At 47.2% G+C, this 140,385-nt stretch overlaps 1 protein-coding gene and 1 long non-coding RNA gene across 4 annotated transcripts; both read left to right on the forward strand.

Moving 5' to 3' along the window:
• The first annotated feature begins 4,015 nt into the window (after window positions 1-4,015).
• LOC141218949 (uncharacterized) lies at window positions 4,016-8,365 on the forward strand. The gene is made up of 2 exons (XR_012287586.1): window positions 4,016-4,096; window positions 7,876-8,365. It is a non-coding gene; the product is annotated as an uncharacterized lncRNA (long non-coding RNA).
• A 27,760-nt stretch (window positions 8,366-36,125) lies between these two features.
• LOC141218950 (uncharacterized) lies at window positions 36,126-86,714 on the forward strand. Of its 3 annotated transcripts, none has more exons than XM_073665999.1 (5): window positions 36,126-36,428; window positions 43,490-43,657; window positions 81,368-81,775; window positions 84,915-85,046; window positions 85,905-86,714. In XM_073665999.1, exons 3-5 carry the CDS (start codon window positions 81,568-81,570, stop codon window positions 86,498-86,500), a joined length of 936 nt encoding a protein of 311 aa, XP_073522100.1. In that variant the 5' UTR covers window positions 36,126-36,428; window positions 43,490-43,657; window positions 81,368-81,567; the 3' UTR covers window positions 86,501-86,714. The 3 variants fall into 3 exon arrangements, 2 of the variants coding, with proteins under 2 accessions (XP_073522100.1, XP_073522099.1); XM_073665998.1 differs by having other exon boundaries at window positions 36,126-36,327; XR_012287587.1 differs by lacking the exon at window positions 81,368-81,775 and having other exon boundaries at window positions 36,126-36,327.
• Window positions 86,715-140,385: the final 53,671 nt, after the last annotated feature.

The following is a 140,385-nucleotide window of genomic DNA, read 5'->3' on the forward strand; positions in this document are numbered from 1 at the left end:
CCGATGTTTTATAGATTTTGGAGACGTTTCTACAAGAGAAGATCTCAGCGGCCACCATGGGGATGGGTTACTCTGCCAGCGATGGAGCAGGTAGTATCCACCAGCCGGTGATATCTCACCTTCCTCCATATTCTGCTGTTACATGCGTTTCTTCAGCTTTACACCTTCCCAACAGAACCAATTGATGTTTTTTTTCTGTTTTTTCCTTGGCTTTTTCCAAGGGCTATAACTTTTTCATGTCTGTCCACATAGTGTGAGGTCTTGTTATTTTGCAGGACGAGCGGTACTTATAAATCACACCATTCATTTACCACATAGTACTAGAAGACGGGAAAAAATTCCAAGTGCAGTAAAAGTGCGAGGAAAAAAAAAGCCTGACACTGTTTTTCTGGGAACGGTTTTATCGGCGCACATAGTGTGGTGAAAATGACCTGGTAATAGGATCCTACTCCTCAGTGTGATTACAGCAAGACCAAACTTCTCCAAGAGTTTTGGCAAAAGAAAAAAACTTTTTTTTTATGGTGTCACCATTTTTTCTGAGACCCGTAACATTTTCGTTTTTCGGGTTGATGGAGCTGTGTGGGGGCTTATTTTTTGAAGGGCAAGAGGACTTTATTGATAACATTTTGGGACACATATGACATGGTCATCGCTTCTTACAGGATTTTCTGTAGTATTGTGCCGAACGAAAAAAATGCAATTTTGTCTTTTTGAATTTTTTTCTGTGTTCACTGATCGTTTGTTTTTTATATTTGGATAGATTGTATTTCTCTGAAAGAGACCATACCACAAATGTGTATATTTTTATTATCTTTATTTTTAGTGGGAGGTGAGTTGAACGTGTGGGGTTTTAATATTTTAGACTTTTTTTTTTTTTTTTAATTTTCACTGCATTTGTATACATTATCTGATTGCTTGTGCTATATACAGCGATACCACAGTAATGCTCCATATAGCAAAATCACTTTCTTCTTTACAGCCCAAATGAAGCTTTATGATGACAGGCATGGAGGCTTCAGCAGACCCCCGGATGTCATAGCAGTCCGTGTGTGCCCTGTGATCGCGTCACAGGAGCGCCGGTGGGCGCATGGAACGATGCATCCCAATGCCGGCGCGCTGTTAATGCTGCTGTTAGAGATTGACAGCAGCACTGAACAGGTTAACAGTGGTGGGCAGATCTTCGCTCCACTCGCAGCTCTTAGAGGCAGGTCCTGGTTGTTTGTCACAGCCATTATCTGCCATGTACGGGGCGAGCTGACTCTGCTCCATGCACCCGCTACTGACTTATACCAGACATGTACGGCTGATGTTGGTAAGGAGTTAAAGCGGTTGTCCTGCTTTGCGGCCATTTGTTTTTTTTACTTTAATGCAAGTATTTGGGGCTAAAATTGATTTCCGTTATTGAGTTTCATTAAAAATGTTGCGTTCTGTAGCATCTGTGCTGCACTGTCTATTCCTGGCTGCAAAATTAGCTAACTGAGAATCTATCAGTGAGCTCCTTCTGACAGTCTTAAGGGAGAGTTTGTAGATCTTTCATCTGTTTTTTTTTCCTGAGTGCCTTTTAGCTGATCTATGCCCAAAGAAAACATGAAACTTGAATGTGCAGGGAAGCAATAAGTCTGTAATAACCAGTGAAAAATGAAATCTAAATGTAAAAAATTACTTTTAGTAGTAAATACATGGACATAAGAAAATACACACTGCAATGTCCTGCATTAGGAGGAACTCAGGGCCCACTGCACCAGCATATTGTCTCACAAGGGGCCTGAGGATCTCATCTCGGTACCTAATGGCAGTCAGGCTACCTCTGGCGAGCACATGGAGGACTGTGCGGCCCTTCAAAGAAATGCCACCCCACACCATTACTGACCCACTGCCAAACCGGTCGTGCTGAAGGATGTTGCAGGCAGCAGATCGCTCTCCACGGCGTCTCCAGACTCTGTCACGTCTGTCACATGTGCTCAGTGTGAACCTGCTTTCATCTGTGAAGAGCACAGGGAGCCAGTGGCGAGTTTGCCAATCCTGGTGTTCTGTGGCAAATGCCAAGCGTCCTGCACAGTGTTGGGCTGTGAGCACAACCCCCATGTGTGGACGTCGGGCCCTCATACCACCCTCATGGAGTCAGTTCTAACAGTTTGTGCAGACACATGCACATTTGTGGCCTGCTGGAGGTCATTTTGCAGGGCTCTGGAAGTGCTCCTCCTGTTGCTTCTTGCACAAAGGCGGAGGTAGCGGTCCTGCTGCTGGGTTGTTTCCCTCCTACGGCCCCCTCCACGTCTCCTGGTGTACTGGCCTGTCTCCTGGTAGTGTCTCCAGCCTCTGGACACTACGCTGACAGATGCAGCAAACCTTCTTGCCACAGCTCTCACTGATGTGCCATCCTTGATGAGCTGCACTACCTGAGCAACTTCTGTGGGTTGTAGAGTCCGTCTCATGCTACCACGTGTGTGAAAGCACAACCAACATTGAAAAGTGACCAAAACATCAGCCAGAAAGCACTGGTACTGAGATGTGGTCTGTGGTCCCCACCTGCAGAACCACTCCTTTATTGAGGGTGTCTTGATAATTGCCAATAATTTCCATCTATTGTCTATTCCATTTGCACAACAGCATGTGAATCATAGAATCATAGAATAGTAGAGTTGGAAGGGACCTCCTGGGTCATCTGGTCCAACCCCCTGCTCAAAGCAGGATTCACTAGATCATCTCAGACAGATGTCTGTCCAGCCTCTGTTTGAAGACGTCCATTGAAGGGGAACTCACCACCTCTCGTGGCAGCCTGTTCCACTCATTGATCACCCTCACTGTCAAAAAGTTTTTTCTAATATCTAATCTGTGTCTCCTCCCATTTAGTTTCATCCCATTGCTTCTAGTCTTTCCTTGTGCAAATGAGAATAAAGATGATCCTTCTACAATGTGACAGCCCTTGACATATTTGTAGACAGCTATTAAGTCTCCTCTCAGTCTTCTTTTTTGCAAGCTAAACATTCCCAAATCCTGCAACCGTTCCTCATAGGACATGGTTTGCAGACCAGTCACCATTCTGGTCGCTCTTCTCTGAACTTGCTCCAGTTTGTCGATGTCTTTTTTAAAATGTGGTGCCCAAAACTGTACACAGTATTCCAGATGAGGTCTGACCAAAGAGGAGTAAAGACCGATAATGACTTCACGTGATCTAGACTGTATGCTTCTGTTAAGAACACCAGAATTGGCACCGAAGAGGAGACCCCACCGAAGAGGAGACCCACCGAAGAGGAGACCCAAGAGGAGACCCACCAAAGAGGAGACCTCACCGAAGAGGAGACCCCACCGAAGAGGAGACCCCACCGAAGAGGAGACCCACCGAAGAGGAGACCCAAGAGGAGACCCACCGAAGAGGAGACCCACCAAAGAGGAGACCCCACCAAAGAGGAGACCCCACCGAAGAGGAGACCCAAGAGGAGGCCCACCAAAGAGGAGACCCAAGAGGAGACCCCACCGAAGAGGAGACCCCACCGAAGAGGAGACCCCACCGAAGAGGAGACCCCACCGAAGAGGGGTCTTATTAAACATTGACCTGTCTTTAGATGAAAAGGGAGCTTTTTTTTTTCTTTCTTTTATTGTATTCCTACTTCTTCCCTGAACATGATTTTTTATTTTTTTTTAAATCTGCCATACTGTTCCAGAGATATGGGCCTTTTTACTTACTGCTAAATTTTATGATCTATATCAAAGGGGGCGTGGCTCACAGGATCCTCAGGGGTGTGTCTTTAGGCTGCTCTGCATAATTATCCTGTGGGCCACGCCCCCTTATAAAGATTACACACAATCAACACTAAATAAAAAGGCCCATATCTCTGCAACCGTATGGTGGATTTAAAAAAATGAAAAAGTGTAATACTCGGGGGAGCAGCGGGAATAAAGTAAGGGCAAACACTGGTCACTTCTGACTTGGTGACATGTCCTCTTTAAAGTAGAATTTTTGTTCTTCTTCAATTCTGGTTATTGTATGTGATAAATTGGGAACATGTCATTTACTTACAGGATTGTGCTGGCGTTATCCTTTACTCTGCTGAATCTGCTACCCAAGTGGCCCTCGATGGTATTCAGTGTCTAGGTAAGGAGAGTCTAACCTGTGCCTTTTGGCCAACACCTAAATCCACCAGCACTACTGATACATATTTATTCTTCAGTTTTGCCCTCGATGTTTCCAGCAGTCCACAACACAAAGCGATCACCATTACGGCTGTGGGGGTTTTTTTTGGTTTTTTTTTGCCTAATGTTTTCAGCCGATTCATCAATTGAGCAAACTCTGTGCCCGAAAAATATAACCTCCATAATTGATTTTATATGATACATTTCTCGCACAAAATTTTGCGCTGTGTTAGAGGAGCATCCAATTTTTTTTTCATTAAAGTCACAAAAAAAAAAAGATTAAAGACGAAAATAAAGAATTCATTGTACTGTGTGCGCCATTTTGAAGAATTATTTTGGTGCAAAAAAAACCCCATCAAGTAATGATCCAAGATGTAAAAAAAAAAAAAAAATGAGAAAATGACTTTAAATTTTAACTGCAAATGAAACTTGCCCTATGTGTCTTCACCTGTATGAAAAGACTGGGATGGCTCTGGGAGCAAGCGCACCACCACCGCTGTGTTTTCATATATAGGCATCTCCAATGTTTAGGAATTCAGTGTTGACAAGCGTTGCGATTTGTGCAAGTAAAGGTGTCAGGTTTAGATTGTTGCCTGTATTCACTTTAAGGGAATCTTTAAGTAGGTTTTTGTTATATAATCGGAGAGCAGCATGGTGGAGGGGCAGAGACCCTGATTCCAGCGATGTGTCATTTTTGATACAAAAACAGTTTTCTCTGCTGCAGAGCTCTAAATGCTTAGCCCTGTATAACCCCTCCCACACCACTGATTGGCAGCTGTGTATAACACCCGCCCACACTACTGATTGGCAGCTGTGTATAACCCCCGCCCACACTACTGATTGGCAGCTGTGTATAACCCCCGCCCACACTACTGATTGGCAGCTGTGTATAACCCCCGCCCACACTACTGATTGGCAGCTGTGTATAACCCCCGCCCACACTACTGATTGGCAGCTGTGTATAACCCCCGCCCACACCACTGATTGGCAGCTGTGTATAACACCCGCCCACACTACTGATTGGCAGCTGTGTATAACCCCCGCCCACACTACTGATTGGCAGCTGTGTATAACCCCCGCCCACACCACTGATTGGCAGCTGTGTATAATCCCCGCCCACACCACTGATTGGCAGCTGTGTATAACCCCCGCCCACACCACTGATTGGCAGCTGTGTATAACCCCCGCCCACACCACTGATTGGCAGCTGTGTATAACCCCCGCCCACACCACTGATTGGCAGCTGTGTATAACCCCCGCCCACACCACTGATTGGCAGCTGTGTATAACCCCACCCACACTACTGATTGGCAGCTGTGTATAACCCCCGCCCACACCACTGATTGGCAGCTGTGTATAACCCCTGCCCACACCACTGATTGGCAGCTGTGTATAACCCCCGCCCACACCACTGATTGGCAGCTGTGTATAACCCCCGCCCACACCACTGATTGGCAGCTGTGTATAACCCCCGCCCACACCACTGATTGGCAGCTGTGTATAACCCCCGCCCACACCACTGATTGGCAGCTGTGTATAACCCCTGCCCACACCACTGATTGGCAGCTGTGTATAACCCCCGCCCACACCACTGATTGGCAGCTGTGTATAACCCCCGCCCACACTACTGATTGGCAGCTGTGTATAACCCCCGCCCACACCACTGATTGGCAGCTGTGTATAACCCCCGCCCACACCACTGATTGGCAGCTGTGTATAACCCCCGCCCACACCACTGATTGGCAGCTGTGTATAACCCCCGCCCACAACACTGATTGGCAGCTGTGTATAACCCCCGCCCACACCACTGATTGGCAGCTGTGTATAACCCCTGCCCACACCACTGATTGGCAGCTGTGTATAACCCCCGCCCACACCACTGATTGGCAGCTGTGTATAACCCCCGCCCACACCACTGATTGGCAGCTGTGTATAACCCCCGCCCACACCACTGATTGGCAGCTGTGTATAACCCCTGCCCACACCACTGATTGACAGCTGTGTATAACCCCTGCCCACACCACTGATTGGCAGCTGTGTATAACCCCCGCCCACACCACTGATTGGCAGCTGTGTATAACCCCTGCCCACACCACTGATTGGCAGCTGTGTATAACCCCCGCCCACACCACTGATTGGCAGCTGTGTATAACCCCCGCCCACACCACTGATTGGCAGCTGTGTATAACCCCCGCCCACACCACTGATTGGCAGCTGTGTATAACCCCCGCCCACACCACTGATTGGCAGCTGTGTATAACCCCCGCCCACACCACTGATTGGCAGCTGTGTATAACCCCCGCCCACACCACTGATTGGCAGCTGTGTATAACCCCCGCCCACACCACTGATTGGCAGCTGTGTATAACCCCTGCCCACACCACTGATTGGCAGCTGTGTATAACCCCCGCCCACACCACTGATTGGCAGCTGTGTATAACCCCCGCCCACACCACTGATTGGCAGCTGTGTATAACCCCCGCCCACAGCACTGATTGGCAGCTGTGTATAACCCCACCCACACTACTGATTGGCACCTTCCTGTGTATAACCCCTGCCCACACCACTGATTGGCAGCTGTGTATAACCCCCGCCCACACCACTGATTGGCAGCTGTGTATAACCCCCGCCCACAGCACTGATTGGCAGCTGTGTATAACCCCACCCACACTACTGATTGGCACCTTCCTGTGTATAACCCCCGCCCACACCACTGATTGGCAGCTGTGTATAACCCCCGCCCACACCACTGATTGGCAGCTGTGTATAACCCCCGCCCACAGCACTGATTGGCAGCTGTGTATAACCCCCGCCCACAGCACTGATTGGCAGCTGTGTATAACCCCACCCACACCACTGATTGGCAGCTGTGTATAACCCCCGCCCACACCACTGATTGGCAGCTGTGTATAACCCCCGCCCACAGCACTGATTGGCAGCTGTGTATAACCCCACCCACACTACTGATTGGCACCTTCCTGTGTATAACCCCCGCCCACACCACTGATTGGCAGCTGTGTATAACCCCCGCCCACAGCACTGATTGGCAGCTGTGTATAACCCCCGCCCACAGCACTGATTGGCAGCTGTGTATAACCCCCGCCCACAGCACTGATTGGCAGCTGTGTATAACCCCACCCACACTACTGATTGGCACCTTCCTGTGTACACTATATATTGATAGAAAGCTGCTGATCAGACACCTAGTGCTGTAATGATAATATCCTGCTGATTTAAGACTGATTTTATTGATACAGCAGCACACAGCCCTGTAGTAACACATTGCTGGAATCTGGCCGGACATTATTCTGATCTCAGATTACATAGACAATCCTGCTGACAGATTCCCATTAAAAGGTTCTTCCCGTCCTCTGCTCCCCATCCTCTGGCTTCCTGCTTGCTCCTGATGATTGACAGTTCGGACCAGAGGTGCCACCCGTCCTGTGCGCTCTCCAGTGCTGCAATCAGAAGCAGCCTTCCCTCCTGGAGAATCAGAGGACAGAGGCATAATGAAGCCGGCCGGATCCAGAGCGGACAGCACTCCTTCCCTAGGAGACCGACCACCTCTGACAGACTGGCAGAGGTGGCTGGTGACCTAAAAATATCTCTCTTCTCTAGGTCTGAGAGGATTTTTAATAAGAAGTAAATTGAAAAGTTTTTACCGTATTTTGCAATTTTACCCATGAAGACTGAGACCACCCCATGTTCACTGTTCTTTTATAAATGTTTATTTCTCCACAGGGGGCAATGGCTATATAAACGACTACCCGATGGGCCGCTTCCTTCGTGATGCCAAGCTTTATGAAATAGGGGCTGGTACTACCGAGGTTCGGAGACTGGTCATAGGAAGAGCCTTCAATGCTCTGTACAAGTAACCTGCCGACCTTGGAGATCACCGATCATGGCTCTAACTCCGAACTCAATCCGCAAAAATCTCTCTGCACCCGGGTGGATGAGGAGCGATGGGCACTCACTGCCTAAAACACTTACCTCGTAGCTGCGAGCCTCGTGGCCGCACAGACTGGACTGTTAGGAGACCGGACCGGTCCAGTGCTCTGTCTACCGACTCTTTATCAAGTGAATGTGAAGATTCTTATACCGGGGACATGAAACCATGAACCGTATAGTTATATCCAAGAGATGGGGGGCTCTGATCACCCCCACTGATCACTGTTTATGGAGTCTGTGTATTGCTCCAGGAACAAATAAAGCATACGTCAATCATCTGTCATTATTTTCCCCAGTGCTGTCTATAGTGATATCTACAGCCTGTTAAAGGAGTTGTCTGGGACTTAAACATTTAACATTGATGACTTATCCTTAGTATAGGTCATCAATGTCTGATCGGTGGGGGTGCGACACTCTGCACCCCCGCCAATCTGCTGTTCCTGGTGTCAGCGGCCAGGACTGATCAGTTACAGAGCTGCACAGTGGGTGCGACCGGGCACTGCACTCCACCGGGCACTGCACTCCACCTGCTATTGATTTGAATAGGGGGCGGATGTGCAGTACCGGCCGCGGCCACTATACAGGCGCTGTGCAGATCCATAACTGAGCAGTTTTGTGACGCCGCCGACATCAGGAACAGCTGACTGGTGGGAGTCCCGGGTGTCTCACCCCCACCAATCATACATTAGTGACCTGTCACCAATGTAAGTCTTAAAGGGGTTGTCTAAGTGTAACCCACCCTGTAAGAGCAGAGATGCATTACAGAAAGTGGATGCTTCATCTCTTCATTCCTGTCCTGTCTGTCATCCTGCATAGTCCAGTGAAGGCAATGGCAGGAGAAATGCATGCTGGGAGGTGAAAGGAAGTCAGTTCCAGCTCCTATAGTGCTGATGAAATACTGCACATTCAGAGTATGAGAGTTTTTGGACATATTAGACTATATCAGCACCAGTGGCGGTTTTAGCTTATTGTGGTGTATGTGGTCGGCTTCACTCTGCTTTTCTACAGGATTTATGTGAAGGGCTTTAAGAAAATATAAGCTCTTAAGAAAAATTATAGAAAATTTCAGTTAAATTACTTGTAAAAATCACTGATTCTTCTGTGGCAGAATCAGGGGGAGATCTGGAATTTTTACAAAGAATATAACTCAATTTTTTGTTTTTAAGCAAGCGACAGGTTCTCTTTAGCAGTAGTCCTAAATAAAATACACATGGAATAAATGGGGAAAGAGTTGATACGAGGAGTAAAATAATAGAAATATATCCCCCCGGTGGAGGTTTAGTAGATTGCAGGCAGGTGTCACAATGTACTTTAGTGACCCCTGCTGGTAGTGGTGGGGATTTGTTTTCAATTGTATTTTAATTCTATTCTTGCTGCATCTCACAATAAATACTAAGGAGGGAAATTTCCTAAGACAGGCGAGTCACAGTCCAGTCTGATTTGTGCTGGATTTATGAAGAGGGGAACACCATGTAATAAATAAGGTAAAGATTTAGCCGTTCTTGAAGCAAATTGAAATCTCCATCTGCTGTGAGCAGCCATAGAGCTGCTTTATGTGCTGAATTCTGGTATATTATAGAAAGTCTATCAGATGTATAGGCCGCCCCTCAGGCCTAATCACAGACACTTTATAAAAAGAAACAATTGCAAGTTTTAGCACAAGACAGATTTCTAAATAAAACATTTAATAGATCGCCCCTATGGGCATATTATTAAAATCTAAAAGAAAGTTATTCTATCCATTAGCACATATGCTCCTAACATGGGAAATAATCACCACAGAATTGTTTAATATGCAGTAAATGAATAACCTGCCAGACACCCGACGGACTGACCGCGGCAGGGGCAGAAATCACACTTAGGCCACGGCCCCACTATCAGTATTCGGTTAGTATCTTTCCTCTGGAGTGGGAGCCAAAACCAGATGAGGAACAATCAGAGAAAAGGTATAATAGAAACAAGTCACCAATTCTGGATTTATCACCCACTCCTGGTTTTGTCTCCCACTCCTGAGAAAAAATACTGACTGAATACTGATAGTGGGGTCGTGGCCTTAAAAGGGTTATTCCCAAATGGGTATTGTTGGATAGTTCTTGTAAATACAAGTGATTTTTGCAATTTACTGCTTATTAAAATTGTCAGTCGTTCTTGAAATATTAACACTTTATTCTTTTAGTTACAGCTCATTGCTTTGGAGACCGACCACTGCTGCTGGACAGCAGAACATAAGCAGTGCTTACATGCTCTTTTCCATTGAGCTTGTAAGCGCTGTATTGAACCTGTCCCGAAACGCTGAAGCGCACCACAACTTCCTAACCAGTTTCAGCACAAGGTAGACCACAGCGGTGGTCGGTCTCCAAGGCAACAAGCTGTAAACAAAAGAAAAGCGTTAACTCAAGAACGACTGAAAAGTTTAATAAGCAATGAAATGCAAAAGTGCTTGTTTTTACCAACACTATCTGACAGTGCCCATCTATGAAGATGAGGAAAAACCCTTTTAAAGGCCACTGACAAAGGAACAATATTTGCAGCCTGTTTTAATATTTCTCATCTGGAGCCTCCCTCACAGCAGTATATGCCGAATTTGGGGGTCTGTACGTCCATTTCACTGTTGCCTTCACTAGCTCGCAGGTATCTGCACCGAGGTCTCTTCTATAGCGGCCATGTAGTGGTAGATACCAGTTATTTTTCCCTATTACTGTACGTGCTCCTCTCCGTGAGTCACATAGTATTCATGTCCCCGTTGTGCCCTATAGTTGGTAAAATTGCCTTCTAGAAACATGAATGCTACCTGTGGATTCATTGGAAAGTTATCATACCCTGAGTGTCCCTATAGTGTAATAATGCCCTTTAGGTGTCCACTGAACTGCTAATAATGCCCCCCTGAGGATTCCTTTTACAGTTATATTGACACTGTCGCCCACAAAAAATAGGGCCCAAAAATGTAAAATAATTATATATTCACCATAAACCGGATCCTGAGTGATCTGCGTCCTACAACGCAGGCTGCCGTGAGCACTTCTGCCTATCAATGGGTACTGATTGTACAGAAACTCCTCCGTACTCCAGTAGATGTATGTAACATCAAAATCAGATTTAGGCTATGTGCCCACGATGCAGAATAGATGCAGATTTTTCCTGAGCGTTTCTGCCTCTCCCTGGCAGAAAAAAAAACACATGCAGATTTTACATGCGTTTTTTTCTGCCAGGGAGAAGCGTTTTTTAAGCATTTTTGCATGCATTTCCGCATGTAAAAAACGGGTCATGCAACCGCCGACATCAGCGGTCGTGTGACCATCACATGACTAAATGACGTCAGCGCAGGTCCTTTTAGAACACGGCAGGACGCCAATTACAGAGGACACCGCGGAAGAGGTAAGTATAATGTTTTTTTTTTTTTTTACGTTTTAATTCTTTTTTTTTTTACTAATGGTACCCGGGTCGGATGAGAGTCTCCTCTGCTCCAGACCCGGGTACCATCCACGCATTGAACCGCATAACATTCGCATGCATACATGCGGATGTTATGCAGTTCAATGCAAGTCAATGGCGGCAATTACGCACAAGAAATGGACGTGCTGTCGATTTTTCCGCAATGATAATACGCAGCGGAAATTTCTGCAGCATGTGCACAGCACATGCAGATTACCAAGCGTTTTTAATGCACTTTCGTGGTGGAAATGCATTAAATCCGCATCGTGGGCACGCAGCCTAAAACACTTTATGCAATAAAATGAAATTGAATTAAAAAAATAGTTTACTACCTGTTTGCAAATGACAAACTGCACTTTTACTATTTCTAGACGATTTATGAAAAAAATCACGGCCAGACGATATTTATTACGGACACATTGGAAAACCATAATAAATGCTTGTGATTATAAGTGATAAATGTCCACAGCCCATAATCCTGATGTGTAACGTCAGCTGCAGTCACTGTCATCTGTAACATGATGAGAATTACTCACAATAATCTGCAGAAGTTTCTTCAGCTTCAGAAAATGTAATTGTTTCTCCAGAGCGGGCGATAAAGTGCCGTATTGTTCTGTGCTGGAGTTTGTGGTGGGCCGGCGACCCTGGTGCTGGTTATAAGCCCGGTCTATGGACCTCAGCGTTACAGGTCACCTAAACACCTCTACATGGAGCCTGTAACCTGTATTCTCAGGCCGTGTAAGGGACGCCATAATGATAAGGCGCCTGCCTGGTAACAAGTGCAGATTAATGGCCGCTACAGTGAAGAGAATGGCCTGTGGTGAAAGGGTTAATACTGGGGCCCTGCATCAGTAATAGCCCCTGTAGTCACCATGACAACTGTTATGAGGTCATAAACACATGTCATAAAGAAGATTCCGTGAGAGAAGGCCGCGCTGCCACGATCAGCGCCATTACTGATGGACCGAGGACCTGGAGCGCGGCCCCCCACGTAATGTACCCACCTGGGTGTAATATGGAGGTTCTAGCAGGGGGAGGGGTTGTCCGCTTTAGACGCCCCCAGGGTGTATGAAGATAATAGATGGGGGTCCGCAGCAGAGGATAGAGAGACCCTCTACATACAGCCCCTCTCCTCAGGGTGAACATGGATAGACCTATGAATTTCATGGGTGCTGTGGGGAGATGGGTAGAGGGGAGGGGGGATTTATCCTATTAGGGGTCATCCATAACCAACAACCCCTGTAACCGAGTGTCCAACTTCTTGTGACTTGGACCTGGATCTGTAAGGGAGAGTTATAATAATTTCTGTAATGAGTATATCATGTCATCCATGTTGTATATATATATTCACTGTGTCCATTAGTGGAGATTTGAATCCTTAGTTATGTTCTCTATAGTCAGCAGCAAGAATTAATTGTAACTGACTATTATCTGATTCTGCATTGTCTGTATAACCTTGATCACAATGTATTAGGGTCAGACAGCCGCTCAGCTTGTTTGTCTCCTTGTTAACAGGTAAACAGAGTTTTACTTCAGAATTCAGGTGTCGTCTTATCCTCTTGGTAAAAGGTGAAATTCTCCTGTCATCTTGGTCCTTCGAGCCGGAATTCATCATCTCCTCCAACATGAGGTAAGTGCTGATACCGCGCACGAGGAGGGATGGAAATACCCTCTGTGGAACAAGTCCTCCGCCTGAATTGGCGTCAAAAGAGGCCAAGGAGAATTGAGAGTCGACCACATCTGAATTTGGGTAAGAAAAATGGTATTATTATTATTAATTAGGTAATATTATTAGTCCAGTATTAATGGTATTTATAAGTTGCTGCAATTGGGGTTCGTGTGACCCCTGGAAATTGCTGCAATTGGGGTTTGTTTGACCCCTGTAATTGTTGCTATTGGGGTTGTGTGACCCCTGTAAGTTGCTGCAATTGGGGTTTGTGTGACCCCTGGAAGTTTGACCCCTGGAAGTTGCTGCAATTGGGGTTTGTGTGACCCATGTAAGTTGCTGCAATTGGGGTTTCTGTGACCCCTGTAAGTTGCTGCAATTGGGGTTTCTGTGACCCCTGTAAATTGCTGCAATTGGGGTTTGTTTGACCCCCTGGAAGTTGCAAATAGTCCATAGTCTATGTGAGAAGACTACAGGAATAAATAACTCTGTGTGCCCATTAAACGATCTACATGGTGAGGGTCTAGGACCAGGGGGCATTGTTAATAATCCGCTGGGCTAACTTGCAATAATACTGATGGTTGTGTGTGTGTATGTATGTATGTATGTATATATATATATATATATATATATATATATATATATATATACACATATATATATATACACACATATACATATATATATATATATATATATATATATATATATATATATATATATATAATATAGAAAAAAAGAAAAGAAAAAGAGCAGCACAAGCAAACAACCAACTTGTAAATGGGTGGGTGCCCATCCTCCAGGTAAATAGCAAACCTCCTTACATATAAAAAAAAAAAAATAGCTCCACAGTCACCATCAGGGCGGCGTCAGCACCCGACGCACCCGGGCAAATGCCGGGGCCCTGAGCAGGTAGAGGGGCCCACTGGCGGTCGCGCACCCCGCCGGGCTATGGGCGGAGGAGAGCTGTGCCAGCGCCCGCCCTTCTCCGCCGCTTGCTCAGCGCCCCGGCAGCCGGATACTTACCTCTCCCCGTGCCTCCGCAGATCTGCTGTCTTCCTGCTCTATGCTCTCTGTGACGTCTCAGGTCAGAGGGTGCGGTGACGTCTTTACACCGTGCCCTCCCCTGAGCCGTCACAGGCCGCGCAGAGCGGGAATATACCGGCGAGTCGGCGACGCTGGAGTCCGGAGCTGAGGCATGGGACATTATATGGGGGGGGGGGTGACATCCTGCATGGGGCATTATAAAGAGAGGGGGGGGGTGACATCCTGCATGGGGCATTATAAAGAGTGGGGGGTGACATCTTGCATGGGGCATTATACAGAGGGGGGGTGACATCCTGCATGGGGCATTATACAGAGGGGGGGTGACATCCTGCATGGGGCATTATACAGAGGGGGGGTGACATCCTGCATGGGGCATTATAAAGAGGGGAGTGACATCCTGCATGGGACATTATAAAGAGGGGGGTGACATCCTGCATGGGGCATTATAAAGAGAGGGGGGTGACATCCGGCATGGAACATTATAAAGAGAGGGGGGTGACATCTTGTATGGGGCATTATACAGAGGGGGGGTGACATCCTGCATGGGGCATTATACAGAGGGGGGGGTGACATCCTGCATGGGGCATTATACAGAGGGGGGGGTGACATCCTGCATGGGGCATTATAAAGAGGGGGTGACATCCTGCATGGGGCATTATAAAGAGGGGGGTGACATCCTGCATGGGGCATTATAAAGAGAGGGGGGGACAGCCTGCATGGGGCATTATACAGAGGGGGGGGGTGACATCCTGCATGGGGCATTATAAAGAGAGGGGGTGACATCCTGCATGGGGCCTTATACAGAGGGGGGGTGACATCCTGCATGGGGCCTTATAAAGAGGGGGGTACATCCTGCATGGGGCATTATAAAGAGGAGGGGTGACAGCCTGCATGGGGCATTATAAGGGGGGGGGGAACAGCCTGCATGGGGCATTATAAGGGGGGGGGGACAGCCTGCATAGTGCATTATGTGGGGGGAACTGCCTGCATGGAGCATTATAAGGGGGGGGACAGCCTGCATGGAGCATTATTTGGGGGTCAGTATCTTGTATGGAGCGTTATAAGGGGACCAGTATCCTGTATGGAGCGTTTTATGGGGGCCAGTATCCTGTATGGAGCGTTATATGGGGGCCCGTATCCTGTATGGAGCTTTATAAGGGGACCAGTATCCTGTATGGAGCGTTATAAGGGGACCAGTATCCTGTATGGAGCGTTATATGGGGGCCAGTATTCCGTATGAAGCGTTATATGGGGGCCAGTATTCCGTATGGAGCGTTATATGGGGGCCAGTATTCCGTATGGAGCGTTATATGGGGGCCAGTATTCTGTATGGAGCCTTATATGGGGGCCAGTATTCCGTATGGAGCCTTATATGGGGGCCAGTATTCCGTATGGAGCCTTATTTGGGGGCCAGTATTCCGTATGGAGCCTTATATGGGGGCCAGTATTCCGTATGGAGCCTTATATGGGGGCCAGTATTCCGTATGGAGCCTTATATGGGGGCCAGTATTCTGTATGGAGCCTTATATGGGGGCCAGTATTCCGTATGGAGCCTTATATGGGGGTCAGTATTCCGTATGGAGCCTTATATGGGGGCCAGTATCCCGTATGGAGCGTTATATGGGCGCCAGTATTCTGTATGGAGCGTTATATGGGGGCCAGTATCCTGTATGGGGCATTTTATGGCGGCCAGTATTCTGTATGGAGCGTTATATGGGGGCCAGTATTCCGTATGGAGCGTTATATGGGGGCCAGTATTCCATATGGGGCCTTATATGGGGGCCAGTATTCCGTATGGAGCCTTATATGGGGGCCAGTATTCCATATGGAGCCTTATATGGGGGCCAGTATTCCGTATGAAGCGTTATATGGGGGCCAGTATTCCGTATGGAGCCTTATATGGGGGCCAGTATTCCGTATGGAGCCTTATATGGGGGCCAGTATTCCGTATGGAGCCTTATATGGGGGCCAGTATTCCGTATGGGGCCTTATATGGGGGCCAGTATTCCGTATGGGGCCTTATATGGGGGCCAGTATTCTGTATGGAGCGTTATATGGGGGCCAGTATTCCGTATGGGGCCTTATATGGGGGCCAGTATTCTGTGTGGAGCGTTATATGGGGGCCAGTATTCCGTATGGGGCCTTATATGGGGGCCAGTATTCTGTATGGAGCGTTATATGGGGGCCAGTATTCCGTATGGGGCCTTATATGGGGGCCAGTATTCCGTATGGGGCCTTATATGGGGGCCAGTATTCTGTATGGAGCGTTATATGGGGGCCAGTATTCCGTATGGGGCCTTATATGGGGGACAGTATTCTGTGTGGAGCGATTCGCCGGTTTCTGAGCTATTGTGGAATTTACAATAGATATCGCTCATGTAATGTAAGAAGTGAAATCTTTGCATTGTACTATATATATATATTTCTCTGCTGTATCTCTGCATCATGAATCGTGGTATGTGTTAAAGGGGCCACTGAGACTCTTTCGCCCGGGGCCCAGAAAAACATATATATATGCCGGTATTTTGTTGTTATATATTTATGTATTTATGTATACGCCGGTATTTTGTTGTTATATATTTATGTATATATGTATACGCTGGTATTTTGTTGTTATATATTTATGTATATATGTATACGCCGGTATTTTGTTGTTATATATTTATGTATATATGTATACGCCGGTATTTTGTTGTTATATATTTATGTATATATGTATACGCCGGTATTTTGTTGTTATATATTTATGTATATATGTATACGCCGGTATTTTGTTGTTATATATTTATGTATATATGTATACGCCGGTATTTTGTTGTTATATATTTATGTATTTATGTATACGCCGGTATTTTGTTGTTATATATTTATGTATATATGTATACGCCGGTATTTTGTTGTTATATATTTATGTATATATGCATACGCCGGTATTTTGTTGTTATATATTTATGTATATATGCATACGCCGGTATTTTGTTGTTATATATTTATGTATACGCCGGTATTTTGTTGTTATATATTTATGTATATATGTATATGCCGGTATTTTGTTGTTATATATTTATGTATATATGCATACGCCGGTATTTTGTTGTTATATATTTATGTATACGCCGGTATTTTGTTGTTATATATTTATGTATATATGTATATGCCGGTATTTTGTTGTTATATATTTATGTATATATGTATATGCCGGTATTTTGTTGTTATATATTTATGTATACGCCGGTATTTTGTTGTTATATATTTATGTATATATGTATACGCCGGTATTTTGTTGTTATATATATATGTATATATGTATACGCCAGTATTTTGTTGTTATATATTTATGTTTATATGATATGCCAGTATGTTGTTGTTATATATTTATGTATATATGTATACGCCGGTATTTTGTTGTTATATATTTATGTATATATGTATACGCCGGTATTTTGTTGTTATATATTTATGTATATATGTATACGCCGGTATTTTGTTGTTATATATTTATGTATATATGTATACGCCGGTATTTTGTTGTTATATATTTATGTATATATGTATACGCCGGTATTTTGTTGTTATATATTTATGTATATATGTATACGCCGGTATTTTGTTGTTATATATTTATGTATATATGTATATGCCGGTATTTTGTTGTTATATATTTATGTACATATGTATATGCCGGTATTTTGTTGTTATATATTTATGTATATATGTATACGCCGGTATTTTGTTGTTATATATTTATGTATATATGTATACGCTGGTATTTTGTTGTTATATATTTATGTATATATGTATACGCCGGTATTTTGTTGTTATATATTTATGTATATATGTATACGCCGGTATTTTGTTGTTATATATTTATGTATATATGTATATGCCGGTATTTTGTTGTTATATATTTATGTATATGCCGGTATTTTGTTGTTATATATTTATGTATATGCCGGTATTTTGTTGAATTTTGTCTTTTGTCAATCGTGTCATTGTCATTTGTCTTTTAATATCGTAAAATCAAAGACATAAAATGTATGTTTTCTGTAGACACATGAGGCTCCTTGAATGATCTCTAGAGTGAATGTATGAGGATTAGATATAAAATCCTGAGTGTATAAGGGAGTCCAGTTAGGTGCGGTTGACGGTCATTTGTGGACTGAAGACAATTGATAGGTTATTATAACTGTGTAAACACCAAGGTACACGGCACCTGATCCCATGGATGATATTTCTTGTCGTCTTACAGAATACAATCTGTATTGTTCTATGTATACTTCTTATAATAACACAGAGTGACTGAAACCTCCACGTTTCAAAAGTGAACGCAGGGTTAAACCTGTGGCGGTTGAGCGAGACCTCGTCACGATCACTGTGGAGTTAGTAGAGTCCGCGACGGTGGTGTTCTGAATACCTGATTTTAAGAACGGGAACGTCTCTGGATATAAAGAGACGGTGTCGATAGACTTTATCTCAGCACTTCAGGTCTAGGAATACGAGGGAACTTTTGTCTATTGTCTTATCGTTTCTCTTGTCTTAATTCTGTGGGTCACATGTCTTCATGTGCGTGGTTGTCCAAACGCTGATTGTGAAAGTTGTTGTGAATTGTGTGTTTGTATTGTTATCCTCGTCAATTACACTGTGCTGCCATATTCCTCCTTTACAGGCCTTCATTGGACAAAGGTGGGAACACATAGAATATCCAGTAAATAAGCAGAGATCTCCTTCCTGGATTCAGGTGTTGTCCGATCTCACTTGTAGGTGAAATTCTCCTGTCAGAGAGATGGTCGATCCACCTGCGCAATCAGATCAACCAAATTCGTTCTAGCAATCAATATGGTGGAAGATATCGCAGCTGGATCTCTCCAACATCCACTTTATCACATTTATCATCTACATTTGTTATGTCGTTCTCTGTAAATCTGGATAAATGTACAAATTGTAAAACTCTGCAGTTCCACCTGTTATATATCGGCACTAACTCTCTAAGCCCAAGGGAAGGGCAGCCCTCCAGCCATGGTTCCCTAGAGGTTTCCTCCACAGGGGGTTTTCCTCTCCTGAGTGCTGGAGGGTGACTCTTCGTGAGTCGGGGGTTGTGCCATTTTCGGTGTCATGTAAATTTAAATAAAATTCTGACTATTTGACACCTAATTGCAATGCTTTGTGTATTTATTTTGTGTGCTTCTGTCTGATTCATTTTATTTGGGGGTTGGGGTCCATCACATACGGCTGGACATCTGCCGGCCGCACAGGACGTAGTAAGCATATTATGCCCCGGGGGTCGCCCCTGCTCTGATGATGATGATGGAGAAGAGGAGACAAGCATTACAGCACAACTCCTGAACGTGTGCTCTCATCATTGGAATAAAGAATTGTATTACAACATTATTAAAAAGCAGATTACTTGTCTATTCCTGTAGCTCACATTGTTTTCAAAGGAGAAAGCTGCATGCAAGATGGTCTGTGGGAACAGGGGCTACACAAAATCTTCTTTATCCTGATGGGTCATCCCTGCCACCAGATGGGAGCTGCACCCCCGACCTAAGGGGCAGCCTCAAAATAATGCTTCCTTAAAGGGAAACTTTTATGTCTGATAACGCTATAAACCTGAACATATAGGGTTAATCTGCAGGTTAATAGCTTTAGGAAGGTGCCCAACCGCTGGACAGTAAGTGTGGCACCCGAGAGAAAATTAACTTTATTTATCCTAGGAGACGCCATCTTTCAGTCATTCAGACATGGCCCAGAGCAATTATTGTCACCGCTCACAGGACTGAGAGCAGCAGCTGTAAGCATGCCCCGGCACTGACTGACAGCCGGCTATGCAGTGCAGTCAGTGCCAGGCCGTGCTCACAACTGCCACTCTCAGCAATGTGAGTGATGGCTGTAATGTTGTTTTAGTACCAAATTTGTAATTTTCACAGGGGATAATAGGAGAACACGGACCCCATAATTTGTTACACAATTTCTCCCGAACGTAATGATGACCCCTGTGCGGTCAAAAACTGCAGTGGGAGCAGACGGCCGGGCTGGGAGAGGAAAGAGCGCTATTGGATTTTGGACTGGAATAGATTGTGAATGCTGTCTCACATGTGAAGACCCCCTGACATGCCAAAACAGCAGAAACAACCCACAAGTGACGCCATTTTGGAAACTAGACCCCGGAAGGAATTCTTCTAGCTGTGCGCTGAGTATTTTTAACCCACAGATGATTCACAAAACTTTATAACAATTAGATGTGAAAACAAAAAATAAATATTTTCCACTGAAATACTGTGTTAGCCCAAGTTTGCAATTTCCACAAGGGATAATAGGATGAAATGGATCCATATATTGTTATGTAATTCCTCCGAATGCAGTGATCCCCAGGGCCGTATTCACAGGTCATGCTGCCCCAGGCACTGGTCATAAATGCCCCCTGATTACAGGCCATTTATAACAATTATCCGTATGGGAAGGTCATGTCTAGTCAGGCGCAATGCTAATCAGTCAGTAATAACAAAGGAGAACCTGAATAATAAAACTATTGTCTATAACTGATCACTAGTTATAATAATGTAATAATAATTGGCACCAGTTGTACAATTTCCAGAAGTCTGATCCCCCCAGCGAGCAGCCTGGTCCTGGTGGTCAGTGGTGGGGATTGTGTCCTAATCATCTGGTCTTCTGGAGCACATAGTAATAAATGCTGAGACTAAATATTATTCCTATACAGAGACAGAATAATACCGCTATATCACTTCCTAATAACAGCACCACACACCCATACAATGAGTATATAGTCCCATCATATCACCGCCACCTTGCTGGGATTGGAGAACCATCATACATAGACTGAATAATACCACTATGCTGTGACTGAATAACAAGACCAAAGACTGAATAATACCGCCATATTGTTACCAAATAAAAACAATCCTATGGGAATCCATACAATGCAGAAAATGTAACTGAGGGCTCTGTGCACACAACATCTTCTCAGGCGGATTCCTCTGCAGAAACTGCCTGGAAAACCTCCCAACCAATGTCCAAAAGAAAGAACATCTTCATCTCCATGTAAAGCCACTTGCTTTGCTCATGTTCCGACTTCTGAACGTCTTTTAACCACTTCAAATTCCTAAAAACGCCAAGAGACTAAAAGAAGCGACCTGAGCGCTGTCTGGAGTTTGCTGCTGGGAAGACGCTGTTACGTTACAATACAAGTCAGTGTTAGAGCTGAGATTGTGGACTTTCCTCTCTTCCTCCAGACTCTGGATCTTGATTTCCAAATGAAATGCAAAATTTACTTTCATCTGAAAACAACACCTTGGACCAGCGCTGCCATCGGGGCTTTAGTGCCCTTACTAGATTCCTCTTTCATTGCCCCATGCCCCCTTAAAGTATGATGCCAACAAAAGTGCCCCCCAAACACAGTATGATACCCCCATGGTGAATTCCTCCACATACACAGTATAATGATCCCTACTGGACCCCTACCGTACCCCACCAACTCCCAAGTCAAAGTATGGTGACCCCCAACACAGCATGATCCCCCAACTGTGACCACCACACAGCCCCCCATGCTGTATAATGGGCCTATATACATTATAATGACCCCACACCTCTCCACACTCCACATAGTATAATGCACTTGTCATGGTCCTCCACACAGTATAACGCACTCGCCATGGTCCTCCACACAGTATAATGCACTCGCCATGGTCCTCCACACAGTATAATGCACTCGCCATGGTCCTCCACACAGTATAATGCACTCACCATGGTCCTCCACAAAGTATAAGACACTCGTTATGGTCCTGTACACAGTATAATGCAGCCCCCCATAGGGTAAAATGCAGCCCCCAGTCCTCCAGTATTATCAGTACACACTGATTTATAAATAAATACATACTTACCGCTCCTCGCTCCCCGCTGCTTCAGTCTCTGCAGCGCGTCTGTCATCACCTCCGCAGCTGCCAGCTCCACTGTCTGACAGAGCGTGGAGCGTCATCATGCCGCTGCGTCAGACGCAGAGGAGGAATGATGGGAGAGGGAGTGTCACATGACGCTCCATCATTGCTTTCCAACCAGGGCCGGCTCCAGGTTTTCGTGGGGCCCAGGAGAAAGAGTCTCAGTGGCCCTTTTAACACATACCACCATTCAGGATGCACAGATACGGCAGAGAAAAAAAATGTTATATATATATATATATATATATATATATATATAAAAAAATAATGCAGCATGGCTCCATATGGCCAAGATACGTCTTAACAATGAAAATATTGGATCTAGACTGTTTTTTGCTCAGGAACAAGTACTTACAAAAAAACAAAGGTTTTTAGCGCATAAATTGGCTCATATTGTTATAAGGGGGTGTAACTGCCTCTTGCTGATTCTGCACTCCTCCCAGTAACCAGCTGGTGATGTATAAACAGTTCTACTTGCCCTCTAAATGTAGATGTATTTAGCCCAGAAAAAGACGATTGTCCGTTTAGTTGTAGGCTTGTAGCCCGAAAGTGGCATGTAAGGCAGAGTAGTTACCCATCAGGGGGAGGTTACCTTGCCATGGTTGATGGGCACACATGAATTGGCCAATTTATGAGCTAAAAACCTTTATTTTTTGTAAGTACTTGTTACTGAGCAAAAAAACAGTCTAGATCCAATATTTTCATTGTTAAGACATATCTTGGCCATATGGAGCGCTGCTGCATTATTTTTTAATATATTTTATAGTTAGAGGAGCTGGCACCAGTTCACACTAGGAGGTGCTGGTCAGGTTTATCTGGTTCATAAATATATATATACACTACCGTTCAAAAGTTTGGGGTCATTTAGAAATTTCATTATTTTTGAAAGAAAAGCACATTTTTTTCAATGAAGCTAACATTAAATGAATCAGAAATACACTCTATACATTGTTAATGTGGTAAATGACTATTCTAGCTGCAAACGTCTTGTTTTTATTGCAAGATCTACATAGGTGTATTGAGGCCCATTTCCAACAACCACCACTCCAGTGTTTTAATGGTACATTGTGTTTGCTAACTGTGTAAGAAGGCTAATGGATGTTTAGAAAACCCTAGAAAACCCTTGCAGAAGTATGTTAGCCCAGCTGAAAATGGTTTGGCTGATTTGAGAAGCTATAAAATTGACCTTCCTTTGAGCTAGTTGAGAATCTGGAGCATTACATTTGTTTGTTCTATGAAACTCTCAAAGTGGCCAGAAAAAGAGAACTTTCATGTGAAACTCAACAGTCTATTCTTGTTCTTAGAAATGAAGGCTATTCCATGCGAGAACTTGCCAAGAAACTGAAGATTTCCTACAACAGTGTGTACTACTCCCTTCAGAGGAGAGCACAAACAGGCTCTAACCAGAGTAGAAAGAGTAATGTGAGGCCCCGCTGCACAACTGAGCAACAAGACAAGTACATTAGAGTCTCTAGTTTGAGAAATCGACGCCTCACAGCTCCTCAACTGGCAGCTTCATTAAATAGTACACGCAAAACGCCAGTGTCAACGTCTACAGTGAAGAGGCCACTCCGGGATGCTGGCCTTCAGGGCAAAGTGGCAAAGAAAAAGCCATATCTGAGACTGGCTAATAAAAGGAAAATATTTTTATGGGCAAAAGAACACAGACATTGGACAGAGGAAGATTGGAAAAAAGTTTTATGGACAGACGAATCAAAGTTTGAGGTGTTTGGATCACACAGAAGAACATTTGTGAGAAGCAGAACTACTGAAAAGATGCTGGAAGAGTGCCTGACGCCATCTGTCAAGCATGGTGGAGGTAATGTGATGGTCTGGGGTTGCTGGTAAAGTGGGAGATTTGTACAAGGTAAATGGGATTTTGAGAAAGGAAGGCTATCACTTCATTTTGCAACGCCATGCCATACCCTGTGGACAGCGCTTGATTGGAGCCAATTTCATCCTACAACAGGACAATGACCCAAAGCACACCTCCAAATTATGCATGCAGGGAAGAAGCAGGCAGCTGGTATTCTGTCTGTAATGGAGTGGCCAGCGCAGTCACCAGATCTCAACCCCATTGAGCTGTTGTGGGAGCAGTTTGACCGTATGGTACGCAAAAAGTGCCCATCAAGCCAATCCAACTTGTGGAGGGGCTTCAGGAAGCATGGGGGTAAATTTCTCAAGATTACCTCAGCAAATTAACAGCTAGAATGCCAAAGGTCAGCAATGCTGTAATTGCTGCAAAGGAGCATTCTGTGACGAAAGCAAAGTTTGAAGGAGAAAATTATTCTTTATAATAAAAATCATTATTTCTAACCTTGTCAATGTCTGGACTATATTTTCTAATCATTTTGCAACTCATTTGATAAATTAAAGTATGAGTTTTCATGGAAAACACAACATTGTCTGGGTGACCCCAAACTTTTGGACGGTAGTGTATATATATATATATATCTATAATATAACCGGGGATGCGGGTCTCTGTCCGAAGCCTCGATAGACTGCGCATGCGTGACGCGCAGTCTGGCTCCAGGCAGAAGACCGCATCCAGCCGTTACAGGTAAGAGGAGGTGTATGGCGTCGGAGATCGCTGTATGCGTAGGCACTGAACGCACACTGCGATCTCCGGCGCCATACTTACTTACCTGACCGGGAAGAGCGTTGCCGCGGCGCCTCTCTTCAGCGGAGACCGGGGGCGGAGTGAGACGTCGGATCGGCGCGTGCGCATAGCGCTATCCGGCGCCATTTTACTGAAGACACATTTACAGTGTGTCTTCAGCAAAATGGCGCCGGACAGCGCGGATCTCTGTCGCCGCACTCCTCCCCCGGCCTCCGGCAGAACAGGACAATTTAACACCATATTTTAGACTTCAGTGCAAGAGGAGACCCAAGAGGAGACCCACCGAAGAGGAGACCCCACCGAAGAGGAGACCCCACCGAAGAGGAGACCCAAGAGGAGACCCACCGAAGAGGAGACCCAAGAGGAGACCCACCGAAGAGGAGACCCCACCGAAGAGGAGACCCCACCGAAGAGGAGACCCACCGAAGAGGAGACCCACCGAAGAGGAGACCCCACCGAAGAGGAGACCCAAGAGGAGACCCACCGAAGAGGAGACCGAAGAGGAGGCCCACCGAAGAGGAGACCCACCGAAGAGGAGGCCCACCGAAGAGGAGACCCACCGAAGAGGAGACCCACCGAAGAGGAGACCCAAGAGGAGACCCACCGAAGAGGAGACCCACCGAAGAGGAGACCCACCGAAGAGGAGCCCCACCGAAGAGGAGACCCACCGAAGAGGAGACCCCACCGAAGAGGAGACCCCACCGAAGAGGAGACCCAAGAGGAGACCTACCGAAGAGGAGACCCACCGAAGAGGAGACCCACCGAAGAGGAGACCCAAGAGGAGACCCACCGAAGAGGAGCCCCACCGAAGAGGAGACCCACCGAAGAGGAGACCGAAGGGGAGACCCACTGAAGAGGAAACCGAAGAGGAGACCGAAGAGGACAGAACTGCACCTTAAGATCCCTAGGGGGAAAGGGATGGCCAAAGGCCAGAAAAGACAACAATCGATCCTACAACAAAAAGGAAGAAGCAGAACCAGAACAAAGTCCGCCATTACATCAACCGGTATTTGAGAGGAAAGAGGAACATCATGTGGACCATCCTGCTGGGACCTCTCTGCCGATAACATCATACGGCAATACCGGCTGGTAAGTATAAATCCACCAAAGTAATAATAGCAGGATAGTAGTAATATAGTGGCAGTATATCAGTATTAGTGTAATTTGAGTAATAATACTAGTGATAATAGTAAGAAAGTAATAAAATAACAGTAGTAATAGTAGTAGGTAGAATAGCAGTGTGATCCAGGGTTCTAGGACTGATCGCCTTTTCTCGGGGTCAAGAAGGAATTTTTCCGCTGTGACACAAATTGGCTGAAGGTGTCCTGAGGTTTTTGCCTTCTTTTGGATCAACACTCTAGGAATAGGGTAGTATTAGTAGCAATAGGAAAGAAGAATAATACCGTAATAAGATAGCGGGTTATTATTATTATTAATAATAAATATAAACTAGTTATATCTATAGAAAGAACAAAGAGTAAATAAAAATAATTATAGACGTAGTTTAATCAATACAGTAATATTAAATAGTTATAGAAAAGTTAGAGTAGTACTTTAATAAGAAAGCAGGACATAAGACAAAATATATAAAAAAAAATATATTAAAAACAACTATAGTAGTACATTTAGTACAGTAATAGTAATTACATAACTAGTAACATAATTAGGTTTGATCCAGGGTTCTAGGACTGATCGCCTTTTCTCGGGGTCAAGAAGGAATTTTTTCCCTGTGACACAAATTGGCTGAAGGTGTCCTGGGGTTTTTGCCTTCTTCTGGATCAACACTGTAGGTATAGGGCAGTATTAGTAGTGATAGGAAAGAAGAGTAATACTATAATAAGATAGCACAATGTTAATAATAACCATATCAAATAGTTAGATTTATAAAAACAAATTAAAATAACTCCAGTAGTACAATAATTAGTGTAATATTTAACTTGTAATAACATTATTAGGTTTGATCCAGGGTCCTAGGACTGATCGCCTTTTCCCGGGGTCAAGAAGGAATTTTTCCCGTGACACAAATTGGCGTTAGGTGTCCTGGGGTTTTTGCCTTCTTCTGGATCAACAGCTTTAGGCATAGGGATTTTAGTAATACCATTATTAGAATCACAAGATTAATAAAAAAAAATAGAATTTAATTTTTTTAATTAGTTTTATAACAGTTACAATTAATTGGATTAATGCAATAATAATAAATAGTAAAAATGGTGGTAATAATAAAAAAACTAGTCCCAGTTACTAAGTTAGTGTAGTGTTAGTGTAGGGACCCATCTGAAGAGGTCGCCTTGACGTTGGCAGATGGGCTCGCACAATTTGCTCAAAATGTGCGCTAAGAACCTCATATTTCTATGTACAGGAGATCTAGCAGTAATTCCATTCAGGAGATAGATATCTGTGTACACACACACTTTGTTATATACTTTTGTGCAGCACACAGGGCAGGTATACAGGTACAGGGTGAGAGTGTTACAGTGATATTATAACTTGGCCTTAAGGATAAAATGCTGACAACTACAGATCCTGGAAACACATCTGAAACTAGACCTTGTTAGTAACTGGTTCCCAGCTAGTGGTGAATATGTACAGGGCAGTCCGGTACCAGGACCCGCTCTATAGGACACATTATCATCAGGCAGGTCCTGTCAGGGCTCTTACAAGATCTGCGGCAGAAGTGTGGCTGTATAACACATTCCTGCTCCTGCCTCAGCCACCGACAGTGGAGCCAACCCTGACCCTGGCAATTTAATCCACTGTATGACACAGTAGGGGGCTTCCACAGCATTTAGGCACTTTAGACAGGAGAGGGAGGCGCGATCATGGTGCTGATGAGTTTCTATGGCAGCCGAGATCTAACAATGGACCCCATGACGGCCATCTAACTGCTCCTATTAGACCCCGGCTGAGCAAAGGTCTATGAGGACGCCGGTGAGACTTTTGTCGCCTGCTCTGCACATATTAGAAATGCCTAGAGCTGATTAGTTTGCCATTTGTAAATCTGATCCAGCAGTGCTGGGCTACCACTGACGTGATCAGGGCTATTGAGCTCCTAGATTGGGCAGAGGAGCTCAGTCTTCAGCAGGAGCTGGCCGAGGAGAGCGGAGCAACTTGCATGGGGCTGCTGCACAAGAAGTAACTCAAAAGGTGGAGATTTACCCAGAGACGTGGTGCCCGGGCTGTGATCTGCTGTGCAGGCTGCATAGACGATGCCTCCTAGGACCCGAACTTCGCCCCTAACAGGCACAGCAGAGCTCGGACGGCTGCAAGTGAACGGAGAGCGGCTGATTAGTAACTGCTGCGTCTCCTGCAGCTCAGGTAAGAGCCGTACAGAGCGGGGGCTCAGTAATGATGAATACGGGAAGTGTCCGCCCCTCACATGTCCTATATGCGGCCTCCAGAGGTAAAGTCTCCCCTGTAACCAGCGCCTTCTCCCACCTTCTCTGCTGCCATGCTCCATTGCTTAAAGGGGATGTCTGAAGAAAACAAGTTATCACTTATCCACAGGCTCGGTAATCACTTACTGATTGTGGGGTCTGACCGCTGCGAACCATTGTCTGATCGGGAAGGAGTGGAAAGTCAGGGATCAACTGCAGCTCCATTCATTCTCTATGGGGCTCCAGAAAAGCCGAGCTCAGGGCTTGAATGCCACATAGGGAAGGAATGGAGCGGATCCTGGAGTAATAACATGTCCTCCTCTCCTCAGCTTTCTGTCTGTGTAAGTGGCTCAGCCCTTGTCTCCCCTTCTGCACCGGCTTCTGTACTGGTCCCTGTAGACTTTCTTCTATGAGGAAGAGGAAACCCCTCTGCCCTTCTGCTCTCAGACCTCTGCGGCTTTTCCCCATCGCTCAGTGCAGCCATTATATGTAATAAGGATCATTCTTGTCCGGCTTTCATTCCGCCCAGCTGACAAGATAATAAACATGTGAGGTGGAAGGTTCACAATTATTAGATGTGTTGTGAAAAGTCTCCACAGCAAATTCAGAGAAAACTGCAGGGTGACCGCTTGTGAAACCAGCACAAAATCCAGCGGACAGCGCCTCCCTGCCCCCCGCCGGTCTCTGTATCCTGGCATTCAGCTATTCCATTTGGTGCTTATTCAGGGAGGAAAACAAAAATGTGATGTTCTTACACAGACGCCTGAAGACGCGACGTTCGCTGCTGTGACGCCCAGCTGCGCTTGGTATCACAGATCCTATAAGTGTGCATTGATGGATTCCTCCACAAGACGCCCTCATAAGCATTCACACACCTCCACCTTCCACCTCAGACCACCAGAGGCAGCCCGTTAGGGATATATAAAGGGAAGGTGGAGCCAGGCAGCCCAGAAAGTGATTCAGCAGTTTCCTGCTCAGACACAGAAGGACTCAGTGCAGTCGAGCCAGAGCCTAGCAGTTCCTGCAGAAAGAGTTCAGTACAGTCTGTAGAGTGATTCCAGACTAGAACTCAGCTCAGGATAGAGAGCTAGGAGTGTGCCGACGCTCTGAGAGCGGCGAAGAAGAGCAGTGTCCCGGCTGCAGTGTGTGTTGCCTAGTGAGGGCCCGAGCGGGACCAAAGGTGAGTGGAGAGTGAATACATAGGGGGCAGAGGAGCTTAATTAGCTCACCCCGAAGAATTTACCGGACACCAGGTCTGAAGCTTAGCGGGATCTCTACGACCCAGTAAGACATAACCGGAATCCCTGGAGAACTACAGGTCCCAGGATCGTTAGAGTGCTGATACGTAACAGAGCCGGGAGACACATAGGCCCCGCAAGCTGAGGAGCGTGTACTCCAAGAAACGGCCCTACCACAAGGTCAGCCAGCGCAGGACAGAGACAAAGTTAGGCCTAGCTCCAGGCAGGTCAGAAACTTACTATGCAGAGGCAAGAAACAGGAGGCCCTACACCCGCTCATTGGGGAGGATCCTGATATGCACCCTTCACCCTACAGTGCTCCGGGATGTGCCTGACTTTCCATCAGTAAAAGGTACTGAAGTGACTACCGTGTCCGTCCCCGTTCTTGCTCTGACCCGGCTGGGTCTCGCCTGTCCTGCATTCCCCTTGCATACGCTGCCCAGAGGCCTAGCTCCGCCTGTGGGGAGCTATACCATCGAGCAACCTTATCACCGGCCTCAGTGGACTGCCGCAGCGCTGGTGATTATCATCAGAAACCACAGGTGGCGTCATTAACGTTCATAAAATTAACAAACAACCACCCTTTTAAAGAGTGACCCCAGGGTACGGGCCCGGGAGCCGACCACCGCGACATCCCCAAGGCCAGGCAAAGGCCCGGGTACCGAGTCATCCCCATCCCCTGGGCTGGTCACTGCTTTTCATCATCCATGTTGGGCTGTTGTACGACGTGTGGACTACTCTGCTTGTTGGATTCTTGCATTACCACAAACACTGCCTTTATTTTGTGATTTCTGTGCCGCTTCCCATTTCTATTGGCAGCGTGATATACCAGCACGTGAGGGCTGCCACAATCATGTGTCAATAGGTTATTGATGGAGGCCGTGATACAGAGACTGTCCTGGACCAGGGAGGAGTTGGTACAGAAGCACCTAGAGAGGGGGGTACAGGGGCTTCATTTCAATTTTAAAACTTAGCTGGATTGTGTTTAGGTACAAGAATGGAAAGAAAAATAGAAAAAAAAAATTAAGAGTTTATTATTTGGCAAAATCGTTCATCAGAGGTTTGGCCACTACCAAAAAGTTTTTGATGAACTTACAGTAGCAGCTGGCAAAACCCAAAAAACTTTGTAACACCTTTAAGTCCTGAATATAATAACAATCCAGTACCGTCCGGACTTTTGCCAGATCCATGCAAAAACAGTGAATGATAAGAAATAACCCAAAAAAGGGACCTCTTGATGGAGAACATAAATTATTTGTCAAACCAGAGAAATGTATTATCTTTGAGTATCTGTAAGACCTGCCTGACATGTACCTGATGTGATACGAGGTGAATAAATTAGACTGTGGGGACCCCCAACCAAACCCCGACGCTCAGGCCCCCTACCGCCACCCCTTCCTTAACAATACAATAATGTAACTCTTACAACTGGATGGGTGAGGATAGGTCACAGCTTTATTAACTCTTTAACTCATTCCATTAGAAAGGCATTTTATTTCCAAAAATAATTCCGCTTGTTGCAGCATGCCCTGTGTCTCCACACCGGCAAGTTGGCCAACAAGAGTAACTTTCCAACATGTCCTTTCTATTTCAGGCCAAGGAGGATCCTGCGTACTCGTATGCAGGACTCCGACCCCCACCCATCATCATTAACGCTTGCTCCACTCCGTCCTGGAGTCCTGACAGGAATATGTCCAGTCCAATATCCGTAAAATGAACACCGTCGGGCCGTATGAGGCCAGCTTTATCTCCTTCCAGTTCTCGGTGTCTTATCACTACACCACCTCTTTCCTTTACAAATTTTGCCATCCGAATATTTATTAGCCGCCTTGTCCGTTCGATGGCTGCACTGTCTCGCGCACCTCGCCATACCGTTCTCGGCACAATCTCTAACCATATTATAGTTAGTTTACTAAAAAATGCTCTGAAGCGCTCAGTGTCTAGCTTCATTATTGCCATTAGTTATGCGCTCTTGTAATGACCGAAGTCGTTCCCCCCGGCGTGTATAACTAAGATAACCGGACCTGTTGCTTCTCTCCCTATGTTGATTACCTCCATTAGTACCTGTGGCCATCGCAGGCCTCTAATACCTCTCCAGTTGAAATATGTGTCATGAAACCCCATATTCCTCCCGCCTGGGCGGACTGTCGCCCTTTTTTCTGCCCAGTATATGTACGAGTGTCCTATCACCCACACTGTTGGCTTATCGTCACCTGTAAAAGAAACAAACCACGTTAGGATAACAAGTCCGGTCTTATGTATCTCGCAAAACACACGGATCGCCATCTGCCTATCCTCTGCACTTCCAGACAGTCCTGCTCTAGCTGCTTCCGTGGCCGTGCCTATGCGGAATGAGTGTGTCCCGTAATCTTTGGGGTGGTTCCCTGCTGATGTTAGGCATTTATTAAATATAAATTGGAACTGGTATCTTGATAATGGCGTTCCATCAATGTGTGATAGGAAGAAATTACTTTGTGGCCTGATGGCTGCATATGTTTTTTCTATTGTTACCGGACACAGTGTACTGTTTGTGGGTTTTAGAAGCACCCAAGTGCCCTTGCCCGTTGGGTCTGTTTTGGATTTGCGTATGCGTAGGCGTATTGCATTATTGGCTATGACTACGTCCTGGTGTAATAAGCCTCCACTGGTGGTGATTTTGGATCGAGGGACTAATTCGCTTATGCGTAGTGCCCCGAAAAAGGCGATCACAAATGCAGTAGACAGTAGTGTTGCTTCAAATTGTGAGTGGCATGTTAATGGTGTTAGGGATATGATTTTTGAGAGCAGATTTAGTGACACGGGATGTCTGCACTCCTGACTTGTCTGACCTCTTTTCCACCCTTTTAAGGCTTGACTGATGATGAATCTTTTTGTCACATCTCCCCAATTCAGTAGTTGGAAATGAAATGCTACTCCGGTCCGCCACCGCTGCGCTGACGCCCCTGATATTCCCCTCATTATTAGCTGGTGGAGAAATTCTATGGTTACATCTAGTCTGGCTTGTTCACATTGGTCAACCAGTCTGCCTGCTACTAGTCGTGTCCAGTCTTCCCATGCCTTACCGTATGCTTTCCACATTGACGGGGCGACTGACGCTCTGATTAATGGCATCAGCTGTTCGCCACTAGATCCCATGGGGAGGGTGGGCAACTGGTGCCCGACGGGTGGGCTTTGGGGAGGCGCTCTCTGAAAACCTGCCAATTGAATTGTGATAAAGCGTTAGCAGCAGCGTTAGATCCCCCCTCCACATTGTGGCTAGCGCGGACCCATACATTGTGTTTTAGGCACAGGAATGCTAGCCGGCGTAGTAGGCCTAGCACTGGGAGAAACGATGATGCCATCTTATTAATGCAGTGCGCTAGGCTGGTGTTATTTGTTATGAAGCGTATATTTTTGTTCGCTAGGTACGTGCCCGATATTTCTATGGCTACCACTATTGGGAAAAGTTCCAGGAGTGTCTGTTTTTTTGTTAACCCTTGTTCAGACCAATACGGAGGCCATAAGCCTGTGCACCACTGGTTATCTAGTATCGCTGCATATCCGCCCACTTCTGCTGCCCCGGTGAATAATGTTAGTTCAATGTTGGACTGTTCTGCTGACATAAATAACGTGTGACCATTGAATGATTGTAAGTATGTTTTCCACACCTCTAAGTCCGCCCGAAGCTGCCTGCTGATTCTGATTCTATGACTCGGTTTTAATGCACGTTTTGTTGCAAGGTATAAACGACGAGAAAAAACCCTTCCGACTGGCATCACCTGGCTCGCGAACACGAGGAGGCCTAGTAACACTTGCATCTGTTGTAGTGTTACTTTCCGTACTGTGCAAAATCACTCGAGGTGTAGTGTTTTTTGTATTTTTTCTGTTGGGAGGTGGAATAACCTTGCTGTGGTGTCGATTTCGATGCCTAAGAACGATAGCTTTGTTGTGGGGCCTATGGTTTTTGTAGGGCATAATGGGACTCCGAACCGTCGAGAGATGTTTGTGAATTCGTTAAGAAATGATTGGCATTGATATGAGTCTTTGGGTGCGACGAATAGGAAGTCATCTAGGTAATGTGTGACGGACCTATTGCCGGTTTCATACCTCAACACCCATTCTAGGAAGGAACTGAATAGTTCGATGTAATAACAAGATATTGAACAACCCATTGGGAGGCAAGTGTCGTAGAAGTATTCATCGTCCACTTGGCATCCCAGCAGGTGGTAGCAATCTGGGTGCACCGGTAGTAGGCGAAAGGCGGATTCTATGTCGGATTTAGCGAGCAGCGCTCCGGGCCCCGCATCGCGTACTAACATTACTGCTCTGTCGAACGACGCGTAGGAGACCGAGGCGTCTTCAGACGAAATACCGTCATTTACAGACTCTCCTTTTGGGTAAGATAAATGATGGATAAGCCGGAATGAACCTGGCTCTTTTTTGGGGATTATTCCCAGAGGGGAAACTCTTAGGTTACTGAATGGTGGTGTTGGGAAAGGGCCCGCCACTCTGCCTAGAGCTACTTCTTTTTGTATTTTTTGCCTAAGTATTTCAGGGTGCTCTTTTGCAGATTTAAGGTTATTTGCAAAGGTGGGCGATTTATTAAGTTTGAAAGGGATGAAAAATACCGTATGTGAAACCAAAACGTAACTGTCCCGCTGCGTCTTTCTTAGGATATTGGTCTAGCCAGGGGCCCATCGCGTTTACGCTCACCGGGGTCCTTGGATTCTGACTGTGGGAGTTTAATTGATAATTTGCTTGTGGGACGAGAACATCTTGCCGCGGGGTGGGCTGCACCGCAGGCTGAGCATTCATGTTTGTATCTGCATAAGGCGTAGAAACGACAGTGTCCCTCATTGTACTGCCAGCTGGCCCCTGGTCTACGTACTACCACTGAATTTTGGCCTGCTGTTGTCTGTTGTCCAGTAGCCGTTGTTGGAAAGGGATGGTGTTTCTGTGACAGCATTCATCGCAACCATACGTCTGTAGCTTTTACCCCCCAGCCTAACTGTGGTTGCAGGGCCAACCACCTCCGGAACTCTTCATCGTAGCGCCACCATGCTGAACCGCCGTGGGCTTTGTACGAGTTATACACCCTATCCTGGTATATGAATAGTTCCGAGCAGCGTTCCGGATGCTTTTGGCCCATGATGAACCCAGCACAGAAAACGCCTGTAACCAGTTACTCATCGTCATTGCAACCTTTTGTCTGTTTCTGTCGAATGGTCTGTCGGCTATCCTTTTCTCTTTGTCTATAGTATGTTGGTCAGCGGTTACAAGTGACCAAATGTCGATGCAGTCATTATTCCATATTTTAATTCTGGTTTCCTCGTCTATGTGTGAGCCCAATGGGCTTTTCCCGCAAAAGAATGTGTCCTTGTGTATGCTGGCTAATGGTGGAGTTCTTTTAGTAGAATTATGTATAGCGCCTGGTGGCGCGGATAGTTGTTCGACTATGGCCTTAAGGGCCGCTATTAAGTTGGTGTTACTATTTCCCATTTCAGTTATACTTATATTGCACGCACCCATTCCTGCGGCTGGAGGAGGGACTCCGATGTGTGGAGGGACTCTGACACCTGTCTCGCTCGGGGTGAGCGGCGTGCCTGTGCTCGTAGACCTGCGTGAAATCGTTGTATCGTGCAGACTGTAAGCTCTGGAGGGTGCTATTGTATAGTTTCTGTCCCCGGGAGGACGGGATCGGTGCAAGCGGCTGTTGGGGCTCGACGATGCGCTCGACATCTCTGATGCAGAGGATGGTGAGCGCCACCTTGAGGACTGCGACCTGTGACCCCTCCTGTGGGATGCCGATCTCCGCTTTGCTTGAGATGTCCGCTTCCTTCGCCGGTGACTTGTGTGCGATGGCATAGATCTGTCGTCGGAGGAACTACAGCGAGTTCGCCTAGAGTGAGTACGCCTGGAGTCTCTGTGTCCCTGAGGGTGTATGGGGGGTTCTGCGCAGTTTACATGTGTCCCACCGGGACATGTCGGTGCTATTTGTGGCCAGGGCAATGCTATAGCGGTGTCAAGCGCGTGCGTCGCTGCGCTATTATAGGGGTATATGGGGGAGGCGAGGATGGTCGCTGAAGTGTTTAGGCTCCGTATCGTGTCCATCAGTGGGGTATTGATACTGTGACTGGGCGCTGGATGGGCTGCGGTGATTACAGGGCCGCAATGTCCCCTGGATGTGTAGTGTCACGTGTTCTGTTTTGGGAACTTTTTCTTTTATTTTTAATAGGAGTTTTTCTGTGGGGGATTGTTTGGGGGGGAGGCAGAGCACAGCCCCCGGCAGAGGATTCCTGTCTGGAGCTCTGCTCTGCCACAGCCCCTGCTGTGTGTTGAGGGGGCGGGGAATGGTTACTAAGTGGCCCGCAGCTTCTTCTGTGAGGCTGCGGGGTGCTGTGCCTAAAGCGCTCTGGAGGACGGGAGTGCCTGCTGGACCTCCGCCCTCCAGGGCGCTCCTCGGCAGGATGCGGGACGGGAGTGTTAACAGGGGTGGGGAACAACAGGCTCTATGCTGTCTCCAGCGCCGGCGGCAGGCAGGAGACCTGAATCCCCTCTGTGCCCGCCGCCGACATGGAAGACAGCCCGCACTCATTTATTAGTGCAGTGGAGCCCTGCGCCCGCTGTGAGTGAGGCGCAGGGTCCACTGCCGCACTAGCTTCAGCTTCCTGCTCCGCCCCGCAGCTTTCTGGACTGGGGGGCGTGACCTGCGGGGTCACGTGAGGCGGACATGCGCATCGAGCGCTTCCTGCCCTCCAGCTCCGCCTCCCCCAACATGCCTCTTCGGCCTAGTGGAGTCGCGCGCCCGCTTCCGGACCGCCACGTCTGCCCGCTTCCCCGAGTCAGCGCGCGCCTGCAGCACTACCGCAGCCACCTGCCGTCCCGTGCCGGGTTGAGTGGCCCGATGAACACTGTAAAGTTGTGCGGATGCGGCGGTCAGGTGAGGATGGGGATCGGGACCAGGCCGCGGAAGTAATGCAGCCCCCCGTTCCAGATGACCCGACCGCCGTGGAGGGGACCGTTGTATCGTGGGCAATTGGAGTGAGTAGGCCCAAGTGGTGAGGGGACTGGGACTGGGGAATATGATGTTCCCATAAGGGGTTGAGGGCCAGGGGCAGGGTGATCTGGGGATTTAGAGCTTGGGGCCAGGGGGATGAGCGCTGAGCCCCGACATGAGAGCCTGTAACCAGCGCTCGCCCCCCTGTGCAAACCCAGCCTGGAGGGCCTCAGCAATCTGACCTGATCCTGAAATCTCCATGACATTCGACTCCGGGACCAGCAAAGAAAGGAAGTAACGTGGGATGTCCCGGTGTTTATGTATCCAGGGGACGGCTTGCAGCAGCCGTCCCTTTCGCTTCATTGGATCCTTCCGGGGGCTTCAGGATCACTGGTCAGTAAGGGGCAGAGAAGGGGGGGTCACCAATCGCCACGGCCCAGGGAGGGGCCACCACAGTCAGTGACTCCCTCCTTATTTAGTATGGAGTCTACCATTATGTCATCAAGATGGGTTTGTTGTGATCTACCTGCCAGATGAGTAAAAATGGGAGCATTAGTCAACCCAAATGCCATCACAAGGTTTTCATAGTGCCCCTCAGGAGTATTGAAGGCCGTCTTCCACTCATCTCCTCAATGTGAATGAGATTATAAGCCACCCTGAGGTCTAGTTTAATCAAATTGTAGGAGCCAAATGGTTTTCTAAAGAGGTCTGGGATGAGAGGGAGAGGATATGCATCCCAGACCTTAATCTGATTAAACTCGCAAAAATCAAGGCAGGGGCACAACCCCTAGTTTGTTTGTTTTTTGACAAAGAAAAACCCCACTGCAACGGGAGATGAAGAAAGTCTTATGGCCCTTTGGTAGACTTTCAGTGATCTAGTTTTTCATGGCCTGCCTCTCTGAACCAGAGATATTATATAACCTGTTTTTTTGGTAGCTTGGCCCCAGGAATAATATTGCCGACGCAATCATAAGGATGATGGGGAGGAAGTTCTTGACTCCCCTGTTCAGAAAACACATTCCTAAAATCAGACCCACCGTGGCTATCCGAGTGACCAAGCAGTGTTCTTGGCAATACTCGCTCCATTTTACCACCTCCCGAGTCTGCCAGTCTACGGCTAAGTGCCCACGATGCAGAAATGCTCTGGATTTTTCCTGAGCGTTTCTGCATCTCCCTGGCAGAAAAAAATGCATGCGGATTTTACATGTGTTTTTCCTGCCAGGGACAAGTGTAAGTGAAGTGTTTTTTCACATGCATTTCCGCATGCGGGTTGTCAAGCGCTTTCCAAGCGATTTTAGCATCACTTGGAAAGTGCTTGACAACTTGGTCACACTATATAAATACGTGCAACCAGCATGGATTTATATAGTGTGACCAAGTTAATAGTTGAAGAAAAAAGATTAAAAATGGTAAAAAAAACAAAAAACAAAAACATTTTACTTACCTTCTGATGGCCCCTGGTCTCTTGTACGGCTCACGGTGGTGTGAAAGGACCTTCCATGACGTCATTTAGTCATGTGACAGATCACGCGACCGCTGACGAGCCGTACAAGAGACTGGGCGCAGCGGAGAAAAGACAGGGGGCCATCAGAAGGTAAGAATAATGTATTTTTTTCTTTTCTTTTTTTTTTTTTTTACTACAGGTACCATGGTACCCGGGTCTTGAGGAGAGTCTCTTCTTCTCCAGACCCGGGTACCATCCACACGTTGAATCGCTTAATATCCGCATGTGCACATGTAGTCATGCGGATATTAAGCCATTCAATGGAGGCGAAAACGTTGCGATTACGCAAAATAATTGGTAGTGCTGCGGATTTTTCCGCACTGATAATGCGCAGCGGAAATTTCCGCAGCATGTGCACAGCACATGGGGATTATCATTGGGGAACATTGCAGACCTTCTACCAAGCGTTTAAGCGTTTCTGCAATGGAATTGCCGCTGCGGAAACGCTTAAAAGACGCATAGTGGGCACACAACCTACCACAGGATTGTGCAGCGTAAACCAAGGTAGTCCAAGGACCACAGGAGAGGGCAAGCCCTCTAGCACATAGCAGTCAATAAATTTAGAGTGCAAGGCCCCTACCTGCAGATGTAGCACACGAGCGACAAGAGTAAAATACCCCTAGCTCAAGGGTGCAGAGTCAATGGCGATTATGGGTGTTGAGCCAGAAAATTTATGAGGTTTGAGGTCCTGATCGAACCTAGCGTCGATCAAAATAAACCCCGCCCCAATGTCCAGAAAGGCAGAAATTACCACCATACTTTTGCCAAGATGGATCTTGGACGGTAAAAAAAAAAATTGTGACCTACCCACAGAGGAAATAAGTACACCCCCGAGTTGCCAATTCACCCCGCAACTCGCGGGCGCCTTAGTTTTCCGGTGGGTGTTTAGGAATTTAGGAAAGACACACACACACACGTGCAACATCCCCCCAGAATACCCAGAACATGCCCCCACCAGCCCCACAGACCACCCAAAGCAAGCAGCATCCCCCAGAGCCCAGCACTGACCTCCTCCTGAAGCTTCACCGTATCACTTTCTGCATGAATCTCTGGCGTCTGGTGCTAAACTAGAACACGCCCATAATGCAGTCAGGACACGCCCCCGCAAACTACGTCATACCTGGAAGGAGCCCATACATTCTAACGTTTACCAGGGAGGAGGCTGCAGAGCGAGTTGTGGGTGGTGAGGCTGCTGAGTATTGGGGAGACATGGCGGATGACTGCGCACCCCACACTGAGCTCCCGGGGGGGGCAGTCTCAGTCCGGGGGGGGGGCACCCTGGCTTCCTGTGGATGTGGTTAGTCCCCTGCAGCAATGGTCGGTGACGGGTCAGAGCCGGGGATTACAGGGGGCCGCAGCCTCTCACCTGTCAGCAGTTGGACTATAAACCAGGTTTCCAGTCACTGACAGTATGGCTGGAGCTGCGCCCATTATGCACTGTTAGAACTTGGCGATGTCTGCCATGTTTGGAGGTTCCTGGATTCTGTATTTTTCTGCACAGGGTTTGTCCATGAGAAAAAGGAACACAGAGCGCCAGTCCTGGCCCCAGGTTGTGTCTGGTACTACAGCTCCGGTCTAGTGACGTGACAGGTGCTGAGCTGTAATGCCACACACAGCCTGTACCTAGGGGTGGCGCTGTAATCCAACAGCTCTGGCTTTCTACTCTGGGACAACTTCTGTAAGGCTGAATTCACACATCTGTGCTCCACGGAGCGAGCTCAGATCTGACAACCGCTGGGTCACCAGTGCTGATCTGTGATTACCTCCTAGGAATAGATGTGGCACTGATCAGGTCCGGAGAGCCGGGCCGGGTCCTCGGATCCCACCACGGATGTGTGAATTCCTCCTTAAGTTAATATCTTAGTGTTAGAGTTCTCCTTTAGAATTTGTGTTCACATGAGAGTAATTTATTATAGTTTATTGTGTAACTTTCGAAAAACGTATCGATTACTAATCCTGAGTTACAGCCAGTGATAGTCTAGAGCTGCGTTCAGAGATCTGCAGGCTTCTGAGCTGAAATCTCCCAGCAGTCCTTGCTGAGATTACTATTGTTAGCGTTGCAATGTTAAGGCAGGTGCAGATAGCAGTGTTTTCGGTCGGAGTGCGATCTGACAAAACATTGAATCGCACTGTGACCAGTGTTTGTCCAAGGAGAAAAATCGCACATGTGCACGGCCCCATAGACAGTCTGTCCGAGGACAAAAATCACTATGCTTGAGTTTCATCTAATATTCGGATCACGTTCGGCTATGCAAGTTAATGAGTCCTTCGAAAAGATCGCACTGCACTCAGATGACATCTGAGTGCAGTCCCATTTTTCACGGATTGACGGAACGAAGAAGATGGAGAATTTTTTTTGACCTATGTCTTGTATCTTGTTTTGTGTCACTTTATGTACAGTTCTGGCCAAAAGTCTTGTGACTGATACAAATTTTGGTGTTCACTTCAGTGTTTTTAGATCTTTTAGTCAGATGTTTCTGTGGTTACTGTAGTACAATTATCAGCATTTTATAAGTTTTACACTTTTATTGACAAATACATCAAGTTTATGGAAAGATTCAATATTCAGTGTTGACCCTTATTTTTCAAGACTCGTTCCCTTCGCCTTGGCAGCTGGATATCGGCTGCTGGGCCAAATCCTGACTGACGATGGACAATTTTTGTCTAATCAGTGCTAGGAGCTCACTACATACATTTCTGTTTGTCCACCCGCTTTTTGAGGAGTGACCACAATCGAATTGAGATCTGGAGAGTTTACTGGCCATGAACCCAAAATGTTAATGTTACCCAGACACTTAGTTGTCACTTTTGCCTTGTGACATATTCTCCGTCATGCTCATATATGCATTGTTAATCACCAAAAATGCTCCTGCAGTGTTCTTAGGCAAAATTGTGAGTGAGCCCACTCCCTTTTGATGATGGATAACTCCACACATGACTCGTCTCGGGTGCTTTACTGTTGGCATAACACAGGACTCAAAGTAGCACTCAGCTTTTCTTCTCCGGACATTCATTCTTCCATATGTCCCTAACAGTTTGAAGGGGGCCTTCATCAGGGAAATAACTTTACCCCAGTCCTCTGTAATCCAATCACTGTAGTTTACTGCATTTTATAATCCTGTTCTTCATCTTTTTCATGGAGAAAAGTGGTTTCTTTGCTGCCCTACTTGACACCAGCACAGCCTCCAAAATCCTTCTCCTCACGGTGTGTACAGATGCACTGACGCCCGCCTGCTGCCATTCTTGAGCAAGCTCTGCACTGGTGTTGAACCAATTCCATAGCTGAATCCTATGTAGGAAGTGATACAGGGACTTGCTGGACTTTTTTCGGAGTCCTGAAGTCTCCACAGCAAATTAACCTCCCCCTATTAAGTTATTATTTTTTATAGTGCCATTTATTACATGGAGCTTTACATGTGAAAAGGGATATACATAGCAAAAAACAAGTACAATAATCTTGAACAAAAACGAATCACCGACTGGTACAGGAGGAGCGAGGACCCTGCCCGCGAGGGCTTACAGTCTACAATGAATGGGTGAGGATACAGTAGGTGAGGGTAGAGCTGGTCGTGCAGTGGTATGATGGAGCGGTGGTTACTGCAGATTGTAGGCTTGTCAGAAGAAGTGGATCTTCAGCTTCCTTTTGAAGGTTTCCACGGTTGGCAACAGTCTGATATATTGGGGTAGAGAGTTCTAGAGTAGGGGGATGCATGGGAGAAATCTTGCGTGCGATTGTGGGAAGAGGAGATAAGAGGGGAGTAGAGAAGGAGATCTTGTGAGGATTGGAGGTTGCGTGCAGGTAAGTACCAGGACACTAAGTCACAGTTATATGGAGGAGACAGGTTGTGGATGGCTTGGTATGTCATGGTTAGGGTTTTCATCTGGAGTCTCTGGATAATGGGGAGCCAGTGAAGGGATTGACAGAGGGGAGAGGCCAGGGAATAGTGGGGGGGACAGGTGGATTAGTCGGGCAGCAGAGTACAGTTATCTGACAGGAGAAAACAAACTCCTTTGCCATGCTTGCCGATGGGGCGAGGGGTGTGGGAAAGGTGGAATCCAACGTATGAAAGTGCAGCTGGAGAGGCCATGTCAGAGGGGGTGAGTCAGGTACCATTGATGCCAAGGAAGGAAAGTTTGTTAGTAATGAAAAGTTTGTTGCAGACGGAGAGAGCATTCCATAGAGCTCCTGTTAGTGGGATTGGGGAAGCTGGGGATGGGCAATGGGTATAGGGTTAGAAATGTTGCGGAAATTTGATAGATTGTGGATGAGAGGTAGAAGTGACTGTGGGGATGTGGTGAGGAGGGCCATGATTTGGAGAGATATCGCCAGCAGTGAGGAGCAGAAGGAGCGAGCGTGAGGTGGCTGTCTGTGTTTAGAGACAGAGGATTGTATGTTGAGGAACAGATCTGAGGAGGAGGTGAGATGGAGGGAGAGATGACCAGTTCATTACTAGGTGTAGGGATTAGAAGGGTTAGTAGAACGTGTAGGACTATAGGGGTGAGAGTGAAAACAAAGAGAAACATTTTTTACTCTGGCTGTGCAGTTACCTTCAGGTATCTTCTGGTTCATTTCTGGTCTAACTCAGTGCAGCACACTGTAAGGTGGCTGCCAGACAGGTCGTGGATGGGAGGTATGTGTCCCCGAAGTACCAAACTTCGGTGATGTAGGACATGGAGAAGCAGGCTCCAGAACACATAGTGCTGGGAGGGAGTTAATGGGCCCGGATTAAAGGGCCGGGTTTTAAGAGCAGCTGAAAGAGTTGGGGGGAAATAGCTGCTCACTTACCTCCAGTCCAGGTCTTGGAAGGCCTGATTTAAGACAGCTGTGCCTGTCTCAGTGGTGCTGTGTGTTGTGCAAGGTGAGCAAACCTTGCATGTGCTGCTCAGTCTGCTGGAGGCCGAGAAAAGCACTACATTTAAACGGCTGATGCCGTGCTGTATGGACTGGTTATTTTTAGTTTTGTTCTGTTATAGCAGTGTTTCCCAAACCTCATCCTTACGGACCCCCATAGGTCATGTTTTCAGAATCTCCTTAGTATTACACAGGTGAGAGAATTCCTGATGCCTTGATGATACTTCAGTCACCTGTGTAATACTAAGGAAATCCTGAAAATACGACCTGTGGGGTCTGTGAGGATGGGGTTTGGGAAACACTGCGTTATACCTTTTGTGTATCTATTGTATGGTGGCAGAAGGTGCCAAGCCCCCCCCCTGCTTTGGGCAGAGGGGGGGGGGTATGTAAGGTTGCTGCCGGACAGGTCGTGGACGGGAGGTATGTGTCCCCGAAGTGCCAAGCTTTGGTGATGTAGGACCCGGAGAAGCAGGCTACAGCACACATAGTGTAGTGATAGGGTTTTGTGGTTAAGTAATTTCTTTGGGAAAAAATTAATATGCATTTTTTTTTTTTTTAACAATTCATCTGATCATTCTTCATAACAATCTACAGTTAATGCAAATTGACACTATAAAAACTGAAGCAGCAAACTTTATGAAAGCCAGAATGTGTTTCAGTCTCCAAACTTGCCGACTGTGTATTATTGTGTTACCTCTTTTGTATATTATTGTGTCACCTCTTATCTTGTGTATCGCTTCTCTTTTCAGTTTGTTAGCCACATGCTGCCAGGCGAGAGCTTGTGGGCACAATCATGCGGCTGGTGATTCTTGATGACTATGCCCTGGCCAGCGAATGGGCAGCAAAATACCTAAGTAATCGCATCGCCCAGTTCAATCCTGGACCTGACAATTACTTCACACTTGGGCTACCCACAGGTAATGTGCCTTTTATCTATCTTTATCCAGTTTTCCACGAGTTGGTTCCAGCGTTTTAGTTGTGGATTGAACTATTTTTGCACATGTGAATTACGAGAAGTCCTCAGGAGTAAGTCAGATGTGTACGGCAAAGCTTCATAGAGGAGGGAGACTCCAAGTTCACTGCTGAACATCTGCTCTCTCCATGTTTCGTTGCGATCTACCAGTGTCTCCGTAAGATTTGGCCATTCTCTACTGTTATATGCAAGAGTGTGCCAATTTTCCAAAGAAACAAGGAGACTGAGTAGCTCAACAGCCTCTTGCCACTGATCGGCAAACAAATTTGGAGAAAATAATTGGACAAAGCCTGAAGGACGCGGTAATGCAGGGTTGTGTTCTGGGGGATCGATGAAGACATAAGAAGCATGATCTGTGCTGAACAGTATGGATGGTAATCCAAAGCCTCCATAACCAAGCTTGGCATGGAAGGCACTCGGGAAATAGGAGTGTGAGTTGGGGGTCTCCCAGTGGTAATACAGTTGGAATCACTGCCTTATTAATACAACGGGGAACTGTTTTTATTTCAATTAACAATTTAAAGGGGTTGTCCGCACCCTACACTGATTTAATCCTAAATCTCTATTTAATTTAATAATCTACCGTATTTTTCAGACTATAAGACGCACTTTTTTCCTCCAAAATTTTGGTGGAAAATGGGGGGTGCATCTTATAGTCCGAATGTTGGGGGGGGGTGTGTATATATATATATATATATATGTGGGGTGTGGGGGTAGCGGTGGAGGAGCGGGGCACAGGAGGCAGCGGCCGCCCGCTGCAGCCTACACTGTCCCCGCTGCTACAGCAAATTAATATTCACTGCTCCCCACGCCCATGGGGCATGGGGAGCACTGAATATTCATGCTCCTTAATAGCAGCACACAGTGTAGCCGCGCTGCGGCTCCTGCTGCTGCCGGAATCGCCTGTGCCCGCTATTAAAGGGCTTGAATATTCAACCTCTCTCCACGCCCATGGGCGTGGGGAGGGGGTGAATATTCATGTCCTTTAATAAGCGGGCACACGCTATAGCCCGGCAGCAGCAGGAGCCGCAGCACGGCTAAGCTGTGTGCCGGCTATGAAGGAGAGTGAAGTCACTGCTCCCCGCACACACAGACCCGGCATGGGAGTGACTTCCGGGAGCTGATCTTTCCATGTCAGCCGCGCATGGCAGTGACGTCATGCGCGGCTGTAAAATAATACTCTTTCTGTATTATTTTTTCTACTGAGGACTTCTCAAAGTATCAATATCACGATATTCTTATAAAAAAATGTATCTATTTATTCTTGGATTGTCCATTAAAAAGAATCAGATTGCAGCAGGTACATACAATAATTAGTTATAAAGTAATTGTCCATTTGTCCATAATTAGCTTAATTGTTGAGATTCACCCATCTTTCCTTGGATCCTGGCTGGTAAATCATGTCTTTGTCCAGCACGTGTCCAGGCCTACATGTCAGATACTTCTCAGCATGAAGATTCTGTGTCTTGTGGGGTGGGAAGAACAAGAGAGCCCCCCCTTTCTATACCATGGGCTTTTATAGCCAGTCGTATGGACACCTGTTCTACATATGGTAGTGAACCAAAAATACACACACAAATAGCGCATGTCAACTAGACACGATGGCTGATGCATAGAACTCAGATTTAAGAAAAATGATTATCGATTATTAATTATTTAACATTCCCCCCTTTTTGAGGATAAAAAGGACTGAAAAATCCTCAAAAGAAGACAGGTTTATCATTAGGATAACAATCATTTTTTCTTTCCTTCTTCCTTGGCAATATCATTAAATTTCCATAATAATAATAATAATAATATCAATATCTGATTATTGTTATATAATGATGTGAATTCATGTTATGGTAAGCCGTGACTAATATTCATTTAATATGTATAATTATACTTCCCTATATCTAAATTGAAGTAATCGCGGGTCCAATCGTCATCATCTGATGTCATCGGGTCTTCGTCTCATCTTCTTCTTGGTTTTATAACACAGTCTTTAGATGAAAACTCCTTTGAAATAAATGACAGCGTGTAGATATTGTACAGTCCATAATTGTATTCATTATTGTGCAGTCTATAAACTGTGCTCTTTATTAGAAAGATCATGTGTGTCAACTGATAAGAAAACAAAGTCCATGGATGAAATGTAGCTTTAATATCTGTGTGATGTCACCTGGACTGACGTTGGATATTCTGGAATCTTCCCCGTGTCATCTGCACTGGTCTCATGTCACTTTTGGAACAGATGTGACGTCTTTGGTCAGTAAAGCAAGGGTTAACTTGACACTTCCCTGCTTTATATAGCCCCATAACCAGTACTCAGTCCTTTATATACAGGACACATATGCCAGGTATTACCTGTTCACCAGCTTTCATTGAAGCGTTGCAGGTGATAAGAAACCACTGGAACGTGATGAAACTTGAACACAACACAGTTCATATAGGATCATCGTCCTCTGCCGTCCCGGTGATCAGTGGTGTGAATTGTATTGTATGTAATGGACACAGTCTATTATCACTCAGCATTCACACCTGTTACCTTCTGAGACCTCCGGATATCGGTTGCGTCTTCTTGTAACCTCTGAGAGTCTCTTTGATTTATAAATATGAAAAGTCTTTATTAAGATAGAATTCATAATTGCGATGTCTTGATTGAAGTCTTCATTCCCTAATCTGATACCAAATCTGGCAACTTTCCTAACCTATAATATCACAGCGTACCATAGCAATCAATAATATCCATCTAATTATTATCAAAATATTAAAATAAATTATGTTTGGAATAATAAACAATAATAGATAATAATTTATTATTAATCAAGTTCTTCATGTGATAGAACATTTTTATGTCATAGGTGTAATTGCCTTTTCCAACCCATAGGTGTCAGTGTGTTTTGAAACAACAAGTGTTTATATCTTTATTAAACCAATAATACCAAAGAATGTATACTGCTGAACTAAAATGAATAAATATATGAATGTAAGAATGAATGAATGAATTGTTGTGTTTACTCAGAAAATGTAAACATTTTTCTTATATTAATTCATATCATCATTATATTTAATGAAGCAATATTCTTTGTACTAGACATTACCCCATTAAATATTAATGTGTTTTCTCAGTTGAAATATTGAACTGAATTAAAATCAAAAATTGAAAATTAAAACTGAAAAATGGAAAAATAAGAAAATAAGTAAGAATAAAAATGTAAAAATGAAAATAAAAATAAGGCCTTCATATGTTAATGACAAATGAAGAGTAATTATATTCTCCATAAAAAATACCTTTATATTTCCATTATCTGGATGATTTCATATTTGTCATAACCTTGTATCACCAAAAAATTATTAAACTATGCAACTTTGCATGTAATACCCTTCTTAATTATACCATTGTACCTTATAACTTTTTGACAGTTAGGGTGATTAATGAGTGGAACAGGCTGCCACGAGAGGTGGTGAGTTCCCCTTCAATGGACGTCTTCAAACAGAGGCTGGACAGACATCTGTCTGAGATGATCTAGTGAATCCTGCTTTGAGCAGGGGTTGGACCAGATGACCCAGGAGGTCCCTTCCAACTCTACCATTCTATGATTCTATGATTCTATTATTGTTTCTTCTTTATTAAAATGTGTGAAAAAATAAGTATTGATCAAAAGTGATTATGTAATCAGGATCAAAAACACATTTTCCCCTTTAATACCAAAAAATATTATTTTATAAAATTTATGTATATATCAGAACCAAATTAAAAATAATTATTCTTCTATGAACATTTTGCATAAATTTCATATCGATGAGTAGCATAGATTTGTCTACAGAGAGGTGTGTACCTATTTAGGTAACCATTAAAAATAATATCATAGTTATTCAAGAATATTATCATGTGGAAAATTATTCTAAATATAAATTTGCTTTGTAAACCATTTTGATGTGTGGTTGCCCTTATCCACTATTAGTTAAATCAAGAAATAATAATTATTAAAGAAATATAGAAGTATATATATATGTAGATAATACCTAATTATGTATTATAATTTTTTTTCAGAATTAAATATATTTTTGTACCTTCACATAAAGAAACATTTTTTTTTTCCAAACATACAAACGTACGAGGCCTCTGTCACATCAATCACACTTAGCAGCTGCTGATTTACTCATCTGTCACCTTCACTCTGACATTCACAGATCTGTTCAACTCAAACATTCCACATATGAAGTTTTAGATATATATATATTTAACCCAAAATTGTTGTATCCCAATTTATTAATGCGCATTGTCATATCAATTAAATATCTTAATATTCTTTGAATATTCCCCAAGTACATATTATATAATATGAGAGTAAGTTGCTGAAATTTCAGATACTTGAAAAAAAAACCTCTTGTTTGGCTATGTGCACACGATGCAGAAATGAAGCAGAACATTTCTGCATCATTTCTGCATCTCCCTGGCAGAAAAAACGCATGCAGAAATGCGTTTTTCCTGCAGAATACATGCGGATCCACATGCAGATTCACATGCGTTTCCGCATGCAGATTGACAAGCGCTTTACTGGTGATTTTAGCATCTCTTGGAAAGTGCTTGACAACTAGGTCACACTATATAAATCCATGCAAACAGCATGGATTTATACAGTGTGACCCTAGAGAGTGTATATACTTACCTCCGATGGCCCGCGCTGTCCTGCTCACTCCGTTCTCCCGGCTGCCGGCAACTTTGAATTGAAAGACCTGCCGACGTCAGCGTCACGTGACCCGTCACATGACTCTGACGTCACCGCAGGTCCTACAACTCACTGCAAGTGCCGGGAAGCAAGCAGGAGCGCTGCGCGGGCCGACAGATGGTAAGTATATATATATTTTTTATTTTATTCTTGTTTTTACAGCTTTTTTAATGGTACCTGGGTGTGGATGAGACTCTCCTCTCCTCCACACCCGGGTACCATCCGCATATTAGAACGCACCAATTACGCAAGTACAGATGCAGTCTTGCGGAATTGGCGCGTTCTAATGCAAGTCAATGGCGGCGAAAACGCCGCGTTTCCGCAAAATTAAATGACATGCTGCGGATTTTTGAGCGCAGCGTTTACGCTGCGGAAAAATCCGCATCATGGGCACAGCACATGCGGATTTCAATTGGGGAACATTGCTTCCCTTCTACCATGCGTTTTTCATGCGTTTCCGCGGCGTTTACGCAACTGCAAAAACGCTGCGGAAACACATGAAATACGCATCGTGTGAACTCAGCCTTATAGATTCTTTTTTCACTGGCTGCCTGGTCTTAAGTTACATCAGCTGAAAATAGAATGAATAGGATCTATACTATTAGCTCAAAGTTCAAAGGCCGCAGCTGTCACACGTCATGCTGTAAAGCTACTTTAATTTGCACGAACACTTCATGCACAGAAAATATTAATTAATTAATGTTACACATAAATCATGCAATTTTCAGCTTCCTGTGTGAATAAAGAAATAAATCCATTTTAGAGTTGTTTGATCAAATCCTGCTTTGGAATGAAAACTCTAAGGAAATATAAGAAAATAAAATTAAATATCAAATTCATACAGAAACAGAATTATTTAAATATCTTATACATATATTGGTTGGTTCTAATGTAATTCAAAATATTGTTACTTAAATTTATATATGAAGTTCTAATTTATTAATTAATATATATATATATTTTATAAACATATATATAAATACAATTATACACAATCTCTACTTAGACAAGTGTATATATATATACATACATGAACTACTACCGTGTTTCCCCGAAAGTAAGGCCCTGTCTTACATTAATTTTACCCCCAAAAGTCCCACCCTGCCTTACTTTCGGGGGAGGCCTTACATTGGGAAAAAAAATGACGACAATTTTTTTTAACAATAAAATTAACATTTATTAACAGTCCGGCAACCCTCCCCATCCTCCCCCCTGCAGCATCCCCATACAGTGGTTCTGCCCCCCACTCTGCCACCACACATACTGACACATACGGTACCGGTACAGCCCCACACGGCACCCACACACATATCGTACCGGTACCGTACACACACTGACACATACAGCCCCATACGGCACCCATACACATACCGTACACATACCGTACACACACACACACACACACAGACACACACACACACACACACAGAGAGAGTTTCGGAACTTACCGTTACTTTCCTTCTGTTTCGATCTCCTCTGCGGTGCCGGGCTGACGATTCGGATGCCGGGGAAGCTGGACCAATCGGAGCGAGCCTGTAGGCGGTGACGTCGCAGCTGATTCGGCCAATCAGCTGCGAGCCGGCTGACTGGCCAATCACAGCTCGGGCTGGTGGCCAGCAGGGACTACGGTACGGAGCCTGTGACGAACAGGCTGATCGGCCAATCAGCCTTACATTCCCCGCCCCCCCCGCCGCTACCCTGCCTTACAATCGGGGGGTGCCCTACATTGGCGGACCCCCCGAAACCCCCCACCCTGCCTTACTTTCGGGGGGGCCTTACTTTCGGGGAAACACGGTAGAAACTATGTAACTACAATTTTACTGTATAAGATTATAAATAAATATTGAGACATTGTAACACTTCTATGCTACATTATAATTACAGTTTTTCCTTAGCCACTCCCTAAACCAAATCTTCTGTCTCTCTCAAATATCTCCAGGAACGCCCTATTTAGGAAAGACATTTTTCTATCCTTCAAAACCTCAGAGAACTGCCTGTCCTTCTGTCCACATTCCATGACGTCACTGTGAGCCGGTCGTCTCACCTGACTCTGTCCATCAGTTTCGGCCATTTTCCTTTTTAGAGAATCACAGTTCTGACTGAGAATTAACTCATTCTGTGAAGAGATGGACCTTTGCACTGGCTGATATGGCTTATAACAGATATGAAATCTCCTGCGTATTTGATAGAGTTCACTATGGGGATGACTCAGTCTAGGAGAGTTTGATATTGGCTTTTGATAAGATTTTACCTTTCCTGGTTTTATAAAATTAACTTGATTTTTTTCCTTTTCACGATTCTCATGTTTCCTAACAGAATCCAGCAACTGCACACATTTGAATAGGGATTCTTTTTGTGACGCTATAACTCTAGATACTGGATCTAGGAATTTGAATTTTTGTACAAAACTTTTTATCATATGTTGTACTTTTCCATTTTTGATGAGAGCTTTGTACAACCGTTCAAATATGGACATGAATGTATATGTACATTCCTTCCTACCAATCCTTAGTTTCTGCAGATCTTCTATGTTGGGAAAATCCTTTGTGACACAATAAATCAAATATCTTAATCTGTCCGAATCATTTTCCCATCCATTAGGAGAGTCATTTTCACAGGGCATTAAATGTAAACGTCTGGACAATGTCACAGGAATCCATATTTTAAATAATTGATTCCTCTCCTCATTGGATAAATCAAACTTATCAGAGAAGCTCTCAAATGTCTCTGAATTTCTACAGGCATGGATTTTGACATCATATTTTGGCATGATTTTGTATAATTTCAGCAAATTTTTCCTCATTTTAATTTGCAGTTGAGCCTGGGTAATTCCTGAATTCTCTGATATTTTTAGTGGCTCTTGTACGTCCGCTCCTCCTACGTCACTCACGTCTCCTCCCACATCACCTAGTATGTCGGTTTCTCGTATGTCAGTCATGTCTCCTCCCATGTCAGGTTTCTGTATGTCCATCTCTTGGTCAGACCCAAGGTCACCTTCAGTTACAGACACGTGTCTTATTTCTTGTTTATTTTCCACATTACAGTCAGAATCAGTATCACCATCTGACATTTCTACACTATTTTTCTGCTTAGAAATCTCTAACACAAGACTATGAAAAAAATCTACCAAATGTAGAATATTTCTCAATTTCTGTTTGTCTCTATTTACCAATTTAGAAGTGAACTGTAAATTCTGCAATTCACATTCTTTGTATAAACTGAGCCACAAAACTTCTATATCATCTCCTACATTAACTTTGAAATTAATATTACTTTGTTTAGCAAAAGAAGAAATTATATCCATATTTTGCTTACCTTAAGATTCCTTAGCTTCTCTTTATCAGCACATCCTGTCTTCAGTTCGTCTGATTCTTTTCCTGTGTGATTCTGTTCCTTGTTAGTACCTCAGTCTATAGATCCTTTCTGCTTCTCGTGACAAATTAGTGAATTTACTGACACGTGAACAACAGCTGTTCAGCTCGTCAGGACTTCCCCCCTTGTTCACGGAAGAAATTCACTTAATTAAAAAAAAAACGAAAAACAGGACTGGCTGGCTCACCATTGTAAAATAATACTCTTCTCTGTATTATTTTTTCTACTGAGGACTTCGCAAAGTATCAATATCACGATATTCTTATAAAAAAATGTATCGATTTATTCTTGGATTGTCCATTAAAAAGAATCAGATTGCAGCAGGTACATACAATAATTAGTTATAAAGTAATTGTCCATTTGTCCATAATTAGCTTAATGGTTGAGATTCACCCATCTTTCCTTGGATCCTGGCTGGTAAATCATGTCTTTGTCCAGCACGTGTCCAAGCCTACATGTCATCTGCTTCTCAGCATGAAGATTCTTCTTGTGGGGTGGGCAGAGCAAGAGAGCCCCCCTTTCTGTACCATGGGCTTTTATAGCCAGTCGTATGGCACACCTGTTCTACATATGGTAGTGAACTAAAAATACACACACAAATAGCGCATGTCAACTAGACACGATGGCTGAGGCATAGAACTCAGATTTAAGAAAAATGATTATCGATTATTAATTATTTAACATTCCAAATGAATTTCCATAATTAACCATTTAACAATGATAGGGCAGCTTCAGATGGAATGGCTCCCCACAGGTGGAGCAGGCCTCAGGGCAGTGTAGAATAAATGGAGGTGCGCTGGGCGTTGTAGTGCAGGGAGGCAAATGGCACCGGCGAAAGAAAGGAGCGGAGGCAGCTCAGTGCAGTCATCCAAGATTTACTCACAGTTCTTAGACAGTCCACAGGTGCACTGTACTGGTGCAAGCCTCCCGCGTCGCGCCGCGTTCACCGGGCAGGGGTTCCATCTTTCCTCAGGCAGTTTGGGTGTACCTGGCAGAACCCCACTTTCTTATGTACCTCTCTAGACTGACTTCACGCTCGGTCTTACTCCCTCCTGCCCTGCGCTTCCCACTGTGAATCCTGTTCGGGTGGCTGCGAGGTCCGCCCTGTCCGTCGGAGTTGCACAGACCTGCTTGACCTTACTCGGATTGAAGTGGGGGTTTGGCTCCTGGCTATAGAAGTCAGAAGCCTCAGGTTTTTCCAGCCGAGGCCTGAAGCTGCATGACTGGGCCAGGGGCCGGTCCCCTTCTTGCAGCCTAGATCCTCCTGACACTTGGCAGGTTCGGGGTGTACGGGTGGCGCCTGCACTCGCCGTACTCCCCTAGGATCCCTTCTACAGAACAGAGCTTACTCCCTGCTCCCCTCCTGGGCCTCAGTCCTGGGCCCTTGAAGTGGAGCGGAGCTCCTACAGAGACTCTGCTCCCAGACTGTTCCTCTGAACCACACTCCTCAACTTCCTGCTCTTGTTAAGATGTCTACCTTTTTATATATCTACTGTATGAGTGCTCCCATAAACTACTTCCTTCACCCACACCCACTACTGGTTCCCCCTAACTTTGGGTTCCCCCCACCCCAGCCAGGGTCAGGGCTCAGCAGAAAACTACATTGCGTCTTGCCCCTCCTGCTGGCCTGGGGTAGTGTAGTGTTGGATGTAGGTGTTGGGGTTCCATGCAGCACTCCCTCCTTACCTGAGAGAAGGGAGACACCACACCTCTGGGTGAGGAGCAGTACCTCTGTGGCGACCAAACCCTCAGGGGCGCCACACTACTACATGGATGACTATGGAGATGCATTATACTTTATGGATGACTATGGGGCTGCATTATAGTACATGGATGATTATGGGCTGTGCATTATAATTTATGGATGACTATAGGGTGCATTATGTTTTATGGATGACTATGGGGTGCATTATATTTTATGGATGACTATGGGGGTGCATTATAGTACATGGATGACTATGGGCTGTGCATTATACGTTATGAATGACTATGGATTGTGCAATATCCTTATTGAAAAAAAACACCATCCTTATTGAAAAAATGACCAAGTATGCAATGGACCAGGCAACTGTTAGGTGGATTCATAACTGGCTTAGTGATCGGACTCAAAGGGTGGTTGTAAATGGCTTCACATCCAGCTGGATGAATGTCTCAAGTGGGGTACCACAGGGCTCCGTCCTGGGACCTGTATTGTTCAACATCTTTATCAATGATTTAGATGAAGGAATTGAGGGTAAACTGATTAAATTTGCTGATGACACAAAGCTAGGAGGGATAGCTAATACTAGAGAAGAGAGAGGGAAGATTCAAAAAGACCTAAATAAACTGGAGCAGTGGGCAGCAACCAACAGAATGGTTTTTAACAGGGAAAAATACAAAGTACTACATCTGGGCAATAAAAATGAAAAAAGCATATACAGAATGGGAGGAATAGAGCTAAGCAACAGTACATGTGAAAAAGACTTAGGTATACTAATAGATCATAGACTGAACATGAGTCAACAGTGTGATGCAGCAGCAAAAAAGGCAAATACAATTCTGGGATGTATTAACAGAAGCATACAGTCTAGATCACGTGAAGTCATTATCGGTCTTTACTCCTCTTTGGTCAGACCTCATCTGGAATACTGTGTACAGTTTTGGGCACCACATTTTAAAAAAGACATAGACAAACTGGAGCAAGTTCAGAGAAGAGCGACCAGAATGGTGACTGGTCTGCAAACCATGTCCTATGAGGAACGGTTGCAGGATTTGGGAATGTTTAGCTTGCAAAAAAGAAGACTGAGAGGAGACTTAATAGCTGTCTACAAATATGTCAAGGGCTGTCACATTGTAGAAGGATCATCTTTATTCTCATTTGCACAAGGAAAGACTAAAAGCAATGGGATGAAACTAAATGGGAGGAGACACAGATTAGATATTAGAAAAAACTTTTTGACAGTTAGGGTGATTAATGAGTGGAACAGGCTGCCAGGAGAGGTGTTGAGTTCCCCTTCAATGGACGTCTTCAAACAGAGGCTGGACAGAAATCTGTCTGAGATGATTTAGTGAATCCTGCTTTGAGCAGGGGGTTGGACCAGATGACCCAGGAGGTCCCCTCCAACTCTACCATTCTATGATTCTATGATTCTATATAATTTATGGATGACTATGGGGTGCACTATACTACATGGATGACTATGGGCTGTACATTATACTTTATGGAGGACTAATGGCTGTGTATTATATTATATGAAGGATATGGGCTGTGTATTATGCTAATATGGATGACTATGGGCTGTGCAGTGTATTATATGGAGGACTATGGGATGTATTATACAATATAAAGGACTATGAGATGTCCATTATACTTCTTCTTTGGAGCCCCGTGACTTTTATGTACGCCCCTGATGAGCATAGTTTATTTTCTTCTATACATTAAAGAACAGTAGCAGAATGGGGAAAATGTACCAGGATGAGGGATATACTGTATATACCAGAATGGGCCCGGGATAAGGGACATATACCAGAATGGGCGATATAAATACCAGGATGGGGCCAGGATGAGGGACATATATACCAGGATGAGTGATATACAGTATATACCAGGATGGAGGACGCGCATATATATATATATATATATATATATAATATAATATAATATAATATAATAATTTATTCAAGATAGAAGGGGGACCCGGTCCAGATCTTGCACTTGGGCCCATACGACTCTAGTTACGCCACTGCATGCAGCTATAACCAGTCAGTCAAATGGGTACATACAGTACTGTGCAATATTTTTAAACAGGTATGGAAAACTGCTGCAAAACAACATCAAAGCATCAGGTACACTTGCATACAGTTTTGTGAAGGACCTCAACAAGGAGACTGTTCCCAATATCTTGGCTCACTAAAAAATAACCACAGATCTTCTGTGGATGTAGGCTTGGACAAAAATACTTCTGTCTCTCTATGTAATCCAAGACTGACTTGATGATTTTGAGATCAGTGTTCTGTGGGGGCCATATCATCACTTCCAGGTTCGTTGTTCTTTTTTATACTGTAGATAGTACTTAGTCACATTGGCTTTATGTTTGGAGTCATTGTCCTACTTGTTAGGAATTGTGGTTCTGTGCTCCCACCTGAGAATGGATCAAGTCCAGTGCTACGCTACTCCGGTTTGCAGGGGCCACCATTGTCCTGACTCTGCAGGCGAAGCTACTACGCATGCAGGAAAACCGCCTCAATCTTATGGAGCATCGCGCTCTGGAGTAGTAGGATTTGTGAGGACGCGGGATGCCGTATCTCCCGCTGATATAATGCCCGGTTAACATGGGATGCTGTGTTCCCCTGATTGCCAGGCAACACACGATACTGCGGTGTCTGGCACTAGGCAGTGGTGGGATTGGGTCCAAGCTGCTGTGCAAGTTAGCAGGGAGTGGTTGTCTTGGGATGATTGAGAGGTATTCAACACCTGATCATTAGGCGGGCTATTTAAACCTGTTCCCTGCTCAGTCCTTTGCTGTTTATTACAGTTTCAATGTGCTGTGGTGGTGAGGGGTGCTATCATTATTAGCTGTTATCTTTCCAGTGTTTTGTCTTAGGAGTCCTCTCTTTCCCTTTTAATTTTTACTAGGTGTTCTTATAGAGGTACCCACCTGGTTCTTGACTAGGCACCGGCCGTGTCACCAGACCCCAGCTGGCTGGCGACAGTGGGCCTGGGAAGGCTCTGCCAAAGTCCCCCTTCCATCACTGGGAGCTGAGTGAAAAGTGTTCCCGGTCCTAAAGAGCTCACCTAGCTGGGCAGCTTGCGCCAAGTGCGTCTGTCCCTGCGGATTTGCTGGTTTGGTGCCAGTCTTCCTGGGTCTTTCTGCGTTAGCGCATAACACTGCTGAATAATAAATTTAGAGCCAGTCAGACGCTTAACTGATGGTATTGCATGATGGATAATTATTAGTGTTGAGCGAGTATGTTCTGTTAACCCTTTCGGCGAGTATGCTTGGGCCGAGCACCGAGTAGTTACAGCTGCTCGGTGTTATGTTTAAATCACTCCCGTGTGCATGATTTGCGACTGTTTGACAGCTTTAGTACATGTAAGGAATGTCTATTTATTACACATTCCTCACATGTATTAAAGTTGTCATACTCGCCAAAAGTGTTAACAGGACATACTCGCTCAACACTAATAATTATCTGCTATATTTCTCTGCATTGAAGACACCATTCATGATGACCAAATCCCCAACTCCATTTGTTGAACTGGAGTTCCAAATATGCTAGGTCCCTCTGTAATGGTGTAGAACAGGGGTCCTCAAGCTACGGCCCGCGGGCCACATGCGGCCCGCGGAGGACTTTTATCCGGCCCGCCGGGCTGTGGGCAGAGGAGAGCGGTGTCAGCGCCCGCCCTTCCTCCCGCTTGCTCAGAGCCCCGGCAGCCCGATACTTACCTCTCCCCGTGCCTCCGCAGATCCGCTGTCTTCCTGGTCTGCGCTCCCTGTGACGTCTCAGGTCAGAGGGTGCGGTGACGTCTTTACACCGCGCCCTCCCCTGAGCCGTCACAGGGAGCGCAGTGCGGGACGTCACTGCCGCGACACTGGAGTCCGGACCTGAGCAGCGGCAGCAGGCAAGGAGGGAGGTGAGTATTGGATTTTTTTTTTTAATGTATGGAGGCATGGGACATAATATTAGGGGTGACATCCTGCCTGTGGCATTATATGGGGGGGTGACATCCTGCCTGTGGCATTATATGGGGGGGGGTGACATCCTGAACGGGGCATTATATGGGGGGGGTGACATCCTGAACGGGGCATTATATGGGGGGGGGGTGACATGCTGCATGGGGCATTATATGGGGGGGTGACATGCTGCATGGGGCATTATATGGGGGGGTGACATCCTGAATGGGGCATTATATGGGGGGGTGACATCCTGAATGGGGCATTATATGGGGGGGTGACATGCTGCATGGGGCATTATATGGGGGGTGACATCCAGCATGGGGCATTATATGGGGGAGTGACATCCTGAATGGGGCATTATAAAGACAGGGGGGTGATATCTTGCACGGGGCATTATATGGTGGGAGAAAGGGAAATCCTGCATGGGGCATAATAAGGGGGGAACAGCCTGCATAGGGCATTATAAGGGGGAAACAGCCTGCCTATTGAGGACCTATGCTGCCTATTGGGGACATTTACCTGCCTATTGGGGACCTATGCTGCCTATTTGGGACATTTACCTGCCTATTTGGGACATTTACCTGCCTATTGGGGACCTATGTTGCCTATTGGAAACATTTACCTGCCTATTTGGGACATTTACCTGCCTATTGGGGACCTATGCTGGCTATTGGCAACATTTACCTGCCTATTCGGGACATTTACCTGCCTATTGGGGACCTATGCTGCCTATTGGGTACATTTACCTGCCTGTTTGGGACATTTACCTGCCTATCGGGGACCTATGCTGGCTATTGGGAACATTTACCTGCCTATTGGGGACATTTACCTGCCTATTGGGGACCTATGCTGCCTATTGGGTACATTTACCTGCCTGTTTGGGACATTTACCTGCCTATTGGGGACCTATGCTGCCTATTGGAATCATTTACCTGCCTATTTGGGACATTTACCTGCCTATTGGGGACCTATGCTGCCTATTGGGAACATTTACCTGCCTATTGGGGACATTTACCTGCCTATTGGGGACCTATGCTGGCTATTGGGTACATTTACCTGCCTATTGGGGACCTATGCTGCCTATTGGGGATATTTACCTGCCTATTGGGGATATTTACCTGCCTATTGAGGACCTATGCTGCCTATTGGGGACATTTACCTGCCTATTGGGGACCTATGCTGCTTATTGGGGATATTTACCTGCCTATTGGGGACCTATGCTGCCTATTGGGGACATTTACCTGCCTATTGGGGACCTATGCTGCTTATTGGGGATATTTACCTGCCTATTGAGGACCTATGCTGCCTATTGGGGACATTTACATGCCTATTGAGGACCTATGCTGCCTATTGGGCACAGTTACCTACCTATTGAAATACCGGTTGATTTAACTTTACTTGTTCTTCATTTAAATATTGTATTTGTTCCTGTATTGTTTTTTAACTACAAAATAAGATATGTGCAGTGTGCATAGTAATTTGTTCATAGTTTTTTTTAAAAACTATATTCCGGCCCTCCAATGGTCTGAGGGACCGTGAACTGGCCCCCTGTTTAAAAAGTTTGAGGACCCCTGGTGTAAAAGATGTCTGAACACCCTCTCTGAAGACTCCTGACTGTATAGTTAGTGTGACCTGTGGTTTTATGTGTTTTATCCTTATGTAGGCTCCAGTTTTCCTCTGTACAGGGGTGGACATGGTTAACTGTAGGGCCAGCCCATAGTTTGGGGAGGAGTAAGTGGGCACCAGGAGTTAGTTCCTGTTTTAATAGAGAGTCTGAGTAGAGCTGCAGAGAAGAAAGGACAACTTCAATCGGATCTAGCCATAATTTTGCGTTTGCGAAGAGCAAATGTGACACCCCAGGGGTCTGGTTGCCACAGTGATAGAGATATTACGTCTGAGAGCAGGTGGGAGGTCTCTTGGTCAGGGATCCTATGCATGCCACACCTCCTGCCCAGTCCTGGGAGGGGAAGAACTTCCCCTATATAAACCTGGGGCTGAGGCAGGGTTAGTGAGTAGAGAAGAAGCAGAGAAAAGAAGCAAATATAGGAAGAAACAACAGGAGCTCTGTGGGAGCAGTGTACAAGGAGTCAGGGGCTGGCAGCTGCAGAGCTCGCCCTGACCGAGAAGATTTCTTACCGGACCCGGAGTCCGAGGCTGTGGGGACTAACTCCTGCCCAGCAGCAGAATCCGTCAGGCAGGGGATTCCAGGTCCTCTGGCCAAGAAACCTGAAGGCACGGTCACACGCATGGGACCAGCACCGCCATCGTGGAGCGGAAGCTACTAGAAGGCCCCGAGTCACCGGCCATACGGGTGAGCACCACACGGCACACTCAGGGACGTGGGCTACTTTTACCCGCCTCTAGCAAGGTAGCCAGAAGAGTACAGTTAGTTTGGGAGGCCTACAACTCCGCCTGGCCAGGGGAGATTCCATCTGCTCAAGGACTGACCAGGCCCCAATCGCTAGCCAGTACTCCAGGAGGGTCTATCTTTGTCACCAGTAAAGACCCTGAACTACACAGTACCGTCTCCGAGTGGTTCCTGCTACCCCCATCATCCACGTCGGCTGCCCTGAGGCCATACCCCTCCCGTTGGGGGTTATACTATCACGCTGCACAATCCTACCACCGGCCTCAGCGGTCTGCCCTGCAGCAGCAGCTCCCTGGCTGCACTCAACGGGTGGCGTAGTCATCTAACATCTACTGCTAAAACATCGCCGCTTAGTCTGACTCCCTGGGCACGGACCGGATCACCGCCACGAGACTACAACCCTCAACAGATCCGGCTCCGGGTAAGCTCCCGCGTGCGCAACGCTGCGCGACACAGGCCCAGGGGCGCGTCAACTTTGGCGTAGTCGGCAGGATCTCGTGCCCGCAACCACCGGGTACTGCGTGCCTGAAAAAGAGACTTTTCAAACTTACCTTCCGGCGCCATCTTCAGCCTTCTTCCCGCCATCGGTGAAGTTTCCCGCCATCCGGCGCCATCTTCTGCCTTCTTCCCGCCATCCGTGGAGTTTTCCCGCCATTGGACGCCATCTTGAGGACGCCGTGCGGGAAGAAGAGGGGACGTGGACTCCGAAAGCGCGCGAGAACTGAAGCCCCGCCTCACGTCCGGACGTTGCGTAAGGTCCTGGAAGGAGCCCAGCAGACGCCGACGTCACAAGAGCGCGACGGAAGGTCCTCAACCCTGACGATCCACTGCGGAGCCGCGGCCTACGGAAGAGGATCATCGCAAGGTAGGCCACGGTCCACTAGGGGGGAGGAAGATGTCGGATACGGAGGAGAGCTTCACTGCCTCAACCCCTGCCAGCGCTACCGCTGCTGCAGTTATGCCCTTCACCATGCCCTATATCCCGGGAGCAGCTTGGCTACCCCAGTACTCAGGGGAGTCACATACCCTGCATGACTTTAGAGAAAAGCTGGATAGCCTCTTCCAGGTGTACCCCCTCACAGAAGAGCAAAAAGTGAGCATCCTGGTGGCCCAACTAACCGGGGCAGCCAAAAGGGAAGTAAAATCCTGGCCACCTGGGAGGAATACTGTCGCAGGGATACTAACCCGGCTGAAGGACACCTTTGATACCCGCACCTCAGCCGAGATTAAGCTTAGATTCTACGGGTGCAAGCAGCGAGCGCATGAGAGTATAAGGGACTATGCACTAAACCTACAAGAGGCCCTGAGGGCCATTAAGCAGACCGACCCTGATGGAGTGGGAAACGAGGACAGGCTGTTGACCGAACAGTTTATAGAGGGACTATATTGTAATACCCACCGAACCCAGTTGCGGGCAATGGCCTTACAGGATCCCCATCTGGGCTTTGCACAGTTCAAGGACAGAGCCATCCGGGTGCTCCGAGAACCGGCACCGGGTGGCGTTGTGACCCACAGGCGCCCTGCTATCACTTACCACCAGGAGGCGGCGCCCTTGTCGGCGGGGCCTGTGGGAGCTGATGCGCAGGCTTTGGACAATGACCCGGCTCCAGACCTACACCATCAGGTCCAAGAGCTAGCTAAGAGCGTTGCTGCGCTAACCCGAACTGTGCAGTCTTTACAGGCTTCCACCCCAGGGAAGATCCAGCTGGCATCCGGACCGGAGGACATCCCGTGGCGTCGACCAAGGAGGACCCCACCGGCCAGAGGAAGACCCAGTGACCGATACAGCGAGGACGGACGACCCATCTGCCGCCGCTGCAATCAACCCGGACATATGGCAAGGTACTGTTCTTTAAACGGGCACAACCTGGGGTAGAGGGCCAACCCCCAGGAAAAAGATCACCAGGCCCATCGAACTGGCGAGACAGATATGTGGGAGGACGTCCAGTCTTGCCTGTGGTACTGGATGGCATTCCCATGAGTGCCCTACTGGACACCGGGTCACAGGTCACCACCATCCCGTACGTGCTCTTTAAGCAGTACTGGAATGACTCGGATATTACCCGCTACCCTGACGACGACTTGAGTATCATCGCCAGCAATGGCCAGCCCGTGCCACAGATCGGATTTAAAGAGGTGACCATCAAAATCGGAAGAGTCGAACTGGCAGCACAGGGACTGATCATTGTAGATATTGACAAACATGAGAGTCACCCAAAAATAACTCTGGGAACTAATGTAATTGAAAATTGTCTTGCAGAGGTGATTTTCCTTCTACAGCAGGTTGCCAAGAACGCCAGCGCCGGCGAGCAGCGGGTGCTCCAGAAAGAGATCCGGGCACTGATGCGACGGCAACAGGTGGAACTCTCCGGCGGTGAGATTGGTAGTGTAAGAATGTGTGACCCTTTTCCTATTGCCATGCCCCCAAAAAGTGAAATGATGATTTGGTGCCGGGCAGCTATTGGTCTGAGAGGTAGGGATTACCAGGCAATGGTAGAACCAGTTTACTCAGACAGTAGGCCCACCATTTTGACAGCCCGGGGGGTGGTTGATGTACGCCATGGGAGGGTGCCCGTTCGCATAATAAATATCGGGGAGAGGGAAGTGTACCTGCCCCGGTATGCCACGCTAGCCAAATTATATACCATTAACCAAAATTCTATACAATCTGTGGAACCCTTGCCTCCATCTCACCCGGAGGAAGGTAACGGCTCTAAGAAAAACATGGAGGACTGGTGTCAGCAACTACATCTAGGTACTGACTCCACTCCCTCACACCAGAAACAAGGAGTCTATCGGGTGGTTCAAGAGTACGAGAGAGTGTTCAGTAAACACCCGTTAGACTTCGGGCGAGTCAAGGGGGTAGAACACCACATCCCCACGGGAGACCATCCTCCTATAAAAGAGAGGTATCGACCCGTACCCCCTGCCCACTACCAACACGCTAAGGGGATGCTTAGAGACATGAAGGAGGCTGGGGTGATCAGGGATAGCTGTAGCCCCTGGGCAGCTCCACTAGTCTTAGTCCGAAAGAAAGACAACACCATGAGGATGTGTGTAGATTACCGGAAAATCAACCGTATCACACACAAGGATGCGTACCCCTTACCAAGGATAGAGGAGTCATTGGCTGCTTTAAGATCTGCTAACTTCTTCTCTACCTTGGATCTCACTAGCGGGTACTGGCAGGTTCCTGTAGCAGAGGCGGACCGGGAGAAGACTGCATTCACCACCCCGATGGGACTTAGTGAGTTCACCTGCATGCCGTTCGGACTCTGCAACGCACCAGGAACCTTCCAACGATTAATGGAGTGCTGTCTGGGCCACAGAAACTTCGAGACGGTCCTGTTGTACCTGGACGATGTCATCGTATATTCTAAGACTTATGAGGACCACCTGAAACACCTGGCGGAGGTGTTCGAAGCTCTGGCGAGTTACGGCCTAAAGGTGAAACCCTCCAAGTGTCACCTCCTGAAACCAAAGGTGCAGTACCTGGGACACGTGGTGAGCGCTGACGGAGTGGCTCCCGACCCTGATAAGATCACCGCAATTAAGGAATGGCCAAGCCCCTCCAGCGTAAAAGAAGTGCGGCAGTTCCTCGGGTTGGTAGGCTACTACCGAAGGTTTATTCCCGGTTTCACCAGAAAGGCAGCACCTATGCAGGACCTCCTGATAGGCCAGTCCCGGAAGGCCAAGAACCAGAAGCCGCCCTTCAAATGGGAGGAGCTGGAAGAAGAGTCCTTCCGCCAGCTGAAGATGGCCCTCACGGGGGATGAAATCCTGGCGTACCCGGATTATAGCCAGCCCTTTATCCTCTACACCGACGCCAGTAACATCGGGCTAGGAGCCGTACTGTCCCAGATTCAGCAGGGGAAAGAACGAGTAATCGCCTACGCCAGCCGAAAACTGCGACCCACCGAAAGGAACCCCGAGAATTACAGCTCATTTAAGCTAGAGTTCCTGGCCGTGGTATGGGCAGTCACCGAGCGCTTTAAGCATTACCTCGCTTCTTCCCGGTTCACCGTGTACACGGATAACAACCCGTTGACACACCTGGACACGGCAAGACTCGGTGCCCTGGAGCAGAGGTGGATGGCCCGTCTGTCCAACTACGAGTTCACAATCAAATACCGGGCAGGACGCTCCAATACCAACACGGACGCCCTGTCCAGGATGCCCAACCTGCCGGACGGAGGAGAAGATCCGGAGGGACTGGAAGAAGTTGAACTCCCTGCGTTCCACCGTCATGGGACTATCCAGTATTCCCACCGGGTAAGGAGTAAGCAGGCTGCTACGTTGAACCCCTTACCCCACTACAACTGGGCAGAAACGCAAGACAGCGACCCTGCCGTCCGACTGGTGAAGGAGATGCTGACTCGGCCGGAGGCTCGCCTTGAATCAGACGCTCCGGAGGAAGCCAAACAACTATGGGCAGAGAAGAGTCGACTGTTCCTTTACAAAGGGAAGTTGTGCCGCAGAATGGTTAACTCCCGGACGCATGAATTACTCTGGCAAGTAGTGGTGCCACGAAGAGACGCAGCCATGGTGATGGAGGCATACCACGACGGAGCTGGACACTTCGGGTGGAAGAAGCTGGAGTTCCTGCTGCGCGAGCGGTTCCACTGGGTAGGCATGAGGGGAACCATCGAGAAGTGGTGCAGAGACTGTGGCCCGTGCAACCTGAGAAGGAAGGACCGTGCCAGCCAGAAGACTCCCCTGCAGTCCATCGTCACCCGGCAACCGTTGGAACTGGTAGCCTTGGATCATGTAAAGCTGACCCCAAGCAGAAGTGGCTACGTCTACGCGTTAACCATCGTGGATCATTACTCCCGGTTCTTGGTTGTCGTCCCCGTCAAGGACTTAACGGCTCAAACAGCAGCTAGAGCCTTCCAGCAGCACTTCTGCCGTCCACACGGGTACCCGGACCAAGTGCTGACGGACCAGGGACCTGCCTTTGAAGCGGAGGTCTTCCAGGAATTTTGCAATCTGTATGGCTGCCGGAAGATAAGGACGACACCCTACCATCCGCAAACTAATGGACTTTGTGAAAAAATGAACCAGGTGGTAATGGATCTTCTAAAAACGTTGCCTCTGGAAGAACGCAGTCTGTGGCCTGAGAAGTTGCCCGATCTGGTGGACCTATACAACCACATCCCGGTAGGTTCCACCAACTGTACCCCGGCTTACCTAATGAGGGCGAGACCTGGTAAGTTACCTGTTGACCTGGAAATGGGAGTCCTGACACCCGAGGACACTTCACCAGAACCGGAAAGTACAGGAGAGCGTGGAGCGAAGTCTCTGTCAGGCTAGGGAAAGACAAGAGAAAACTTACAACCAATATGCTCCCGCCGTTCCCCTGGTACCCGGAGAGCAGGTCTTAAAGAGGAAAAGACGGCTCCACAAGTTGGACGACCAGTGGGAGAAGGACCCGTACACCGTACTGCCCTCAAGCCACGATAACCCGAAGGTCTGTACCATCAGTAAAGACGGAGGGGAAACCACAGCCATTGTATCCCGGGACCACCTGAAGAAGTGTCCCGAACAACTGAGGAACCCTGAAGAGGAACAAGAAGACCATCGACCCGTAGAGGAAAGGGAAGATATGGTTAGTACTGTGCTCGGGGACTTCCCTCGGTCTTGGACTCAAGTCAATGGTGCAGTTGTGGTACCCGTACTCACCTTCCTCCAACCGTCATCCCAAGCACCTACGGAGCAACGGGTAGAGCTGGAAGAACAGCCGGTCCAGGAGGCAGAAGACCCCACACCCGCAGACCAGGAGGATCAATCCTCTGCTTGCAGTGAGCCTGCCATATCCCTAGTGAGCCAGGGAACTCGTAGACAGCTGCCCAGTTTACCCTTGACAGCTCCTACACCCTGTAGTTCGGGGCCAGACAGTCAGCTCCGTAGGTCCACCAGAGCCACTAGAGGCCAGTTACCCGCACGCTGGAGGATTTAAAGTGTATAAATTGTTTTATTTATGTTTACCTGTGTATTGTTGCTTGTGTATAATTTTGTGTTTCTAGTTATTTTTAGGAGTCCTTGGTGGATCTTCCGGGAATCCTTGTACAATTAGTTGGAGCGTAACCCAGGATGGACTAGAGACTGTTAAGGACTCGGGGCAAGACAGACCCCTACCTGGTTACGTCTCCCTGTTTTGGTGAAATGGACACCTTTGTTTTCTTCAAAACTGCACCCGGTTGCGGACACGCCGTAACCATCTTTATGTGTTTTTCTTATTGTATTATTATTGTTTATACCTTGTTATGTTTTTCTAAAAATATGTTTAGTCCCGGAGTACTAAATTTCACTAGGGGGGAATGTGACACCCCAGGGGTCTGGTTGCCACAGTGATAGAGATATTACGTCTGAGAGCAGGTGGGAGGTCTCTTGGTCAGGGATCCTATGCATGCCACACCTCCTGCCCAGTCCTGGGAGGGGAAGAACTTCCCCTATATAAACCTGGGGCTGAGGCAGGGTTAGTGAGTAGAGAAGAAGCAGAGAAAAGAAGCAAATATAGGAAGAAACAACAGGAGCTCTGTGGGAGCAGTGTACAAGGAGTCAGGGGCTGGCAGCTGCAGAGCTCGCCCTGACTGAGAAGATTTCTTACCGGACCCGGAGTCCGAGGCTGTGGGGACTAACTCCTGCCCAGCAGCAGAATCCGTCAGGCAGGGGATTCCAGGTCCTCTGGCCAAGAAACCTGAAGGCACGGTCACACGCATGGGACCAGCACCGCCATCGTGGAGCGGAAGCTACTAGAAGGCCCCGAGTCACCGGCCATACGGGTGAGCACCACACGGCACACTCAGGAACGTGGGCTACTTTTACCCGCCTCTAGCAAGGTAGCCAGAAGAGTACAGTTAGTTTGGGAGGCCTACAACTCCGCCTGGCCAGGGGAGATCCCATCTGCTCAAGGACTGACCAGGCCCCAATCGCTAGCCAGTACTCCGGGAGGGTCTATCTTTGTCACCAGTAAAGACCCTGAACTACACAGTACCGTCTCCGAGTGGTTCCTGCTACCCCCATCATCCACGTCGGCTGCCCTGAGGCCATACCCCTCCCGTTGGGGGTTATACTATCACGCTGCACAATCCTACCACCGGCCTCAGCGGTCTGCCCTGCAGCAGCAGCTCCCTGGCTGCACTCAACGGGTGGCGTAGTCATCTAACATCTACTGCTAAAACATCGCCGCTTAGTCTGACTCCCTGGGCACGGACCGGATCACCGCCACGAGACTACAACCCTCAACAGATCCGGCTCCGGGTAAGCTCCCGCGTGCGCAACGCTGCGCGACACAGGCCCAGGGGCGCGTCACAGACATACTAGGGAATACATTTCAGCATTCAAGTAACAGTGGCAGCAGTACTCCATACCAAAGGCAAGTTGGGGCACCCACTGAAAAATAAATCATTTTAAAGCTAGTCTCAGTGTTAGCCAGACCTGGAGGTCTTTGTGAAGAAATATGGGATCAGTCAGGCTGGTACAATGGTCACAGCGCAATACATCGACCCATGTAGCCCTGTACTGGGAATATGAAGGCCCTCGGTGGAGCTTGTTGTTCATTTGCAAAGTTCTACACAAGTATTGCGCCACCGTCCTCAACCATCAAATGTGAACCTCTGTCATACTATACAGATGAAAGTTTAAAGCATTATTCCTGCTACCCATTGTACATTTTTTCCAGACCTAGTAAATGAGAGTTTATTTTCGGAAACATGTCTGTCTTCTTCTTTGCGGAGTTAAAGAGTCCCAGTGTCTCACCACCTGTGGCAGAACATAGTCTGAAGGTGCCATCAGCTGAATCCGTAATATGTGCACACAACGAGGAACCCCTTGTCTCGTCCCTTACACCTTCACCATACTTCATTGTTGCTTGCAGACCCTCTATATTGTTCCACTCTCCAGCCCTTTGACAAACTAACTGTCTTCTGTGAACGGCAAATATTTCACATTTTTGCTCATTAGTCCATAGCCAAGGCTGACATTTTTCGGCACCCTTGTTTCTATGACTAAGATATTGTTTTTGATTACAATTCTTCCTTGAAGACCACTTCTGGCCAGAACTTTGGATGGGATGGGAGCATTTTTGTGCCAGCTCTGTGCTCAGGCTTGGACTGGCCGACAGGAGAATCCTCCAGTGGACCCCTGTGCAGAGTGGCCACCACCCTTTTATATGAGCAGTACTTGGCACAATAAACTTTACTCACTATGTGCAGACAAAGGTAGCATCTTATTCATTTACCAATCTACCCAGTTCATGGTTATATAAATTTGTGATTGAGGATAATGTCACATTTGCATGTAGTTGAGAAGTGGGGCCCTAAAGTTGGACAGTGGGGGTCTCTGGCACCAGTCAGACACTGCTTGTGTCTCTTGTATTCGGTGTCTCTGTGTCCCGGTCTTCAGTCTTCAAGCAGGTAGTTTGTTGTGTAGGACATACACTATTTTAGTGCCCTTCCCCCATCACAGAGATTGGTCTCCATAAGGATGTGTGCCCACGATGCATTTTTAAACTTTTCCGCAGCAGCAAAAACGCTGCAGAAACGCTTAAAAAACGCATGGTAGAAGGCCTGCCATGGTCCCCAATGATAATCCGCATGTGCTGTGCACATGCTGCGGAAATTTCCACTGCGGATTATCATTGCGGAAAAAAACGCAGCACTACCAATTATTTTGCGGAAGTGCTGCGTTTTCGCCGCCATTTACTTGCATTAGATCGCATGGATTACGCATCACTGTATATGTAGATGCGCATTCCATGCGTTCTAATGTGTGGATCGTACCCAGGTCTAGAGAAGAGGAGACTCTCCTCCGGACCCTTGTACCATAGAAAATTGTAAAAAAAAATGAATAAAATAAGTATATATTTATTTTTTACCTTCTGGCGGCCCCCGATGAGCTCCTCCTCTCATGCCGGCAGTTCGATGGACTGAAGGAATTGCGCTGACGTCATAGTCATGTGACGGGTCACGCGACACTGACGTCGGCAGGTCCTTCAGTGTAACATGATCTGCCGGCAGCCGGGACGGTGAAGCTAGACACCGGGGGCCATCAGAAGGTAAGTAAATATTTATTTTTTGACATTCTCTTGGGTCACACTATATAAATCCATGCTGGTTGCATGGATTTATATAGTGTGACCAAGTTGTCAAGCACTTTCCAAGTGATGCTAAAATCGCTTGGAAAGCACTTGTCAAACCGCATGCGGAAATGCATGTGAAGAACGCTTCACATCCGCATGTCCCTGGCAGGAAAAACGCATGTACAATCCGCATGTACAATCCGCATGTACAATCCGCACGTACAATCCACATGCGTTTTTTCTGCCAGGGGAGATGCAGAAACGCTCAGGAAAAATCCGGAGCATTTCTGCATCGTGGGCACATTGTTAGAACCCTCCTGTTAGTTTTTGCTATCTTGTGTTTTGCAGTCACGTGACGATCTACCTATATATTCCAGCTCCTCCCTTCTGGCTTTGCTGGACTTCAGTGTTGTTTGACTGTTTTGCTAGCCTGGTGCTTCTGTGCCTTTCTCTGTTTGCTTGGTCCTCTTGGACCTCTAGTACTTTTTGTCAGTTTGTCTTTTGTGTTCTACAACAATTTCTGTTTAGGAGGTGTCCCATTTTTGTCCCAGTCCTTAGTTCTTTAGGGACCCCTACCTTAATTCTATAGGTCTTCGTTCAGACTAGCCGAGGACGAAGGTGGGTCTGTTCACTAGGAACAGGCAGCCCGCTACATCGTAGGGATTCAGCTTAGTCTTACTGTAGGGACAGCTTTCCCCTATCTTTCCTTAGTTCTTCTTGCAGATCACAACAGTAAGTCCAGCCCAAAAAAAAAACTAAAAGGAAAGAAATTCAGGGATCAGTATGGTTTCCGTCCAGGAGTTGGCTCAACGCGTGCAAGGATTGTCTCTGGAGGTGGCCGAGCTTCAGCAACACGTGAGTAGCTGTCCTGGAGCGCATTTTGTGGAACCAAAGGTAGGACTGCCTGATGTTTTTTATGGTAAACAGCAAGATTTTTTTCCTTTAAAAATGCTTATTTGTTATATTTTCGTTTGAGACCAAGTTCCTCTGGGAATGAATCACAGCGCATTGGTTTTATTATGTCACTTTTGCGCAAAGAACCACAGGGTTGGGCCTTTTCCCTCCAGCCTAATGATCCGTGTTTAAATTCTGTTGAAGAATTTTTTTCTGCTATGGGGCTATTATATGACGATCCTGATCGAATCTCATCTGCTGAATCAGAACTTAGACGTTTGAATCAGGGGTCTGATGATGTTGAAAATTATTTCACACACATCAGGAGATGGGCTTCAGAAGTTAAGTGGAATGATTCGGCGCTTAGATGTTTATTTCTTGCTGGTCTGAGTGAAAGGGTTAAGGATTTGCTAATTGCATTCCCTGCACCTGAGACTCTGCAGGAGGCTATGCAGTTAGCTGTTCGTATAGACAGGAGACTGAGGTGCAGGCTCAATGACGTAAAGACTCCTGTAATGTCAGGTCCTAGTCCCCAGAAAATCTGCACTGACGGCGGGGAACCGATGGAGGTTGGGGAGATGTCACTCCACTCTCAGGAAAAAGACTGGAGATTCGCTGAGGGATTGTGTCTTTATTGTGGTAAAGGTGACCATTTGATTAAGTATTGTGAGCGTCATTTAAGTAAAGAAAAAAAAAGGTCAGTTACGCCCGTATAGCTTGTTTATGCTCTGCAAGAGTATTTCTTTCTGGGAGTACTACTCTGCAGGGAGATTTGATTGAATTTCAGGTATTTGTGGATTGTGGTTCAGCACTTAATGTGATTGATAAAGGGTTTTTGGAAAACCTTAAATTGAAATCCAAACCTTTGTCATCACTTATTTCTGTGGTTGCAATTGATAACACTCCTTTGAACTGTATTACTCACAAGGTTGCAGTATTTTCTCGCACTATCAATGGAGTTCACCAAGAAATTTTGGACTTGGTTGTTTTGGATAATTTACCCTCTCCAGTTGTTCTAGGATTGCCTTGGTTAAAACTGCACAATCCTTTATTGGACTGGTCTACTAATGTGATTAAGTTTTGGAGTCCGAAGTGCTATGATAAATGTTGTAATGGTCGCTCTGCGGCTGTGGAAAAAGTGGAATTACCTGTACCTATTCAAGATTTTTGGAGGGTTTTTTTGGAGGAGTCGCAAGTTTTACCTCCTCATAGGGATTATGATTGCGCCATTGAGTTTGTTCTGGGTGCTACTCTTCCCAAAAGTCGCTTGTTTAAACTGACTATCCCTGAAAGAAAGGCCTTGGAGGAGTACAAAGAGACTAGCCTGGTTGCTAGTCACATTAGACCTTCTAAGTCGCCTGTGGCAGTCGGATTCTTCTTTGTTAAAAAAAAGGACGGCGGTTTATGTCCATGTCTGGATTTTCGTGAAATAAGATTACCGTACGCAATTCCTACCCGTTACCGTTAATTCCTGACTTGTTTAACCAGTTAGTGGGAGACAAGTGGTTCTCCAAAATTGATCTCCGGGGGGCATACAATTTGTTACGTGTGAAGGAGGGTGATGAATGGAAAACTGCTTTTAACACTCCGGTAGGTCATTTTGAAAATCTGGTGATGCCTTTTGGTCTTACCAATGCACCTGCATTTTTTCAGAACCCTATTAATGACATCCTGAGACCTCTGATTGGTAAGAATGTGGTTGTGTATTTGGATGACATTTTGATTTATTCACCAGATCTGGAGTCCCATTGGCAGAGTGTACGTGAAGTTTTGCAGTTATTGGGTGATATTTCACTCTTTGCTAATCTGGAGAAATGTGAGTTTGCTGTGCAGAAAATTTGTTTTTTGGGCTACATTGTCTCCAGCGATTGCTTTGAGATGGACCCTGTGAAGGTTCAGGCTGTGCAGGAATGGCCTAGGCCTATTGGTTTGAAATCTATACAGAGATTTTTGGGTTTTGCCAATTATTACAGGAAATTCATTAAGAATTTTTCTGTAATTGTTAAACCTCTAACCGATCTCACCAGGAAAGGTGCGAATACGGCCCAGTGGACTACTGAGGCCATTGAAGTTTTTGAGTATCTCAAAGAGAGGTTCAGTTCTGCCCCTATCCTTATGCAGCCTGATGAGACCAAGCCTTTTTTGGTCGAGGTCGATGCTTCATCGGTGGGGGTCGGAGCAGTTTTGTCTCAGGAGAACAAGGGTGGAGTACATCCTTGTGCCTTCTTTTCGAAAATTTTTTCGGAAACCGAACTGAATTATGATGTTGGAAATCGGGAGCTGCTGGCTATTAAACTCGCGTTTGAACATTGGCGTCATTTTTTGGAAGGCGCTAGATTTCCTATTCAGGTTTTCACAGATCATAAGAATTTGATTTATCTGGATGCTGCCAAGCGCTTGAATGCCCGTCAAGCTAGGTGGGCACTTTTTTTTTCTCGGTTTCATTTTTCTGTTACCTATTTCCCTGGTACTAAGAATGTTAAAGCCAATGCTTTATCTCGCAGCTTCTCTCCTACGGTCGGTGCCGAGGAGGAGGAGAGCATTTTACAGAAAGGAGTTGTGGTGGCGGCTTTGGACTCTGTTTTGGAGAATGGGATTCTGAAAGCTCAAGATGATGCTCCATCTAACACTCCCCATGGGAGGTTGTTCGTGCCTGGAGCCTTTAGGAGAGATTTGTTTGTGGAGTGTCATGAGTCTCTGTTGGCAGGTCATCCAGGAATTTCGGAGACTAAGAGACTGATCAGTCGCAGTTTTTGGTGGCCTGGATGGCAGAAGGAAGTCATCAAGTGAGTGTGTCAGTGTACTGTGTGCGCTAGGTCAAAGGCTTCACATACTCCTGCTGCGGGGTTGCTTTGCCTTCTGGATGTTCCTAGTGCGCCTTGGACGCATCTCACTATGGATTTTATTACTGATCTTCCTGTGTCCGAGGGTTTTACTGTCATCTGGGTGGTCGTGGACCGTTTTAGTAAGATGTGTCATTTGGTTCCATTCATTAAGTTGCCCTGCGCCAAGACACTCGCTAAGGCATTTGTTAAGGAGATTGTCAAGCTCCATGGTGTTCCCACGGATATTGTTTCTGATAGAGGACCTCAGTTTGTGGCTTGCTTTTGGCGTGCTTTTTGTGCAGGTTGGGAGTCCATTTGTCATTTTCGTCTGGTTATCATCCTGAGTCTAATGGACAGACTGAAAGAAAGAACCAGGATGTTGAGCAGTTTTTGCGTTGCTTTGTGGCGGACAATCAAGAGGTGTGGTCGGAGTTTCTGCTTCTCGCAGAATTTGCTCTTAACAGTCATACATCCTCCTCTGCTGGGTGTTCTCCTTTTTTTTTGTTGTACTGGGAGACATCCGTCTTTTGGTTCTTTCTCCAAATTGGGGTCGGCGGTGCCGGAGGAGGAGAATTTTTCCGGTGATTTAGAGAGAGTTTGGACTAATGTACGTTGTAACCTTCAAGAGGCTAACAAAAAGTCCAAGAAGTATTTTGACAGGAAACGTAAAGAGGTTTTGTTTACTGTGGGTGACATGGTTTGGTTGTCCTTGAAGAACCTGCGTTTGAGGATTCCCTCTAAAAAACTGGGTCCTAAGTTTGTGGGTCCATTTAAAGTGCTTCAGGTTGTTAACCCACCTGCTGTTAGGTTGGATGTCCCTACTTCCTGGAAGATTAATCCTGTATTTCATGTTTCCTTCTTGAAAAAGGCTGACGTATCTAATAGGGACGCCACTGTCACAGTTCCTCCTGTGGTGGAAGACGGCGAATATGAAATTTCTCGTATTTTGAATTCTAGATGGCATAGAGGGAAATTACAGTATCTTGTCTCCTGGAAGGGTTTCGGTCCCGAAGACTACTCCTGGGTAAGGACGGATGATGTCTCTGCTCCTAGGCTAGTTAAAGCTTTCCACAGGAGGTTTCCTCAAAGGCCTGGGCCTGGAGGATCAGGAGGATCCTCATAGAAGAGGGGGTTCTGTTAGAACCCTCCTGTTAGTTTTTGCTATCTTGTGTTTTGTGGCCACGTGACCACCTGCCTATATATTCCAGCTCTGCCCTTCTGGCTTTGCTGGACTTCAGTGTTGTTTGACTGTTTTGCTAGCCTGGTGCTTCGGTGCCTAGCTCTGTCAGTTTGCTTGGTCCTCTTGGACCTCTAGTACTTTTTGTCAATTTGTCTTTTGTGTTCTACAACAATTTCTGTTTAGGAAGTGTCCCATTTTTGTCCCAGTCCTTAGTTCTTTAGGAGCCCTTCCTTAATTCTATAGGTCTTCGTTCAGACTAGCCGAAGAAAAAAGTGGGTCTGTTGACTAGGAACAGGCAGCCCGCTACATCGTAGGGATTCAGCTTAGTCTTACTGTAGGGACAGCTTTCCCCTATCTTTCCTTATTTCTTCTTGCAGATCATAACACACATAGCCTTACTTTGTTATTTAGATAGACAGATAGATAGAGGGCTGCCACCAGGAATTTCAGGGCCCAATATTGGCAACATTTTCAAGCTCCCTTGAGACTCCGCCCAGGCTCCACCCCAGCTCCACCTCCACCCCTCGAAACTTCCACAGTCCCACCACCAAATATTGGAAAAACTCCACTTCTGCACCACGCCCTCACCAATCACAGATTTACAGTTCCCACTCAACCATATATCACATACATAGCCAGCAACTTTTGTTTTGGCCAAAAGATTTTTTTAATCAACCACCACGACAAGTTAGACTCTTTTGGCTGGGCCCTACTTTACTCTAACCTATTAAACCTTTCTTAAAATATCCAATACTCTTTTTAGGTATATTTTTATTTCTTTTTCTTTAAAGGAATGTGTCACATACATTTTTTAAAATGACTAATAATATCACATTCAAGGAACAAAAACCATCACACCATAGCCGGACCACAATTTACCATCACATAGTCACCAAATAATACCACATACAAGGTATACTGCCACACCATGACCAGACCACATATTACCACCACATAGTGATCAAATAATAGCACATACAAGGAAAAAATACCGCCACACCATGGCCAGACCACATATTACCACCACATAGTGATCAAATAATACCACATACAAGGAAAAAATACCGCCACACCATGGCCAGACCACATATTACCACCAAATGGTCACCAAATAATACCACATATACACTGTGTGCAGAATTATTAGGCAAATAAGTATTTTGATCACATGATAATTTTTATACATGTTGTCCTACTCCAAGCTGCATAGGCTTGAGAGCCAACTACCAATTAAGTAAATCTGGTGATGTGCATCTCTGTAATGAGGAGAGGTGTTGACTAATGACATCAACACCCTATATAAGGTGTGCTTAATTATTAGGCAACTTCCTTTCCTTTGGCAAAATGGGTCAGAAGAGAGATTTGACGGGCTCTGAAAAGTCCAAAATTGTGAGATGTCTTGCAGAGGGATGCAGCAATCTTGAAATTTCCATACTTTTGAAGCGTGATCACCGAACAATCAAGCGTTTCATGGCAAATAGCCAACAGGGTCGCAAGAAGCGTGTTGGCCAAAAAAGGCGCAAAATAACTGCCCATGAATTGACGAAAATCAAGCGTGAAGCTGCCAAGATGCCATTCGCCACCAGCTTTGCCATATTTCAGAGCTGCAACGTTACTGGAGTATCAAAAAGCACAAGGTGTGCGATACTCAGGGACATGGCCAAGGTAAGGAAGGCTGAAAAACGACCACCTTTGAACAAGAAACATAAGATAAAATGTCAAGAATGGGCCAAGAAATATCTTAAGACTGATTTTTCAAAGGTTTTATGGACTGATGAAATGAGAGTGACTCTTGATGGGCCAGATGGATGGGCCAGAGGCTGGATCAGTAAAGGGCAGAGAGCTCCACTTCGACTCAGACGCCAGCAAGGTGGAGGTGGGGTACTGGTATGGGCTGATATAATCAAAGATGAACTTATGGGACCTTTTCGGGTTGAGGATGGAGTGAAGCTCAACTCTCAGACCTACTGCCACTTTCTGGAAGACAACTTCTTCAAGCAGTGGTACAGGAAGAAGTCGGTATCGTTCAAAAAAAACATGATTTAAATGCAGGACAATGCTCCCTCACATGCATCCAACTACTCCACAGCGTGGCTGGCCAGTAAAGGTCTAAAAGAAGAAAAAATAATGACATGGCCCCCTTGTTCATCTGATCTGAACCCCATAGAGAACCTGTGGTCCATCATAAAATGTGAGATCTACAGGGAGTGAAAACAGTACACCTCTCGGAACAGTGTCTGGGAGGCTGTGGTGGCTGCTGCACGCAATGTTGATCGAAAACATATCAAGCAACAGACAGAATCTATGGATGGAAGGCTGTTGAGTGTCATCATAAAGAAAGGTGGCTATAATGATCACTAATTTTTTTGGTTTTTGTTTTTGCATGTCAGAAATGTTTATTTCTAAATTTTGTGCACTGATATTGGTTTACCTGGTGAAAATAAACAACTGACATAGGATTATATTTGGTTTTTATTAAGTTGCCTAATAATTCTGCACAGTAATAGTTACCTGCACACACAGATATCCTCCTAAGATAGCCAAATCTAAAAAAAAAACACTCCAACTTCCAAAAATATTAAGCTTGGATATTTATGAGTCTTTTGGGTTGATTGAGAACATAGTTGTTGATCAATAATAAAAATAATCCTCTAAAATACAACTTGCCTAATAATTCTGCACACAGTGTAAGGGACAAATACCGCCACACCATGACCGGACCACATATTACCACCACATAGTGACCAAATAATACAATACTGATCATTAATAAAAAAAAAAAAAAATACTAATATTACCATAAGTGCCATTATACACAGGAGCTCTCTACATAGTAGACGGTGTACAGTGATCACCAGTGACATTATACACAGGAGCTCTGTATATAGTGTCAGTGTACAGGTAATACAGTGATCACCAGTGACATTATACATAGGAGCTGTGTATATAGTGTACAGGTAATACAGTGATCACCAGTGACATTATACACAGGAGCTCTGTATATAGTGTCAGTGTACAGGTAATACAGTGATCACCAGTGACATTATACATAGGAGCTGTGTATATAGTGTACAGGTAATACAGTGATCACCAGTGACATTATGCACAGGAGCTCTCCATATAGTGTATAGTGTACAGGTAATACAGTGATCACCAGTGACATACACAGGAGCTCTGCACATTAGTATATAGTGTCATTGTACAGAGAACACACTGACTCACAAGTGACGTCTCTAGTTGAAGTCCTTCATCTTCGCTTTTTTTCACTTTCATCCAGCGCAGACCGACCTCACTTCTTCCAGCCAGGACTCGTCTCTGCATAAAATAGCACACAGTTATCTAGAGCACATTCCCCAATTTCTACATTACGCAGCTGAATACAGATGTGCACCCACCATTAATATATAATTAGTTATTATGCAACCCACCATTCCAAATACAAATTGTAATCCACCACGGCCCCCCCCACTAACTGTAAATAGCCACTTTCTCCACCCAATAAATATATAAATTAAATAGCACCTGTACTCTTTCCCAATTCATTACCAGTCACACTCCTGCATCCTCAACACCCCCCACTCTGTACCTTCCGCTCCCCCAATTCATTATATTTACATGAACCCCTCCACTCCAATTCATTATGTCATGTTCATGCTCTCTCCCAACCTGTATTCATAATCATTTATTCTCCCCCACTCCCAATTCATCATTTGCTCTCCCCCACTCCCAATTCATTATTTGCTCTCCCCCACTCCCAATTCACCATTAGCTCTCCCCACCCCCCATTCAACATTTGCTCTCCCCACTCCAAATTCACCATTAGCTCTCCCCACTCCAAATTCACCACTAGCTCTCCCCACCCCCCACTCCCAATTCACCATTTGCTCCCCCCATCCCCACTCCCCATTCACCATTTGCTCTCCCCACTCCCAACTCATCATTTGCTCTCCCCACTCCCAATTCACCATTTGTTCTCCCCACCCTCCACTCCCAATTCACCATTTGCTCACCCCACCCTCCACTCCCAATTCACCATTTGCTCTCCCCACCCGCACTCCTAATTCACCATCTGCTCTCTACCCCCACTTCCAATTCAACGTTTGCTCTCCCCACCCCCCACTCACTATTTGCTCCATTCACCATTAGTTCTCCCCACCCCCTATTCCCAATTCACCATTTGCTCTTCCCACCCCCAATTCATCATGTGCACTCCACACTCCCAATTCACCATTAGCTCTCACTACCGCTCCCTCCCAATTGACCATTTTCTCTCCCCACTCCCAATTTACCATTAGCTCTCCCCACCCCCACTCCCAATGCACCATTTGCTCTCCCCACCCACCACTCCCAATTCACCGTTTGCTCTCCCCACCCCCAATTCACCATTTGCTCTCCCCACCCCCACTTCATCATTTGCTCTCCCCACCCCCAATTCACCATGTGCTCTCCACACTCCCAATTCACAATTTGCTCTCCCCACTCACCTCTCTCAATTAATCATTTGCTCTCCCCAACCACTCCCAATTCATCATTTGCTCTCCTCACCCCCCCATTCAGCATATGCTCTCCCCACCCCCCACTTCCAATTCACCATGTACTCTCCCCACCCCCCAGATCATTATCTGCTCTCCCCACCCCCAATTCACCATGTGCTCTCCCCATCCCCCACTCGCAATTCACCATTTGCTCTCTCCACCCCCCACCTTCAATTCATAATTTGCTCTCCCCACCCACCATGTGCTCTCCCCACCCCCAATTAATAATGTGCTCTATCCACTCCTCACTCCCAATTCACCATGTGCTCTCCCCACCCCCCACTCCCAGTTCACCATGTGCTCTCCCCACCCCTTAATTCCAGTTCACCTTGTGCTCTCCTCACCCCCCACTTCCAATTCTCCATGTGCTCTCCCCACCCCGACTCTCAGTTCATCATGAGCTCTCCCCACCCCCACTCCAAAATCATCATTTGCTCTCCCCACCCCCAATTCACCATGTGCTCTCTCCCCCCCCACTCCCAATTCATCATGTGCTCTCCCCTTCCCCCACTCCCTATTCTCCAAGTGCTTTCCCCAACCTCCACTCCCAGTTCATCATGAGCTCTCCCCCAAGACCATTTAATTAATTCTATTAAAAATAAATAAATTGATACTTACCTCTCATATAATCCCCTGCAGCTGCACTTCTGTACTGGCATCTTGGCCCTCTATGCAGACGCGTACGCGATGATGTCATTGCGTACGCACCTTCACCAGCACGTCCCATAAGAGGCGGAGGGACTGCACGGCCGTTCAGGTTTTATGGCGGTGAGAGCTCCAAGGGTCCCGGCACACGATACCCCAGTGTCGGCATATAAGTAAGCAAAAAAGATGGTAGCACTTAATAGAAAATTACATAAAAAATGGTGTATTTATTGGCCCGTGTGAACAGGTGCCAATGTTTCGGCTCAAAAGCAAGTGGATTTTTAATGCAACCAAACAAGCCTCATCAGGTCTAAGAAATGTATTTATTTTAATAAAATAAACAGTTTGTATTGTGGAGTCTGCTCCACTTCAGAATTATTACATATATTGGGAATAACTCTTTAACCCCTTCCCACTTAAGGTACTTTTTACTTTCCTGACCAAGCCAAATTTTTTAAACTAATATGTGCCATTTTATGTGGTAATAATTTTTTTCTTGACACATTGTAGTTTACGTTCGTGGTAAATTTAGGTCAATATGATAGACATTTATATAAAAAATATCGGAAATTTGATAAATATTTAGAAAAAGTCTCATTTTTGTACTTTGAATTTTGTATGCCAATGAAATGTCCCATCCCTCAGTTTTTCAGGACCATCTACACATTTGAAAAGATTTTGAGGGATCTATATGTCATGTATACACCTCAAAATATTCAAAACCGTATTCAGAAATTTTGTATAACCCACAGGGCTTCATGCAAAGTTAAATGAAAAATTACTTTTTATTATTATTATTAGCATGTGAAGGTATTTGCAAAGGGGGGTAGCAGAGGAATAGTGAGGCGAGAGATGAACCAGTCGAGCAGCAGAGTTGGGGATGGACTGGAGGGGTGCGAGAGTGTTAGCAGGTAGGCCACAGAGGAGGGTGTTGCAGTAGTCGAGGCGGGAGATGATGAGGGCATGAACAAGCAGTTTAATAGATTGAGGGTTGAGGAAAGGATGGATTCTGGGAATACTTTTGAGCTGGAGGCCACAGGAGGTGGCAAGAGCTTGGATGTGGGGTTTGAAGGACAGGGCAGAGTCAGGGGTTACTCCGGGGACCGGGGAAAGTGTGATGTCATTTATTGTGATAGAAAGATCAGGTGGGGAAGATATGCGAGATGAAGGAAAGATGATGAGTTCAGTGTGCGGAAACAGTTGGCTTATACTCGAGTATATACGGTATATACTTTAAACTGTAAAGTGTTAGTAACAAGGCAAATCAACAGTAGAACTAATAACAGTAAGCTTGGGATAGCAGAGAAAGTCTTTCACTATTTAACGTTAATGTTCTCTTCACAAAGGTGGTGTGCCCAGTCGTGTGAGTTTCCATGTAAGTTCTCTATGAAGCTCTGGCCCTAGCGGGGATCACTGGGTTTTCCGGCTAGGCCGCAAGTCTCTCTCTGATGTTCACTACTAGGACCAACCCTTCTCAATCAATATGTTTCCACAAAGTAAAATAATAGGAGCTATACTCACCTCCGGTGCTGGCACCATTCCAGCTGGATCACTGAGGGGCTCCCGCAGGAACTGAGCAGTCAATGTCTGTGATCCTAGCTGTTATCTTTAATTAACGCCTTTGATGCCGCAACCTATAGTATCAGTGGCATCTAGGTTGTCAAATAAAGGTAGGGGGCTCTTTTAGTCAACCAACTCACACAATGGCCCCCACAGCTGTAATTGTAAATCATGCCTCGCAGCATCGTGCAATAAAGCTCAACCAGGTTCACATTCTGTAAAGGGACTAAAGTAAAAAAAGTAAAAACCAAAACGGTTTATAGAAAAAAATAACAAATCCCAGGTCCCGTTCTTTGATGTGGACTTGGGAACTGAGCCGACAAATGATGGCTGCATTATTCAGCCATCATCTGCCTCTAACAGATGCGAGTGGAGGGAAGCGACCGTTAACCTGTTATATGCCGCTAACTATCTGTGATGGCAGAATTTACAGCGACTGGTCCAGGTGGGGCACACTGTTCTAACTGTCCCTGCATCATGATTGTGGGGTGCCAAAGGGTTGTCATGACAGCTTGAGGTTTTCTGAACACCCCAGTGCTTGTCATGACAATACTCTGTAGTATCGGTGTCTCTGCGCCTTGACAGGCAGAGACGCCGTCCCTCTTACCGCCGCGCTCCCCTCCCGGCGTCCTCCGGCGCTCCTGCTTCTGCCGGCGCGCAGCTTCCCGGGCATTGTGCTTAGGGCGCCCTCTTAAAGGGGCCGCGCACGCCGTCCTAAGGAGTCCCCGGCCAATGACCGGAGGACCTCTCATATAAAAGGCACCTCCTCCAAGATGGAGGTGCCCATGCAAGGTTGTAGCTTTGTGTGTTAAACTCTGCTTCAGCCCTCAGGTCCTGCTGCCAGCCTGACTACCAGTCCAGCCCGCCAGCTTGACTACAAGTCCAGCCCGCCAGCCTGACTACAAGTCCAGCCCGCCAACCTGACTACAAGTCCAGCCCGCCAGCCTGACTACTAGTCCAGTCCGCCAGCTTGTCTACTCTCCAGCCCGACAGTCTGTCTACAGTCAAGTCCGCCAGTCTGTCTATGGGCCTTGCCCGCCTGCTTACCTGGAAGCACCTGCCTGTTACCTACCGTGCCTACCAGTCAGCTTATCTGGAGGCTCCTGCTTGTTATCTGCCGTGTCTGCCAGTCTGCCTACCCGGATCACCCGTCAGCCTGCCTGCCGTGCTCATCTGCTGTACCGGTCAGTTCCTGCCTTCTGACCCGTGGGAGTCACCTGCTCTCATACAAGGTTGGTCCCAGAGTAGCACCTGGTCTCTCTGCTCGGTCTTCCCTGGTCACGGAGTCGATTGAGCCGCCGTATGACCTTGGTCAGTCCGAGTTGACAGCTACTTACGCCCCTCTGGTCCCTCCTTGCACCGCAGCACAGAGGTTCCACCACCCGGATCCGTAACATACTCCTTTGAACACATGCCTGTGGAGAGTAGGAGACTGTGATTTTTGCTACATACTGAAGCAGGGCTGCCACCAGGAATTTCAGCACCCCATACTGGCAACATTTCCGGGCACCCTTGAGACTCCACACCAGCCCCGCCTCCACCCCTCAAACTTTCCACCGTCCCACCTCCCACTCTTGGAAAAACTCTGCTTCTGCACCTCGGTTTCACCAATCACACATAAACAGTTCCCATCGAACACCATATCACATACACAGCCATCAGCTTTTGTTTTGGCCAAAAGATTTTTTAAGCCTGCCACCACGACAAGGTAGACTCTTTTGGCAGGGCCCTACTCTACTCTAACCTATTAAACATTTCTTAAACTATCCAATATTCTTTTTAGGTATATTTTGCTTATTTTTCTTTAAGGGAATGAGTGACGTACATTTTTTAAACTAATTGAAACCAGATTGTGATAATTTTTTTATAATCTGTATTTCTGACTTCAGATTATTGTATCCTGTTTTCTGTACATTTATGGAAATCTGCTGTCTTGCCTGTTTGGAGATATGAACAATAGACATATGGATGTATATATATCACAAGACAAAATATGGGAGTCTAATTCCTAGGGAGAGTTTTCTATACATGTTCTCATGTTTAGTGACATGCAGATGTCATTGTGCAGGAAAGGGGAAGAGGTGAGCTGTGACACGACCTAATGTGAATGGTGGATTCTGTTATCTCTCATTGTAATCCTGCTGGCTATGATAATGAGGTGACTGCTGAAAAGGAATCTCTTCTGGACGTGTTATTCTATTAGAAAAGCAATTTCTGTTTATTTATTATTTATGATATAAGGGGTGACAAACTTTAAAGTAAATTCTTCCAAAAAGTTAAACTATGATTAAAAGGATTGGCAATTTTCTGGTTATTCTTTACCAATGTGTTTGAGATGATGATAAGGCACTTAGTATTATGGTCTTTCTTGAACTTCGGCACTAAATACGAAATATGGGAAATAGACTATATTTCTATGTTGAATTTCTGCATTAAGGGCCTTTTATTCATCTCACACACACATTGGTTAAGAATAACCAGAACACGGTCAATGCCCTTAACATAAAAGTTTTGTAAAACATTCCCACTAAACATTTCGCTAATTAAATCTATTTTTCATAAGAGTCATTTAGTTAAATCCTTTGGTCAATTATGTAAAGTGCAAAATTATAATGTAACAAAACAAAGACAAAACGTATAACCAATTAATACAATGAAAATAAGGTCATTTTGTGAGGTCAGAAAACATATTAAAACAACAAACAGTTTTGCACACGATCTAAGGAAATGAACCATAATAATAAAGATGTATTTCCATAAATTCAAGAACAACAAACAATAGTGCGCTCTATCCTAAAAACTGAGCCCTAATATTAAATGGGTCTTCCCATCTGGGGTACGGATAGTGCATCGCAGGGTCAGTCAGGTGCAGGTCTCAGAACTGAAACATTACTAACTGATCTGTTACATCTGTCTAATACTAGGACTTTGGGTCAGTAATCCCGCAGTCAGGCTAGGACACTCATCCATAATACAGGGGAACATACATGGCAATAACACACTAATGTAAAACTGGCTACATGTAGAAGATGTGAAGATGCAAATTTACATGTATGGAACAGGCAGTCGTTTTACCTGCTGGTTAGAAAAATCCTTAATCAGGTCTTTAATATTCAGGTGTCTGGCGAGCTCATGTTCAATTGACAGAAGGGCTCGGCTGTTTAACCGTTGTTCCGTCATTGTAGAATGCAGATAGTTCTTGAGAGTTTGCTAATGCTATCTCTCCTTCTGCTACTCAAAGTGGTTGGGTGATAAAAATTCTTGCAATACACACCTCTCCAAATCTTGAAGCTCGAATTTGTAGATGGCGTTTAGTAAAGCCAGTGGACCAATGTTTTCTGTAAATGTAGCTTCATAAACTTTCCGAAGACGTTGCTACTCAGAAAGTAACGGTGATGTGAGATCTACCTGCCTTCCCATGGGTTGTTCCATCTCTTGCTATTATTTTGAATTATTTGGTTCTTTCCTAGAATGGGTGGTTAAGTATGAAACAGGTTCCTCCGCTATAATCCATTATCTTGACGATTTTCTTTTTGTGGGACCACCAGATTCCAGGTCCTGTCAATTTTTGCTGGACAATTTTATTTTTTTCGCGTCGTATTTTGGCGTTCCCTTATCCAGTGGAAAAACTTTTGCTACTACTTCGCTATCCTTTTTAGGAATTGAGATTGATTCCGTTGCCATGGTTTTTCGCCTTCCCTCAGAAAAAAATTCAAAATTGCTGTCCCAGATTGAAGGATTTTGTTCTGTCCTCAAAGTAACACTATGTCAAATGCAGTCCATGCTAGGCCTCCTTAACTTTGCTTGCACAGTAATGCCTATGGGGAGAATTTTTCCAGACGTTTATCCCTCTCGACCAAAAGCATCAAGCTTCCCCATCATAGAATTCGGATAAAACCTCCTTTGAAAGCAGACTTGCTGGTTGGGAAGGAGTTCCTCTTGTCCTATAATGGATATACATTCTTTTAGTCATCGGAATTGACTAATGAGGATCTCTCCCTTTTTTCCGATGCCGCTGGATCTACTGGTTTCAGTGTCATTTTTGGAGACCAATGGTGTGCCGAACCTTGGCCGGAATCTTGGCGCACTGAGGGCTGGGTTAAAAACCTTACTTGGTTAGAGTTATTTCCTATCATCACAGCCATTTCTTTATGGGGCCCATCCCTCAGGGATAAACGGATCTGTTATTGGACTGACAATATGAGTATTGTACACGCCATAAATCACTTGTCATCCTCATCTCCCCTGGTTATCAAATTACTCAGATTCCTGGTATTAAAATGCTTACGTTTAAACATCTGGTTTTAAGCCCGCCATGTTCCGGGTACAAATAATGTCATTGCTGATTCTCTTTCTCGTTTCGATTGGCAGAAATTCCGGGAATGTTTCCCCGCAGCCAAACCAGAGGGGCATCCATGCCCATCCCTCATGTGGGAGGTGGTAGAGAAAGATTGATGGAGTTGGTGAGATCTTCAGTGGCCTCATCTACATGGCGTTCTTACGGTAAGGCATGGAATGAGTGGCATAACCTATTTGGGGATAGATCAGCAGCAGCATCCGACGTTGCCCGTCTGGAGGTCACAATCGAATATTTACTTTACTTGCGTAGCATGGGTGTTTCAGGAGCCGTTGCACAGAACCGCCTATCTGATCTCGGTGTTTATTTTCGCCTCTTAGGTTGGAACGATGTTACTAAGGTTTTCATCATTCGGCAGGCTATTATGGATTGGAGGAGGGAGCACACTCGTCAGGAGAACAGACGGCCCATTTCTTTCAGTTTACTTACCCGCCTAATCAACCCACTCCCGCTGTCCGCTCTTCTCCTTTCAAGTCTGCTCTACTCTCTGCCGCTTTTTGACTCGCGTTTTTTGGTTTGGTGCTTTGCGCATTAGTGAATTGGTGTCCCCATCCAAGCGCACTTCAGGAGGACTCCAGTATGATGGTATCACTCCCTGTGACCGAGGTCTCCGTATCCACTTTCGGAAATCGAAAATTGACCCGTCCGGTATTTGTTCATGGGTTCCCCTTCTTACCATCCCCGGTCCTATTTGTCCTTTAACCCTTGTTAATAATTACTTATCATTCTGGCGATCTGGTGACTCCTTTTTCTCACATGAGGATGGTTCTCCTCTTACGGTTTTTCAATTTCAATCTAGTTTTTTTGGAAATGTTTAGCTTTCGTAGGCCTTCCTCTCAAGGTATTTGGTACGTACTCCTTTAGGATAGCAGCTGCTACCGAAGCAGCCCGTGCTGGTTTGCCTAACTCCGAGATCCAGCACATTGGTAGATGGCGTTCCTCCTGTTTTGCAAGATACATCAGACCGAATTTATTGCTTCACTAACTTTATTATCTCTTCATAGATGGTGTAAAACACACAGTGAGGATACTGGGCCACTCTTACATCTTCTGGGCATCCCAAAGAGCAGAACGTCGACCAGGTGGCAGAGGTCTTGGGTTCCACGGCATCAACGTTTTTTTGAGAGGAATAAGAGGCTTGACCTGGCCTCAGGTTCTTCCCGAGGTGGTGCGGATAGCTCAGACTGCTTCCTCTCCCTTAATTCTAGTCCTGCATGCGGGCGGGAATGATCTCTGCTCCTTTCACCTAGCGGAACTCCTCACAATCATGCGCTCCGACGTGGATAAATTCCACAGACTTTTTCCAGAGCTTACTCTGATTTGGTCAGAGGTCATGTCACGTGTTGCATGGCAGGGCGCGAGAGATGTGGCGGCAGTTGAACGTTCTGTGCGCACGCTTAATGCCCGCTTGTCCCGCTTTATCCGTTTTAAGGCCGGAGTGGTCATGAGGCATCACCAACTTGAGGGAGACAATTCCAGTCTTATGCTACCCGATGGAGTCCATCTGACGGAAATAGGGCTGGATATTTTTCTCTCCGGTCTCCAGGATAGCATAGAACAAGCTTTTTACCAAATGGGTGGGGGGCGGAGCGCAGTATAAATACTCCGCTCCTCCTTAGCGGTCATTTTCTCCATCTTGATGTTTTTTTCCGGGACGAAGTCTGACTTGCGCTGGGAGTCCAGCTGTGGCATATGGATTTGCACCCGTTTCAGCTGGCCAATAGTGCCTTAACCGAGTTTTATACCGGTTAAATACTGAGCATGTCCTTTTTGGCTGTGACCGACTTCTACCCATTAAAAGGAGTTTTGGTTAAGATCTGTGTGTTGTCGTTATTCCATGGGACTTTTTGAGGAAATATTGTTGTTGGGTCTCAGCAGTCTGCAGGGCACGTCAATCTTTAATTGAATGCCCCTTGACTGCTGTGCCCTGCTGAAGGGGTTAAATTGTGTGTCCCATGTTCTTTTTCTCCTCTCCTCCTGGCTTTCACCCAATAATCCTCTTCTTCCTCCCTCTTCCCCTCTTTATAAGTCCAGACCCTGTGTGAAGCCCAGCTGTGCTTGGTATCACAGATCCTAGAAGGGTGTATTGACGGATTCCTCCACAAGAGGCCCCCATAACCATTCACACATCTCCACCTTCCACCTCAGACCACCAGAGGGAGCTGTTAGGGATATATAAAGAAGGGAAGGTGGAGCCAGGCAGTCAGTTCCTGCAGAGTGAGACACAGAAACAGGGCAGTCTGCAGTGGAGCTCAGTGACTCCGCAATTCCTCTGGAGAGTTCAGTTAGTGCAAGCCTGAATACAGAGTTGAGCCCGGTTGAGTCGTAGCTCAGAATAGTGAGCTTAGGTGTGCCGGTGCCATAAGATCGGTGAAGCGCGGCAAGCTGCCGTTAGTGCGAGTAGCCTATTGAGGGCCCGAGTAGGCCGAAGGCGAGTAGAGAGAGTTAGTACATAGGGGGCAGAGGAGCTTAACTAGCTCACCCCGAAGAAGAATTTACCGGACACCGGGTCCGAAGCTTACCGGGATATCCACGACCCAGTAAGATATAACCGGAATCCCTGGAGAACTACAAGTCCCAGGATCGCTAAAGGGCTGATACGTACCAGAGCCAGGAGACACATAGGCCCCGTAGGTCGGGAGAGTGCACTCCAAGAGAAGGCCCTACCACAAGGACAGCCAGCGCAGGACAGAGACAAAGTTAGGCCTAGCTTCAGGCAGGTCAGAAACTTACTAAGCAGAGGCAAGGAACAGGAGGCCCAAAACCCGCTCATTGGGGAGGATCCGGACATACACCCTTCACCCTACATTGCTCCGGGGAGTGCCTGAATTTCCATCAGTAAAAGGTACTGAAGTGACTATCGTGTCTGTCCCTGTTCTTGCTCTGACGCGGCTGAGTCTCTCTGTCCTGCATACCCCGTCATACACTGCCCTGAGGCCTAGCTCCATCTGTGGGAGCTATACCATCCAGCTGCCTTATCATTGGCCTCAGTGGACTGCGCAGCGCTGGTGATCCTCACCAGAAGCCACAGGTGGCGTCACGAACTTTTATAAACTTAACATCTATCAACGCCTTTTTAAAGAGAGACCCCAGAGTACGGGCCCGGGAGCCGACCACCGCGACCTCCTTAAGGCTAAAGGCCCGGGTAACCGAGTCTTCCCCCATCCCCTGGGCTAGTCATCTCCAACTGGCGTCACGAACAGGATTACGTGCCCGCTGCAACGACAGAGTGTTGTGCCCGTTGCCACCGGGTACTGTGCGCCTTTATTCTGAACTGTGTACGTAAAGTTGTGGTGAAGGTTGCCGCCATTGTTGGGCCGTTGAGCAAGAAGAAGGGCGTAACCGCGGGAAAATAAGGGGCGCTAAGCCCCGGACACGCCCCACGCCTTGACGTCAAAGCTAGAAGCGCCAGTTCCTGTAAGGAGCATCGCTGAACGCTCTGACGTAGGACGCAAGGTCCTGAAGACAACCGTCACCTGCGGAGCTGCGGCCTACCGGAAGAAAAAAAACAGAAGGTAGGCCACGGTTAACTAGGGGGGTGCCAAGATGTCCGACAAGCAGCAGAACGCCAACCTACCGGTCAACGTCCCTGAAGTTCAGCCCGATGATGAGCAGGCCGAAGCCGCCGCTCCACCAGCAGCGCCTGTAACACCCGTAATTCCTATGACTTTACCGTACATTCCTGGAGCAAAGTGGCTCCCCCAGTACAACGGCAAACCAAATACCCTGTCTGGATTCAAACGGAAGATATGTGGTATCTTGGACATGTACTCCATGACCGGCAAACAAAGAGCCGCCGTTGTATTAGGACAGCTGACCGGTGCTGCGGAGCGGGAAGTGGAAACATGATCGGCCGCAGACCAGGAGTCAGTGTCCGCAATATTTCAAAAACTACAGACTGTCTTTGAGGACCTTACTGAGGCGGACCTCCAGATGAGGTTTTACAGCTGTTCCCAACAACCAGAGGACAATGTTCGGGACTACGCCTGGCGTCTACAGGGGGCCCTGCGGGCTCTAAACCAGGTTAGTCCAACCAGCGTTGAAAATGAGAACAAAATGCTGAAGGAACAGTTTGTCCGGGGACTGAGGTCTCCAGAGGAGAGCAGGACTGTGCGTTGGTGGTCCCTGGATCATCCAGAAGCTACCTTTGACAATCTTAAGGACATGGCTATAAAAGGACTGCAGCCCCTGGAAACAAATGCCATCCAACGTTACCAGGGTGGGGCGACCCCAGTACCTGCAACACCCACCTTTACCCCGGTGGCTGCTGAAGCTAAAGTTCCAGCAACGTCCCCTAAAGAACTGGACAGTCTGCGCTCTGAGGTGCGTCAGTTGAGTAAAACCCTGACCACTGTGCTGAGTGCTCTGCAGTTGCGGACGGAGCCTGAGGAAGGAGGGAAGATCCTGTTAGCCGATAGCCCTGAGAATGTCCCCTGGATGCGAAGGAGGAGGAGACCAACACCACCCTCGCCGAGGATCAGTGACTAGCGCCGTCCACCAAAGGACCCAGCCTGCTACCGCTGCCGCAAGACCGGACACATCGCCCAGAATTGTCCTTTAAACGAGAAAACCCTGGGTCCGAGGGCCGACACCCAGGAGTAGACTCACCAGGCCCATCAGACTGGTACAACAGGTTCGTCGGAGGAAGACCTTTCCTGTCCATTGTACTGGACGGGATCCCGACGCATGCCCTGCTGGACACAGGATCTCAGGTAACCATCATGCCTGAAGTCCTCTACAAGAGGTTCTGGTCCATGGACGACCTACGTCCGCCAGCTCCAAATCTGTCTGTGTATGCCTCAAATGGACTCCTCCTTAACCTACTCGGGGTTAAGAATGTGACTGTAAAGGTGGGGAGAGTGGAGCTGAAGGACCAGGGACTAATTGTAGTGGAGAATAACCCTGATGACAGCAACCCGTATATGGTATTGGGCACTAACGTTGTTGGTAACTGTTTGGGAGAAGTTGTGTTCTTGCTCCAACAGATCGCCGACACTGCCAGACCGAGAGAGAGGAGGGCACTGCAGAGGGAGATCCGCGTCCTGATGTATCAACAGCAAGTAAAGTTAACAGATGGTGAAATCAGTAACGTGCGGGTAACAGACCCCATACCCATTGTCGTTTCCCCAATGAGTGAAATGCTCATCTGATGAAGAGCTGCCATAGGTCTTAGAGGACAGAGCTACCAGGCGGTAGTAGAACCCCTATGCTCTGAGCACATACCCACGCTCTTAACTGCCAGGGGAGTGGTAGATGTACGTAATGGGAGGGTGCCCGTCCATCTTCTCAACTTAGGGGAAGATGAGGTCAAACTGCCACGTTATGCCACTGTTGCCAAATTACATGCTGTCAACAACAACTGCATCCATGAGGCGGAGTCCTTAACTTCACCAGAAGAAGTGGAGGATAATGACCCTGCAACCCAGGTGGAGGATTGGTGTCAACCGCTCCCTGTTGGGTCGGACACCACTCCTACCCACCAAAAACAGGGTGTACACTGGGTGGTTCAAGAGTACTCGCAGGTGTTCAGTAAACATCCACTAGACTTCGGAAGGGTTAAGGGGGTTCAACATCATACCCCCACAGGCAACCATTCCCCAATCAAAGAACGTTATAGGCCTATACCCCCAGCTCACTACCAGAAGGAAAAAGAAATGCTGCATGACATGAGGAAGGCGGGAGTGATAAGGGATAGTTGTAGTCCCTGGGCAGCTCCCCTAGTGCTGGTTAGGAACAAGGACGGGAGCATGAGAATGTGTGTAGATTACCGTCAAGTAAATCGCATTACACATAAAGATGCATACCCTTTACCACGCATAGAGGAGTCCCTAGCTGCCTTAAAGTCTGCAAATTACTTTTCCACCCTTGACTTCACTAGTGGGTACTGGCAAGTAGCTGTGGCTGAGGAGGATCGGGAGAAGACGGCCTTCACCACCCCGATGGGACTCTGCGAGTTCAACAGTATGCCGTTTGGACTCTGCAATGCCCCCGGAACGTTCCAGAGATTGATGGAGTGCTGCCTGGGACACCGCAACTTCGAGACTGTGTTACTTTACCTGGACGATGTAATTGTGTACTCCAGAACGTACGAGGACCACTTGAAACACCTGGCAGAGGTATTTGAGTCACTGTCCCGGTATGGGATGAAGTTGAAGCCCTCAAAGTGCAACCTACTCTAGAGAAAGGTACAGTACTTGGGGCACATTGTCAGTCCGGAAGGGGAAGCACCAGACCCGGAGAAAGTCACAGCCATCCAGAAGTGGCCAGAGCCGAAGAACCTCAAGGAGGTGCGTCAGTTCTTGGGACTAGTAGGATACTACCGGAGGTTCGTAAAGGACTACACTAAGAGAGCAGCTCCTCTGCAAGACCTCCTGGTAGGACAGTCCCCCAAAGGCAAAAACCCCCATTCCACTGGGGTAAGGAGCAAGCCGAGTCGTTTCAGGAGATGAAGGAGATCCTGACAGGTGATGAGATCCTAGTCTACCCTGACTACAGCCAACCGTTCCTACTGTATACAGATGCCAGCAACGAAGGCCTGGGTGCTGTTCTAAGTCAGAAGCAGAATGGGCAGGAGAAGGTGATCGCATACGCAAGTAGGAAGCTCCACCCGACTGAGAGGAACCCAGAGAACTATAGCAGCTTCAAGTTGGAGTTCCTGGACTTGGTCTGGGCCATCACTGAAAGATTCAAGCACTATCTGGCTTCCAGCAAGTTCACTGCCTTTACTGATAACAACCCCTTGACCCATCTTGAAACAGCTAAGTTGAGAGCTCCGGAACAACGATGGATGGCTCGGCTGTCAAACTACCAATTTACAATCAAATACCGGGTGGGCCGCAAGAACGCCAAAGCCGATGCCCTGTCTAGGATGCCTCACCAGTCAGACACAGAAGAAGAAGTGGATGACCTGGAAGAGATTGAGCTACCTGCCCTTCATCGAAGTGGGATGATCCATGAGCAACGAGCCTCCAGGAATCAGCGTGGAAAAACGTTAAACCCCCTGTCTCAGCACAGCTGGAAAGAGACCCAGGATAGCGACCCGGTTGTCAGCCGCATCAAACAGCTGATAACTCAAGAAGGTGCCTCCCTGGAGAAAGATGCGTCTCTGCAAGCAAAGCAGCTGTGGAATGAGCGAAGTCGGCTGTTTATCTACCATGAGAAGCTGTGCCGGAGGTGCGTCAATCCAAAGACTCATGAGATGGTATGGCAGATAGTAGTCCCTAAGACAGACATCCAGATGGTATTAGAGGCTTACCACGATCAGGCGGGGCACTTTGGTTGGAAAAAGCTAGAGACCCTGCTGAAATGTCGATTCTACTGGGTAGAAATGCGCAGCTCCATTGAGAGGTGGTGCTGGGACTGTGGACCCTGCGGCCTAAGAAGGAAAGACTTCAGCAGCCAGAAGGCACCCCTGCAACCCATCAAGACGACTCGACCCCTGGAGATCGTGGCCCTGGACCATGTTGAGCTCTCCCCCAGCAGGTCAGGGTACTCCTATGCTCTGACTATGGTGGATCACTACTCACGTTTCTTGGTGGTCGCCCCCGTCAAAGACCTGACGGCAGAGACAGCAGCAAAGACGTTCCAAGCGTATTTCTGCAGACCCCATGGTTACCCTGAGCAGGTGCTGACGGACCAGGGCCCGGCCTTTGAGGCTGAGCTGTTTAAGGAGTTCTGCCATCTCTACGGGTGTAAAAATATAAGAGCTACACCGTATCACCCGCAAACAAACGGTCTCTGCGAAAAGATGAACAACATTATCATCGACCTGCTAAAGACCATACCACTTGAGGAGAGAAACCAGTGGCCAGACCTACTACCTGACCTAGTGGATCTGTAGAATCATATACCAGTGAGTTCCACCAACTGCACTTCGGCATATCTCATGCGGGCAAGGCCAGGAAAGCAGCCCATGGATCTGGAGCTTGGTGTTGTTGAACCTGAAGCTGATATGACCACTGAGGACTGGGACAAAACCAGACAAGAGCAGTACAGAAGGGTACAAGCTTGTGTCAAGGACAGTCTTACTCGGGTGAGAGAAAAGCAGGAAGTTTAATACAACAAAAACGCACCCGCAGAACCTTTCACACCAGGTGAAACAGTGTTAAAAAGAAAAAGAAGTAACCACAAACTTGATGACCAGTGGGAAAAAGACCCCTACACTGTGTTACCGTCACGGTTTAACAACAAAAAGACATGCATAATTAGTCGTGATGGAGGAAGAACATCTGCCACAGTGTCCAGGGACCACCTAAAGTTGTGTCCAGACTTACAGAAACACCAAGAAAAAGTGCCTCTCACAACCCAGGAAGAACCTAAAGAAGCAGTGACCCACACTGACCTAGGAGACTTCCCAGCGGATTGGCCTCAAATAGGAGGTGCAGTAATTATTCCAGTACTCCAATTCTATGAACAGCCAGCAAACCCTCCACAGCAAGTTAAACCTGTAAGTGCTGTAGAAGAGCCAGCTCAAGAAGTATCCCCGGATGAAGGATCCCCGGCAGGAGCAGAGCAACAGGGCCCAGCCAATGGTAGACTTGCCAGTCCAAGAGAGAGGTTAAGGCAGTTTTACAACATGGTTACATGTAGAACTGGTAGAGTAACTGAGGATACAGACACTGACACTCCACCAACCACAGCACTACGCAGGTCAATATGTAGTACAAGAGGTAAACCTCCTGTTAGGTACACTCAGTAGATAGTTAAAAATCTCTGAAAATATATATAGTTACCCCTGGGGTATTGTATATTAAATTGTAATGTACTGCATGACTGTTTATTTTTATGCATGCTTATCCATTTGTGCTTTTTTCTCATTAATTCTTTATTTGCCTAAGAACTTCGTGGCTGAGGACTGTGTGCAGCCCAAAAACTCTTACTATATATAATAGCGCTCCCTGGAGTGCCCTTTAGGTGACCTCAGAAGCAAAACCTGTTTGGAGTGGCTCTTTTGGAGGTCCAACTCGGGATCTTCATGCCCTGCAGCTACCCCAGGGCCAACGTAGAAGGTTTAGGACAGGTCCCTCAAAACTACCAAAGTACTCTACCTTGTGAGATGGACATCCTTGCTGGGAACCTCACCACAGGAGACTTGGATTCTGAGGACACTCTGTAATTGTTTTGTTATGCAACGTTTAAGATTCGTGCCTCCCATAAAGGGAATATTGTTCATGTATTGCTTAAGTTTACTATTGTTATTGTTTTATAAAATGTACTTCAGCTCGGGAGTGCTGAGATTAACTAGGGGGGAATGTGAAGCCCAGCTGTGCTTGGTATGACAGATCCTAGAAGGGTGTATTGACGGATTCCTCCACAAGAGGCCCCCATAACCATTCACACATCTCCACCTTCCATCTCAGACCACCAGAGGGAGCCCGTTAGGGATATATAAAGAAGGGAAGGTGGAGCCAGGCAGTCAGTTCCTGCAGAGTGAGACACAGAAACAGGTCAGTCTGCAGTGGAGCTCAGTGACTCAGCAATTCCTCTGGAGAGTTCAGTTAGTGCAAGCCTGAATACAGAGTTGAGCCCGGTTGAGTCGTAGCTCAGAATAGTGAGCTTAGGTGTGCCGGCGCCATAAGATCAGTGAAGCGCGGCAAGCTGCCGTTAGTGTGAGTAGCCTATTGAGGGCCCGAGTAGGCCGAAGGCGAGAGGAGAGAGTTAGTACATAGGGGGCAGAGGAGCTTAACTAGCTCACCCCGAAGAAGAAATTACCGGACACCGGGTCCGAAGCTTACCGGGATATCCCCGACCCAGTAAGATATAACCGGAATCCCTGGAGAACTACAAGTCCCAGGATCGCTAAAGTGCTGATACGTACCAGAGCCAGGAGACACATAGGCCCCGTAGGTCGGGAGCGTGCACTCCAAGAGAAGGCCCTACCACAAGGACAGCCAGCGCAGGACAGAGACAAAGTTAGGCCTAGCTCCAGGCAGGTCAGAAACTTACTACGCAGAGGCAAGGAACAGGAGGCCCAAAACCCGCTCATTGGGGAGGATCCGGACATACACTCTTCACCCTACAGTGCTCCGGGGAGTGCCTGAATTTCCATCAGTAAAAGGTACTGAAGTGACTATCGTGTCTGTCCCTGTTCTTGCTCTGACGCGGCTGAGTCTCCTTGTCCTGCATACCCCGTCATACACTGCCCTGAGGCCTAGCTCCACCTGTGGGGAGCTATACCATCCAGCTGCCTTATCATCGGCCTCAGTGGACTGCGCAGCGCTGGTGATCCTCACCAGAAGCCACAGGTTGCGTCACGAACTTTTATAAACTTAACATCTATCAACGCCTTTTTAAAGAGAGACCCCAGAGTACGGGCCCGGGAGCCGACCACCGCGACCTCCTTAAGGCTAAAGGCCCGGGTAACCGAGTCTTCCCCCATCCCCTGGGCTAGTCACCTGCCTCTTCCTGCCTCTCTCCACACAAGCGTGGGACCCGCAGTCTGCGTTTCCCACCACCCCTCCCCTTTTTTCCCATGTACAGTGTGTTTTGTTGGTATTATTTGGTTGTTCTGTATTTAAGTCACAGCAGCAGTCATTTGCTCTATCTTGATGTTTTTCTCCAGTACGAAGTATGATATGCGCCGGGAGTCCGGCAGTGGAATATGGATTTGTACCCGTTTCAGCTGGCCAATAGTGCCTTAACCGGGTTTTATACCAGTTACGCGCTGAGCACATCCTTTTTGGCTGTGACCGACCTCTAACCATTAAAAGGAGTTTTGGTTAAATTCTGTATGTTGTCGTTATTACATGGGACTTTTTGGGGAAATTTTGTTGTTGGGTCTCAGAAGTCATCTTACTACTGTTACTGGTAAAAATGATCATAGACATGTGCAATGTTGGTTAAAAAAAAATCTGGCCTCCTCCTCCCCTTAATAGCCGGCCATCGCACACCATGTTATTTCTTCTTACCCCAAGACAGCACCAAAGACTGGAGCTGTTATGAGCAAGAGGAAATCCACTTTCATGAGTGTGAGGAAATCTTACTACCGGTAATGGTAAAAATGATCATAGACATGTGCAATGTTAGTTAAAAAAAAAATCCGGCCTCCTTCCTCCCCTTAATAGCCGGCCATCGCACACCATGTTATTTCTTCTTAGCCCAAGACAGCACCGAAAGATGGAGCTGTCATGAGCAAGAGGAAATCCAATTACCGGTTAGTGTAAAATGTTCTGCACATGCCTATGAGTATAGTGAAGCGCAGATGTTGTGGCGCTTATACTTACTGCCAGCGCATGATTACATTGTCTGGCTTCTTCATCTTTGGGGTCTGTGTTTTGGGTCCCTCAGTGTCGTATCCATGGTCATCTTCATTCCAGCAGTGCTTTCAGATGATCATCAAAGTGATGTCCAATCTTCAGTTCTTCAAGGTCTTCTGGAGGCTGAGGAAGACAGCTGGCTCTGATGACTATGGAGCTGGTGTCTTGTCAAGGGTTTCCAAGTTGACAAAAGAAAATCCCTTGAACATGGCCTGGTCCTTTGCTGATAGAGGTGACTTTTTGGCCTCTGCTGCTTCTAATTTCTCCAGATGGTGTGGTCGAGAACGGTGATGAGCTTTAGATGGCTATAAAACAAACAAAAAAATAATTATTACCAAAATCTCAAACGTTCTGGAGAAGGATGATATGAAATGATCTGGACCATCAGACCAGGACCAGCAGCTCTGGATGATGTTGATTTTCCAATGTTAGGCTGTGTGCCCACGATGCGTTTTTAATGCGTTTCTGCAGCGTTTTTGCAGCGCGGAAACGCATTAAAAACGCATGGTAGAAGGGCAGCAATGATAATCCGCATGTGCTGTGCACATGCTGTGGAAATATCCGCTGAGGATTATCATTACGGAAAAAAACGCAGCACTACCAATTATTTTGCGGAAATGCTGCGTTTATCGCCGCCATTGACTTGCATTAGAACGCGCCAATTCCGCAAGACTGCATCTGTACTTGCGTAATTGGTGCGTTCTAATGTGTGGATGGTACCCAGGACTAGAGGAGAGGAGACTCTCCTCCAGACCCAGGCACCATTAAAAAATCTGTAAAAAAAGAATAAAATAAAAAATAAATGTATATTTACCTTCCGGCGGCCCGCGCTGCGCTCCTACTTGCTTCCCGGCACTTTGCAGTGGATTGAAGGACCTGCGCTGACGTCAGAGACATGTGACGGGTCATGCGACGCTGACATCGGCAGGTCTTTCAATCCACTGCAAAGTGCCAGCACCGAGCAAAGCAAGCCAGCGCGGGCCATCGGAGGGTAAGTATACATTTGTTTTTTTTATTTTTAACCACTCTCTCGGGTCACACTATATAAATCCATGCAGTTTGCATGGATTTATATAGTGTGACCTAGTTGTCACAAGCACTTTCCAAGTGATGCTAAAATCGCTTGGAAAGCGCTTGTCAATCCGCATGCGGAAATGCATGTGAAGAACGCTTCACATCCGCATGTCCCTGGCAGGAAAAACGCATGTACAATGCGCATGTACAATCTGCATGTATGATCCACATGTACAATCCGCATGTACGATCCGCATGTACGATCCGCATGTACAATCCGCATGTACAATCCGCATGTACGATCCGCATGTACGATCCGCATGTACGATCCGCATGTACGATCCGCATGTACGATCCGCATGTACGATCCGCATGTACAATCCGCATGTACAATCCGCATGTACGATCCGCATGTACGATCCGCATGTACAATCCGCATGCGGAAATGTCAGTGAATAACGCTCCATTTCCGCATGTCCCCAGCAGGAAAAACGCATGTACAAGCCGCATGTACAATCCACATGTACAATCCGCATGTACAATCCGCATGTACGATCCGCATGTACGATCCGCATGTACGATCCGCATGTACGATCCGCATGTACGATCCGCATGCACGATCCGCATGCACGATCCGCATGTACGATCCGCATGCACGATCCGCATGTACAATCCGCATGTACAATCCGCATGTACAATCCGCATGTACGATCCGCATGTACGATCCGCATGTACGATCCGCATGTACGATCCGCATGTACGATCCGCATGTACGATCCGCATGTACGATCCGCATGTACAATCCGCATGTACAATCCGCATGTACGATCCGCATGTACGATCCGCATGTACAATCCGCATGCGGAAATGTCAGTGAATAACGCTCCATTTCCGCATGTCCCCAGCAGGAAAAACGCATGTACAAGCCGCATGTACAATCCACATGTACAATCCGCATGTACAATCCGCATGTACAATCCGCATGTACGATCCGCATGTACGATCCGCATGTACGATCCGCATGTACGATCCGCATGCACGATCCGCATGCACGATCCGCATGTACGATCCGCATGTACGATCCGCATGTACGATCCGCATGTACGATCCGCAAGTACAATCCGCATGTACGATCCGCATGTACAATCCGCGTGCGTTTTTTTCTGCCAGGGAGATGCAGAAACGCTCAGGAAAAAATCCTGAGCATTTCTGCATCGTGGGCACATAGCCTAAGTGTCAGCGCTAACTAATACTTAACAGAGGTGCAATGTGATCTGGTCATATACTTACTACAGGGATGTGAGGTGGAGGCACTTTCAGGGCTTCCACAGAGACCCAATCAATACACTGGAAAAACACGTGCTCTCGGATGTTACCATGGACTCCTAAGCGTCTGGCTGGATCTTTCTGTAGGAGCTAAAAACAATAAAGTAAAACCCATGAAGGTAAGCGGTAGAGGCAATAAAACATTCTCACAACTTCACCATTTAAATGAATATTGTACAACCCATAGTACTAATAACCTGGAATTATACTGACCTGTTTAATGATGTCATCAATGCCGGAGGATGCCTCATCGAGTGTCAGATGGAACGTACACTCACTGGTAACCATATCTTTTAAGATGACGCCAAGAGAATACCAGTCTACTCCGGCGTTATACTCCTCGCCAGCAAAAATCTATCATGGAAGAGAGAACAGAAAGGTCAAAATGTTAACATTCCCATGGACTGTAATTTTAGCGAAAACTAAATAGGAAAGCACTATTATCCCACCTCAGGAGCCATGTAACCTGCAGTCCCAGCGTATTCGGTGGCTGTTCGGTCTCCATGCATGTTGTCAATTGCGAGACCGAAATCTGTGATCTTAATATGGCCCGTTTCAGCCACCAAGATGTTCTCGGGCTTGAGGTCTCTGTGGATGACGCCCTTGGAGTGGAGGTACTGGATTCCACAGACGAGTTCAGCGGCATAGAATCTGACAGAAAGACATGAATGAGTGTAACTTTCCGAGGAGAAGACAAGAAACACAAAGATATTGCTTCCAGCCAATATTATCTACATTGACTAGACGATTAGAACAAGATGACCATATGCAGAACATACAACAAATCCTGCCAGATCCCACTGAAGAATAATGAGGCCACTCAGATTTCTGTCAATGTTCTGGTTAATTTCGCTGCAATCTACAATATTTTTTATATTAAAAACACCAGAACCCAAAGGCAGATAATACAGCAGGGAAGTGAACGGATCAATGCTAGACATTTCTATACAGTTATGATCAGGTTTGTAGGTAACATAAAATGTACCTTGCGCTGGGGATGTCAAGCCGCCCCTTCTCCAGAAGGAAGGTGTTAAAGTCCCCGCAGCTCACGTATTCCAGACCAAGCAGCACACAGAGCTGGAGCACAGAAATACAGAAGTAGATTTGTATGCAGGTAAAGTGGCCAAAAGATCACAATATCTACACACCTACTACAGAATAGCTCAGTATAACTATAGGCCGCAGGATAAATGGAAGGTGGTCTACATGTCCCATGTAAGAAGGATTACATTTCACATGTCCCATCATTTGTTTCAATGTTCTAGCTGATGACCATGAGACCCCTGTAATGACACCTTAGGGTTCATAGTGATGCTCCTGTGGAGGGTCACTTAAATATGCGGATATGTAGAATGATTTTCTTCAGGGGCATACAGAGATAGAAAGAATTGCTGTACATGTTGTTCAGTTAATGTTCAATGTCCTTTTATGTCAGATATTTATAGGGGTGTCCTGTGATTACTGATGCACAGGGCAGGCATGGTGCCAGTATCTCTTCCCCCGCAGCATCTGGCAGATTTATTATAAAATGATTCTGGTTTATGGTAAAAACACGAGGTCAGACCTTGTACAACACTTTAATAAGTAAAAAATGGAGGCACGTTTTCATGAAACTAGCTTCACGTGGCGAGACTCCTTAGATATGGTGCTCGGATTGAATCATGTTTTTCAAAGCATTTAACTCAGACAAAAGAATGAAATCTTTGTGCCCGGAGTTCTCACTAGTTGTATCAGCAGAATAATATATCATACAGAAAATACTTACACATATCTTACTGACCAACAGTCAGGGAGGCCCGACTGGACTGGACGAGTGTAGACTGCAGTGCACAAAGCATGGTTGTTGTATACCCTAATCCAAGCTACAATAATACCAGGCCATAAAAGTGGTGGTCTGAAGGACATGATGCTCCATCTGTTAACCGGTTCAGGACCGCCCACTGTACCCAGGGTCCTGCAAGCGCTGCGGTTCCGGTGCAGAGAGATAGCTCTGACATGTGACATCATGGGGACCTGATTGGATCAGGTCCCCATAATGTTAACCTGCTCCTATCTTCTAGATGCCGCGATCCATAGCGATCGAGGCGTTTAAAAGATAGTGACAGTCGGTGATCGGGACCCCCACATACCTTAGCAGCGAGGGGATCCCGGTGCTGTGACCTCTGACCTCATCGAGACTTGATTGGCTCAGGTCTCGATGATGTCAGCGTCACACCAGCCAATCAGAGAGATCACTAGGGAAGTTTGTTTTAGCAACAAACTTTCCCAGGCGATCTGCCTGATAAATACACGGTTTCCCCTCCGATCTCAGTGAGAGAGCAGAGGAGAAACAGTGTGACAAGAGCTGTGTCAGCCTTGCCACTGTGAAAGTAAAAAAAAAAAAGAAAGTAAGAGTTAGGTTAGGGTTAGTCAGTCCTGTCAGTCAGTCAGTCCTGTCAGGTCAGTCAGTCCTGTCAGGTCAGTCAGTCCTGGCAGGTCAGTCCCGTCAGTCCTGTCAGTCAGTCCTGTCGGGTCAGTCAGTCCTGGCAGGTCAGTCCCGTCAGTCCTGTCCAGTCAAAAAATATAAAAACAAATAAAATGGCCCGTCAGACTTATACCGCAGAGGAGGTGAATGCCCTGCTGTGTTCTGACACTGATGACAGTGCAATGTCAGATGGAGATGTGGATTTTGAGGGCTTTAGTAGCGGCGACACTGAGAGCTCAGAAATGAGCAGTGATTCTGGTCCATCCTCAAGCCCAAGGACCAGTACAACAATAGGGGCAAATAGCGCTACTGGAGAAACGTCTCCAAATCAGGGAACACTGCCCAGTACAAGCGCTGTCCCTGCTACTAGTGAATTGGCGCATGCCAGTGTACAAGGGGCTTTGCCACATGATATAGCATTTCCCAGATGGGAGGCTTCGGATTCGGCTGCTCCATTCAGCCCTGATTTCAACGCCATTCCTGGTATAAATGTGGAGGTGGAAGATTTTGGACCAATTCATTTTTTTAATTTGTTTTTTACAGACAGCTTGCTAGAGCATATTGTCGTGTAAACAAATTTATACGCATCCCAATTCATAAGCCAGAATCCCCGATGTTACTATGCTAGGGCAAATTTATGGACACCAACTAATGTCCCGGAAATCAAAAAAAATTTAGGACTTACATTTGCCATGGGGCTTGTTAAAAAACCGAGCATTCGATCCTACTGGTCCAACCACCCTGTTCAAGCCACCCCTATGTTTTCAGTCGTTCTTCCTAGGACCCGTTATGAAATGCTCATGCTGTTTTGGCATTTTAACGACAATAGTCAATGCCTGCCCAGAAATACCCCAGAACATGACAGGCTATATAAAATTAGACCCATCATTGAAAATTTGTCAGAAAAATTCTGAAGGCTCTACACCCCAACACAAAATATTTCTATAGATGAGTCCCTTGTAAAAATTCAAAGGAAGACTGCACCTCAAGCAATTTATCCCATCTAAAAGGGCAAGGTTTGGAATAAAGCTCTATAAAATGTGCGAAAGTTCAACCGGATACACATCCGCTTTTCGCATATATGAGGGGAAAGACAGCCAACTAAACCCACCAGGATGCCCTACTTATCTGGGGACATCTGGAAAAATTGTTTGGGAGCTGATAAGTCCATTTTTTCAAAAAGGCTACAATCTATATGTGGACAATTATTACACCAGCAAGTCTGGTTGAACACAACATCGGAGCTTGTGGGACCATTCGTAAAAACCATCAGGGGTTTCCACAACCATTGGTCAACCAAAAGTTCCAAAAGGGGCAGTCAGGGGCTGTACGCAACGGAGAGCTGCTTGCCCTGAAGTATAGGGATAAGAGGGATATTTTTGTCCTCAGCTCGATCCACACAGATGCCACAAGGGCCACTGTAGAGCTAGGATCCACCACTCCGAAGCAAAAACCTGTGGCAGTCATTGACTACAACAAACACATGGGGGGTGTGGACCTTGCAGACCAGGTTCTACAGCCATGCCAGGTATCAAGAAAGTCCTATACCTGGTATAAAAAGTTGGTTATTTATTTGTTTCAGGTGGCCACATACAATCCTTTTGTGTTGTACAAGAAAGCAGGAAATTCAGATCCTTTTCTTGATTATCAAGAAAAGGTAATTGAAAATCTTGTTTTTGAAAGTGTTAGCCCCGCTCATCCATTAGAATCTGAGGATGTGAAAAGACTCACTGAGCGACATTTTATTGCACTTATTCCAGCAACGGAAACGAGAAGGAAGCCCCAGAAAAGATGTCGTGTATGTACTAAGAGAGGAATAAGGTGTGATACCCGCTACTATTGCCCACAATGCCCATCATTGCCAGCCTTATGCATCACTGACTGCTTTAAAATCTTCCACACAGAACCACGTTTTTAAACTGTAAAAATGTATCCCATTTTGTCATTCAAACATTTGGTTCATTTAGTGAATGACACATTCGAGTAGAGCTAACTTAATTTCCAGGGGTGGGTGGGGGGGGGGGTTCTCCAGAATCTAAACCTTCCATTACGTGCTTGTTTCTGGAAATCATCCATTGAGTTAAAATGGTCACTAAACCCATAGATGAATTCCCAGAGGGGTGTCATTTCCAAAATGGGGTCACTTCAGGGGGGATTCTTTAGTTCTGGTACCTAGTGCCTCTGAAAAGTGCCAGAACAGCAGAATCCCCCCGGAAGTGACCCCATTTTGGAAATGACACCTCTCTGGGAATTCATCTATGGGATTAGTGACCATTTACCTATCTACTTATTTTCCCACCACTAGATTAATTTATACAGAGGAGTAGATTGTAAAATTCGGTCACTTGTTGGGGGTTTCCTCTGTTTAGGCACCTCAGGGGCTCTCCAAATGCAACATGGCGTCCGCTGTCGATTCCAGCCAAATTTCCATTCCAAAAGTCAAATGGCGCTCCTTACCTTCCAAGCCATGCCGTGCGCCCAAACAGTGGTTTTGCACCACATATGGGGTATCAGCGTGCTCAGGAGAAAGAGCACAACACATTTTGGGGTCCATTTTTCTGGCTGCCCTTGTGAAAATTAAAAATTTGAGGCTAAAGTAGCAGTTTTGTGTTAAAAATGTGTTTTTTTATTTTCACACTTCAACATTATAAAATTCTGTGAAGTCCCTGGGGGTTCAAGGTGCTCACCACACATCTAGATAAGTTCCTTGAGGGGTCTAGTTTCCAAAATGGGGTCACTTGTTGGGGGTTTCCTCTGTTTAGGCACCTCAAGTGCTCTCCAAATGCAACATGGGGTATCAGCGTACTCAGGAGAAATTCCACAACATATTTTGGAGTCCATTTTTTCCTGTTACCCTTGCGAAAATTAAAAAATATTGGGTCTAAGGTAATTTTTTGTGAAAAAAAGTTAAATGTTCATTGTTTTCTTCCACATTCCAAAAATTCCTGTGAAGCACCTGAAGGGTTAATAAACTTCTTGAATGTGGTTTTGAGCACCTTGAGGGGTGCAGTTTTTAGAATGGTATCACTTTTGGGTATTTTCTGTATAAAGGCCCCTCAAAGTCACATCAAATAAGATGTGGTCCCTAAAAAAATGTTTTTGTAAATTTTGTTGTAAAAATGAGAAATCGCTGGTCAACTTTTAACCCTTATAGCTCCCTAACAAAAAAAAAATTTGGTTCCAAAATTGAGCTGATGTGAAGTAGACATGTGGGAAATGTTATTTATTAACTATTTTGTGTGACATATCTCTCTGATTTAAGGGCATGAAAATTCAAAGTTTGAAAATTGCAAAATTTTCAACATTTTCGCCAAATTTCCGATTTTTTCACAAATAAACGCAAGTGATATCGAAGAAATTTTACCACTAACATGAAGTACAATATGTCACGAAAAAACAATCTCAGAATCAGGGGAATCCGTTGAAGCGTTCCAGAGTAATTACTTCATAAAGTGACAGTGGTCAGAATTTAAAAAATTGGCTCGGTCACGAAGGCAAAAACAGGCTCTGGCGCGAAGTGGTTAACGTAGCATCTCAGGTTCTCATACAAGAAGTATTAGAAAAGCAGCTTTTCAAGAGGTTTCAGTAGACTTTGGCTGTGCCCGGGACATTTGCTTACTTGTCTGGGAGATCTCTTTTCTTCTGGAAGCCGACCATCATTTTTAACACGATTGTCTAGAATTATATATGTGTGTATATGTTGCGCCCCAGTGGGTTCAGTCGCCACAGAGGTACTGCATCTCACCCAGAGGTGTGGTATCTCACTCTCAGGTAAGGATAGAGTGCTGCCCGGGACCCTAACACCTGCATCCAACACTACACTACTCCAGACCAGCAGGAGGGGCAAGATGCGTCGCTTCCCTGAAGAGCCCTGTCCCGGGCTGGAGTGGGGGGAACGAAAATAGGGGGAACCATGTAGTGGGTGTGGGTGGAGGAAGTAAATCAGGGGAGCTCAGTAAGAAGTGATATAAAAAGAAGGTGGAACAATCTAGAAGGGTTCTTCAGTGAGAGGAAGAGTTGGGAGCAGGAGCTCTGTAGGAGCTCTGCTCAGGAGGAGGGCCTAGCCAGAGAGGCCCAAGACTGAAAAGAGAGAGAGAGGAGCAGGAGAAAGGCTCCAGGAGCGTGGAAGGGATCCCAGGGGTACGGGCAGTGCTGGAGGCCACCTGTATGCCGAATCTGCCAGGCGGTGGAGGGATCAAGCCGCAGAGGGGACCGGCCCCTAACTAGTGAGAATTACAAAGTTCAACTAGGAACCGGAGGCTTCTGTACTTTCAGGGTGCAGTTGCCACATCCGCACTCAAGTCGCCAAAAAGGTAACCACATAGGATCCAGGGAACTCCAGGTTGCCCAGAAAGATCCGAGGATACCGACTAGGGACATTGTTTGGCGAGGCACAGGGCAAGAAGGGTGAGGGCCAGCGCAGAAAGACGGCTGAGGAGGTCATATAGAACGGGGTCCTGTCAGGCACTCTTGAAACACCTGGAAGTTTGCTGCACCCCTGCCTGGTGAAAGTAGCGCGATGTGGGAGGTCGTAGTCCAGAAAGTGTAACCTGAGGAACTAAACAACTGTGAGTAAGCCCTGAAGACTGCACCCCACTGTCTCTGTGAATTATTCTGGCCGCGCCATCACCCCCTGCACTACAACTGCAACAGCAACATCCATAACATCTCAGCACAGCCCTGGAGCTAAGCTCTACCTGTGGAGGGGTAAACCAACTGTGCTGCATTTACACCAGCTCCAGAGGACCTGCTCCGCAGCGGCAGCTCCATATAGCCGCATACCACAGATGGCGTCACGAACTGTATATAAAAACTATATATCCCCTGTAAATATCTCCTTATATTGACCGCCCTGGGTCACGGACCGGGTCACCGCCACTGTGACATCTCCCCTGCACCGACCGGCCCTGCACCGAGTACCCCACGGCCCAGGGGGCGCGTCATATATTATAGCTATATAGATTGATGACTGTTAATCTTCCTTAGTCTGGGGCTCCATGCAAGATCTCGCCTCATGAGATAATTCTGAGAAAGGTCAAGAATGGGTCTTTCAGCAGGACAATGACCCGAAATATACAGCCAGGCAACTAAGGTGTGGCTCCGTAAGAAGCATTTCAAGGTCCTGGAGTGGCCTAGCCAGTCTCCAGACCTGAACCCAATAGAAAATCTTTGGAGGGAGTTGAAACTCAATGCTGCCCAGTGACAGCCCCGAAACCTGAAAGATCTGGAGAAGATCTGTATGGGGGAAGGGGCCAAAATCCCTGCTGCAGTGCGTGCAAACCTGGTCAAGAACTACAGGAATCGTCTGACCTCTGTAATTGCAAACAAAAGTTTCTGTACCAAAATATTAAGTTCTGTTTTTCTATTGCATAAAAATTTATTTCATGCAATAATATACAAATGAATTATGTAAAAATCATACAAAGTAATTTTCTGGATTACTTTTAGATTCTGTCTCTCACAAGTGAAGTGATCTACGATAAAAATTACAGACCCCTCCATTCTTTGTAGGTGGGAAAATTTGCAAAATCGGCAAAGTATCAAATACTTATTTTCCCCACTGTAGAAATGAGCACATACAGTACAGACCAAAAGTTTGGACACACCTTCTCATTTAAAGATTTTTCTGTATTTTCATGACTTTGAAAATTGTACATTCACACTGAAGGCATCAAAACTATGAATTAACACATGTGGAATCATATACTTAACAAAAAAGTGTGAAACAACTGAAAATATGTCTTATATTCTAGGTTCTTCAAAGTAGCCACCTTTTGCTTTGATGACTGCTTTGCACACTCTTGGCATTCTCTTGATGAGCTTCAAGAGGTAGTCACCGGAAATGGTTTTCACTTCACAGGTGTGCCCTGTCAGGTTTAATAAGTGGGATTTCTTGCCTTATAAATGGGGTTGGGACCATCAGTTGTGTTGTGCAGAAGTCAGGTGGATACACAGCTGATAGTCCTACTGAATAGACTGTTAGAATTTGTATTATGGCAAGAAAGAAGCAGCTAAGTAAAGAAAAACGAGTGGCCATCATTATTTTAAGAAATGAAGGTCAGTCAGTCCGAAAAATTGGGCAAACTTTGAATGGGTCCCCAAGTGCAGTTGCAAAAACCATCAAGCGCTACAAAGAAACTGGCTCACATGAGGACCGCCCCAGGAAAGTAATATCAAGAGTCACCTCTGCTTCTGAGGATAAGTTTATCCGAGTCACCAGCCTCAGAAATCGCAGGTAACAGCAGCTCAGATTAGAGACCAGGTCAATGCCACACAGTTCTAGCAGCAGACACATCTCTTCAACAACTGTTAAGAGGAGACTTTGTGCAGCAGGCCCTCATGGTAAAATAGCTGCTAGGAAACCACTGCTAAGGACAGGCAACAAGTAGAAGAGACTTGTTTGGGCTAAAGAACACAAGCAATGGACATTAGACCAGTGGAAATCTGTGCCTTGGTCTGGTGAGTTCAAATTTGAGATCTTTGGTTCCAACCACCGTGTCTTTGTGCGACACAGAAAAGGTGAACGGATGGACTCTACATGCCTGGTTCCCACCGTGAAGCATGGAGGAGGAGGTGTGATGGTGTGGGGGTGCTTTGCTGGTGACACTGTTCGGGATTTATTCAAAATTGAAGGCATACTGAACCAGCATGGCTACCACAGCATCTTGCAGCGGCATGCTATTCCATCGGTTTGCGTTCAGTTGGACCATCATTTATTTTTCAATAGGACAATGACCCCGAACACACCTCCAGGCTGTGTAAGGGCTATTTGACCAAGATGGAGAGTGATGGGGTGCTACGCCAGATGACCTGGCCTCCACAGTCACCAGACCTGAACCCAATCGAGATGGTTTGGGGTGAGCTGGACCGCAGAGTGAAGGCAAAAGGACCAACAAGTGCTAAGCATCTCTGGGAACTCCTTCAAGATTGTTGGAAGACCATTTCCGGTGACTACCTCTTGAAGCTCATCAAGAGAATGCCAAGAGTGTGCAAAGCAGTCATCAAAGCAAAAGGTGGCTACTTTGAAGAACCTAGAATATAAGACATATTTTCAGTTGTTTCACACTTTTTTTGTTAAGTATATAATTCCACATGTGTTAATTCATAGTTTTGAAGCCTGCAATGTGAATGTACAATTTTCATAGTCATGAAAATACAGAAAATCTTTAAATGAGAAGGTGTGTCCAAACTTTTGGTCTGTACTGTATATATATATTTATAATATGGTTGCAAAAAATAAAAAATCCTAATGATTGCACAGATACGTAGCACAATGTGAATGTTAATCTATATAATTGACATTAACTAAGGGGAAATGTAAGCGTCTGTAGAACTACTAAAAGGATATCTTCATAGTGTGACAAAGTCACTGGTAGTGTGTCAGAAGGGAGGTATGTGTCGCGGAGACTCTTAGACTCAGTGATGTGAAAACATGCAAGTTCTCATGCACAAGTAGGTGCAGAGAGAGTTAATAGAACCACATTTACAAGGGACTGTTTTCAGTGGATAACGAAAGTGTAGGGAGGAACGTTATCCACCATCCTTCCAATCAGGGGAGTGTCTGGGCTTTAAACAGTCAGCCCTGACACTCAGGTGTGTTCAGTACCTGGGGAAACTTTGTTCCAGGAAGGAGCTAGCACATGCTGTGATGAACCTGTGTGTAGCTAATTTTGAGTGGCCAGACCTTGGCCGAGATAAGGACTCTGCTGAAAGTTCTGAAAGTTTTGCATTTAGTTTTGTCTCTTTAGCTGAATGGGCTGTGTTTTTATTTATGGACTCAACGGTAGTTTATGACTGCTAAATAAACTAACCTGAGAATTTAAAGAGAGAGTATCTTGTGTTTTACCTACGCATACAGCCGAGCTTGTCGCTATACCACAATAGACTCACAAGCCCAAGTGGGTACACATATATAGTATATAATATTAAGCTCTATAAGGAATCTCCTATAAAATAAAACATCCAAAATGGATGTTTTGGGGGCCCCTGATGAAGCAAGGACGAAAGGTACATTGGTGCACATAGGACCACATCCCACATTTACTCACTTGGACATTTAAGTTGCCTTGTAACTACTGCTCCTCCATTTTGAATGTATTATTTTATAGGAGATTCTTTACAGAGTTTAATATTATATACTATATATGTGTACTCACTTGGGCTTGTGAGTGTAAGAAGCTATCTTCTTAGTAGTTCTAAAAACACTTACATTTCCCCTTGGTTATTGTCAACTATATATAGACTAGATGGTGGCCCGATTCTAACGCATCGGGTATTCTAGAATATGTATGCGGCCGACCGGGCGCAATTAGCAGAGCGGTGTTTAAATTTGGTGCCAAAATCGCTGATTGGTCGCGTTTGGCAACCGCGACCAATCAGCAAAGCGGTGTTTAAATTTGGCGGCAATATCGGAGATTGGTCACGGGCGGCGACCGCGACCAATCAGCGAACCGTGTTAGTGAGAACTGGAGAGCGTGTTTAAATTTGGCACCAAAATCGCTGATTAGTCGCGACCAATCAGTAGAGCGGTTTTTAAATTTGGCGCCGATACTGCTGATTGGTCGCGACCGCCGACCGCGACCAATCAGCAGAGCGATGCAGAGCGTTGTTTAAATTTGGCGCCAAAATCGCTGATTGGCCGTGGATGGCGGCCGCGACCAATCAGCAAAGCGGTGTTTAAATTTGGCGGCAATATCGGAGATTGGTCACGGGCGGCGACCGCGACCAATCAGCGAACCGTGTTAGTGAGAACTGGAGAGCGTGTTTAAATTTGGCACCAAAATCGCTGATTAGTCGCGACCAATCAGCAGAGCGGTTTTTAAATTTGGCGCCGATACTGCTGATTGGTCGCGACCGCCGACCAATCAGCAGAGCGTTGTTTAAATTTGGCGCCAAAATCGCTGATTGGTCGCGGATGGCGGCCGCGACCAATCAGCAGAGCGGTGTTTAAATTTGGCACCAATCTCGCTGATTGGTCGAGGCTGGTGGCCGCAACCAATCGGCAAAGCGGTGTTTAAATTTTGGGCCAAAAGCGCTGATTGGTCGCGGGCGGCGGTCGCGACCAATCGGCGAACCGTGGTAGTGAGGACTGGAGAGCGTGTTTAAATTTGGCACCAAAATCGCTGATTAGTCGCGACCGCGACCAATCAGCAAAGAGGTGTTTAAATTTGGCGACAATACTGCTGATTGGTCGCGGCCGGCGACCGCGACCAATCAGCAGAGCGATGCAGAGCGGGGTTGAAATTTGGCGCCAAAATCGCTGATTAGTCGCGACCGCGACCAATCAGCAAAGAGGGAGGTGTTTAAATTTGGCCCCAATACTGCTAATTGGTCGCGGCAAGCGACCGCGACCAATCAGCAGAGCATTGTTTAAATTTGGCACAAAAAACGAAGATTGGTCGCGGCCGGTGGTTGCGACCAATTAGCAGAGTGAGGTTTAAATTTGTCGCCAATACTGCTGACTGGTCACGGCCGACAACCGCAACCAATCAGCAGAGCGGTGTTTAAATTTTGCGCCAATACTGCTGATTGATCTCGGCCAGCGACCGCGATGAATCAGCAGAGCGTTGTTTAAATTTGGCGCCAAAATCGTTGATTGTTCGCGGCCGGCGGCCGCGACCAATCAGCAGAGCGGGGTTTAAATTTGGCACCAATAATGCTGATGGGTCGCGGCCGGCGACCGCGACCAATCAGCAGAGCAGGGTTTAAATTTGGCCCCAATACTGCTAATGGGTCGCGGCAAGCGACCGCGACCAATCAGCAGAGCGTTGTTTAAATTTGCCACAAAAAACGAAGATTGGTCGTGGCCGGTGGTTGCGACCAATCAGCAGAGTGAGGTTTAAATTTGGCGCCAATACTGCTGACTGGTCACGGCCGACAACCGCGACCAATCAGCAGAGCGGTGTTTAAATTTTGCGCCAATACTGCTGATTGATCTCGGCCAGCGACCGCGATCAATCAGCAGAGCGTTGATTAAATTTGGCGCCAATCTCGTTGATTGGTCGCGGCTGGACTCCGCAACCAATCAGCAGAGCGTTGTTTAAATTTGGCGCCAATCTTGCTGATTGGACGCGTCCGGCATCCGCGACCAATCAGCAGAGCGTTGTTTAAATTTGGAGCCAAGGTCGCTGATTGGTTGCGGCTGGCATCCGCGACCAATTAGCACAGCAGTGTTTAAATGTGGCGGCAAGATCAGTGATTGGTCGCGGCCGCTATTTAAATGTGGCGCCCAAATCGGTGATTGGTCGCGGGCAGCGGCCGCGACCAATCAGCAGAGCGGTGTTTAACTTTAGCGCCAAGATCACTGATTGGTCACGCTCTCCGCACGCGACCAATCAGCTAATCGTATTGGTGAGGAGCGGGGAGCGGAATTGTATTAGTGAGGACCGGGGAGCGCCGCAGCCTGTGTGGGTACTTCCGCTGCGAGAACCCGGGACATGAGCGACTGCTCGCAGCAGAAGTATCCCGACCCGCAGCGCCGCTCCCCGGTCCTCCCTTCACACCCTAGCCGCTGATGTCACCACAGTATCTGCATGGTGTTACAAAGGTCTGGACATTTGTGTTAAAAATCGCTGATTGGTCGCTGGCGCTGCCCGCGACCAATCACCGATTTGGGCGCCAAATTTAAATATCGGCCGCGACCAATCACCGATCTTGGCTCCACATTTAAAGACCGCTGTGCTGATTGGTCGCCGACGTAGGGCGCGACCAATCATCGATTTTGGCGCCACATTTAAATAGCGTCCGCGACCAATCAGCACAGCGGTGTTTAAATGTGGAGCCAAGATCGGTGATTGGTCGCGGCCGATATTTGAATGTGGCGCCCAAATCGGTGATTGGTCGCGGACGCTGCCCGAGACCAATCAGCACCGTAGTGTTTAACTTTTGCGGCAAGATCCGTGATTGGTCGCGGGCCAAGACAGCGACCAATCACCGATTTATGCGGCACTTTTAAATAGCGGCCGAGACCAATTGGATGTCAGTGCCGCTCCCCGGTCCTCCCTTCACACCCTAGCCGCATGGATGTCAGCGGCGCTGCCTGTGCGGATACTTCCGCTGCGAGAACCCGGGACATGAGCGGGCGCTCGCAGCAGAAGTATCCCGACCCGCAGCGCCGCTCCCCGGTCCTCCCTTCACACCCTAGCCGCTGATGTCCCCACAGTATCCGCATGGTGTTACAAAGATCCGGACATTTGTGTTAAAAATCAGTGATTGGTCGCTGGCGCTGCCCGCGACCAATCACCGATTTGGGCGCCAAATTTAAATATCGGCCGCGACCAATCACCGATCTTGGCTCCACATTTAAACACCGCTGTGCTGATTGGTCGCGGCCGATATTTAAATTTGGCGCCCAAATCGGTGATTGGTCGCGGGCAGCGGCGGCGACCAATCAGCGATTTTTAACACAAATGTCCGGACCTTTGTAACACCATGCGGATACTGTGGGGACATCAGCGGCTAGGGTGTGAAGGGAGGACCGGGGAGCGGCGCTGCGGGTCCGGATACTTCTGCTCCGAGCGCCCGCTCATGTCCCAGGTTCTCGGAGCGGGAGTACCCGCACAGGCAGCGCCGCTGACATCCAATTGGTCGCGGCCGCTATTTAAATCTGGCGCACAAATCGGTGATTGGTCGCTGTCTTGGCCCGCGACCAATCACCGATTTGGGCGCCAAATTTAAATATCGGCCGCGACCAATCACCGATCTTGGCTCCACATTTAAACACCGCTGTGCTGATTGGTCGCGGCCGATATTTAAATTTGGTGCCCAAATCGGTGATTGGTCGCGGGCAGCGTCGGCGACCAATCAGCACAGCGGTGTTTAAGTTTTGCGCTAAGATCAGTGATTGGTCGGGTCCGAAGACCGCGACCAATCATCGAATCGTCTTGGTGAGGACCGGGGAGCGGCGCTGCCTGTTCGGCTACTTACGCTGCGAGAACCCGGGACATAGCGGGCGCTCGCAGGAGAAGAATCCCGACCCGCAGCGCCGCTCCCCGGTCCTCCCTTCCGCATGGAGGTCAGCGGCGCCGGCGGTCCTTCCGCTGATACCGGCCGGGAGATGAGCGCCTCGCGCCGCTCATCTCCCGGATGCATCTCAGTCCCGCAGATGGGTCCGGCGGTCGGGTTCCTTCTGCTGGTACCGGCCGGGAGATGAGCGCCACGCGCCGGACATCTACCGGCTGCATCGCCGCTGAGCTCCGTCCCGCAAATGAGCCGCTAACGGCCGCCATCTTTTTTCAGAAATCCCGCGGCGCTGATTGGCCGCTGGCGGACCAATGAGCGACGCGGGATTTCCTGGACAGACAGACACACAGACGGGATAAGACGATTATATATATAGATTAACATTCACATTGTGCTACATATGCGTGCAATCATTAGGATTTTTTTTGGCAACCATGTTATAGGCATATATCCAATATATATAATTGTCTTATCCCGTCTGTCTGTCTGTCTAGAAAATCCCGCGTCGCTGATTGGTTCGGCCGCGGCCAATCAGCGACGCGGGATGTCAGAAAAAAGATGGCAGGCGTTAGCGGCTCATCTGCCGCACGAAGGTCAGCGGCGATGCAGCCGGGAGATGACCGGCGCTAGCCGGTCATCTCCCGGCTGATCGCAGCAGAACTACCCTGACCGGCGGCGCCGCTGACCTCCACGCGGCTACCGTCGGGAGATCAGCGGCTAGGACCGCTGATCTCCCGACGGTAAGTGTGAAGGGAGGACCGGGGAGCGGCGGCGCCGCCGGTCGGGATGCTTCTGCTGCGAGCAGTCGGTCATCTCCCAGCTGCTAGCAGCGGAAGTACCCGCATAAGCAGCGCCGCTCCCAGGCCCACACTAATATGACACTGATTGGTCGCTGCCGACGGCCGCGACCAATCAGCTATATTGGCGCCAAGTCTAAACACTGCTCTGCGCCAATCAGCACAGCGGTGTTTAAATTGGCGCCAATATCGCTGATTGGTCGGGGCCGGCGGCCGAGACCAATCAGCACAACGGTGTTTAAACTTGGCGACAATATCGCTGATTGTTCGCGGCCGTCGGCAGTGACCAATCAGCGATATTGGCGCCAAATTTAAACACCGCTCTTCACAGAGGTCAGCGGCGATGCAGCCGAAGTACCCCGACCGGCAGCGCCGCTGACCTCCATGCGGCTAAAGTCAGGAGATCAGAGGCTAGGGCCGCTGATCTCCCGACGGCAAGTGTGAAGGGAGGACCAGGGAGCGGCGCCGCCGGTCGGGATACTTCTGCTGCGAGCAGCCGGTCATCTCCCGCAGCGCCGCTCCCCGATCCTCACTAATACAATTCACTGATTGGTCGCAGCCGGGACCAATAAGCGATATTGGCGCCAAATTTAAACACCGCTGTGCTGATTGCGCCCGGTGTACCGCATACATATTCTAGAATACCCGATGCGTTTGAATCGTGCCACCATCTAGTATATATATATTCACTACTGTCTCTATATATGTGATACTCATGTGTTGGTGACTTGAGGTCCTCCATTGTTATACTCTGTAGAATTGTCTTTTAATTTTTGCAATATTTATTTTAGTATCAATAAGCACCTATTGTTTCATTTTGGTGGTATCTACAGTCATATACATGTATATACATACAGCAATATATATACTGTATAAGATCTGATGTCTGTAGTCACAGTATGTCAGCAATGTACAGCATGTACTTTATTGTGCACTGACATTAGATCATATATGCCCTGGACTGATCCTGCACCGACTACCAGACATCACATTGTATAGATGGCAGTATAGATATAATCTGTGACGTCCTGCACAGGGCCGGCTCCAGGTTTTCGTAGGCTCAAAAGAGTCTCAGTGGCCCCTTTAACACATACCACAATTCATGATGCACAGATAAGGCAGAGAAATATAGATATAGTACAATGCCAAAAATTTCACTTACAGTATTTTTCGGACTATAAGACGCACTTTTTTCCCTCCAAAATTTTGGAGGAAAATGGGGGGTGCGTTTTATAGTCCAAATGTTGGGGGGGGGTATATATATGTGGTGTGTGGGGGGAGCGGTAGAGGAGCGGGGCACAGGAGGCAGCAGCCGCCCGCTGCAGCCTACACTGTCCCCGCTGCTAAAGAAAATGAATATTCATGCTCCTTATTAGCAGCACACAGTGTAGCCGCGCTGTGGCTCCTGCCAGAATCGCCTGTGCCCGCTGTTAAAGGGCATGAATATTCAACCTCTCTCCACGTCCATGGGCATGGTGAGGGGGTGAATATTCATGCCCTTTAATAAGCGGGCACACGCGATAGCCCGGCAGTAGCAGGAGCCGCAGCGCGGCTACGGTGTGTGCCGGCTATGAAGGAGAGTGAAGTCACTGCTCCCAGCGCACACAGTCCCGGCATGGGGAGCAGTGACTTCTGGCAGCTGATCTCTCCTTGTGAGCCACGTATGGCAGTGATGTCATGCGCGGCTCACATGGAGAGATCAGTACGGGCAGACAGGACGCAGCGCTGGAGGAGAGAAGAAAGGTGAGTATCAGTGTTTATTTTCTTTTATGTGCAGCATGATGGGGATTAGGGGGACCATGCATACCAGGATAAGGAAGAGGGGGCAATACATACCAGGGTAACGCTGAGGGGGCCATACATACCAGGGTAATGCTGAGGGGGCCATACATACCAGGGTAATGCTGAGGGGGCCATACATACCAGGGTAACGCTAAGGGGGCCATACATACCAAGGTAACGCTGAGGGGGCCATGTGCAGCATGATGGGGATTAGAGGTGCCATACATACCAGGACAGCGATGAGGGGTGCCATGCATACCACTATACCAGGATAAGGATGAGGGGTGCCATGCATACCGGGACAGGGATGAGGGGTGCCATGCATACCGGGACAGGGATGAGGGGTGCCATGCATACTGGGACAGGGATGAGGGGTGCCATGCATACTGGGACAGGGATGAGGGGTGCCATGCATACCGGGACAGGGATGAGGGGTGCCATGCATACCAGGACAGGGATGAGGGGTGCCATGCATACCGGGACAGGGATGAGGGGTGTCATGCATACCGGGACAGGGATGAGGGGTACCATGCATACCAGGGTAACGCTGAGGGGGCCATATGCAGCATGATGGGGATTAGGGGTGCCATGCATACCGGGACAGGCATGAGGGGTGCCATACATACCAGGACAGCGATGAGGGGTGCCATGCATACCACTATACCAGGATAAGGATGAGGGGTGCCATGTATACCGGGACAGGGATGAGGGGTGCCATGCATACAGGGACAGGGATGTGGGGTGTCATGCATACTGGGACAGGGATGAGGGGTGCCATGCATACCGGGACAGGGATGAGGGGAGCCATGCATACCGGGACAGGGATGAGGGGAGCCATGCATACCGGGACAGGGATGAGGGGTGCCATGCATATCGGGACAGGGATGAAGGGTGCCATGCATACCGGGATAGGGATGAGGGGTGCCATGCATACCGGGATAGGGATGAGGGGTGCCATGCATACCGGGATAGAGATGAGGGGTTCCATGCATACCAGGATGGGGACCACGTATAAAAGGAAGGGGGGGGGCATATATACCAGGATGGGGGATATTGTCAGAATTGGGGGACATTACCCCTATACCAGTGTCAGCAGAAGACCCCCTCCCCCTTAAAAGTGCATCATGAACACATTTTTGGCTTAAATTTTTATTTTTTTTATTTTCCTCCTCTAAAACCTAGGTGCGTCTTATGGTCTGGTGCATCTTATAGTCCGAAAAATACGGTACTTCTTACATTACATGAGTGATATCTATTGTAAATTCTATAATAGCTCAGAAACCTGCGAATCCTCACAGTGCATGGGGCGTGTCAAGTGGGGATTCAAAAGTTTTCATTTTAGACTGTACATTATAGTCCTCCAAACAGTATTATGGGCACTACATAGTATTCCATACAGTATTATGGGCACCACATAGTCCTCCATACAGTATTATGGACACCACATAGTCCTCCATACAGTATTATGGGCACTACATAGTACTCCATACAGTATTATGGGCACCACATAGTCCTCTATACAGAATGGGCTCCATACTGAATAATGGACCCCATATAATGTTCCATAAAGAATAATAGGCCCCATAAAATGCTCTATACACAATAATGAACCCCATATAATGCTCATTACACCATAATTGACCCCATATATTACTCCATGCAGAATAATGGGCCCCATATAATGCTCCATAGAGAATGGGCCCCATATAATGCTCCATAGAGAATGGGCCCCATATAATGCTCCATAGAGAATGGGCTCCATACATAAAAAATAAATAAAATACTCACCTCTCCTCATACCCTGCTGGCTACAGGTCCTGTCTCTTCAACACTGAGACGTCACAGAGTCAGAAGACGCAGAAGAGACTGGACCTGCGGCCAGCAGGGTATGACGAGAGGTGAGTATTTCAAACACCGTAAAGCACGGGGAGGGGGGGGGGGTTACCCGGCCCCCCCAACTCTCAGGCCCAATAGCGTTCCAGTGTCCCCAACTGTGAGTGGGGCCCCCCTCTTGCCCAGGGCCCTGGCACTTGCCCTGGTGCAATGGGTGGTTATGCCGGCTCTGGCCCTGTAGCTGGTGCAGGATCAGTCTGGGGCAGGGGTCTGTATAGTAAGGTCTGAAGTGTCTCGATCTCAGGTCCGATGTGATTTGAACATTCATACAGATCGAGAGCCGATGATCTCACACTGACAGCACGACCCCAACCTGCTTGAAGGGTCCATCTGCTACAATAAATCTTTCTGACCCTCAGCAGAGCGACCATAGATAACATTCAGGATCTGGCCCTGGACTTGTCAGGAGGTGAGCAGCATCCTGCCACTTCCACACTCTACAAAAAGTATAAATCTCCTGTCCTGACCACTATCCGGAGCTCAGGCTAAGGTCACGGCCCCACTAGCAGTATATTTTCTCAGGGGTGGGAGCCAAAACCAGGTCAGTAACAATCAGAGAAAAGGTATAATAGAAACAAGTCACCAATTCTGCATTTATCACCAACTCCTGGTTTTGTCTCCCACTCCTGTGAAAAAATACTGATCGAATACTGACCAAATACTGATAGTGGGGTCGTGGCCTTACAAGAATCAAAGATGTCTGCCCTCTCGTACTGCTCAGCGGCTGAAGCTTCTCTCCGGCAGGCATAAGAACGTGGCCTGTGCCGGCTGTTCTGGGCTGCAGATGCCCAGCTGGCACATGTACACAATGAAAGATACAGGGCCGCCCTGCAGTCTGTAAAGAAGCAGCTGCTTGGCCACCGGCCTGGAGGGCATGTGCCCCTCTGGCCCACCTCGCCCCTGGTCAATATGATACCATCTTTTTCATTAGTTGGTGAGGTTAGAAGAAATTTCACTCCAAGACAGTGGATTTTGTACTTTATTCCAGTATATTTATACATAGAAAACATGGCAATGAAAAACAAGTAGATGCACGTGCATAAAAATGTCCCAACATTAATTAAAAAAAAACCTTTAAGATACAGATAATACTTGTATACAAAAATATTAACACATTCTCAAATTGTATATAAAGTGCACAAAAGTCAATAGCCCTGACATATAGTGTACACAGGGTCCCGTCCCCCCACATGGTATACACAAAATACAATGTCATCCAGGAAATAACAAAAAATAACAAATACCTTTAATCTATTCTGAAATCCCATGTCTATGCAAGATAACAATATGTAACATTCTACAGTGTCAAAGAAATGAGCTAGAGACTACTACATGGCGATGATGCCTACACACAAGATAATGCCCAGCTAATGCTGTAAATTATACAGATATTACCAGTCACCCAATTAGAAACATGAGGTCCGGGCAAGTGATTTTCTACAGTTCATTGACCTCTATGATGACATCTAATATTTTCAATCATTTATAGAGCGGGGTACATTGGGCCTCATTAATAAATCTGCTCACTAGAAAACTAGTTGCCCATACTAACCAATTAGAGCTCAGCTAAGGTTGTTTTAACTGACCTGGAAAAGTAAAAGCTGTTCTGTGATTGGCTGGGATAAGTAAAAAGGCTGTTTTAATAAATGATTCCCAATGTACCAAGCCCCGCCATAAATGTTATTGATTACAGTAGGGGCCACAATATCCCATGTGTATAGTCATCACATTCATCTTATTGTCTGCGGTTACCTTGGGACATGCTATAATGAAATGTAAGATGATATCAGTGGGGTCCATGAGGCAGAGCAGTGTGTGGTACGTGTGACATTTCCTAATATCGAGCAATCAATACTGTACCTTGGTCTGGAATGCAAAGTCTGCGTGGACAAGGAAGGGGCTCCCAGATGCCAGCTGTAAAACCCGTCGCTCCACCATCACACGCTCATCACCGTCAGCAAGCAGGGCTCTTTTGCCGATGATCTTAACAGCAAAATGTTTGCGGGTAGATGAATCTTCCGCCAGCAGGACCGTTCCATAGCATCCCCGGCCAAGCACTTGATGGAATAATAATCTCCTCTTGATGGTATCAGAGACTGTGCTTTTGGAGCCGGTTGGCCGAACACCGCTGCTTCCTTCAGCTTCTTCAGCCTTCTGCTTTAGATCCATGGGTTTCTGTCCTAATGTAATCCTTTTTCTTTTCTTCTCCTTTTTGTCCCCTGATGAGATGAAGATGGCTCCTCTCTTCTTGGCTCCCATCTTCTGACTTTCTACCTCCTCCTTTTCTTCCACTTCTTCTTTCTTCTGGACTGGTTGTTTTGTCCTGTTGACTGAAGACTTCCTCTCATCATCAGATGTGTCATGGGAAGGTCTTAGTCTCTTCGCTCCTTCTCTCCTCATCACGTTCTCCTCTACTTCTTCTTTCTTCTGGACTGGTTGTTTTGTCCTGTTGACTGAAGACCTCCTCTCATCATCAGATGTGTCATGGGAAGGTCTTAGTCTCTTCGCTGCTTCTCTCCTCACCACGTTCTCCTCTACTTCTTCTTTCTTCTGGACTGGTGGTTTTGTCCTGTTGACTGAAGACTTCCTCTCATCATCAGATGTGTCATGGGAAGGTCTTCGTGTCTTCACTCTTTCTCTGCTCACCACAATCTCCTCCTCTTTTATATCCATATTATTGCTTTGCTTAGATTTAGCCGACATCTCCTCCACTGTTGTTGGTCAATTCCAACTGTCACTTCCAACTGTCACTCAGTGCACTTCATATGGAATCATCATGCATGCACCACCACTGGTCATGTGATCAGCATCTGACCAATGATATTTAAGAGATAAATGAACATTAGCTGAGATTAAATATTCAGGCAATATTCAGATATTCTGTGGAACACAAGGTCCCACATTTACTAATAGTAATAGAACTGCACTAAGTCGCCAATTTAATTTACATTGTTACTACAGAGCATCACATGAATGTAATATAATAAATATTAGCAAGATGTATGATTTCCATCCACTCTACGTATCATAGAAATACAGATGTACTATCTTTTTATATAGAGATGTAGCAGAAGCCATCCTGATTGTTTGCAGCATGCTATGGTGATAGAGAAGCATGCATGACTGTGCCATGCAAATGGTGAGGAGCACCAAAATGGGACATATGATTCACGTAGCCAGGGGCGTAATGTCCGCGGTCGCAGTGGCAGTCACTGCGACCGGGCCCAGGGTGGGTTGGGGCTTGTAAACGCCAGCAGAAATTTCAACAGGATGTGTGTATCGCAGTGCACAGTCGCTTCGGGTCCGTGCGTGACAAATCAGGGGCGGACTGGGTCGGGGGCAGAGCCGGACTGGGGTGTCTGGGGCCCACCAGGGCCCACCCACCCTTCAGCTATTTGCAAATACGTGTTAGCCGTTATACCCATTATACTGGCGGCTCCTGCCCATCACTGTGCGCTCACCAGAACTGCGATGTACAATTACTGTAGTTTGCATTAAAGGGTTTTTATTGGTGAAAACAAGTTCTCAGCGATGCACAGGTTGGGAAGGTGATCACTTATTTATTGGTGGAATCCGCACTGTCAGAAGATTGTGGCACTTTGAGTATTTGGTGAGATTTTTACCTCAGTATTTGTAAGACAAAACCAGGAGTGGAGCAATCCGAGGTCATGTTTTATGCATTTCTCACCCACTCCTGGTTTTGTCTTATAAATACAGAGGTGAAAATCTCACCAAATGCCAACTTGCTTTCTCTGGTGATCCTCTGTAACTGCATCTCTGCTGCTGTGTAATAGTCACAGGACAGGGAGGGGTTAAACATCTAAGTATTTAATATCTATTGGAAATAAAGAGGTTTCCCCTTATTGATATCAGATAAAACAAATGACCAACCACAATCCACTCTACCAAGACCAATATTACCAGATAGAAGGCAGAAATACCACCACACCGTGACCAGATCACATATTACCACCACATAGTGCCCAAATAATGCCACATACAAGGCACAAATACCGCCACACCATGACCAAAGCACATAATACCACCACATAGTGATCAAATGCTACCAGATACAAGGTATAAATACTGACACCATGAGACCACATATTACCACCACATAGTGACTGAATAATACCACATACAAGGGACAAATATCGTCATGTCATGACCAAAGCACATAATGCCACCACATAGTGACAAATAATGCTAAAATAATAAAAATGTAAAAAAGCTCAGTATATTGGGTCAGTGTACAGGTTATACAGTGATCACCAGTGACATTATACACAGGAGTTCTGTATATAGTGTACAGGTTATACAGTCATCACTAGTGACATTATACACAGGAGCTCTGTATATAGTGTCAGTGTATAGGTAATGCAATGATCACCATTGATATTATACACAGGAGCTCTGCATATAGTGTACAGGTAATACAGTGATCACCAGTGACATTATACACAGGAGCTCTATTTATTGTGTCAGTGTACAGGTAATGCAATGATCACCATTGATATTATACACAGGAGCTCGGTATATAGTGTACAGGTAATACAGTGATCACCAGTGACATTATACACAGGAGCTCTGTATATAGTGTCAGTGTGTGTGTATAGGTAATACACATACTCACCAGTGATGTCTCTAGGTGAAGTTCTTTATCTGCAGACCGATATATCACATCTTCTATACAGGACTTATATCTGCAGAAAATAACATAGTTAGCTATAACTAATCACTTCCAGAGCACAATCCACACTTTTCCCAAGATTTCTACACTGCATGAAAAGACAAAAAAGCAACATAGTGCCGCACTACACAGTAAAAATAAAACACAAAATACATTTAGGGACTCCATCTTTAATAAAAAAAAAAAAAATCATGAGAGAGATCAGAGATTATGGGGCCCAGTCAGGGATCGTACATAGAAATCATGTGGTCCAGTCAGGGGCGTATATAGAAATCATGGGGCCAATCAGGTTAGGGGCGTACATAGAGATCATGGGGACCAGTCAGCAGTGTACATAGAGATCATGGGGCCCCGTCAGCGGCGTACATAGAGATCATGGGGCCCCGTCAGCGGCGTACATAGAGATCATGGGGCCCAGTCAGCGGCATACATAGAGATCATGGGGCCCAGTCAGCGGCATACATAGAGATCATGGGGCCCAGTCAGCGGCGTACATAGAGATCATGGGGCCCAGTCAGCTGTGTACATAGAGATCATGGGGCCCAGTCAGCGGTGTACATAGAGATCATGGGGCCCAGTCAGGGATCGTACATAGAGATCATGGGTCCCAGTCAGCGGCGTACATAGAGATCATGGGGCCCAGTCAGCGGCGTACATAGAGATCATGGGGCCGAGTCAGCGGCGTACATAGAGATCATGGGGCCCAGTCAGGGATCGTACATAGAGATCATGGGGCCCAGTCAGGGATCGTACATAGAGATCATGGGGCCGTATGAGGTGAGGCTCTCACCTCCTCAGGGAGCTCTCACAGGGCATCACAGGCCTTAGTATGAAGCAATACTAGAAGACTTGTGGAATTGCTTCATACTAAGGCCTGTGATGCCCTGTGGGAGCTCCTGAGGGCACCATACTGGGGAGGTGAGATCCTCACTTGGCAGTAGTAGGAGCAGCATCTCCATAGTGTGGCATTCACATCACACTACATGCTGCACTGTACAGGACTCCCAGCCGGCAGCAGGACAGATGAGGAGGTAACTGGGACCAGCGCCGGACTGGAGTACCTGGGGCCCACCAGGAAAAAATCAATCTTGGGGCCCACCAGCACCATGCAGTTACCGTATATAGGAATAACATAAGTCCACAAACTCTTTCAAAATGAATCAACTTTATTAACCAATAAATCTCTGCTGCTGTGTAGTAGTCACAACACAGGGAGAGGTTAAACATCCAAGTATTTAATATGTATTGCAAATAAAGAATGTTCCCATTCTTAATATCCGAAAAAACAAATGACTGACAACAATCCACTATACCTAGACTAATAATACCATATAGAAGAGAGAAATACCGCCACACCATGACCAGAACACATACCACCACATAGTGATCAAATACTACCAAGTACAAGGTATATATACTGCCACACCATGATAAGACCACATATTAGCACAACATAGTGACTGTCTGAATAATACCACATACAAGGGACAAATACCGCCACGCCATGACCATGGCACATAATGGCACCAGATAGTGACTGATAATGAAAATGTAAAAAGCTCTGTATATAGAGTCAGTGTACAGATAATGTAGAGATTATCAGTGACATTACACACAGGAGCTCTGTGTATAGTGTCAGTGTACAGGTAATACAGTGATCACCTGTGACATTAAACACAGGAGCTCTGTATATAGTGTCAGTGTACAGGTAATACAGTGATCACCAGTGACATTATGCACAGGAGCTCTGTATATAGTGTCAGTGTACAGGTAATACAGTGATCACCTGTGACATTATACACAGGAGCTCTGTGTATGGTGTCAGTGTACAGGTAATACAGGGATCACCAGTGACATTATGCACAGGAGCTCTGTATATAGTGTCAGTGTGTGTGTGTATAGGTAATACATGGATCACCAGTGACATTATACACAGGAGCTCTGTATATAGTGTCAGTGTACAGGTAATACAGTGATCACCAGTGACATTATGCACAGGAGCTCTGTATATAGTGTCAGTGTACAGGTAATATAGTGATCACCAGTGACATTATACACAGGAGCTCTGTATATAGTGTTAGTGTAGAGGTAATACAGGGATCACCAGTGACATTATGCACAGGAGCTCTGTATATAGTGTCAGTGTAGAGGTAATACAGGGATCACCAGTGACATTATGCACAGGAGCTCTGTATATAGTGTCAGTGTACAGGTAATACAGGGATCACCAGTGACATTATGCACAGGAGCTCTGTATATAGTGTCAGTGTACAGGTAATACAGTGATCACGTGACATTATGCACAGGAGCTCTGTATATAGTGTCAGTGTACAGGTAATACAGGGAACACCAGTGACATTATGCACAGGAGCTCTGTATATGGTGTCAGTGTACAGGTAATACAGGGATCACCAGTGACATTATGCACAGGAGCTCTGTATATAGTGTCAGTGTACAGGTAATACAGTGATCACCAGTGACATTATGCACAGGAGCTCTGTATATAGTGTCAGTGTACAGGTAATACAGTGATCACCAGTGACATTATGCACAGGAGCTCTGTATATAGTGTCAGTGTGTGTGTGTATAGGTAATACAGGGATCAGCAGTGACATTATGCACAGGAGCTCTGTATATAGTGTCAGTGTGTGTGTGTGTGTATAGGTAATACACCTACTCACCAGTGATGTCTCTAGGTGAAGTTCTTTAACTGCAGACCGATATATCACATCTTCTATGCAGGACTTATCTCTGCAGAAAATAACATAGTTAGCTATAACTGATCACTTCCAGAGCACAATCCACACTTTTCCCAAGATTTCTACACTGCATGAAATGACAAAAAAGCAACATAGCACTGCACTACACAGTAACAGTGCTCCAGTGTCATTCTGTGCCGGCTCATCTGTCAGCAGACATATTTGTCTGATGGCAAAGATCTAACAGAGATGAAGACAGAAGACCTATGGATTACGTTGGAGTGAGGATTTTTCTTTATTAAAGATGGAGTCCCTAAATGTGTTTTATTTTTAATTAAAAAAAAAAAATCTGTCTTTTTTTTCTGTTTACTAGAAATTGATGGTGGCTATGTCTAATTTGGCGTGAAACCATGAATTTCGGGCTTAGTACCAGCTGATAATGCAAAGCTGGCCTGGTACTAACCCTATTATTACCCAGGGTGCCACTTACCACCAGGGCCGCTGGAAGGGCCGGGTAAAGCACCTAGGAAATGGTGCCATGATGAATGCGCCATTTTCAGGGGTGGCTGTGGGCTGCGATTTTCAGCGTGGAGGGCCAAGAACGCTTGGGTCTTACCATGCTGCGAATCCCAGCCCCCAGCTGCATGGTTTTATCTGGCTGGCGATCAACATATGGCGGGAAAAAAAAAGTTAAGTAAGTTTAAAACAAATATTCGGCTTCTCTGTCTTTTCATCGCCAGCCAAGGTAAAGCCAGGCAGCTGGGGGTGGCAGTACGTAGCTGTCTGCTTTATCTGCGGTGAGAATCAAAAATTCTGTGGAGTGCTACATCGTTTTTAAAAATTTCTTTTCACACTTCTATATGTGACAGACCCAACAGCCAATCGCAGACGCTGTCAAAGAGGATGGGCTTCTGTGATTGGCTGTTTGAGTAATGTACAATCAGCCCATACATTCTAGTATGGTACTATGTATGGGCTGCTTTCAGGTTACTCAAGCAGCCAATCACAGACGCCCATTCTCTGTGTCAGCGTCTGTGATTGGCTGTTGGGACTGTCACACATATAGAAGTATGAAAATATATAAATAATAAAACAAAAATGACATAGCGCTCCGCAGAAATTTTGATTCTCAGCGCAGATAGAGGTGGCAGCCCGTAGCTGTCTGCTTTATCTGCCTGGTTTTACCTTGACTGGCGATCAAAAGTCAGGAAAGCCCAATGTTTTTTTTATTTAAAAAAATAATTTAAAAAAAAAATGCGTGGGCTTCCGCCATATTTTGATCGTCAGTCTGGTAAAACCAGGCAGCTGGGGGCTGGGATTCTCAGCATGGTAAGGCCCAAGCATTCTGGGCCCCCCACGCTGAAAACGGCAGCCCGCAGCCACCCCTGGAATTGGCGCATTCATCGTAGCGCCATTTCCAGGCACTTTATCCGGCTCTTCCAACGGCCCTGGTGGGGGGTGGCACGCTGGGTAATACTGGGGTTAGTACCAGCTTTGCATTATCAGCTAGCACTAAGCCTGAAATTCATGGCGTCACGCCAAACTAGACATGGCCACCATGAATTTCTAGTAAACAGAAAAAAAAACACAACACAGAATTTTTTTTTAATAAAAATAAAACACAAAACACATGTAGGGACTCCATCTTTAATTAAAAACAAAATCCTGGCTCTGACGTAATCCACGGATCTTCTGTCTCCAGCTCTGCTACATCTTTGCCATTAGACAAATATGCCTGCTGACAGAGATGAGCAGGCACAGAATGACACTAGAACCCAGTTGTCAGAGAAGTGCTCAGCTGGCCTCCAGCCGCCGACCATGTTTTCCTGTACGTTGCAAATAATGCATACTTTCAAACGCATGCCTATTTTTGCAATGCAAGTCTACGGTACATTGCGTCTGCGCTGATTTACAACGGATCCGTTGTAACGCACAGCATAAACGCAATGTTAACCCAGCCTAACAGCAGCGAGAAGGGGAGAGGGAGCCCTGGAGACCGCCTAGTCAGTCTACTGGTGGTACTATCATGCCCATTGCCCAGTATGTACTGCCAGCCTCTGTGGCTGGCAGGAGAGCCAGGCGGAGGTGACCGAGCGGACCGGGAGGACCAGTAGGAGGCGACCGGGGGGACGAGCGCAAGAGAGCGCTGTGGCAGCGTGCAGTGCCGGCCAGCGGAGGGTGCCAGTGGTGGTGACCAGGAGGTGATCAGGAGGACCGGTAAGAGGCGACCGGAGGGACAAGCGCGCTGTGATAGCGTGCAGCGTCCCTAGAGGAGGTGAGTGAGGGGCAGGAGGCCGCGATAAGCGGCCCTACTGAACCCAAGTGTGTACTGTACTGTATTGTATTTGTATCTGTATTGTAATTGTATTGTATTCCCTAGTCCATATTTAATTGATTACCCCCCCGTCCATATTTAATTGATCACCCCCGTCCATATTTAAATTGATTCCCCTGAACACCCCCGTCCATATTTAACTGATCCCTCTGACCACATTAAATTGACCCCCCCGTCCTCATTTAATTGATCCCCGACCACCCCCCTTCCATATTAAAGTGATCCCCCTGACCACATTTAAATGATTGACCCCCCCAGCCCATAATTGATTGATCCCCCTTGTCCTATTTAATAGATTCCCCTTGTCCACTTTTACTCATCCCCAGTCCCTATCTATTTGCCTTATCCCCCACCATATTTAATTAACCCCTGTCCATAATTAATTGATTGATTCCCCAGACCACAATTAATTATTTCCCCAGTCCATATTTATTGATATTATTGATACTTATTGATCCCCAGTCCTTAGTTAATTGACCCACCGTCCATACCTATTTATTTGCTTTACCCCCCATCCTATTTAATTAAACCCCCTGTCCATAATTAATTGATTGATTCCCTAGTCCACAATTAATTATTTCCCCAGTCCATACTTATTGATCCCAGTCCATAGTTAATTGACACACCGTCCATACTTAATTAATCCACCTGACCCACTCAGCTGATCCCCCGTCCATACTTAATTGATACTTAATTGATCCCCCGTCCATACTTAACTGATCCCGCGCCGATATCTAATCGATACACTTGCACATCCCTAATTGATCCCCGTCCATACACCTATATATAAATAATTGTGTTTTGTACTTGTACATATATACTGACTGTATCCCCATATTTAGAATGACGTCCATGTTGGCCGGAGCCGTGCAGTGTACATCTTGCGCAATGTATGCATTCCCTGAGCTACCGCTCAGGGATCCATACTGCTGCGAGAGATGTGAGCATATCGTGCACTTGGAAGCCCAAATCCTGGATCTAAGTGCTCAGATAGCGGTACTGAGGAGCATCGACAACATGGAACGGAGTTTGCTGCTCACCGAGCAGACACTCAATGGGTCAACACTGGGGGTGGAGCTTAGTGGGGAAGTGCAGGCTGAACAGGCAGGGAGCTGGGTAACAGTTAGAAGGGATAGAGGGAAGAAGTATAGGAAGGCTGGTTCAGAACCGGCATTATTGGAGCACGACAGATCCTCTGACCGCCGGGGGAGTGTATGCTCCAGTAATGAGGGGGAAGGGGGAAGTGTAGGGCAGGCTAGACAGGTCCTGGTAGTGGGTGACTCTATTATTAGGGGGACAGACAGGGCAATCTGTCACAAAGACCGGGATCGCCGAACGGTGTGCTGCCTCCCTGGCGCTCGAGTCCGGCACATCGCGGATCGGGTTGACAGGTTACTGGGTGGGGCTGGCTAAGACCCAGCGGTCATGGTCCACATTGGCACCAATGACAAAGTGAGTGGTAGATGGAGGGTCCTTAAAAATGATTTCAGGGATCTAGGTAGGAAGCTTAGGGCAAGGACCTCCAAGGTAGTTTTCTCAGAAATACTACCAATCCCGCGAGCCACACAGGAGCGCCAACAGGAGGTTAGGGAGGTGAATAAGTGGCTAAAGAGTTGGTGCAAGGCAGAAGGGTTTGGGTTCATGGAGAACTGGGCCGACTTCGCTGTCGGCTACAGGCTCTACCGTAGGGACGGGCTGCACCTCAATGGGGAGGGTGCAGCGGTGCTGGGGAAGAAGATGGCTAATAGGTTGGAGGAGTTTTTAAACTAGAGACGGGGGGGGAAACCAAGGAAATAGGTGGGATGTGAGGCAAGCAAGGGGGAAGGGGAGAAGTGAATATAATGAGGGTGGAGAGGGGGGTGGGGATAGTACAGTTAGATCGTTAGAGAAGAATAGGATGCTAAATAACCCCAAAGTTTTATCTTGCATGCTGACCAACGCAAGAAGCCTGACCAATAAGGCGGATGAGCTGCGGGCGCTTATATCGGAGGAGAGGTATGACATCGTAGGTATAACAGAGACTTGGCTAGACGATAGCTAAGACTGGGCGGTAAATTTAACAGATTATAGTTTATTTAGAAGGGACCGGAAACAGGGGAAGGGCGGAGGAGTCTGCTTATATGTAAGGTCACGTCTAAAGCCCAGACTAAGGGAAGATATAGGAGAGGGAGAAGAGGGGGTCGAGTCCATGTGGGTAGAGATAGAGGGGGCAAAAAATAATAATAAAATATTACTGGGGGTCTGCTATAAGCCACCTAATATAACAGAGGAGAATGAGAAACTGCTATTAGGACAAATAGACAAAGTAGCAAAACATAATGAGGTGATTGTAATGGGGGACTTCAACTACCCGGATATTGACTGGGAAACAGAAACCTGTAGATCGCAGAAAGGAAAAAGGTTCTTGACAAATATCAAGGATAATTATCTCTCCCAACTAGTGCAGGAACCAACGAGAGGGAAGGCCGTGTTAGACTTAATATTGACTAATAGGCCTGATAGAATAACTGAGGTACAGATAGGGGGGCACCTAGGAAATAGCGATCATAATATTATCAATTTCAAAATGCCCTTCAGTAGGGTTATCAATAAGGGAACAACTAAAACATTAAACTTTAGGAGGGCGAAGTTTGATCAGCTGAAAGAAAACCTTCAACTTATTGACTGGGACAAAGTTCTTAATCAAGGAAATACGAATAGTAAATGGGAAACCTTCAAAAGAATTCTGAATACTCAGTGCGAGAGGTATATACCGTATGGGAATAAAAGGGCCAGAAATAAGAGGAAACCAATATGGTTGAACAAGAACGTAAAAGGGGCGTTAAATAGCAAAAAAGAGGCATTCAAGAGATTAAAACAGGAAAACAGCAAGGAGGCACTAATGTGTTACAAGGAAAAAACGAGAACCTGTAAAAAACAAATAAAAATAGCAAAGGAGGAAACAGAGAGACGTATTGCTAGGGAAAGTAGATCAAATCCCAAACTGTTCTTTACGTATATAAATAGTAAAAGGATTAAATCGAATAATATTGGACCGATAAAAAGTGATGAAGGCAAAATCATAGAGAAAGATGAGGATAAAGCTAATCTATTAAATAAATTTTTTTCGTCAACTTTCACAAAGGAAAAAGAACTAACAGGCGAAATGAGAAGTGACAAACTTAATCCTCCACTAAGTATGACAAATCTAACCCAAGCTGGGGTACAGAAACGCCTCAGTAACATTAAAATAAACAAATCACCAGGACCTGATGGCATACACCCACGGGTACTAAGGGAACTAAGTAATGTGATAGACAGACCGTTATATCTTATATTTAAGGACTCTGTTGAGACTGGGTCTGTACCACTTGATTGGCGACAGGCGAATGTAGTGCCAATATTCAAAAAGGGAGCAAAAAGTGACGCCGGAAACTATCTGCCGGTGAGTCTGACGTCCGTTGTGGGCAAAATTTTTGAAGGCTTTATTAATGAGGCAATCATGGAGCATCTTGATGCTAATAATCTATTAACCCCGAACCAACATGGATTCATGAGGAATCGCTCCTGCCAAACAAACCTGATTGACTTCTACGAGGAGGTTAGTTCTCGAGTAGATCAGGGGGAACCAGTGGATGTCGTGTATCTCGACTTCTCAAAAGCGTTCGATAGCGTGCCACATAATAGGTTGGTATACAAAATGAGAATGATGGGGCTGGGGGAAAATGTCTGCAAGTGGGTAGCTAACTGGCTAAAGGATAGAAGGCAGAGGGTGGTTATAAATGGAATATACTCAGATTGGGTAAGCGTCACTAGTGGGGTACCACAGGGGTCTGTACTAGGCCCAATGTTATTTAATATCTTTATTAATGACATAGTCAACGGGATAAATAGTAAAATATCAATATTTGCAGATGACACAAAGTTATGTAAAACAATTAATACAAAAGAGGATAGTGATGACCTACAGAGGGATTTGGATAAGCTGGGTAGGTGGAGCATTAAATGGCAAATGAGGTTTAACGAGGAGAAATGTAAGGTCATACATATGGGAAGGAAAAATGGAAGTTACCAGTACTCACTGAATGGGAAACCATTGGGGAATTCAGAGATGGAGAAGGACTTGGGCATCTTGATTGATAGCAAACTAAATTGGAGTGCCCAAAGTCAGGCCGCTGCTGTAAGGGCAAACAGGGTAATGGGATGTATCAGAAGAGGTATAGCTGCAAAGGATGAGAACATTGTTCTTCTACTGTACAAAGCACTGGTCAGACCACACTTGGAATACTGTGCTCAGTTATGGGCCCCAATATATAGAAAGGATATAAATGAGCTTGAAAAGGTACAAAGGAGGGCAACAAAATTAATAAGGGGAATGGAGGGACTGCAATACCCAGAGAGGTTGGCAAAACTAGGACTATTCAGCCTGGAAAAGAGAAGGTTGAGGGGGGACATAATAAATGTGTACAAATATGTTAGGGGACAGTATAGAGACCTTGCCCGGGATTTGTTCAAAAGGAGGGATATTACGGTAACAAGAGGGCACTCACTAAGACTGGAAGAGAAAAGGTTTCAGCACCAGCATAGGAAGGGGTTCTTTACGGTAAGAGCAGTGAGAATATGGAATTCACTGAGTGAGGAGACGGTAATGTCGGATTCACTACACCAGTTCAAGCGGGGACTGGATGCATTTCTAGATACCAAGCAGATTTCAGCATATACTTAAAAATAGAATAAAATAGTAGGTTGATACAGGGATTTATTCTGACTGCTGGTTTCAGAGTCGGGAGGGAATTTTTCCTCAGGTGAAGATTGGCCAAATCATTTGGGGTTTTTGCCCTCCTCTGGATCAACTTTAGCAATTACAGAACTAACAGGTCGAACTTGATGGACGCAAGTCTTTATTCGGCTTTACTAACTATGTAACTATGTGGTACTAGCATTCAAGCTCACATGGCATGTCCTGCCAGCCAGCCACTGGTGTTAGTACTAGCATGATAGTACCACACCACCAGTGGCTGGGCAATGGGCATGCATGATGGTACCACCAGTGGCTGGCAGGACATGCTGGGCATGATTCATGCCTTGCATGTCTTGCCAGCCTCTGTGGTACTATCATTCCCACACGGCATGTCCTGCCAGCCAGCCACTGGTGGTAGTAGTACTAGCATGATAGTACCACAAAGGGCCGGCTCCAGGTTTTTCTTGGCCCCGGGCGAAAGAGTCTCAGTGGGCCCCTTTTAACACATACCACGATTCATGATGCACAGATACTGCAGAGAAATATAAGTATAGTACAATGCAAAGATTTCACTTCTTATATTACATGAGTGATATCTATTGTAAATTCTACAATAGCTCAGAAACCGGCGAATCGCTCCACACAGTATACTGGCCCCCATAAAATGCTCCATACAGGATACTGGTCCCCATATAAAGCTCCATGCAGGCTGTTCCCCCCACATAATGCCCTTTGCAGGCTGTCCCCCCCCTTATAATGCCCCATGCAGGATGTCCCTTCCCCCCCATATAATGCCCCATGCAGGATGTCAACCCCCCCATATAATGCCCCATGCAGGATGTCCACCCCCCCTTATAATGCCCCATGCAGGAGGTCCCCCCCCATATAATGCCCCATGAAGGATGTCACTTCTCCCATATAATGCCCCATGCAGGATGTCCCCCCCCCATGTAATGCCCCATGCAGGATGTCACTTCCCCCCATATAATGCCCCATGCAGGAAGTCCCCCCCATATAATGCCCATGCAGGATGTCCCTTCCATCCCCCATATAATACCCCATGCAGGATGTCACCCCCCCCTCTTTATAATGCCCAATGCAGGATGTCACCCCCCCTCTTTATAATGCCCAATGCAGGATGTCACCCCCCCTCTTTATGATGGTCAATGCAAGAGGTCACCCCCTCTTTAAAATGCACCATGAAGGATGTCACCCCCCATATAATGCCCCATGCAGGATGTCACCTCCCCCATATAATGCCCCATGCAGGATATCACCCCCCATATAATGGCCCATGCAGGCTGTTAACCCCCCATATAATGCCCCATGCAGGCTGTTACCCCCCCCATATAATGCCCCATGCAGGCTGTCACCCCCCATATGATGCCCCATGCCTCCATACATTAAAAAAATAATAATCAAATACTCACCTCCCTCCTCCTCACCTGCTGCCGCTGCTCAGGTCTGTACTCCAGCGTCGCCGGCGTCTTCCCGCTCTGCGCTGCCTGTGACGGCTCAGGGGAGGGCGCGGTGTAAAGACGTCACCGCACCCTCTGACCTGAGATGTCACAGGGAGCGCACAGCAGGAAGACAGCGGATCTGCGGAGGCACGAGGAGAGATAAGTATCCGGCTGCCGGGGCCCTGAGCAAGCGGGGGAGAAGGGTGGGTGGTGGCACCGCTCTTCTCCACCCATAGCCCGGCGGGGAGCCCGACGGCGAGTGGGCCCCCTGCCTGCTCAGGGCCCCGGCACTTGCCCAGGTGCGCTGGGTGCTGACGCCGGCCCTGACTACCACACCACCAGTGGCTGGCAGAACATGCCGGGTGGGCATGATGTACCACAGAGGCTGGCAAGACACACTAGGCAGGCATGATTCATGCCTAGTATGTCCTGCCAGCCTACTTGGTACTATCATGCCCATCCAGCATGTCCTGCCAGCCCCCTTGGTACTATCATGCCCACCCAGCATGTCCTGCCAGCCCCTGGTGGTAGTACATGCTGCTAGGCATAGTACCAGTAACCAGAGGCTGGCAGCAGGACATGCTAGGCAATGGGCATGATGATAATCATGCCCATTGCCCAGTAGTATTTACTGCCAGCCCCGGCCAGGGGTCCTCCCAGTCACCCCTCCCCCCTATCCCTTCCTCCCTCCCCTCCCCGTTTCATACTCACGCGTCGAGATGAGCTGCAGCCGCTGCCTGGAGCGACGCAGGGTCCGTACTCCACAGCGCGCACAGAAAGCAGTCCCAGGGCGATGACGTCATCACCCTGAGACTGACCTCCTGCGCACGCGCCGGCAGTGTCGCACTGCGCAGAGGAGGCAGAGGGCCCATCACTAATCATATCGGCAGTGCTGCGAACCGGGTGGTCCTCTGTTCTCTGTACAGGGCCCAGGGGGGTAGGGGGCGGGACCCGGGGGTTTTCCCGATCCTCCGGTCGGCCAGTATCCCCTGCAGAGGGGCATATGTATATATGCAGGTCGGCCACATCCCAGTGGTGCAGACACATCCACACTGCACCCTGTATACTTGTGCACTGCCGTCTGCTGCAGTGGTAGGAGCCGCCTGAATGCATCTTCTTCCTGCCGGAGAGGAGCTTGTGGGCCTGTGCGGTGAGGAGGTGGACGCTGCGCACCTCCTGAGAAGTATATGGCACTCCATGTATCTGTGCACATAGTGTACCACTCTAGTATATAGCAGAAAGGAGACATCGACCAGAAGAGTCCAGGCATGTGGGTGATGCTAATAATTATTATATTGATAACCAGGTGGAAGAGGAGGAAATGCAAAAAAAGGGGGGAATTAAAAACTATACGCAAAGGGGACGTCGAGACAGGAATTACAATTAACACCAGTGGGAATGGATCATGATTAGAACAGCAAAGGGATAATACAGAGAATCAAGCCACAAATTAATCCAGTATATAAAAATATATATACATATCATTAGTTAGATATATCTGTACATATGATTGTTTAATTATCATAAACTTTACATAAAGTGCAAGTGCCTCCAAAGAATAAATCTACATAAATTATATATCTCATATGTGAACAAATACAGGTGTTTCTCACTAAATTAGAATATAATCAAACAGTTATTGTTTATTTCTGTTAATGCTGATGATTATGGCTATACGAGTTTCACTTTTTTGTATTGAAGAACTGAAATAAATTAACTTTTTGATGATATTCTAATTTAGTGAGATGCACCTGTATATGTATATATACAAGGGCTGGTCCCTTATTATTTGGAGGTCGGTGTGAATCCTGTAGAGAGTAGTGCACTGACTTGGGCATATGTGCTGTTGACAGATCTGTATTTGTATCCACTTTAAGCGTTTTTAAAAAAGGTGACCACATGTGCATTGTACTCACGCTATAGCAGATGCAGATCCCACTCCTGAATGGCGTCCACCCGACATATGTTTCGGCTTCTTGTCTTCGTCAGGGGGTGGCATCATTCGGAAAGAGCTAAGAGTTAAACGGCCAACTATAGCTAATCGGGATGGGGGTATGTCTCCACCAACCAATGGGTGCTGAGGAGGCGCGGCGCGATACACAACGCTACGAGGCAACTACGGCGACATGTCACCTGTGACGCTGCGAGCACGTGATGGAGACACATGATCGGGGGTCACGGGGCACATATAGATACAGTCGGGGAGGATGACATGGAGACGTTCATGCGTATCGCCTCTTCAGCAGACATCTAATCTACTGATTGAGTGTGGATATATCGGATAAAGTGGAAAATCTTCTTAATTTATAATGATGGATAACGAGTATAGGTAATATATATATATATTCTTTGGCCGGGCCAGCACTGCAGCAGTTAACTTCCCTGTGCTGGCCCGGCCGCATCACTGCTAGGAGACACGGCCCTGTGCGCGGCCGTGTCTCCTAGCTGTGACGTCACGCAGTGCGCACCCGGCCTTCAGTGCTGCACCGGAAAAGAGCTGGAGGCGAGTCGGGGGATGGTGAGTGTGTGTGTGTGTGTGTGTGTATATGTATGTATGTGTGTGTGTGTGTGTGCAGGCAGATGTCATTGTGTGATGTCTGTTTATATGTATTTTTGTGTTTCAAATGTGTTTATGCGTGTATGTATATGTCTGTATATGTTTGTGTGTGTGTGACTGCGTGCGGCCTCCTGCTGAGTATAGATGGCGCCGTGCGGCCTCCTGCTGTCTCTGGGGGGGGCGCCGTGTGGCCTCCCGCTGTGTATAGATGGCGCCGTGCGGCCTCCTGCTGTCTCTGGGGGGGGCGCCGTGCAGCCTCCCTCTGTGTATAGATGGCACCGTGCGGCCTCCTGCTGTCTCTGGGGGGGGCGCCATGCGGCCTCCCGCTGTGTATAGATGGCACCGTGCAGCCTCCCGCGTGTATAGATGGCGCCGTGCGGCCTCCCGCTGTGTATAGATGGCATTGTGCGGCCCCCTGTGTATAGATGGCATCGTGCGGCCTTCCGCTGTTTATAGGTAACGCCGTGCGCCCTCCCGCTGTGTATAGGTGGCGCCGTGCTGCCTGCTGCTGTGTATAGGTGGCGCCACCCGCTGTGTATAGGTGGCGCCGTGCGGCCTCCCGCTGTGTATAGGTGGCGCCGTGCGGCCTCCCGCTATGTATAGGTGGCGCCGTGCGGCCTCCTGCTGTGTATAGGTGGCGCCGTGCGGCCTCCCGCTGTATATAGGTGGCGCCGTGCAGCCTCCTGCTGTGTATAGGTGGCGCTGTGCGGCCTCCTGCTGAGTATAGATGGCGCCGTGCGGCCTCCTGCTGTCTCTGGGGTCGGGGGCGCCGTGCGGCCTCCTGCTGAGTATAGATGTCACTGTGCGGCCTCCTGCTGTCTCTGTGGGGGGGCGCTGTGCGGCCTCCCGCTATGTATAGATGGCGCCGTGCGGCCTCCTGCTGTCTCTGGGGGGGGGCGCCGTGGGCCTCCCGCCGTGTATAGATGGCGCTGTGCGGCCTCCCGCTGTCTCTGGGGGGGGGCACCATGCGGCCTCCCGCTGTGTATAGGTGGCGCCATGCGGCCTCCCGCTGTGTATAGATGGCGCCGTGCGGCCTCCCGCTGTGTATAGATGGCTACGTGAGGCCTCCCGCTGTGTATAGATGGCTACGTGCGTCCTCCCGCTGTGTATAGATGGCTACGTGTGGTCTCCCGCTGTGTATAGATGGCTACGTGCGGCCTCCCACTGTGTATAGATGGCTACGTGCGGCCTCCCGCTGTGTATAGATGGCTACGTGCGGCCTCCCGCTGTGTATAGATGGCGCCGTGCGGCCTCCTGCTGTCTCTGGGGGGGGGCGCCGTGCAGCCTCCCTCTGTGTATAGATGGCACCGTGCGGCCTCCTGCTGTCTCTGGGGGGGGCGCCATGCGGCCTCCCGCTGTGTATAGATGGCACCGTGCAGCCTCCCGCGTGTATAGATGGCACCGTGCGGCCTCCCGCTGTGTATAGATGGCATTGTGCGGCCCCCTGTGTATAGATGGCATCGTGCGGCCTTCCGCTGTTTATAGGTAACGCCGTGCGCCCTCCCGCTGTGTATAGGTGGCGCCGTGCTGCCTGCTGCTGTGTATAGGTGGCGCCACCCGCTGTGTATAGGTGGCGCCGTGCGGCCTCCCGCTGTGTATAGGTGGCGCCGTGCGGCCTCCCGCTATGTATAGGTGGCGCCGTGCGGCCTCCTGCTGTGTATAGGTGGCGCCGTGCGGCCTCCCGCTGTATATAGGTGGCGCCGTGCAGCCTCCTGCTGTGTATAGGTGGCGCTGTGCGGCCTCCTGCTGAGTATAGATGGCGCCGTGCCTCCTACTGTCTCGGGTCGGGGGCGCCGTGCGGCCTCCTGCTGAGTATAGATGTCGCTGTGCGGCCTCCTGCTGTCTCTGTGGGGGGGCGCTGTGCGGCCTCCCGCTATGTATAGATGGCGCCGTGCGGCCTCCTGCTGTCTCTGGGGGGGGGCGCCGTGGGCCTCCCGCCGTGTATAGATGGCGCTGTGCGGCCTCCCGCTGTCTCTGGGGGGGGCACCATGCGGCCTCCCGCTGTGTATAGGTGGCGCCATGCGGCCTCCCGCTGTGTATAGATGGCGCCGTGTGGCCTCCCGCTGTGTATAGATGGCTACGTGAGGCCTCCCGCTGTGTATAGATGGCTACGTGCGTCCTCCCGCTGTGTATAGATGGCTACGTGTGGTCTCCCGCTGTGTATAGATGGCTACGTGCGGCCTCCCGCTGTGTATAGATGGCTACGTGCGGCCTCCCGCTGTGTATAGATGGCTACGTGCGGCCTCCCGCTGTGTATAGATGGCTACGTGCGGCCTCCCGCTGTGTATAGATGGCTACGTGCGGCCTCCTGCTGTGTATAGATGGCTACGTGCGGCCTCCAGCTGTGTATAGATGGTTACGTGTGCTCAATATTGAGTCATACAATTAATGTAAGGCTATGTGCCCACGATGCAGAAATTCTCCGGATTTTTTTTGAGCGTTTCCTCATCTCCCTGGCAGAAAAAACGCATGTGGATTGTACATGCGTTTTTCCTGCCAGGGACTTGCTGATGTGAAGCGTTCTTCACGTGCATTTCCGCATGCGGGTTGACAAGCGCTTTCCAAGCGATTTTAGCATCACTTGAAAAGTGCTTGACAACTTGGTCACACTATATAAATACAAGCAACCGGCATGGATTTATATAGTGTGACCATAAAAGAATGGTAAAAAATAAATATATAATTACCTTCTGATGGCCTGCCGACGTCAGCGGTCGCGTGACCCGTCACATGACTAAATGACGTCACGGCAGGTCCTTTTCAGACCATCGCGAGCTGCCGGCAAGCCAGGACGCATCGGATAAAGACACCGTGGGCCATCAGAAGGTAAGTATAATATTTATTTTTTATTTTATTCTTTTTTTACAGGTTCTATGGTACCCGGGTCCGGAGGAGAGTCTCCTCTTCTCCAAACCCGGGTACCATCCGCACATTGAAACGCATGGAATCCGCATGTACAGATGCAGTCATGCGGATTCCATGTGTTCCAATGCAAGTCAATGGCGGCGAAAACGCCGCGCTTCCGCAAAATAATTGGTAGTGCTGCGGATTTTTCCGCAATGGTAATCCGCAGTGGAAATTTCCGCAGCATGTGCACAGCACATGCGGATTATCATTGGGGAACATGGCAGGCCTTCTACCAAGCGTTTTTAAGCGTTTCTGCAGCGGAATTGCCACCGCGGAAACGCTTAAAAAACGCATAGTGGGCACACAGCCTAAAAAAAATTATTATAATTAATATTGTGCCAAATTAATTTCACATGAACTATCACATGATCTATCACAGGGGATCATGTGACATGTCACGTGATATATCAGGTGTGTGTGTGTGTGTGTTCCACCCCTGGCCCCCTCACACCACCCACACAGCCCCCTGGATGCCCCTCACACCACCCCCCTTTATGCCAGCACAGCATTTATTCACATGGTCAGTTCTCCCCGCCTCAGTCCTCACAGCACAACGCTGAACACGAGCTCCTCATCACCAGTCCTCCTGTTCCGGCACAATGTGCACACTACTGCAGCTGCAGGTGGAATAGTGTCCACTGTACTGAGACAGCCCCGCCCCTTCTGGTGATGTCATGACTCCTCCCCCTCAAGAAATCAACTCCAATCTAGATGCTCTCCTGTTGCTGAGGCGTGGTGACGCTGTAGCTGGGTGATTGTAGTCAGAGTAGTGGTGTTTGGCATATGTACTACAGGTAAGAAGATGGGAATGTGCCAAGGTGATTACTACATTCAGGACAATAAGTAGCTAGCTGTAGGTGTGCAGAATCCCACTCGCAATATTGTCAGGGTCTCGCACCCCCTGGTGTCGTGGGCTGTCGGGCTCCCGCACCCCCTGGTGTCGTGGGCTGTCGGGCTCCCGCACCCCCTGGTGTCGTGGGCTGTCGGGCTCCCGCACCCCCTGGTGTCGTGGGCTGTCGGGCTCCCGCACCCCCTGGTGTCGTGGGCTGTCGGGCTCCCGCACCCCCTGGTGCCGTGGGCTGTCGGGCTCCCGCACCCCCTGGTGTCGTGGGCTGTCGGGCTCCCGCACCCCCTCGTGTCGTGGGCTGTCAGGCTCCCGCACCCCCTGGTGTCGTGGGCTGTCGGGCTCCCGCACCCCTTCGTGCCGTGGGCTGTCGGGCTCCCGCACCCCCTCGTGCCGTGGGCTGTTGGGCTCCCGCACCCCCTGGTGTCGTGGGCTGTCGGGCTCCCGCACCCCCTCGTGCCGTGGGCTGTCGGGCTCCCGCACCCCCTAGTGTCGTGGGCTGTCAGGCTCCCGCACCCCCTGGTGTCGTGGGCTGTCGGGCTCCCGCACCCCCTCGTGCCGTGGGCTGTCGGGCTCCCGCACCCCCTCGTGCCGTGGGCTGTCGGGCTCCCGCACCCCCTCGTGCCGTGGACTGTCGGGCTCCCGCACCCCCTCGTGCCGTGGGCTGTCGGGCTCCCGCACCCCCTGGTGTCGTGGGCTGTCGGGCTCCCGCACCCCCTGGTGTCGTGGGCTGTCGGGCTCCCGCACCCCCTGGTGTCGTGGGCTGTCGGGCTCCCGCACC

The sequence above is a fragment of the Phyllobates terribilis genome, unplaced genomic scaffold, assembly GCF_046119375.1.
Source record: "Phyllobates terribilis strain yellow unplaced genomic scaffold, ASM4611937v1 Scaffold_252__1_contigs__length_2834547, whole genome shotgun sequence".
Taxonomy (NCBI): domain Eukaryota; kingdom Metazoa; phylum Chordata; class Amphibia; order Anura; family Dendrobatidae; genus Phyllobates; species Phyllobates terribilis.

What these genes read in the sequence shown, in the direction of transcription:
- LOC141218950 (XM_073665999.1), top strand. Translation starts at nt 81,568, where the DNA reads ATGGGCCTTGCCCGCCTGCTTACCTGGAAGCACCTGCCTGTTACCTAC. An exon ending in GTCACCTGCTCTCATACAAG is followed by an intron (nt 81,776 to 84,914) that starts GTTGGTCCCAGA and finishes TTCGATTGGCAG; the next exon opens with AAATTCCGGGAATGTTTCCC. An exon ending in ATCTACATGGCGTTCTTACG is followed by an intron (nt 85,047 to 85,904) that starts GTAAGGCATGGA and finishes ATCTCTTCATAG; the next exon opens with ATGGTGTAAAACACACAGTG.